The sequence below is a fragment of the Neoarius graeffei genome, chromosome 13 (assembly GCF_027579695.1).
Source record: "Neoarius graeffei isolate fNeoGra1 chromosome 13, fNeoGra1.pri, whole genome shotgun sequence".
Lineage (NCBI taxonomy): Eukaryota > Metazoa > Chordata > Actinopteri > Siluriformes > Ariidae > Neoarius > Neoarius graeffei.
In genome coordinates this window covers 50467177-50579714 of record NC_083581.1, presented here as the reverse complement: position 1 = coordinate 50579714, position 112538 = coordinate 50467177, and the positions used below count along the sequence as shown (strand labels likewise).

Below are 112538 nucleotides of genomic sequence, written 5' to 3'. Positions count from 1 at the left end.
ATACCCTTTGTTGGCAATGACAGAGGTCAAACGTTTTCTGTAAGTCTTCACAAGGTTTTCACACACTGTTGCTGGTATTTTGGCCCATTCCTCCATGCAGATCTCCTCTAGAGCAGTGATGTTTTGGGGCTGTCGCTGGGCAACACCGACTTTCAACTCCCTCCAAAGATTTTCTATGGGGTTGAGATCTGGAGACTGGCTAGGCCACTCCAGGACCTTGAAATGCTTCTTACGAAGCCACTCCTTCGTTGCCCGGGCGGTGTGTTTGGGATCATTGTCATGCTGAAAGACCCAGCCACGTTTCATCTTCAGTGCCCTTGCTGATGGAAGGAGGTTTTCACTCAAAATCTCACGATACATGGCCCCATTCATTCTTTCCTTTACACGGATCAGTCGTCCTGGTCCCTTTGCAGAAAAACAGTCCAAAGTATGATGTTTCCAGCCCCATGCTTCACAGTAGGTATGGTGTTCTTTGGATGCAACTCAGCATTCTTTCTCCTCCAAACACGACAAGCTGAGTTTTTACCAAAAAGTTCTATTTTGGTTTCATCTGACCGTATGACATTCTCCCAATCCTCTTCCGGATCATCCAAATGCTCTCTAGCAAACTTCAGATGGGCCTGGACATGTACTGGCTTAAGCAGGGGGACACATCTGGCACTGCAGGATTTGAGTCCCTGGCGGCGTAGTGTGTTACTGATGGTAGCCTTTGTTACTTTGGTCCCAGCTCTCTGCAGGTCATTCACTAGGTCCCCCCATGTGGTTCTGGGATTTTTGCTCACCATTCTTGTGATCATTTTGACCACACGGGGTGAGATCTTGCGTGGAGCCCCAGATCGAGGGAGATTATCAGTGGTCTTGTATGTCTTCCATTTTCTAATAATTGCTCCCACAGTTGATTTCTTCACATCAAGCTGCTTACCTATTGCAGATTCAGTCTTCCCAGCCTGGTGCAGGTCTACAATTTTGTTTCTGGTGTCCTTTGACAGCTCTTTGGTCTTGGCCATAGTGGAGTTTGGAGTGTGACTGTTTGAGATTGTGGACAGGTGTCTTTTATACTGATAACGAGTTCAAACAGGTGCCATTAATACAGGTAACGAGTGGAGGACAGAGGAGCCTCTTAAAGAAGAAGTTACAGGTCTGTGAGAGCCAGAAATCTTGCTTGTTTGTAGGTGACCAAATACTTATTTTACTGAGGAATTTACCAATTAATTCATTAAAAATCCTACAATGTGATTTCCTGGATTCTTTCCCCCCATTCTGTCTCTCATACAGTAGTTGAAGTGTACCTATGATGAAAATTACAGGCCTCTCTTATCTTTTTAAGTGGGAGAACTTGCACAATTAATGACTGACTAAATACTTTTTTGCCCCACTGTATTTGTATAGCACTTTTAACAATAAACATTGTCGCAAATAATCTCATCTCATTATCTCTATCCGCTTTATCCTGTTCTACAGGGTTGCAGGCAAGCTGGAGCCTATCCCAGCTGACTATGGGCGAAAGGTGGGGTACACCCTGGACAAGTCGCCAGGTCATCGCAGGGCTGACACATAGACACAGACACCCATTCACATTCACACCTATGGTCAATTTAGAGTCACCAGTTAACCTAACCTGCATGTCTTTGGACTGTGGAGGAAACTGGAGCACCCGGAGGAAACCCACACGGACACGGCGAGAACATGCAAACTCCACACAGAAAGGCCCTCGCGGGCCACGGGGCTCGAACCCGGACCTTCTTGCTGTGAAGCGACAGCGCTAACCACTACACCACTGTGCCGCCCTGTTGCAATCAGCTTTACAGAATTTGAATGACTTTAAACATGAGCTTATTTTATCCCTAATCTATCCCCAATGAGCAAGCCTGTGGCGACGGTGGCAAGGAAAAACTCCCCCAGACGACATGAAGAAGAAACCTTGAGAGGAACCTGACTCAAAAGGGAACCCATCCTCATTTGGGCGACAACAGACAAAATGATTATAACATGAACAGTTTTCACATGAAGTCAGTTTCGTTGATGTTATAAACTCTTCATTGATGGAAACTTGAGTGCAAAACTGTTCATGACAACTGTAGTCCTAAAGTTAGCAAGTCAACTGTAGTCCTCAGCCATAAAAGCATTACTGTAAGTGTCCAGAGCGTCTTCTAAGTGTGACTTTCGACTATCCATATGGGGCTGTCTTCTACAGGAGCGATGTGATGAGACTCTGACCAGACATAGGGCATCAGGATGGATCAGGCAGGTCTGAGGAGCAGAAGAGGTCAGCATCCCGATCTCAGGATTGACATGTAACATAGAGGGACAGACCGGGGGGGACACAGGTTGTTAGGTATGCCCAATGTCACCTGAATAAGTAGTTACAGTATACATTTTGCGCTGAGTACAAGCAGGGACTCCGGCAAAACTAACTATGACAGCATACCAGTAACTAAAAGGGGAGAGCTAGAAGGTAACACAGGCATGAGGGAGCCCCTGGACATAAAGCAGCAGCCACTACATTGTCAACAAACTTGAGTGAGCAAGTGAGTGGGGGACTGACAGCATCCACACATCCCAGTTTACCAAAACACTCTATGTCTGAGGACCCTCCAGATCTACTCCTTTACCTCATAAACACTATTAACAAAAGGCTTGACTAAACAAATTGTATCTCTGTCTTGGAAGCTACACAAAACTGGACATGTCTGTTGTTGTCCAGGTGAGGATGGGTTCCCTTTTGGGTCTGGTTCCTCTCGAGGTTTCTTCCTCATGTCATCTGGGGGAGTTTTTCCTTGCCACCGTCGCCACGGGCTTGCTCATTGGGGATAGATTAGGGATAAAATTGGCTCATATCTTGGGTCATTCAGATTCTGTAAAGCTGCTTTGGGACAATATCTATTGTTAAAAGTGCTATACAAACAAACTTGACTTGACTTGACATGCTCTTCATCTAATTGTTGAGGAAAAAATACACAAACTGGACATATTATTTACACACACACACACACACACACACACACACACACACACACACACACACACACACAGTAGGACTATATAACAGGTATCCATCCATCCATCCATCGGTAAATGTTTTCCAGATGAACCACATGCATGATCTTGAAATGTATTCGTCAAAATTGCAGTTGTGCAACTCTGTGAGCACTCACCACGACCACTAGATGGGGACGCAATCTTTGTTTTCCCCTTTTCCATATTTATAAATCTTGTAGAGGTAGATCTAGTTGGCATGCACAACAGATCAGTGTGCACCTTCAAACGGAGTTAGGCAAATCTGCTGCATGGTTCTGGTAGTTCTTTTTCTCATTTTTGTAATGATCAGGGTTTTCAAGAAGGTTTGCTGCTGCTACTAATTACTATTAACAGCATGACTCAAGAGATGGTTCATGTCAACTACCTGCTCATTTAGCTTTGTGTGTCTCTGTATGTATCCATACATGAACTCACACCTTATTAGATATTACACGATGAGATCTTGTACTGTTATTATCCCCAGATAGGCTTCACTAGATATTAATTGTAGTGGTGACAAACATTTTGAAACAAAATATACAGTTGGACCACTGCTCACCAGACATTATTTGGGTAGATAATCATTACAGCAGTGATGCTATGTGTATAAATGCACATTTCATTCATAGTCAGACCCTTGGTAATGAAAATACAAAATTTTGTAAATCTGTTGAAAAAAAAAAGCTGAAATCCTTTCTTCAGTACTTTGTTGATGCCCCCCGAGGCAATGATTACAACCGTAAATCTTCTTAGGTATGATGGTTTAATCTTGGCACATCAAGTTATGGGGATCTTCTCCCATTCCCGGGTCATTCTATGAAAATGGTAGCTTTCCTGTCCCTGCACTATTCACCAGTAAAAACGCTCAAAAGTGTTAAACAATGACACAATATATACATGTTTTGTTGTAATTGAAGTGTGTTCTTGTTATTAAACCATACATGAGACAGTTATAATACAAATTTTTTAATATATATCTTGAAAAGCATGGTTAGTGCCATGAATTTGGCTTGTCCCTTGGGTTAGGAGTCATGGTTTAGTGACATATTTTGAATTTAAATTAATGTTTTTCTCCTCTTTTAAAGATCATAATACAAAGTAAAGTGTTATAGTTACTTAGTATAATACTAAAAAATCCTGAAAATATAAATTAATAATTAAAACAGTCGCAGGGTCGCAGGCAAGCTGGAGCCTATCCCAGCTGACTACGGGCAAAAGGCGGGGTACACCCTTTACAAAAAATAGCTGTCCCTTGATTTTATGTCACTGGTGTTAGTATTTGTAAAAACCTTTATTTTGAAAAACTGCTGCATCCCTGCAAACATCTTCTTGGGTCAAGAGGTCATTGGAGGCATGGCCATTTTGAAGAGCACATGGTAAGTCAGCACCTTCTCTTCATATGTTGACAATTTTAAGAATTAACTAGTAATTTCATGTGAGGACTTAAGATGTGTCGCTGGTGTTATAGAGTTTATAGTAAGGGGAAAGGAAATTTGATTTAAATAATTGATCGAATTGTATGATTAGCTGATATATTTATAAGTTAAGAAGTGTGGTTTTGCCTGCAATGTCCACCATCTTGAATAGGCCATCTTCTCTGCCGATGTGTCACTGGTGTTACTGTCACTGGTGTTACTAGTTAGTAACACCAGTGACCAATGGGTAACACCAGTGACGATCATTAGCACCACTAATCCCTTTCCCCCAAGTAAATAAATGGGTCAGCATTTACTTAAAACAGACTTATTAGCATTTCATTGCTGTTTCAATATTGACTAACCATATGACTTTCCTTTTCCTTTGGCAAAGTTAAGTGCTGCTGAAAAGCAAAGACTCTACAGACAGCGCAGGGATGCTGACTCAGAACGCAGAGCAGACTATCTAAAAAAAAAAAGAAACTTACTTAAATGGTTCAAAAACTCAAAAAAGAAAGAGAGTGAAGGACCTCACAGAAAGGTAGAAAAGACAAGAGCGGAAGAAATGGCGGGTCAGGCCAAGGTGAAGTGCATGCACAAGAACAGAGTAAACAAGTTTTTCTGGCCGAGCCCAAGAGAAGATATCAACTGGTATGGGGATGAGCAAATTGTTTGTCTGATGCCAGCGCCACTGCCAGTGAACAAAAGGTCCGTTCAAATTTGCCACAACATCTGGAAGTACTTGGAGGAACACATGAATGTGTGAAAGTGGCAGTTTTACATATCACGCACACAACAAACATATGCATACACTGCTGTACCAAACACACACCACTATACCGAAGAACACACACACACCACATACTCTCACACCACTATACTAAGCACACACACATACAGGGCCGTTGACAGCTTTGGCTGGGCCCGGGACAAAATAATCTGAGTGGGCCCCCCCCAAATAATCTGAGTGCCCCCACACACACACATACGCGCGCACGCACATCGCCACACAGCAACCACCCACACCCAACCCCTCTTTTCACAGTCTCCATTCACTCCAACCCTTAAATAACAGGTATTCCAAGCCCATTATAACAGTCAACCATTTTATTTCAACATTTCAACATATTTACAGTTTGAACATTTCCTTAGTCTGCAACTATTCAGGTGCGAAATGCAATGCGCCGGACTTTTGCTGTGGCAAAGTCGTCAATAAGGTCATTGAAGTCCAGCTTTTCTTTACAAGTTCGCGCTCTATAGAGAGCATAGCCAGCCCATTGAGCCTCTCCTGTGATATGTTTGAGAGCAGGTAGTTGATAAACCAATATGATTGTTTACGGGATGGAACTGGGCCTCAATGAGAACGGAGTTATGGCTTTCCCAAAATCTGAACATAGAAGCATCACCACTAGTCACACACGGACTGGCCATTGGGAGTAGCGGGAGTGGTGGGCCGGTGGTTCAGCGTGGGCCGGCGGAGAAAAAAAAAAAACAGTTGCGCGCTGGCCTTTAATATGATAAGCAATGTTAACAGTTTCTTTAAGAAACTGTTAACATTGCTTATCATATTAAAGGCCAGTGCGCAACTGTAATAAGCAATGTTAACAGTTTCTTAAAGAAACTGTTAACATTGCTTATCATATTAAAGGCCAGCGCGCAACTGTTTTTTTTTTTTTCTCCGCCGGCCCACACTGAACCACCGGCCCACCGGGAAAACTCCCAATGGCCAGTCCGTGTGTGCCACTAGTGATGTGTACAGTGAGTTTTTCAGTGTATTTTTTTGTCTTGTTTTTCATAAACGTCCTTTCCGTACTCGATTTAGAATGTTACAAAAAAAATTGACACCCTCCCAACCACGTAACATTAGCCTATCTGACCTGGGGGCTGACACGTTTATTACGGATAAACCAAAAGGATTACAACGTTCCCTGGATATAGAACTAGACCGAGAAGATTTCAAAATCTTAACGTGTAAGCAACAACAATAAAACAGAGGTTGTTTTATTCATTTAGGGCTTATTAGGCTACTTTCATTAATTGCGCTTTTCATACAGGCCTATCATTTTTCACTTGAGCAAGGGAATTGTTTGAAGAGTATCCAGTCTAAGTGAAAGTTTAATGTTTTGCAACAGACTAACCTCAAAACACCCCATTTATAGCCCATTCGTTACATTAAACTCTATCTAGCTGGCAATTTCACATGCCGTCGTATCTACACGGGATGATTTCCAACAAAATAAGGTTTAATTAACAAGAGGCAGCGTTCCACGGGCTTTCAGCTAACCGGAGTCCAGCTCAGCGCAGCTCAGCAAGTGTGCCTAAAACATTTGGATATGATTGCGGGCCAATGTGCTATTCTTTGCTTCATTGAGATATATGCAACACAGTGTTATTAAACCGATATGTTTATGAAATAATTCAATGCCCTGTGCATTTCAGTGTTCACTCAGTGTACCCTGCTATCCCCTACTTTATAATTATGAATGGCGTGTTGCGCGTGCTGAGGTTACATTACGGGGCTGGAAAAAAGTTATCTGTGTCTTACCTGGCTCAGCTGCCCCACTACCTTCACCACCTGCTGCATCATCTAAATCTTTTCTAAAATATCTATGCAGTGAGCCCCTGAGGCTCTTGGCTTCTTCATCTCTTTTTCTCTTTTCTTTTCTTTGCTCCTGACTTGTGCATGTTGGCAAACGGGCTCGCACGCTTATTGTCGAAGCGTTATGATGGAATAGTGCCGTGTTATTTGGCGCCTTAATCAAAGACCAAACCATTTTTGCATTAGGGGTGGTACTGTAGGTGGGTTCTTGAATCTATTTTCGAAGACAATAAAGGCAAAAGAACCAGAAATCATTCATTGAATGCAAATATAGCACATTTTTCTCCCCCAAATCAACACATTTTGAAATGAAACAGAATGATTAATGGCATCTTCATGAGGGACCAGTTCTGGGCCCCCCCTCATGCCTGGGCCCGGGACAAAATACCCGGTTGTCCCCCCCTGTCGACGGCCCTGCACACATACAAATACTCACACACCACAAATGTTCTATTTTATACATTCACTATGGGTGCATCATCATTGGGTGCTACCCCTGTTCCAACATTTTGGTTTTTTTGAATGAGTTGTTCAGTCAGCCATCTCTTTCATACTCATTCCTAGGTTCCTAAGAATGAATTAATTTTATGTGTCCATATTCTCATCTCGTCTCGTCTTCTTCCGCTTATCCGGGGCTGGGTCGCGGAGGCAGCAGTCTGAGCATGGAAGCCCAAACTTCCCTTTCCCCAGACACCTCGGCCAGCTCCTCGGGAAGAACACCGAGGCGTTCCCAGGTCAACCGAGAGACATAGTCCCTCCAGCATGTCCTGGGTCTTCCCCGGGGCCTCCTCCCAGGGGGACATGCCTGGAACACCTCCCCAGGAAGGCGTCCAGGAGGCATCCGAAAGAGATGCCCAAACCACCTCAGCTGATTCCTCTCGATGTGGAGGAGCAGCGTCTCTACTCCAAGCTCCTCCCAAGTGACTGTGCTTCTCACCCTATCTCTAAGGGAGCACCCAGCCACCCTGCAAAGGAAACTCATTTTGGCCGCTTGTATCCGCGATCTTGTTCTTTCGGTCATTACCCAAAGCTCATGACCATAGGTGAGAGTCAGAACGTAGATCGACCGGTAAATCGAGAGCTTCACCTTTTGGCTCAGCTCCTTCTTCACCACAACGGACCGGTAAAGCAACCGCATCACTGTGGAGGCTGCACCGATCCGCCTGTCGACCTCACACTCTATCCTTCCTTCACTCGTGAACAAGATCCCGAGATACTTAAACTCCTCCACTTGAGGCAGGACTCTACCCTTTTCTGGTCGAGAACCATGGCCTCGGACTTGGAGGTGCTGATTCTCATCCCAGCCGCTTCACACTCTGCTGGAAACCGTCCCAGTGCATGCTGAAGGTCCTGGTTTGAAGAAGCCAAAAGGACAACATCATCCGCAAAAAGCAGAGATGAAATCCTGTGGTTCCCAAACAGGATTCCTTCCGGCCCCTGGCTGCGCCTAGAAATTTTGTCCATAAAAATTATGAACAGAACCAGTGACAAAGGGCAGCCCTGCCGGAGTCCAACATGCACTGGGAACATGTCTGACCTACTGCCGGCAATGCGAACCAGACTCCTGCTCTGTTCGTACAAGGACCGGACAGCCCTTAGCAAAGAGCCCCGAACCCCATACTCCCGAAGCACCCCCCACAGAATACCACGAGGGACACGGTCGAATGCCTTCTCCAGATCCACAAAGCACATGTGGACTGGTTGGGCAAACTCCCATGAACCCTCGAGCACCCTATGAAGGGTATAGAGCTGGTCCAGTGTTCCGCGACCAGGACGAAAACCGCATTGTTCCTCCTGGATCCGAGGTTCGACTATTGGCCGAATTCTCCTCTCCAGTACCCTGGAGTAAACCTTCCCTGGGAGGCTGAGAAGTGTGATTCCCCTATAATTGGAGCACACTCTCCGGTCCCCTTTCTTAAAAAGAGGGCCCACCACCCCAGTCTGCCACTCCAGAGGCACTGTCCCCGACCGCCACGTGATGTTGCAGAGGTGTGTCAGCCAAGACAGCCCCACAACATCCAGAGACTTGAGATACTCAGGGCTGATCTCATCCACCCCCGGTGCCTTGCCACCGAGGAGCTTGCAAACCACCTCAGTGACTTCGGCTTGGGTAATGGACGAGTCCACCTCTGAGTCATCAGCCTCTGCCTCCTCAATGGAAGACATGACGGTGGGATTGAGGAGATCCTCAAAGTATTCCTTTCACCGCCCGACAATGTCCCCAGTCGAGGTCAACAGCTCCCCACCTGCACTGTAAACAGTGTTGGCAGAGTACTGCTTCCCCCTCCTGAGGCACTGGATGGTTTGCCAGAATTTCTTCGAGGCCAACCGATAGTCCTCCTCCATGGCCTCCCCGAACTCCTCCCAGTTCCGAGTTTTTGCCTCCGCAGCTCCCCGAGCTGCAGCACGCCTGGCCTGCTGATACCTGTCAGCTGCCTCAGGAGTCCCGGAGGTCAACATGGCCCGATAGGACTCCTTCTTCAGCTTGACGGCATCCCTTACTTCCGGCGTCCACCACAGGGTTCGGGGATTGCCGCCACGACAGGCACCGGAGACCTTGCGGCCACAGCTCCAAACAGCTGCGTGTACAATGGAGGTAGAGAACATGGTCCACTCAGACTCAATGTCCCCCGCCTCCCTCGGAAGCTGGGAGAAGCTCTCCCAGAGGTGGGAGTTAAAGACCTCCCCGACAGAGTGCTCAGCAAAACGTTCCCAGCAGACCCTCACCATACGTTTGGGCCTGCCAGGTCTGTCCGGCTTCTTCCTCCGCCAGCGGATCCAACTCACCACCAGGTGGTGATCAGTTGACAGCTCAGCCCCTCTCTTCACCCGAGTGTCCAAGACATAGGGCAGGAGATCAGATGAAACAACAACAAAGTCGATCATCGACCTCCGACCTAAGGTATCCTGGTGCCATGTGCACTTATGGACACCCCTATACTTGAACATGGTGTTTGTTATGGACAAACCGTGACTAGCACAGAAGTCCAATAACAAAACACCACTCGGGTTCAGATCGGGGAGGCCGTTCCTCCCAACCATGCCCCTCCAGGTGTCCCTGTCGTCGCCCACATGAGCATTGAAGTCCCCCAGTAGAACAATCGAGTCCCCAGTCTGAGCACCTCTCAGTACCTCTCCCAGGGACTCCAAGAAGGCCGGATACTCTATACTGCTATTCAGCCCATAGGCACAAACAACAGCAAGAGCCCTCTCCCCAATCCGAAGGCGCAGAGAGGCGACCCTCTCGTTCACTGGGGTAAACTCCAACACATGGCAGCTGAGCTGGGGAGCTATAAGCAAGCCCACACCAGCCCGCCGCCGCTCACCATGGGGGACTCCAGAGAAGTGGAGAGTCCAGCCCCTATTGAGGAGCTGGGTTCCAGAGCCCAAGCTGTGCGTGGAGGTGAGCCCGACTATCTTTAGCCGGTACCTCTCAACCTCCTGCACAAGCTCAGGCTCTTTCCCCCCCAGCGAAGTGACATTCCATGTCCCAACAGCTAGCCGCTGTGTTCGGGGATCAGGTCGTCGAGGCCCCTGCCTTCGACTGCCGCCCAATCCACACTGCACTGGCCCCCTACGGCTACCTCTGTGTGTGGTGAACCCACAGGAGTGTGTCCATATTGTGTTTTCAAATACATATTTTTAGGCTTCATCCCAGCCTACATTTGAATAAAACAAGTCATTAAATGTGAAACTATTTGAGATGAAATACTAATAAATTGATAACATCTGTTTAAAGCGTTTTCTGTTGTGCCATTTCCTTCACATTGTGTCACTTGTGTTACAGTGCATCACTGGTGTTACTGTATGGCATATTGGTATTCTGTCATCAGAGTTGCCCAGTTTATTTGAATATTTTTTTTTTATCTAGCTAATTGTTGCAACATTCATTAGTAAACATTTTAAGGATATGATATTTCAAATTTGAAGACTCAATGCCAATTAATTCTAAAGTTATATTAAAAAGTGAATGACAAATTGAAAAACGTCACATTATAATACTGTACACATAGTATATTTACACTAAATTGTTACTCATTTTAAAAAATGTCTTCATAATGTCATTAACCTTTTCTTTCTTTGATTATATATGCAAATTAAATAGTCCAATTACATCCCAGGAAGCCTGAATTATCATCTAAAACATAGGTAACACCAGTGACAAAAAGGCAGAACAAGCATTTTTTAATATAATGTAATATAAATATTAAAATACATTAAGCTGTAATTTATGTTGATTTAGAATGGTAAGTGGTTAATTGTTATGTGACCATGTTTTAGTTGTTAAAAAAAGTATACAAATGAAACATGAAATTGCTGTTCAAAAAGCTACCATTTTCATAGAATGACCCTCCCATGGCAGATTTTACAGTCTGCCTTCTTTCTGAGACCATGAAGGACATTCAAGACTTGTCCCAAAGCCACTCCTGAGCTGGGTTGTGACTGTGTGTTTCAGCTCACTGCCATGTTGATAGCTGAACCTTTGTCCTAATAAAAGTTCTTAAGCTGTGTACTTTTATCCATTTATCCTCCCCTCAGTCCTAACAAATCTCCCAGTCCCTGCAGGAAAAACATCCCCGCAGCATGAAGCTTCACCACAGGGATGGAGCTGTCATCATGAGTGATCCTCAAATGAATTTATTAGGTGAACTTGAAACACATTGCAGAAACATCATAAGTATGATCAGTGGAAATAGTATCATTAATGTAGATCAGTATGCATCTGATCTCCATTTCAAATATCATATCAGAGGATATTTATGTAAATTTACACAATTTTATATATTTCTAAAATATAAGGTAGTTTTATTATGGAGAGATTTTTTTTTGCACACAGGTAATTTTCATTAATTTCACAGTAAAACTGTAAGATAAAATGAGGGGGAAAATGTAAGCGAGAAAAATATTATGTGATTGAGGATTCTCTGAGAGAGGATTTATTCATTTTTACCACGACATCCCATACATTTGGAACGTGCTTTTCACACTCTTTTTTTTTTTAATTCAAAAAGAATTTTCGAATTCTTTATAGCTAGTAGTGTTAAAAGAGAATATTGGAAAGCATGGAAAATAAATCAGCTCAGGTTAATAAAATGTGATGGACCAACATAATGCAATCTAAAACTTCATGCACCATCAGTATGTTTACAACTTTAGTTGTAGTGTATGATGCCCGAAGTGCTTGGTCTTGAACAGAGCACAAGGTTTTTTTTGTTTTGTTTTTTTAATTATAATTTTTTGAGGTGTGTCCAGATCCTATATATATATATGTGTGTGTGTGTGTATATATATATATATATATATATATATATATATATATATATATATATATATATATATATATATACTGTATATAAACATTTTTAAACACCCTGTATGTGTGTGTGTGTATACACACACACACACACACACACACACACACACACACACACACACACACAGAGTGTTTAAAAAAATTTGACATCATTTCACAATGTAATAACTTTGCCAATTCTCGTTCAATTGACCTCAAATTTTAACACCATGTGTGGAAACAGGTCAAAATTTTATGTTTAATGTTTTTTGTTTTTATCTTTTTAGGTATAGAAATGCCATTCACTGGAAAAGAAAAGACATTTTGTGTGTTAGAGTATGCTCGAAAGTCGAATAAGACTGTGCAGTGTGCATTTATGAGAGAATTTTCTAAAAATGCACCAACTACAATGCAGATTTGGACACGGCACAAAAAGTTCAAAGAGGAAGGCTGTCTGTCTGTGCAGGGCAAAAGGATCTGGACGACCACCAGTATCAGAAAAGACAGTCAAGCGGGTTCGCAAATATTGAAAATTTGTGAAATTGTTCATGGAATCCACATACCTTTGAATTTCTCATTCAAATTTTGAGGAATAAATCTTATATTGCTCAACATTAAGCCTTCCTCTTTGAACTTTTTGTGCCGTGTCCAAATCTGCATTGCAGTTGGTGCATTTTTAGAGAATTCTCTCATAAATGCACACTGCACAGTCTTGTTTAACTGTGTTCGAGCATACTCTAATACACAAAACGCCTTTTCTTTTCCAGTGAATGGCATTTCTATACCTAAAAAGATAAGAACAAAAAACATTAAACATAAAATTTTGACCTGTTTCCACACATGCTGTTAAAATTTGAGGTCAATGGAACAAGAATTGACAAAGTTATTAGATTGTGAAATGATAACATTTTTTTAAACACCCTGTACTTTTCCATTGCAGACAGTATGAACCCAAGATATTTCATGTTTAGCTGGTCAACTTCCATTTCTGTGTTTCAGGCCTGCAACACATTCCAAAAAAAAAAAAGTTGGGACAGGGGCAATTTAGGGCTAGTAATGAGGTTAAACAGTTAAATAATTATGTGATTTGAAACAGGTGATGTAAACAGGTGATTATAATCATGATTTGGTACAAAATCAGTATCCAGGAAAGGCATAGTCTTTGAGGAGCAAATATGGGCCTAGGATCTCCAGTTTGGCAGCAAGTGTATAAGAAAATTATTCCTCACCTCATCTAGGTTGTCCAATGGGACACCCTACATCTTTGGCACAGTTAATCCAGACTGAGCGGTCCATCATGATGGTTTTTAGATCCTGCACACTTTCACATCCTGTGTCTTCCAGCAGATTGTCAATGTATGTTATACGTCTTCTGCCACACCGGGGTTTTCCATCAGTGGGTTGCCATAGTACAAGCTTGTTTGCAGCTTCGTCACTGTGACGTACAAGGCGTCCTGCCAAGCGCATTCTTCACTGCTGCACTTTTGTGGATGCAGTTGGGAGATCTCCATATAGGTCTGCATTTGTTGTGTGGCTCTTCCAAGACACATTCAGAGCCATCCTGAGCATTCGTAAAAATTATTGAACTGTTTAAAAATGATGTTCTTCTAAAGAAAAAAAGAGAAGAAAGAATTTGGATATTTCACCCTCTGTGGTGCATAATATCATTAAATGATTCAAGGAATCTGGAGCAAGCAGAGATCCTTCAGTAATATTTTCTGAGCAACCTGCCTGAAAAAAAAGAAAGAAAGTAGAAAAATTAACATAAAATAAAATCCCAGATTGAAAAACAAATGACTGGCTGAATGAAGTCCCTTAGCTGGAGGCTAATTCTGAATGCACTGAAATGTGGAGGAAATGTTGCCATTCATATCACTATGTTGCTGACAGAATAAAGGTCTACTACATGGCAGAACCTACGTATGGAAAGAGGAAATGCTAGTGAAATGAAGAACAGATCAAAGTTCTAAAATGTCTTCCATGCTACGGTAGTTTTCCATAGAGTTAAACATGCATGACCCATCCATGACATGCGTATGCACAAGATAATGTCCTGTTGAAGCAGCTTAGTGTTATTATTGGAGCTGCTTATCATATGAATGTGGAGGATGGTCGACAAATTATGCATACCATCATTGATGCAAATCAGCTCAGATGTAGTTTTGTATTTCTGCAGAGTTTTGGGATATTCTTTTCAATGTATCAGAGTACATTAATAGACATGAATGGAAATGGACTATTCAAAAATAAGCTCATTGTGGCTGTGGGGCATTACAGATGAACAGCACCTCATCATGTTGATGCCAGTTCTATGATCCATCTACCTGGCTTGAGGACAAGCAGGCATTCACAATTTGAGAAAAAAAATTCTAAAATTAAATTAATTCAGAATTTTGAGGCCTGCTTATCTTTTGACGCAAAGTCTGCCTCAAAAGACAAAAGCACTTGAAGCAAGCTGGGAAATGTCTTGCAGCCTCCTCTGTGAATGCTCTGGTCAAGGTTATTCATACCAGCAGGCTTGACTGCTACTCCAATATTCAGAAAATAGAACTGTTGCCTTGCACACTGAACTGTAGGCAGTGCTGCTTGTAAGAGGGGATTTTCATGGGTAAATATTATCAGAAATAAGTACAGAAGCCACTTGTCAGGCAAGAGCTTGTCTGCTTTGATATACATTGATACGTACAAGCTGACCACGTAGATATTTGAGCCCAGGCCTGCAGTTGAATTGTGGTTGTAGAGAGCACATTGCAGGGTAAATCAGTGGGAAAGGCACTCATGTCAGATTGGAAGTGGAAGTGAAGGTTTGATGGTTTGATGGAGAGCCACTTGGATGACTTTTAATTTGTGTAAGTACCACACCATTCATGCAGGTACTCATTAGAGTACCAATACTAAAAAATTGTCAACCCCTGCCTATTTGCATTGTTATCTGCTATCTGGTGCCGCCCCCCCGAACACATACATTCCTCCAACATTCATGGGAGTATTGTTAAGATACATGACATTATGGATTCTATACAACCATCTTTTCCTGGAGCCTTCTTGGACAAAGTCACCTTGATCTTTTCAAAAAGATTGTAATAAGTTTGTAAGCCCCAGGGAGATGCCATCCATAGTGCTGTGTTGCACTGCATACACATTTAGACAATTAGGGTCACCGTGGAGGAAGAACCTCAGTGAATAATAAGCTGAATTGGCATTAGTAAATACCTTGCCAAACCTTTCACAGATCTGGGACAGTACTTCTGGGTGCAGACCCAACGCTTCTGGGTGTATGCTCTGTTTTGGCAATACATGCACTGAAGCATTATGATGAGTTGCTCTTATGCAAGGCATGATGACTAATGTATTTGACTTTCACATTGTTATCCATACAGACCCACATGTGGCATTCTCTACAAAAAGGTAAGAGGAACTTGAGAGCCCCCCCCCCCCCCCCCCCCCAAAAAAAAGCCTTAATTCTAGCTTCCTGTTGCTCCCTTTGCCCATATTAGCTTATGAAGCCAAGCACTATAATGTGTGTGAGAAGCATGGATGTATCTCAAATGGCCTGCTTCGTGGTACATATGAGCCTCTACAAATATGGCAGGATTCTGTGATGACAAGTTCACATGCATACACCTCATGAGCACCCATGGCACTAGAGAGACAGGGTATCTGTCCATAGAAGGGAAACCTAGAAAGTATCTGTATTCTGGGGTGTTGGGAATGTGAAATATGCTTTGTATTGATTCATTGACATGACCCAGTCTCATGTGTGTATGGCATGAATAACATCCGACAACTTTAGCATGTGAATCCTCTCAAATCTAGAATCAAGAGGAAATCACTGGTCTTATTCTACACAAGAAAATTTGTGATATACAGGGTTCAAACTGTGTAATATAAAACCACTACAGAAAATTATGTTAAAGAAATATTTTGCAGGCATGTCTAAAAGAAAACCAGACATTCTAGGGTTTTTGCTCATTACTGAGAGGATTTGTCAGACTAGATCAGGTGTCAGTACTACAGCAGTGGCCTGAAATACAGTAGTGCTTGAAAGTTTGTGAACCCTTTCGAATTTTTTATATTTCTGCATAAATATGACCTAAAACATCATCAGATTTTCACACAAGTCCTAAAAGTAGATAAAGAGAACCCAGTTAAACAAATAAGACAAAAATATTATGCTTAGTCATTTATTTATTGAGGAAAATTATCCAATATTACATATCTGTGAGGGGTAAAAGTATGTGAACCTTTGCTTTCAGTATCTGATGTGACCCCCTTGTGCAGCAATAACTGCAACTAAACGATTCTGGAAACTGTTGATCAGTCCTGCACACCAGCTTGGAGGAATTTTAGCCCATTCCTCTGTACAGAACAGCTTCAACTCTGGGATGTTGGTGGGTTTCCTCACATGAACTGCTCGCTTCAAGTCCTTCCACAACATTTTGATTGGATTAAGGTCAGGACTTTGACTTGGCTATTCCAAAACATTAACTTTATTCTTCTTTAACCATTCTTTGGTAGAATGACTTGTGTGCTTAGGGTTGTTGTCTTGCTGCATGACCCACCTTCTCTTGAAATTCAGTTCATGGACAGATGTCCTGACATTTTCCTTTAGAATTCGCTGGTATAATTCAGAATTCATTGTTCCATCAATGATGGCAAGCTGTCCTGGCCCAGATGCAGCAAAACAGAACCAAACCATGATACTACCACCACCATGTTTCACAGATGGGATAAGGTTCTTATGCTGGAATGCAGCGTTTTCCTTTCTCCAAACATAATGCTTCTCATTTAAACCAAAAAGTTCTATTTTGGTCTCATCCATCCCCAAAACATTTTTCCAATAGCCTTCTGGCTTGTCCACATGATCTTTAGCAAACTGCAGATGAGCAGCAATGTTCTTTTTGGAGAGCAGTGGCTTTCTTCTTGCAACCCTGCCATGCACACCATTGTTGTTCAGTGTTCTCCTGATGGTGGACTCATAAACATTAACATTAGCCAATGTGAGAGAGGCCTTCAGTTGCTTAGAAGTTACCCTGGGGTCCTTTGTGACCTCGCTGACTATTACACGCCTTGCTCTTGGAGTGATCTTTGTTGGTCGACCACTCCTGGGGAGGGTAACAATGGTCTTGAATTTCCTCCATTTGTACACAATCTGTCTGACTGTGGATTGGTGGAGTCCAAACTCTTTAGAGATGGTTTTGTAACCTTTTCCAGCCTGATGAGCATCAACAACTCTTTTTCTGAGGTCCTCAGAAATCTCCTTTTTTCATGCCATGATACACTTCCACAAACATATGTTGTGAAGATCAGACTTTGATAGATCCCTGTTCTTTAAATAAAACAGGGTGCCCACTCACACCTGATTGTCATCCCATTGATTGAAAACACCTGACTCTAATTTCACCTTCAAATTAACTGCTCATCCTAGAGGTTCACATACTTTTGCCACTCACATATATGTAATATTGGATCCTTTTCCTCAATAAATAAATGACCAAGTATAATATTTTTGTCTCATTTGTTTAACTGGGTTCTCTTTCTCTACTTTTAGGACTTGTGTGAAAATCTGATGATGTTTTAGGTCATATTTATGCAGAAATATAGAAAATTCGAAAGGGTTCACAAACTTTCAAGCACCACTGTATATAACCTATTGTATAATGAACATGTGAAAAATAGGTAATATTTTACTGTGGCCCAATTTGCCAAAAATAAATGAAGGTTTAAAAAGGCTTTCACATTGTCTCGCAAGCAAGAATTATCCATCCATTATCTGTAACTGCTTATCCTGTTCTACAGGGTTGCAGGCAAGTTGGAGCCTATCCCAGCTGACTATGGGCAAGAGGCGGGGTACACCCTGGACAAGTCACAAGGTCATCGCAGGGCTAACACATAGACACAAACAACCATTCACACTCACATTCATACCTATGGTCAATTTAGAGCCACCAATTAACCTAACCTGCATGCCTTTGGGCTGTGAGGGAAACCGGAGCACCCCGAGGAAACCCACGTAGACACAGGGACACTGTAAACCCGAATAAGTTGAGTTTACTTAAAAAAATTGAGGAAAGTGGTTGCCTTAAAAAAAATAAGTAATTATTAATGATTGAATTGAGTACCTTAAACTTACAATCTTCTGGTAAGTTTAAGGTACTCAATTCAATCATTAATAATTACTTATTTTTTTTAAGGCAACCACTTTCCTCAATTTTTTTAAGTAAACTCAACTTATTCGGGTTTACAGTGGAGAACATGCAAACTCCACACAGAAAGGCCCTCGCCGGCTGCTGGGCTCGAACCCAGAACCTTCTTGCTGTGAGGCTACAATGCTAACCCAGTAATGGTTCCTTTTTCTGAATTTTTGTACTTCCTATAGTATAGGCCTAGTGCATCTGTTTATTTTCAACTTTGGTGGTCATCCTATTGGACCATACTCCCTCCCTCATCTTTGCACTTAACTGGATATACACAACTGTGATCAGGAGGGTCCTGATTTTTTTTTATATGTTTTGAGTGATTAGCTTCCTAAATACCATTTTTATTGTTAATAACTGAGAGGATGGAGACACATATATTAAAATAGGCTACATTTTATTAATTGCTATAAAGTAAAGAAGACTGTAGGGCAATAGGACATACAATACTTTGCTAAATACTGTACTGTGCAAAAGTCTGAGACACCCTATTTTTTTTTTAGTACAGACATTATCGAGTCAGTACACAAACATTTTATATTCATTATATTTTATATACATTAGTTTTCCAGCAGAGAATTAAATGTTACAGAAAAAAGTTTTATAGGTCAGTAAAGAAAGCAGCAAATTGTGTAAGAGACACTTTTCAGAAAAAATAGAAGGTTGCTGGATTTTCCTGCTAAAGTAAGAAGGAAGTGTGACAGTCAAAGTGCTAGAAGAACTGTGGCTGGTTCTGCAAGATGCTCAGTAAGACCTAGCTGCTTATAAAACTGCACTCATTGTTAGAGCTGGACAGTAACGAAGTACATTTACTTGAGTACTATACTTAAGTACACTTTTTGAGTATCTGTACTTTACTTGAGTATTAATTTTTTTTGGAAACTTATGACTTTAACTTCACTACATTTGAAAGACAAATATCATACTTTTCACTCCACTACATTTCTATCAAGGTCCTCGTTACTATGAAGCAGCTTTGAAAGTGGATGTTTTTTTTCTTTTCTTTTCTACAACATGATTGTTTTTTTTCACAGGTGACATTGAAACAGTCTATCAGTAATCCCTAGGGTCACATCACATCTATAGACTGTATAAAATCAAGTTCAGTGATTTCTCAGCAGCATTATTTGAACATGATCAGTTGATGGCAGAATGGAAGGAAGCGGTTCTTCTGGAGAATGCACACACCCATGGCCATACCTAGAACCCATGTTTCAGTTTTCTGAAAGGAATAAAGATTCATTTCATTTTAAATATTTGCTTTGTTTGCCGAAAATGAACCACATCACAGCCTACAAAAACTCACCTTCCAACCTGCGGAAGTATATTGATATATGTAAACATTTTATTCCAAGAGAAAGCTTGCAACAAAGTTGTCTGTGCTTTTAGAGCTAGCGATAACGTTGCAATAGCTATGCAATCTGGTTAGTCAAATGACTTTCTATGGATTTTCCCACCAAGTTGCCATGGCCTTGTCCACAGCTAACGTTAACACAGAGCTAGTTAACTTGGACACTGTTAGTTAGCATGTAACAATGGAGTTATGCTAACATGAATAACGTTAACTTATCTGAAGTCCTTTCAGAAATACATTTTAGCATAATCTTGCCAAATAAACAATGTAAAAATCTTTTTTTTCTAGTAGCAATATGATTTCGAGTTTGAAAAGAGTTTGCTAGCATGTCAGGTGGAGTTACACTGGCTAGCTAGCTTAACGTTAAACCACCATGATGGCATAGCATGTGTTCATTTTGTGAATTCACATTTCTGTCTTTGGTAACAGCATTAGGTTTTGTAAGCATTGTGGCAATAATACAGCGATGTGTTGACAGAAAACGTACTTTTAATACTTAAGTATTTTTAAAAGCAAGTACTTTAATTTAAGTAAAAATTAGACTGTACAACTTTCACTTGTATCGGAGTAACATTTGACCAGTGGGATCTATACTTTGACTTAAGTAATGAAGTTGGGTACTTTGTCCACTTCTGCTCATTGTATCTGAGTCTCAAAACATGAAATGGATGCAAATATTTGCTGTTTATCTTGTTTTTAAATGTAGAAACATTTCATTTCATTAGGACATTTTTGAAGGCATCTTTGCCCTACAGCATTCCCCAAAAACATGAATGACTCGATGAAAGTCATACTTAGAAGACGCTCTGGGCACTTACAGTAATGCTTTTACATACATGTCAACCTTTGGTCAATCAAACCTGTATAACCAACCTCCAAAATCCGTATTTCCCTTATAAAATCCGTATAAGATGCAAATTAAAATAATTTACCTAAAATTTGAATGATACTTAACAATGATGTATCCCAGTTACTTTTTATTCAATATTAATAAAAATAAACCTTCAGAATGAATACAAAGCTCCAATGTTTGAGAAAAACACAAAGTGTCACTCTAATGTTCTGAATTGCACTTCATGACAGCTTTTTTAGCACTCTGCACCAATACCTCACTAGGCTGCATGTCACAGTAAGTGTCTGTGTTGATCTTGCCGGAATGCCCATTCAGAATCTTTTCAGTCGCTAGTGAAAGTCGCTCAGGTGGAAATACGCTTTTCAAACAAAATGTTACTTCCCGGTTGGCGGGATTCTCGCAATGCGGTGTGTGCATGATCAGAAGTGGAACGGAGTCTTGCTACCACAAGATAACGCGAGATTTCATAAACTCTTTACTGGCTGTTTGTGCTTTCTGTGGTGTACAGTACGTTTGTAAATGTTATGCGCTCTTTTATCATCATGGGTATTGATTATAGCTCTAAATAAATATTGAAATTTTTTTAAAGAATCCGTATAACTTTATTTGTACGCCCATATACTACGTTTATTGAATCAAATCCGTATAAAATACGGACATTCCGTATATAGGTTAACATGTATGCTTTTATGGCTGAGGACTACAGTTGACTTGCTAACTTTAGGACTGCAGTTGTTATGAACAGTTTCGCACTCAAGTTTCCATCAATGAAGAGTTTATAACATCAACGAAACTGACTTCATGTTAAAACTGTTAATGTTATAGTCATGTTGTCTGTTGTCGCCCAAATGAGGATGGGTTCCCTTTTGAGTCTGGTCCCTCTTGAGGTTTCTTCCTCATGTCGTCTGAGGGAGTTTTTCCTTGCCACCACCGTTGCCACAGGCTTGCTCATTGGGGATAGACTGCAGATAAAATTAGCTCATGTTTAAAGTCATTCAAATTCTGTAAAGCTGCTTTGCGACAATGTTTATTGTTAAAAGCGCTATAGAAATGACTTGACTCGTGTACACAGTAGGGGAGAGCGGGGTAAGATGAGCCAGGGGGTAAGATGAGCCACCCCCTGTTTCTAAGAAACAGTAAACAAATGTGACCATGTGACCACATTCAAAGGGGGCCGGGACCATTTACTTACACTTGTGGAGAGGAGCACCACATGTCAAACTAGGTGAGGGACATATTTATAAAAATGTGTTTTTGTGCTTTCTAAGTCAATTCCATGTTTGTCCACAGTGAAGATGATTTAGAGAAGACAAAAGTAGAATAATATTTAGACACATTAGGGTTAAGTTAGTGGCTTTCTAAGCTATGATATGAATGCTAATAAAAATAATTTTGATTAGCCTAATCCCCTTTATTAGCATTTTTCTACAAAATGGTGGCCATGGGGTAAGATGAGCCATTAGATGTGGGGCAAGTTGAGCCACTGGCTCAACTTACCCCATTGGTGGCTGAGCTTACCCAATATGGATGACACTTAAGTTTTCACATTTACTGGTCATATATGACAACAACATATTTATATATATATATATATATATATATATATATATATATATATATATATATATATACAGTGGGGCAAAAAAGTATTTAGTCAGTCACCAATTGTGCAAGTTCTCCCACTTAAAAAGATGAGAGAGGCCTGTAATTTTCATCATAGGTATACCTCAACTATGAGAGACAAAATGAGAAAAAAAAATCCAAAAAATCACATTGTCTGATTTTTAAAGAATGTATTTGCAAATTATGGTGGAAAATAAGTATTTGGTCAATAACAAAAGTTCATCTCAATACTTTGTTATATACCCTTTGTTGGCAATGACAGAGGTCAAACGTTTTCTGTAAGTCTTCACAAGGTTTTCACACACTGTTGCTGGTATTTTGGCCCATTCCTCCATGCAGATCTCCTCTAGAGCAGTGATGTTTTGGGGCTGTCGCTGGGCAACATGGACTTTCAACTCCCTCCAAAGATTTTCTATGGGGTTGAGGTCTGGAGACTGGCTAGGCCACTCCAGGACCTTGAAATGCTTCTTACGAAGCCACTCCTTCGTTGCCTGGGTGGTGTGTTTGGGATCATTGTCATGCTGAAAGACCCAGCCACATTTCATCTTCAATGCCCTTGCTGATGGAAGGAGGTTTTCACTCAAAATCTCACGATACATGGCCCCATTCATTCTTTCCTTTACACGGATCAGTCGTCCTGGTCCCTTTGCAGAAAAACAGCCCCAAAGCATGATGTTTCCACCCTCATGCTTCACAGTAGGTATGGTGTTCTTTGGATGCAACTCAGCATTCTTTCTCCTCCAAACACGACAAGTTGAGTTTTTACCAAAAAGTTCTATTTTGGTTTCATCTGACCATATGACATTCTCCCAATCCTCTTCTGGATCATCCAAATGCTCTCTAGCAAACTTCAGATGGGCCTGGACATGTACTGGTTTAAGCAGGGGGCACTGCAGGATTTGAGTCCCTGGCAGCGTAGTGTGTTACTGATGGTAGCCTTTGTTACTTTGGTCCCCGCTCTCTGCAGGTCATTCACTAGGTCCCCCCCGTGGGGTTCTGGGATTTTTGCTCACCGTTCTTGTGATCATTTTGACCCCACGGGGTGAGATCTTGCATGGAGCCCCAGATCGAGGGAGATTATCAGTGGTCTTGTATGTCTTCCATTTTTGAAAAATTGCTCCCACAGTTGATTTCTTCACACCAAGCTGCTTACCTATTGCAGATTCAGTCTTCCCAGCCTGGTGCAGGTCTACAGTTTTGTTTCTGGTGTCCTTCGACAGCTCTTTGGTCTTGGCCATAGTGGAGTTTGGAGTGTGACTGTTTGAGGTTGTGGACAGGTGTCTTTTACACTGATAACGAGTTCAAACGGGTGCCATTAATACAGGTAACGAGTGGAGGACAGAGGAGCCTCTTAAAGAAGAAGTTACAGGTCTGTGAGAGCCAGAAATCTTGCTTGTTTGTAGGTGACCAAATACTTATTTTACTGAGGAATTTACCAATTAATTCATTAAAAAATCCTACAATGTGATTTCCTGGATTATTTCCCCCCATTCTGTCTCTCATAGTTGAAGTGTACCTATGATGAAAATTACAGGCCTCTCTCATCTTTTTAAGTGGGAGAACTTGCACAATTGGTGGCTGACTAAATACTTTTTTGCCCCACTGTATATATATATATGACATCAGATGAGGAAGACCAGTTGTTAGATGTGGGGGATTATGTTGTGGCAAAATACACGGGGAAGAAGAAAGTGCATTTCTTCATTGGCCAGATAATCAAATTGGATGTCTTCGAAATAGAGGCAAGATTTCTCAAAAGAAGCCGGTCATGCCATGGCTCTGCAAGAAAGCCAACCTTTGTCTTCAAAGAGAAAGATGAGGCTGTCCTGTCAAGACAGGATATTGTGAAAAAATTGCCCCGCCCCTTTACTGTTGGGGGGACAGCACGGAGGGAGAGGCAAATGGTGTTCCCTTGCCATTTGAACGCTTGGAACATTGAATAATGATGAAATGATTGAATGATTGATGGAATGATTGCTGCATGTTTTAGCAATGTTTTAACCTACTGAAAGAAATAAGATTTTTTTGGCACTGTTCTACTGTTTTAGTAATTTCTATAATATAGTACATCTCTCATTCCCTCTCTAACCATCCCTCTTTCTATCTATCTATGCATATCTCTCTCTCTATCCATCTATCTATCCCTCCCTATCTATCCCTATCTATCCCTCGTTCTATCACCTCTCTCTTCATCTCCCCTTCTCTATGCAACGGCCCTATCCCCCACTTGATTGACTTGACTTGATTCATTGATTGCATTTCTAATAATAAAAGTTGTTTACTTTGTTAACCTAACATGTTTTGTGTTGGCTCAATTTACCCCACACAGTGGCTCATCTTACCCCGTGCATGGGGTAAGTTGAGCCACTTGACATTTTTTTTTCAAGAGGTAATATCACTCTAACCATAAGAGCTTATCAATTATGTTTTGCTCAGATAGTAACAGTACACTTTGAAATTTGGTATGGTGTGTAGACTGGAAGCAAAAATGGCTTTAACGTAGTTATGATGAAAAATGTAAAAAGTGGCTCATCTTACCCCACTCTCCCCTACTGTAAATAAGAGACAGGAACATGAAAATTAACATTTGTAAACTCATAATTTAAGATACTGGGGTTCTTCTATTGTGCTTGAAGAGGAGACGGGACGCTTTTATTAATGGACAAAAACACAAACTAGCGCCATTCAAAGCTCCGTCTGTAGGTGTTTCCGCTTGTGGCGCGCGCGCGCACCCGCCCCTTCAGCACCTCTCCTCTTCCTCCTCCTCCTCCATCTCCCCGGTTATTCTTCTCTCTCTCTCTCTCTCTCTCTCTGCCTTGCTTTGTCTCACCAAAGCGAACGGAAGGACAGTGTCTGTCTGAGCACATTTGCTGTCCCGACACCTCCATGCTCGTCTCCTGGACGAAAATCCGACCGTCATTCCTGGGAATAAAGGTACTTCTATTGTTTATTCTCTCCATGCGCTGCTGTGAATCGTGTGTGCGTGATGCTCAGGGCTGGTTAAGTTCATATATTGTCCGCATGTTAGCCCATCGGCAAGTGATAAACCAGTGTAATGCCCTTGGATTTCAAATTTCTGCATGTGGGCTGTGGTTTTATTATGACAGTATTCTGACACTGACATTTTCAGCCCCAGGCCGGTGCGGCACAGCAGGGATTTACTGCTCTGAGAGCTCTTTCTATTTTATTATTATTTTTTTAATACTAACAGAGTTTGGTATACTATGTTAAAAAAAAAAACAGCATGCAGTTTTTCTTGTGATTCCTTATTTCGGACAATAATTTAAAAATTAAAGGCCCCTCACCCCTCACACTCTCTCTCTGTATGTGTCTGTGTGTGCATGTTAAAGCAGAACCCTGCTCCATTCAAAAGATATCCTTCTTCTTCCTCTTCTCTATATCACAACACTATTCGCTTTCTTGATGCTGCTTTTCTATGCCCATCTCTGATTGGTCACTTTCTACTCTAAAGGGGAGTTAAAACGTCTGTCCTTGGTGATGAACCTTAATTTAGAGATTATGTGAACCTAAATTTAGATGTACAAGCCGACTGTTTTGTGTGTGATCGGGTTTAACGCGGTAATTAGTCGTGGTCGTAGGCTCGCTGTTTGAATGAAAGAGAGGGCGTGGCACTGGAGGCAAGCGCGCGCTCTTGGAAGCAAAATAATAGGTGATGTAGAGGCTCCAGGAAACAAGGCAAGCGTGAACTCTATAGGCTACGTGGCACTGATAGTACAGCACATATGAGAGACTACTGATCTAACACACCAATTAGGAAGGTGGGCTATTAAAGCAACGTACAGGCGAGAAGCAGGCCATTTTAAATAATAGTAATAATGTATAACGAACAGTACTCTAACTCATCATTCATTCATTCATTCATTCATTCATTCATTATCTGTAGCCGCTTTATCCTGTTCTACAGGGTCGCAGGCAAGCTGGAGCCTATCCCAGCTGACTACGGGCGAAAGGCGGGGTACACCCTGGACAAGTCGCCAGGTCATCACAGGGCTGACACATAGACAACCATTCACACTCACATTCACACCTACGGTCAATTTAGAGTCACCAGTTAACCTAACCTGCATGTCTTTGGACTGTGGGGGAAACCGGAGCACCCGGAGGAAACCCACGTGGACATGGGGAGAACATGCAAACTCCGCACAGAAAGGCCCTCGCCGGCCACGGGGCTCAAACCCAGGACCTTCTTGCTGTGAGGCGACAGCGCTAACCACTACACCACCGTGCCGCCCGGTACTGTAACTAAATTTAATAAATCATATACCATTGCAGTTGTTCTATTTGCATATTTAATTTGACTGTGTGTAATGTTTTAATAGCTGCCATCCTTGCAGTTGTGGTATTAAGAGATTAAAAAAAAGACTGTTTGAAACAGTTGGGCACATGCTCAAGTGCTCTGGATACTGAGCATAGGTTTAAACTGAATAGTCACTCCCCATTCATATTCACACTGGAAACGGTTTATTTATCGCCACTATGCTGTAATGGGAGGGCGGCACGGTGGTGTAGTGGTTAGCACTGTCGTTTCACAGCAAGAAGGTCGTGGGTTCGAGCCCAGTGGCCGATGAGGGCCTTTCTGTGTGGAGTTTGCATGTTCTCCCTGTGTCTGTGTGGGTTTCCTCCACAGTCCAAAGACATGCAGGTTAGGTTAATTGGTGGCTCTAAATTGACCGTAGGTGTGAATGTGAGTGTAAATGGTTGCTTGTCTCTGTGTCAGCCCTGCGGCAGCTTGTCCAGGGTGTACCCCGCCTCTTGCCCATAGTCAGCTGGGATAGGCTCCAGCTTGCCTGCGACCCTGTAGAACAGGATAAGCGGCTACAGATGATGGATGGATGCTGTAATGGGAGGGTGTAGTGGTTAGCACGGTCACCTCACAGCAAGAAGGTTCTGGGTTTGAGCCCAGCGGCCGGCGAAGGCCTTTCTGTGTGGAGTTTGCATGTTCTCCCTGTGTCTGTGTGGGTTTCCTCTGGGTGCTCTGGTTCCCCCACAGTCCAAAGACATGCAGGTTAGGTTAATTGGTGGCTCTAAATTGACCGTGAGTGTGAATGGTGATTTGTTTCTGTGTCAGCCCTGCGATAACCTGGCAACTTGTCCAGGGTGTACCCCGCCTCTCGCCCATAGTCAGCTGGGATAGGCTCCAGCTTGCCTGCGACCCTGTAGAACAGGGATAATGGTGTTGTATGGGAATGGGAGCAAAATGGCAAAGTTGAAACATTAATCTGTCCCCTGGTGACCTAATACCATTAACAATAATATTTTGCTCTGGCTCCAGTGGGAATTGGAACCATTGGCGTCACGTTTTGTGACCGGAGATGTAAATGATGATACAGTGATATGGTGATGGAACGACTGACATGTACACATTCTGAATACTCATACTGCCTCAATGTAAAGCGACCAGTGACAAATTTATAACCACAAGGAAGGAAAACATTGGCAGATCTGGCTGGAAATTGGAAAGATTTATACATAAACTTATATAGGGGAAGCCATAAGCTAAATGTTAGAGAAGCAGTTTTGGGACCAAAAAGTCACAGGTTTGATTCCCTGGACCAACAGGAATGGCTGAAGTGCCCTTGAGCAAGGCACTTAACCCCCAATTGCTTCCTGGGCTGCCCACTGCTGTGGGTGTGTCAGGGTCTTGTTGTCGGTTGCTCTGGATAAGAGCATCTGCTAATGTAATGTAATGTCCAAGCTCGCATGTTTTACATGTTTTGCAGAGGTTCGTGCTCTGTAGCATCCTGTTAGTGCTTTCCTCTAAGGGTGTTGCACTGCCCCGTGATGCAGCATGAGCGTCAGTTCTAAAAGATGAGACTGTCTGGCATCATGGGTCTCAGAGGAAGCATGTGTTGGCCTTCATCCTCCCTGCGTTCTAGCTGGCATATGATAGGGGAATTAAAAGAACTAAAGTGGGCCAAAATTACCATCACTGTTGGTCATTGAGTTGAACCTTGTTAAAGAGCTGGAACCTTGTTAAAGTTTAAGGGAATTTTATTCACTATTCTTGGATGGTTAATGGCTCTACTGTTGGAACTATATGTGAAAAGGGGTGTTTATTGGAAAGGGTTCATTACTGTAGGACTGTACAGCAATGTAGGATCCTATTTCCCCAGAAGGACAAACTGAAGATGCCATAAATTGCAAGACTTTCTTTCTTTCTTTCTTTCTTTCTTTCTTTCTTTCTTTCTTTCTTTCTTTCTTTCTTTCTTTCTTTCTTTCTTTCTTTCTTTCTTTTTTTTTTTTTTACAAAGAGTGTAGGACAATTTTAAATCACAACTGGAGTTGTAACAAATGAAGGACACCAATAATCAAGCACAGGAAGCCTACACAAACCTTGACATTATTGATGATTGGAGGAGCTCAAACAGGCACATGGGAAAGCATTTTACACTGGGGGTGCTGGAATTTTAAGCAGTATAAATGTGACTTGCACTATCATATCACAACTGAATGATCGTCAAATCATTCTTCTTTTAACAGAGAATGTGTTGATTACACTAATTTTACCACACCTCACTTAAATTTTCTCAAATCAAAAGCTGTTGATTAACAGTTCAATACTTAGAACGATAACCTTCATCCATCCATCATCTGTAGCCGCTTATCCTGTACAGGGTTGCAGGCAAGCTGGAACCTATCCCAGCTGACTATGGACGAGAGGCGGGGTACACCCTGGGCAAGTCGCCAGATCATTGCAGGGCTAACAACAATAACATATATGATCAATTTATATTAATGTACTTGTTCTAATATGTTATTGGGTCTATTGTTTCTGTAGCAACAGCTCATTCACAGGGACTTGTATGGTGGACACGTTACCTTAATTTAAGCCTAACAGTAAACATACTAAAAATGTGTTGTTATTTTAAAAAATAAGCCTGTTTTCTGCTAGGAGGCATTTATTTAACACGGAAGGAAGGATTCTTGATTGTCAGTGCATTGTAACAGTCGGAAGTTTCTTGACACGGGAGGTAGTTCCTGTTATCACTTACATTATATCAGCTATATATAGTCATTACCTCACCAGCCTGTCTTCTCTCTCTCTCACTAAGTTAATGAGACAAAAAATGCTGTCCAGACTCCTCTGTCCTGAATCTCCTGAGTCTCATAGATGTTCTGTCCTGAGTCTCATAGATGTTCCATGATATTAAATGCAAACAGTTAAAAAGCATAGTTCATTAATAATAATAAAAAAATTTTAATCATTGGAACACACTGTAGTAAGAGGAATACTATCTTCTTCATATAATATTTAAAACTACTTAAATTCCTCTGACTAAAATAATGTACCATTTATTAAATATATTTATGTGTACTCAACATTCAATAAAATGCAGAACAATGTTTTAATAATAATAATAATAATAATAATAATAATAATAATAATGTCACGTCTATGTGTTTTGGTGCTCGGAGCACGTTGTGTGCGCTTCAGACTCCAATTCGCATTACTCATTAGGACTAATTGCCATGCACCTGCTGCTGATCAGACCACAGTCACAGCGTGTGCTTATAAGGACTCGCAGTAACACACGGGATTTGCAAAGTGTATGATCTGTTCCTTGTATCTAATGTTACCAAGCCTTGATTACTCTTTTGCTACTCTGGTTTCGACTTTTTCTGTTTTCATGACCATGTTTTGCCTTGCCTAGTATATCCTGTTTGTGCCTCGTCTGATCTTTGCCTGTCCCTGGTTCTGCTCTTTGCTTCACGTGATGAAACTGTTTGCCAACTTGCTCTCAAATAAACTCTTCCTGCACTTACATCTGTTCCATTGCCAATTACATGACAGATAAAGATGAATGATATTGTTTGTGGGCGGCACGGTGGTGTAGTGGTTAGCGCTGTCGCCTCACAGCAAGAAGGTCCTGGGTTCGAGCCCCGGGGCCAGCGAGGGCCTTTCTGTGTGGAGTTTGCATGTTCTCCCCGTGTCCGCGTGGGTTTCCTCTGGGTGCTCCGGTTTCCCTCACAGTCCAAAGACATGCAGGTTAGGTATGGTGACTCTAAATTGACCGTAGGTGTGAATGTGAATGGTTGTCTGTGTCTATGTGTCAGCCCTGTGATGACCTGGTGACTTGTCCAGGGTGTACCCCGCCTTTCGCCCGTAGTCAGCTGGGATAGGCTCCAGCTTGCCTGCGACCCTGTAGAAGGATAAAGCGGCTAGAGATGATAAGATGAGATATTGTTTGTCATGTATAATAATTATTGATTGTTGAAAACCATTGCGTATTCTAAATGAAGAAATTATTTTCAAAATGGAACCAGTTTTGATCAAAATTTCCATGGCTTCTTTTGTTGCTCAGTAATTTAACTTCCTCTTCATTTGGATGGCCTGCTAAAGTCGTAATAAGGAAGCTCTGGGATTCTGCTCCACTTAATGTACATCTGCTCTACTTAGTGTGCCTGCTAATGCCTCCAGGCCTGACACAAACAGAAAACCTTCCATCCGTCCATTATCTGTAGCCGCTTATCCTGTACAGGGTCGCAGGCAAGCTGGAGCCTATCCGAGCTGACTATGGACGAGAGGCAGGGTACACCCTGGACAAGTCGCCAAGGCTAACACATAGACACAAACAACTATTCACACTCACACATACAGTCAATTTAGAGCCACCAATTAACCTAACCTGCATGTCTTTAGACTGTGGGGGAAACCGGGGCACCTGGAGGAAACCCACACAGACACAGGCAGAACATGCAAACTCCACACAGAAAGGCCCTCATCGGCCACTGGGCTTGAACCCAGGACCTTCTTGCTGTGAGTTGACAGTGCTAACCACTACACCACCGTGCCGCCCAAACAGAAAACCTTTTCCTTTATATTTGTTTCTCTCTGGCTTGGCAACTGAACATCATACCTTCCTGATTCTTAATGGTGTTCTGTATCCCGTGTATGCTGAGCCCCATGGGGGGGGGCAACTTGGATGGGAGAATGTTCATGAATAAGATATGGGTCAGGGTCGGAGGTGTTTAATATGCTCTCTGCTCTATAGATGGAAGGAGATCTTACATCATGGCTTTCACAGTGGTTGGGGTTGGATTTGTGACAAGTTCCCCGACTTGGGCCCAAGCAGCATTCAAATGGTAGTTCACGTCTCACAGCATAATTTAACATCAGTGCAGTGAGTCAGTGTAATTTCCTTTTTGGAAGGAAAGGAAAACTAGTCAAAGACTATGCTAAAATAAAAGAGGAGACATAAAAAGCTTTGAGGATTTGGACCAGAAGATGGGCTAGTTTACTTCTGATCTGACTTGATTCTCCCTGTGGCAATATTCATCTTTCTCTTAACCCTTTGATGCAAAACATGGGTCAAAAGTGACCCGGCTGAGTTTTTATCTTCTATATCTTTGCAATAAATTAATTCCATCATTCAGTATTCAAGGTATTCCTCAATTAACTTGTTTTTGATCATCATACATCCTTATTTTATTTTTTCCTTTCTTACTTTTTGAATAAAAACCCTTTTTGTATCACTACCCTTCTAATGCACAACATGGGTCAAAAACGACCTGCATTCATTTTCCAGGTTATTTCATGTATGGCTGAGTGTTTCTATGATATACTTTTGAAATAAATTCATTTTGTCATTTACTTTTCCAAATATGCAGTAAATATCTTGTTTTTGTTTAGCACAAATCATCATTTTTATTTTTCCTTTCTTAAGTTATGAACAAGCACAGCTTTTGTAATTCTACATCAAGTTTACACACATGGGTCAGAAACGACCCGCATGCATTTACTACAGCGTTTGGTGGGAACTGTGAATTGTGCTTGTGTCAGACATTTCACAGCTCAGCACAGCGCCCTTTGCCCATCTAATACATGTAAGTAATGTTTTTCAATTGTTCTAACATTACCTTAGAAAAAAATTGATTATGTTTAGGTTACCTTGAGAGTGAGTAGATTACTTGTCAGAAAGTTACAAGTAATTACTATTAGCTACCTAGCTGTTGACATATTCTACTTTAGTTAGCTAATTTTATTGTAGTTGGCTTAGCTAACTACATAGTTAATAAATAAATAACTGGCCCCATTCACTGCTAAAATAATTACTTGAAACAAATTATTATTATAGTATTAAGACATTTAATTTTAAATCACACTTGGATGACCCATGTGTAGTAATATAAAAAGTATTTTTGTTCATAAAGTAGGAAAGAAAAAATTTAATTAATGATTTGTGGTAATTAAAAACAAGATATTTAAAGAATACTTGGAATATTCAATCATAAAATAAATTGATTTCAAAAGATAGAGCGAAGAAAAACTCAGTCAGCATGAAATAACCTGGAAAATGAATGCGGGTCATTTTTGACCCATGTTGTGCATTAGAAGGGGTGTGCATATGTTTCGCATCAAAGGGTTAAAAGAGGGTACTTAACTCTGAATCTAAAGCATTAATGCCTCATATCCATTAACATGTGGTATAGAGTTTAGTGGATTGATTTTGTGGAGTCATGGATTAATAACACCCGCTACTTTAATAATGATTATGTTTTAAACACTATAATTAATGATTAATTATTACATTATCATATGCATTTAGTAAAGCATTACAAACCAACACTCACAGGCTTTTACCCCTCCCCCATTCACACCGCATTTACCTTGCTGACCTTCAATAGCAGATGATATTTAGACTTACAGTATATGTTGCTTTAATGTAAACTAATTGCACAAACTGATTATTCACAGTATCTAGTTGTAGGTTGTTCCAAATCATGAATTTAGTGAATGTGTTTATTAGCGATGATTACATGTTGATTATTTAGTGAATGTGTTGGCAATTGATAATTGATAATTTAACTTTCTAATTAATAATTTAACTTTTTAAAATGTATAATTTAACTTTTTAATTGCACTGAATTATGCTGATGAGAAACACTCATTTCTTTCTGTGGATGCAAATACTCAGGGAAATGACAAATAAAGTGAATCTTGAATTAATTGTGTAAAGGGAATAGGATTGTTTTGACATTAGTGACTATACCTTCTAGAAATGGGCTGAATCGATTCTTTAAATAATTGTACTGGATCCAGTATATTTACTAATGCCTCAGCTCTCTGGCAGTGTGCTATTATTTTTTTTTCTTTTTACACCAGCTTTCTCTGTCTATTGCTGCTGTAAAGGCAATTTTTGTAATTGGTCAGAGCCAGGGCTGGTCCTTGGCGTGGCGGAAATGGGGAGAAAAGGTACCGTTTTACTCAGCCTTCAAATATGTGCCAACATGTAATTGCCTGAGTGCTCTGAATAAATATACCACTGCTGCCCTCCCTCCTGCCCCTCAGAACATAACATTGATCCACTCCTGTTTCAGATAGGAAGTGAAATGGAATGGATGTACCAGTGAAATTGATTTGCAGCAGATTTATCCAAGTTGAGTGTGATGTTGTGGTGCTCGTATTCCAAGAGTTCATTTCTCATGGGATTGCAAAGTTAAATAACGCACAATTTTAAAAACCAAGAAATGTTGTAGACATAATATTGGCTAGAATTTGAGGGGGAAAAAAGCAGTAGCTTACTGTTTGTGCACATTTTTAATAAATGTTCAGACAACTGGATAATTGTCTCAGTATTACAAATAAGAAAATGCATATTCAGATTATTTATACAAAAACCTATAAATGAGCACCATTCAATTCAATTTAATGTTACCTTTTTAATTTTTTATTTATTTTTATTTTGGGCAGCACAATGGTGCGGTGGTTAGCCTTGTCACCTCACAGCGTGGGTCTGTATGGGCTTCCTCACACTACAGACACACGCAGATTAGGTCAACTGGCTACTCTAAATAGCTCATAGGTATGAATGTGAGTGTGAATGGTTGTTTGTCTCCGTTTTAGTCCTGCCCTGTGTGTAAAGGCCTTAACTCTTCCTTCTTTTATACAGTGGCATTTCTTTTGTTTTAATGTGTAATAGAAATAAATAAGCACTGTAAACTCACCAGCACATTCTGTATATTAACTTGCAGTAACTCATGCCAGTTATATGATCTGAAATCTAGTTGATGTTCACCGAATACGTACATTTTCACAAACTCAGGAACTTGCACAGGAAATAAGCATTTTCCCAAACTAACTGAATTTTCATGATTACCACATTTCTTGTCTAAATGCTCTTGACAAATACATTTGATCGCAGATGACATTTCAAAAGAACACTGCAATTGCAGCAGGTCAGGGTTTTTTTTCTAGAAATGTTCCCATCAGAACCATTTTCATTGTTTCCAGCACGTATTAAGACACAATGGAAACACATTTATAGAAACCACGGTTCCCAACTCATGTTCGATTCATGCACAGTCTGATAATTTTCCTTCTTAAACACTTACATTAATTTGTTCAACTGTATTTGAACAGCAAAACAAACTACAAATGTTTGACTCTATTATTCTAGGGATAAAACATGAACATGCTGTGAACCTGTTCTTGGATCTTAATAAACACACCAATGTTTGACAGAGAATTAAAATGAATTGTTTGCAGTACAGATACCGTATATATGTTGACATGGCAACACGGCATGACATAAAGACATGGTAAGACAGCAGAGCATCATGACAATATCGCATTCAACAGGCCCTAGCAGAAAAAAAGAAGTATGATCAAAATAATGTAATTATTGCTCTGTTATACAATTGGAATGTTGTTGTGTAATTTAACTTATTTATGGTTATTTCCAGCTCAAGAGCTCATAAAGATGGCTCTGTATCCACTTTGAATTATTCTCTTTATTCTCAATGTGGGCCAAAAATGAAAGGCTCCCTGCCTGAAAGTTCAAAAGTTTTCTAGTTATGCAATGACAGTTCATTTTTAGTCACTATGGCAACTGTATTCTAAAAAGAAGCATCTCGTTCTTTAACGTCCCATTATCCCATCAACCATGTGTGTGCGTGCGCGTGTGTGTCCGTGCGCGCGTGTGAGTTTGCTGTCATTTTCCACTGTTCAGACATCATATTGAAAGCCTGTCATTGTGAGAGACCTGCAGCTTTGAGATGGCTTTGTGAAAGTAACTGAAAATCTGTGAAGAAAATATTTTGTTTGTTTTTAGCATTAATTCAATCAGGAAGAAGGTGATGTGCAAAAAGTCCTATATTCACAGGACAGTACTAAGAGATGCTAATCATTAGGGACATTTGTGATTTTCAAAATGGGTAAATTTATCATGAATTCTCATCATCTAATTATTGTTGTCTATGGAAATGCTTGCAGGATGAGTTGCTTCATTTAAGATGCCCTTGGATGTTGTCAGGTTAATAGAGTTATCTCAGTGTCCTTCAAATGCACACAATCAGGATTCCTGGCCACATGTTTATTTAATCTCTGGGGATATGTTTAGACAAATTTGATTTAAAAAAAATGTAACTGGCTTCAATTAACCTTTCAGCATGTAATCACTTGTCAAAAATGTTTGCAGTGATACATGATGTGTTTATATTGATTTAATAATTACATTTGATGTGATTTTGCTGTTTTGATTAAAAGTTAAAGATCTTGGTCATTTCATGTGTCTTGAGTATCAGATTACATTATATGGACGCAAGTGTTTTACAAGGAAATAGCATCTATCCATTATCTGTAACCGCTTATCCTGTGCACGGTCGCAGGCAAGCTGGAGCCTGCTGACTATGGGCGAGAGGCGGGGTACACCCTGGACAAGCCGCCAGGTCATCGCAGGGCTGACACATAGAGACACACAACCATTCACACTCACGATCAATTTAGAGCCACCAATTAGCCTAACCTGCATGTCTTTGGACTGTGGGTGAAACCTACGTAGACACGGGGAGAACATGCAAACTCCACACAGAAAGGCCCCCGTCAGCCGCTGGACTCGAACCCTGGACCTTCTTGCTGTGAGGCAACAGTGCTAACCACTACACCACCATGCCGCCCCCACTGGGAAATACACCACTTGTATTTTTCATACAAGCTACATCTGGAACATGGAGAACCAAAACTGTGACATAAATCGCTATAAGTCACTCTTGAACGTATCAATGAATTGTTTTGATAAATTTGGGTACTTTTTGTTTATGAATGTGTCTATATAATAAAAAGAACATCACACACTGGCTTGAAGATATGGAGTTTATCTTCTCATGTTGAAAAACTTGCATCTTTAATACGAAATACATCGCAGATCTGAGTGACATATATATATATATATATATATAGGATATTGCACGGTTGCGCGAAGATATAAAATTTATCTTCAAATGGTGAATATATTCATGAGTGAGCAAAGTGAACGAGTGAAATATTTTTCAACACGAGATGATAAACTTCATATCTTCAAATCAACGTGTGATTTTCTTTTTAGCAGAGCTCCTGTGAGCCCCATAGGCATAGAGTGTGGATATATAAAGAAATCCATCGAGTTGTTTTCTGATGGTTTCGGTCCTATGCGTGCCTGCCACCATACCAGTGTTATTGTAATTACCAATCATACACACCGCCTAGGGGTGGCACAGTGGTGTAGTGGTTAGCGCTGTCGCCTCACAGCAAGAAGGTCTGGGTTTGAGTCCCGTGGCCGGCGAGGGCCTTTCTGTGCAGAGTTTGCATGTTCTCCCCATGTCTGCGTGGGTTTCCTCCAGGTGCTCCGATTTCCCCCACAGTCCAAAGACATGCAGGTTAGGTTAACTGGTGACTCTAAATTGACCGTGGGTGTGAATGATTGTCTGTATCTATGTGTCAGCCCTGTGATGACCTGGCGACTTGTCCAGGGTGTACCCTGCCTTTTGCCCGTAGTCAGCTGGGATAGGCTCCAGCTTGCCTGCGACCCTGTAGAACAGGATAAAGCGGCTAGAGATAATGAGATGAGATGAGGTTGGCTATAATATAAGAAAATTCTACAACCCAGAAACAGATGGAGGCTCCGCTTTTAGGCAGTACCTAAATCTATATATTATTATATACACACATTCACAAACAAAAAGTACCCAAATTTATCAAAACAAGTCATCAATTTCCTCGTGAGTGACATATTGAAATTTACATCATGGTTTTGGTTCTCTATGTCCTGGATGTAGCTTGTATGAAAAATACAAGTGGTGTATTTCCCAGTAAAACACTGTGGCAGTTCGTAGGAATGGGTGGAGCACAGAAGATGGAAGGACAGAGCTCAGGTTGGCAAACCTTTTTATTTTTAACACTTTTCAGTGGTCTCTCGTTAATCAAACACAGACACACGCACGCACACACACACACACACACACACAACCAGCGTCTGGTTCGGGGGAGAGCTCCCTCTGCTCTCGCTCTCTCTCCTTAAATAGGGCGCGGTCACTGGGGAAGACACACAAACATTAATTAACATCAGGTGCGGTGATTCTGCCACTTACCTTCCCTGCTTCCGCCCTCCGGTCACAGACCGCCGCTTGACCACGCCGCTGCCACATACCCCCACCGCCCGACTCAGGCCTGGAGGCCGTCCGGCCTGCAGCCGACTCCCCGACCCCCTTGATGGGAGAGGAAGTCCGCCACGACCATCTGCACCCCTGGCCTGTGGATCACCTTGAAGTTAAAGGGTTGGAGTGCCAGATACCAACGGGTGATCCGCGCGTTGGCATCCTTCATGCGGTGGAGCCACTGGAGGGGCGCGTGGTCCGAACAGAGGGTGAAAGGGCGTCCCAGCAGGTAGTAACGGAGGGTGAGGACCGCCCACTTGATTGCTAGGCAGTCCTTTTCAATGGTGCTGTAGTGCCCCTCACGCACCGACAGCTTTCTACTGATATACAACACTGGGCGGTCCTCCCCCTCCACCTCCTGGGACAAAAGAGCCCCCAGCCCTCTGTCCGACGTATCCGTCTGTAATATAAAGGGGAGAGAAAAGTCAGGGGAGTGTAAAAGTGGCCCCCCACACAGTGCAGCCTTTACCTCAGAAAAAGCCCGCTGGCATTGCTGGCATTGCTCCATCCACTGGTGCCCCCTATTTAGTCAGATCAGTCAGTGGGCTGGTGACGTCCGAATAATTAGGTATAAACCTATGATAATAGCCAGCCAGCCCCAGGAACTGTCTCACCCCCTTTTTGGTCTTGGGCCTCGGGCAGGCCGCAATTGCTGCTGTCTTGTTAATTTGGAGATGCACCTGCCCGTTGCCCAAGTGGAAGCCCAGATACTGTACTTCCACCCGCCCAATCGCACACTTCTTCGGGTTGGCTGTGAGACCCGCTCGCCTCAGCGACCTAAGGACGGCCCTCAGATGTTGGAGGTGCCTCGGCCAGTCATTAATATAGATAATGATGTCATCGAGGTAGGCGGCCGCATAGGTGGCGTGGGGGCGGAGGACCCTATCCATCAGCCACTGAAACGTAGCGGGCGCCCCAAACAGCCCAAAAGGAAGTGTGACAAACTGGCGTAAGCCGAACGGTGTGGAAAAGGCCGTTTTTTCTTGGGATAATGGAGTCAAGGGGATCTGCCAATAACCCTTTGTTAAATCCAGTGTCGAGTAAAAGCAAGCCGTGCCTAGTCGATCGAGCAGCTCATCAATATGAGGCATTGGGTACGCGTCGAATTTAGACACCGCGTTGACTTTTCTATAGTCTACACAGAACCGGACTGACCCGTCGGCCTTGGGTACCAAGACCACCGGGCTGCTCCAGTCACTGTGGGACTCCGCGACGATGCCCATTTCGAGCATGGCCTCGAGTTCTTCCTGAACCACTTTTTTCTTGTGTTCGGGTAGCCTGTAAGGGCGGCTACGCACTACCACCCCCAGGGGCATCTCAATGTGGTGCTCTATGAGGTTGGTGCGGCCGGGCAGGGGCGAGAATACGTCCGAAAACTTGGTCTGCAACTGGGCAACCTCCGCGAGTTGGGTTGGGGAGAGGTGGTCTCCACAGGGGACCGGAGAGGTATGTGATGCCAATGTTCCCTTTTGAACCTCCGGCCCCAGCTCCGCCTTCTCCGGAACCACTGACACCAATGCCACGGGGACCTCCTCTCTCTATTGGGGAATCCCTTGCGGATTTTCCATTAGAGAGAGGAGGAGCCGGCGGCTCCTCACTCTGATGCGGAGATGACGTAGACGGCTCTGTGACAGCTGCTCCCGCCAATGCAACACCGGGACCTCCACCTATTAAACTACAGCAGGACCCACTCTTCACTAGATGACTCATTAATTCCCCAAATCCCGGCCAATCCGTCCCCAAAATTATCGAGTGGGTAAGGCGAGGATTAACCGCCACCTTTACTATAAATTTTTCCCCTCGAAAAAGAATGTGGAACGACACTAAAGGGTAGTTGTGAACATCCCCGTGCACACACAACACCTTCACCAATTGTGATCCCCCCAATGCCTCGTCTTGCACCAGGTTTTGGTGGATTGAGGTCTGATTACAACCAGAATCCACCAACGCCTGATATGTATCCCCTTGGACACTCACCAGTATGCGATACGCTCCGGCCCGATTGAGGGCGGTTCCTGGCGCGTCAGGGATCCGAACCACCGTATCCACCTCCATTACCGAGCACTGCTGTTGGAGGTGGCCCGGCTCCCCGCAGCGCCAGCAAACCGGCCCGGGCTTCCTCTCCACACTGGTGCTCTGGGGCTCACTCACCTGAGGGGGGGGGAGAGACAGACACAGAAGGGAGAAACGGGAGGGCACCGCGGGTGCGGCGGGCCGGCTGGGGTGGCGCTGGCCCCCGCCTCTGCGGTGGGGGAACAGGGTGAGGATGAGACACAGGAGGAGAGGGAGAGAGAGAGAGAGAGAGGAGAGGAGAGAAGAGGTTGTTTGCTATCCTGCCATTGGGACAGCTGCCAAATGGTCCTCTGCCAGCTCGATTGCCTGATCCAGCGACGCCGGGCGGTGGCACTGGACCCACTCTGCGGTTCCGGCTGGTAAGCGCGTGACGAACTGCTCCAGTACCACCTGGTCGATGATTGATTCCCTCGGCGTCGCGGTTGTTGGCCCTCAACCGCTGCCAGCAGGCGTCCCGGAGTTGCTGACCAAACACAAACGGCCGGCTGACTTCCTCCAAGTGCAAAGCGTGGAAGCGCTGCCATTGTTGCTCAGGGGTGCGCCCCACACGCTGGAGGACGGCCCGGCGAAGGTCCGCGTAGGCCAGCCGGCGGTCGGTGGGGAGCTGTAGCACGGCCAGCTGCGCCTCTCCCGTTAGCAGTGGGAGGAGGCGCGCCGTGCGCTGTTCCACCGGCCACCCCGAGGTCTCTGCTACCTGAAGAGCATGAGGAAGGCCTCGGGGTCGTCCTGCGGGCCCATCTTCGTTAGGGTGAGGGGGGACGGGCCTGCGGCGGTGGAGTTGGTGGACCCCGCCGACGCGAGGAGGTACTGGAACGCCTGTCGCTCTTCCTGCTGAGCCAACACCAGGGCCTCGAACCGCTGTTCCTGCTCCTTCCGGAGGGCGACTAGCGTCTGGTGCTGGCTTTGCTGGGCCGTGGCGAGGGCGTGGGCCAGGTCGGCAAAAGGGGAGGACTCCATGGGGCTGTTCTGCTTCTGCGCTCCAAGCCCCCGGGTTTTGGCACCACTGTGGCAGTTCGTAGGAATGGGCGGAGCACAGAAGACGGCAGGACAGAGCTCAGCTTGGCAAACCTTTTTATTTTTAACACTTTTCAGTGGTCTCTCATTAATCAAACACAGACACATGCGCGCACGCACGCACACACACACACACACACAACCGGCGTCTGGTTTGGGGGAGAGCTCCCTCTGCTCTCGCTCTCTCTCCTTAAATAGGGCGTGGTCACTGGGGAAGACACACAAACACATTAATTAACATCAGGTGCAGTGATTCTGCCACTTACCTTCCCTGACTCCGCCCTCCGGTCACAGACCGACGCTTGACCACGCCCCCGCTTCCACAAACACTCGTGTATATATATATATATATATATATATATATATATAGGGCGGCATGGTGGTGCAGTGGTTAGCACTGTCGCCTCACAGCAAGAAGGTCCTGGGTTCGAGCCCAGCCCAGGTTCGGTTAGGCTAACTGGTGGCTCTAAATTGACCGTAGGTGTGAATGGTTGTTTGTCTCTGTCAGCTCTGCAATGACCTGGCGACTTGTCCAGGGTGTGCCCTGCCTTTCTCCCATAGTCAGCTGGGATGGGCTCCAGCTTGCCTGCGACCCTGTAGAACAGGATAAGCGGCTACAGAGAGTGGATGGATATATATGTGTGTGTGTGTGTATATTTAAGTTGTACACAAAGTTACCAGAGAAACGAGACATTTTGGACAAAAGTACAAGCAAAGTTCTTCTGAGGCTACATGTAACAACAGTTGTTTGTCAAACCATGACATTAATCATAGCAAGTGGAGATGAACTCTTTCTCCAAAATGATCAGCCAGTTTCTTCTTGGTTCCTCCAATGTAAAGGTGATTGTATCTCTTAGAGGTGAGACAGTAAAGAGGTCCTGCGGTGATGTACAAGGAGTGATGCATGACTAAAACTGATCTGTTAGGACCTGTAGTGGCTATGTGATATATTTTAAAAGGTTACTTGAATACACCATATGAAGTATGATAGTTCTTACTAGACTCATCACTTAATTCACATATGACAAGCAGGTTTTTTGTTTTTGTACTGTAGTGATACTATGGTCCATGGTATCATATATTACTTCCTTATCAAATCTCAGTAACTGTGAATAAGGAATGGAATTTTTGCAGTGCTTAGGATCAGAAGAGTTGTACTGTAAATATGAATGAAAATTTGTAGGGTTGCATTAAATGTTGGTTCTGAAAGAGGAATTATCTGACATTACTGTAATGTGGCAAAAGCCAGGATGTGCAATGTTCCGCATAATATACTTACAGAAGAAATTAACATCTAGGGCTCTTTGGCATGGATCACACTGACCAGCATCAGATGCGTCAGATTTTCTATTGTTTGCTATGGTTCAGCAGCAGTACAGGTGACACTGCTAGTGTTGCGCTACTGATGTAGGAGCAGAGCTTTGGTTCAAGTTAAACTTGATTCAACTTTCTGAATGTAATGCAGTGCTCATCACTGTCAGTTTAGGAATGTTTTAGGCATTTTGACCAATCAAACTGGGAAGATCCTTATAGGGACATGATGTCTGAAATGACAAGAAAATGTTATCCCCACCACTGAGTGAGCATATTAAAATGTTTGCTATGTTTGTAGGGTGCTTGTCCAGTGAGGAATTTTTTCTCAACATATCCCATTAAGAGGTTTGCATAAGTAGATCCCACTCTTTTAGTGCCAGGAGCTGATTAGACAGAGTGGGGTGAGGTCATCGCCTCCTTTTTATTTAGCAAGCGTTTGAATATTGATGTGTTTAAGTCTTCAAACTAAAATGGGTTGGGACATTATTGCGTACTGCAAAAATTACCATATTTGGCTTTTGGATTTTATGACAAATACTAGCTAGTCTTGCAAAGTAATCAGTTCAAACTAAAAAGCACCACAGTGTCTTTCAGAAAATGAATATTCTGCTGGAGAGAATTTCTCACACCTCATTTTCTGCAAGGGAAACTATGGAAAACTATTATTGTTATTTTTTAATATCTTCGTTTGAAGTGTTGTATGTTGGGCTCAAGTTGCCCAGATGCCATCCTGCAGCTTCTTTGCTCTGCGGCCAAGCCTTTGAGCCATGAATGATGGATTCCTTGAACAGATTGCACCACAGATGAGTGATTGCACTCAGAGTGACAGCGAGCCACTTGCAAACACGGCTCCCTTTTTCTCCTTACAGCAATGCTGCAGGGAGGGTGTGTAGAGGAAGACAGTTGATAACAAATGGCATAGTGTGGCAGTCATTTTGTGAGAAATTATTCCCACCATTTTTCTGTCTCTTGGGGTATTTCTCGAAGCAAGCCAGTCTTCTCAACTGTATTGTTGCTGTTTAAAGGACACTGATTTAGAAGCTGTATATGGGTGTTTTATTTCTGTGTGTGTGTGTTAATTATAATACTGAAAATGCTTTTTATATGCAGGATATTGTATATAAGGGAGTGAGAGAAGCATTTTGAAATTTAGGTGAGTGACCAGTGTTTGGAAAGAAGAATGAGCAATACAGTCATATGATACAACATATCTCTGACCTATATTATCAGTGATAAAATATGATTGTTTAAGGAGCAAACAGGAGTTTGGATTTACACTGTAAACCCGAATAAGTTGAGTTTACTTAAAAAAATTGAGGAAAGTGGTTGCCTTAAAAAAAATAAGTAATTATTAATGATTGAATTGAGTACCTTAAACTTACCAGAAGATTGTAAGTTTAAGGTACTCAATTCAATCATTAATAATTACTTATTTTTTTTAAGGCAACCACTTTCCTCAATTTTTTTAAGTAAACTCAACTTATTCAGGTTTACAGTGTAGTGAGTAATGCTAGCCATGACTGTGATTTGTCTGCTACACAATTGGCTGTGTCTGAAATCACTCACTCATTCACTACTCCCTACTCACTGTATAGGGAATTTTATAGAGAGAACTATATAGTGAGTTCGTTGCTAAAATGAAAAAAAACCCAAAACACTTTCGGACACTACTCCGCCGCGCCGTTATTTACGTCATTACTGTCGCACAATTAAAACGTGCCAGATCAGTTGGCTGGTGGAGTTTCAAAATAATAAATACATGCATGTATTTTTGTGATAAATACATATTATACTGAGCGTATTTCCCACATTAGTAAATACAAAGTACTTTGTGTCTGCTGCATCTTTCAGTTCTTTTAAATCAAGGCTGAATACGTTCTTCTTTGCCGCTGCCTTTTATTAAATCAGTTTCAGGCTTTTGATTAATTCCTTGCTCTGCACTGTAACTTTTATTCTTGTATTTTATCCATCGTATTCTATTTTAGCTAATTTTCTATTCTCTTACTGTTTTTAATTGTACTTGAATGTCCATTTATAATGTGTTTTTTCCTCCGTCCATTTACCCCAACACACTTTTTTTTCTTTCAGTCCGACCACAATGCATGCTGGTATATATTGCTTGGTTAGTGACCATCAGTTGTACACTACTTTTCACAATGCATTGTGAGATACTATGAGTCCACTATATAGGGTGTAATAATTCTCACTATACATTCAGACAGCACTACAAAATGACAAACTCCCTATATAATCCACTTTATAGTGAGTAGTGAGTGATTTCAGACGCAGAGATAGGTTCAGTGACTTACATCAGTGAAGAGTACTCAGCTATAAATTAATAAAGCAAGTGGTTTTCTTGAGGTCTAATGAATATCTCTAATTAAAAAAATGCTTTAAAAAGCTGGTTCAAAGCTTTCCCCTAAAAGTAAACAATAGGAGAAGTGGGATTTTGCCTAAAACTTTGTGCTTTGCTCAGTTTGTCATTGGTGTAAACACAGATGTTTACAGACACTGTAGAACAGTTGGTGTGCGTCAATATCTATAGTTATGTTGCTGCAAATACGTAACCAAATAATGCGTACCATAGCATGGTGAAATGTTGCAAAGATTCATCTCATCTCATCATCTCTAGCCGCTTTATCCTGTTCTACAGGGTCGCAGGAGCCTATCCCAGCTGACTACGGGCGAAAGGCGAGGTACACCCTGGACAAGTCGCCAGGTCATCGCAGGGCTGACACATAGACACAGACAACCATTCACACTCACATTCACACCTACGGTCAATTTAGAGTCACCAGTTAACCTAACCTGCATGTCTTTGGACTGTGGGGGAAACCGGAGCACCCGGAGGAAACCCACGCGGACACGGGGAGAACATGCAAACTCCACACAGAAAGGCCCTCGCCGGCCACGGGGCTCAAACCCGGACCTTCTTGCTGTGAGGCGACAGCGCTAGCCACTACACTACCGTGCCACCCATGTTGCAAAGATTAATTTTAAAAAGGAAACTCCAACCATGGTCATACAATTGCTCAGCTTCATGTTATTGTGACTGTAAAACTGTTCCCACTTGTTTTTTTTAAAGATATTTTTTGGGCTTTTTTCACCTTTATTGGATAGGACAGTGTAGAGACAGGAAATGAGCAGGAGAGAGATCGGGAAATGACCTCGGGTCAGAATCAAACCCGGATCCCCGGATTTATGGTGTGGCGCCTTATCCACCTGAGCCACGATGCCCCCGTTCCCACTTGTAACAAACTGAACCAGGGCTTAGTTTGCATATGGAATATATACTGAAGTGTTCATATCTTGTAAAATGAACCGAACCAAAGAAAACATTTAATCGGTTCACAACAAACTATGAAGGTGAAAACACCATTACCTGTGCACCCACATCTATTGCTCTGGTAATACATCATCCAGTGTGGAGATGGCATCACTTTCTTGAGAATTACCACTTTTCTGGCCAAAGAATGACAGAGTGAAATAGGCTGCTCCCTTTGGACTGTCACTGCCTCCATGAAATTTATGTCCATATGGACTGACAGAGTGCCAGAACCTTACTGTGCCCTCAGTGCTCAGTATGGCAAAGCTAGCAAGGGGTTCTGTTTAAGTGTATGCATTTCACAATTCCCTGGACACTTCAGAAACCCTAAAGGTTGTGTTTTCTGCTTTCAGTTTATAAACAACAAATATAATCCTGCTCAAGATTCACACACCCACACAAACATCAGTAAATGGATTATTTGTCATCAGCATTCCAGGCACATTGCCTCTTTACAGGATTATCCACAACCATACTGACTTGTGACAGGAATATAATACAACCTCAAATCAGAAAAAGTTGGGATGGTATGTTGAAATTAAAACTGAAAACAATGATTTGTAAATAATATTTGACATTTATTGTACTCAGAACAATACAACAGCAAATTATTTAATGTTTTACTTCATGAATTTGACAGTTTTTCTTTAATAAATATATTACGTTCATTATGTCTTCTTCTTAAATCAAATCATTAGTTTTCTTTTGTTTCAGACATGTAAAAGTTTTTACCTTTACCTGACATGTTTCGACGGTGTAACTTCCATCTTCATCAGAGGGTCACCCGGATGTTGGTGTGTGACATGCCTTTATAATCAACTGAAGTTACACTGTCGAAACATGTTAGGTAAAGGTAAAAACTTTTACATGTCTGAAACAAAAGAAAACTAATGATCAGTTTTTCTTTGTCAAAATTTTGATCCTTGCAACACATTTCATAAAAAGTTGAGATGGTAAAGCATTTACCACTTTATGATGTTGCCATTCCTTCTCACAACAATTAAAAGATGTTTTGGGACTGAAGACACCAAGTGATGAGGTGTTATTTTGTCCCACTCTTTCTATCGTTGTCTTATTTTTCGTTTCAGAATTCGTCACACATTCTATATTGGAGACAGAGAGGGGATGCGCCCTCTTCTTCCACAGCCATGCCTTTGTAATGTGTGCAGAATGTGATTTTGCATTGCCTTGTTGAAATATCCCTGGAAAAGATGTCGCCTTGAAGGCAGCATATGTTGCTCCAAAATCTCAATGCATTTTTCTGAATTAATGCTGCCATCACAGAAGTATAAGTTACCTTTGCCAAGGGCACTGACACAACCCCATACCATGACACACCCTGGCTTTTGGACTTGTTGCTGCTAACAGTCTGGATGGTCCTTTTTGTCTTTGATTCGGCGCAATGAGATCTCAGCTAAGCAATCATACCTCTACATACAGCACTTATAGCCCATAAAGGTACCTCAATCTTGCTATCGACATTTTAATGACCTATTGTCTCTTAAGACAAATGCACTTTTGATTTTATGCTCCACTGGACCATCAGCTTGACTGGAGATATGTTAACATGCAACCTCAAAGGCTGATATAAATGGCTGAGAGCATGCAAAGGGCAAAAGGTCCAGATCGATATCACAGCGTTAGATACGAAACTCATCTCTGTCATAGTGTCTAGTATCCAAAATGACCTCTGCTTTTTGAATACCCTTGTATTTATGAATATTTTTATTCAGCTATTCATTTTTATTCACCTATTACTTAAAGATTCTTCTAAGTTGGTAACTATGTATTGTTCAGAACCAAAAAAACAATGTATTCAAGCACTCAAACTAGTGCAGTAAAGAATCATTTCCTTCAGACTTGATGTGTCCTCCTTAAGCTACTAGGTTTTACCTGTATTTCAGTATCCTCATACACTTTCACAGATGACTTGAAAGTGTCAGGTTAGGGGGCGTCGTGGCTCGGGTGGATGGGGCGCCGTGCCGTGGGTCTGGGGACCCGGGTTTGGTTCCGGCCCGGGGTCGTTTCCTGGTCCCTCCCCGTCTCTCTCTCCCGCTCATTTCCTGTCTCTGCACTGTCCTGTCCAGTGGAGGTGCAAAGAGCCCAGAAAATATCTTAAAAAAAAAAAGTGTCAGGTTAAAGTGCAAGCGCTGGTGGGTATAACAGTAAAAGCAAATTTTCATCAAAATGCACTTATGAGATGGGATGACAGTCTGTCACAGAGTGCCATGCACACATTCAGACATGTCATTCACACTTCGGGGCAATATAGCTTAGCCAATCCACTAACCAACATGATTTTAGGAGGTAGGAGGAAAACTGAGACCACAGGAGAAACCCACGCATACACAGAGAACATGAACAGAAACTCTAAACAGACTGCAGCAAGATTGAACTGGGAACCCTGCTCCAAGATGCTGCTTTCCATGGGAATCTGAATAAATTATTTTCTTTTGACCGATGGACAGTCATAGCAGCATGCTAATTAAGAGAATAATGACTTGAATAATGAAAGTTATGTCCCTTGTTATATGCATAGAAGAATTGGTGACATATCTCCAATATGAATATAGAAGATATTGTTTAAAATAATAACATTTTATAAACAGTTTCATTTTCTATTTCTATACTGGTTATAAAAAGTGTCTACAGTAAAATGGATAGAATCCTTTGAGATGATGACAGATTCTCCTAAAGGGAAGTAGCAAGGGGAATTTAATAACAGTGTGTTGAGAACGGGGTTGCACTGCATTCTTTTTATATTGAGATATAATATCTAATCACAAGGATGTGAATAACATTATTTTGTCAGGTGTTAAATTAAATGTTTCCTCATGGTACTGTTTCAAAAATGCTACTCAAAATTTTCTTATCGTAGTTGAATTACAAAGGGCTTTTTTTAATTATTATTATTATTATTATTATTATTATTATTATTTTAACAGGGGATAAAATAAGAGCCCTTGCATCTGACTGCCTATTATCTCTTACAGATGTCTGATTCAGTCTGCATGGACCTGAACAAGCGTTCAGCTCCAGTGAGAGATACACATCATCACTGTGGTTCCTGATGTGCTTTTTGCTGGCTTCAATATTCAATAGTGTTCAATATTTCACAGGACAGTACGCTTTACAATATAGTAGGAGTACAGTATATATGCCTTAGGACTGCAACTGCTAAGAACAGTTTGCACTCAAGTCTCCATCAGTGAAGTGTTAATAACCTAAGTTTGACACACTATACTTAAAGAAAAAACTATAATGAATTCAGAAATTACTCTAATGCTAATACTCATGATCTTATGAGCAATGTACAAGTTCCTGTTTACTCACTGGCACTTCTTGACTATATAGTTTAGCTATAGAAGAGAAATTCTTTATAATTGCACGATCTGGTGTCACTCAGATGAGGACGAGATGTCTCAGGGAGATTTTTCTTATAAATATACAATTTATATCCTGAATTTATACATTTCTGTAAAGCTGCTTTGTGACAATGTGCATTGTTAAAAGTGCAATAGAAATAAAATTGAATGCTCTTTGAACTGAATTGAATGCCCTTTGATATGCTTTTGTATATCCTATATACAGTCCAGGGCGGCACGGTGGTGTAGTGGTTAGCGCTGTCGCCTCACAGCAAGAAGGTCCGGGTTCGAGCCCTGTGGCCGGCGAAGGGCCTTTCTGTGTGGAGTTTGCATGTTGTCCGCGTGGGTTTCCTCCGGGTGCTCCGGTTTCCCCCACAGTCCAAAGACATGCAGGTTAGGTTAACTGGTGACTCTAAATTGACCGTAGGTGTGAATGTGAATGGTTGTCTATGTGTCAGCCCTGTGATGACCTGGCGACTTGTCCAGGGTGTACCCCGCCTTTCGCCCGTAGTCAGCTGGGATAGGCTCCAGCTTGCCTGCGACCCTGTAGAAGGATAAAGCAGCTAGAGATAATGAGATGAGATATACAGTCCATAGAAATAATTGTGAACATTATAATTTAAAATATCCATGCTTGACCTGGAGGAGGCTGCCTTGGTAGATGCCATTTTGGCATTGTTTTGAGATAAAAGTTGTTCCATTAAAATGACAGCTTGGGGACAGCTAGATTTTTTTATTGTGTAAGTGCCCTGTGTGCTTTGAAGCTTTACACATGAAATCCCTTGACAAACGGAGGGTTGTGGAAATATTAATCACAGATTTGTGACTCTGTGGTTACTAATATGACAGTATGCATCATCCATTTAGAAAAAAAATATTCAGTGAGATTTGAAAATATAGTAACCATACTAAGAAAATGTTAATTATTATTCCATGCATTTTTACTTCACACACAACTGGATCTGCTCACCCTTTCTTTCATATTTCTGGAGGTTGTCTAGATGAATATCAGCCTTCTTTACTGGACATATAGTATACAGTATAAGTCCTATAATCTGCATGATTATGCACACTTCAGGGATACTTTACAGATATCTAGTTGTTTGTTTCGTGCAACAACTCTGGCTTCTTAGCATCAAAATCTCTGAAATGGCATCACACGGTACATGTTAAACTGATCAGCATTATGCTTGGGTTGTATTCTGTATCACCTGTAGGTCTCTTTTGGTAAAGATGTTTGCCAAATGAATAAATAGGGAGGTCTGAATGAGTGTGTAAGTGTGAGTACATGGTGCCCTGCGATGGATTAGTGTCCCATTCAGGGTGAATTCTCCCAGATTGTATACACTGTTCCCAAGCTAGGCTCTGGATCCTATGCAACCCTGACCAGAATAAAGCGGTTAGTGCAGACGAATGATGAATTAATTAGTTATATTAGATATGTTTGATATAAGCTTATCCTTTTCACAAATTTGCATGCAGCATTATCAGACAACAATAACAAGTTTAATTTATATAGTACCTTTCACCAACCCAAGGACGCTTTACAAAGTGATGTGATTGTCTTTTGTAAACAAAACTGATGCATTCTTTTGCTGTTTGCCAGTGTTGACCTCATATAAGTATTAGCACCTCAAAATACTACTCCACTGTTGAATGATACACATGTGATGTGGACTAATTTTACATATCGACTGCAATGTAAATATGGAAAGCAATCTATATGCCCTCAAATGAGTGTGGAATGAACAATAAAGCTTATGAATATAAAGTAATATAGATATTTAGGCATTGCCTAAAAGAGGAGCTCCTAATGAGTATATGAGCAAAATATCTGCAAAGGCATAAAATCAACCTAAATAGAATAACAATAATAAAGCACATGAACCACTGAATTGTGTAGTGTAGTGCATTTCACATCAATAAATTGCTGCATTGTCTTGTGACAGTGGTACCAATAATGAGATACGCATCAGAGTTATGAATACATATTTGTTCCTTTCTTTGACACCACGTCGTGCGCCAAAAACACCACCATGACATTTATTATGGTGTGACTCTGCTGGGTGCTTGGTGGACAGCAGTGAACCAGCGCTTTCACTTTACATTATTACTATATAGTTACAATGTAATATCAAACTTCCATCCATTATCCGTAACCGTTTATCCTGTGCAGGGTCGCGGGCAAGCTGGAGCCTATCCCAGCTGACTATGGGCAAGAGGCGGGGTACACCCTGGACAAGTCGCCAGATCATCTCAGGGCTGATACATAGAGACAAACAACCATTCACATTCACATCTACGGTCAATTTAGAGCCACCAATTAGCCTAACCTGCATGTCTTTGAACTGTGGGGGAAACCGGAGCACCCGGAGAGAACACGCAAACTCCACACAGAAAGGCCCCCCTCAGCCACTGGGCTCGAACCCAGAACCTTCTTGCTGTGAGGTGAGTGCTAACCATTGCACTATCATGCCGCCCTGAATATCAAACGTGATATGTCACACAGTTGTCTGGTTATATTGGTTATAACTACACGTGTTGGTGCTTGGAGCACACAGTGCTATTAGGACTAATTAGCATGCACCTGTTCCTGATTAGAGCTCAATCACAGCGCAGACATATATGGACTCTCAGTTACACACACACAGACTTTGCGAAAGCCGTGTATTCTGTATTGCTTTTCTGTTTTTGATCCTGTTTGTGTTTTTGGACTGTGAGTATTGTTTTACCTCTGATATCCTGTCTGTACCTTGTTTGGCCACTGCCTGTTTTTTGACTCTACATTTGTCTACATTCTGGATCTGTTTGCTAGCATGCTTTCAATAAAACTGTTCCTGCATTTACATCCGTCTACCACCCTTACATGACAGAAACTGTCACTTGTCCAACAAGCTAGTGCACTAATAAAACTATTTCAACTAGTTTTATATGAAACCATTGTGAATATTTTCCATAATATGTGTTAATAAATAATCCCACATTTAAAGAAAAAAAGAAAATTAAAAATAACTGCTGAATATTTTCCATAATATGTGTTAATAAGTAATCCCACATTTAAAAAAAAAAGAAAATTAAAAATAACTGCTTAATAAAAAACCCATCTATCTTATGTAAATAAAAATACAAATTTCGTTGTCTGGTGGTCATGTGTTTAAGATATGTTGCCTTGCACTTATAATTGGGTACCCTTTGGTGGTACATGTATGTACGGATGTTGTACAGTCAAGCCATCAAAAATCAGAACGATGCATTCTCTTAAGTATGGGGCTCTGCTTTGCACGTGGGGAGCTCCGCTATAATCAATTAAGCATGATTGTACGTGCAACTAATAAGCATGCTAATCAGTTATATATTTGGGTTGTGTACGTGATTGTATGTGGCTTTAGTGTAAAAAAACAAAACAAAACAGTGGAGTATAGCAGGCAACATGGGTGATGCTATCAAAAAAATGTACGTCAGCAGTTTATTTCTGGGTTAACAGGCATGCTGAATTACAGCTTATGAGCTCATTAATGGCTCATTACTTAGTATTTACGAATTTAGTTTGCATTTTTGCTGTGTTTCTGGGAAATAACAAGCTTAGTACAATGCTAACTGTTTTTAGGAATTATGCTTTCTCCAGTTCAGTTGCCAGTTAATTTAGCTGTGGTACACTTTTTTTTTTTTAAACACACAACCATCAATCATACAACCCCGATTCCAAAAAAGTTGGGACAAAGTACAAATTGTAAATAAAAACGGAATGCAATAATTTACAAATCTCAAAAACTGATATTGTATTGATAATAGAACATAGGCAACATATCAAATGTCGAAAGTGAGACATTTTGAAATTTCATGACAGCAACACATCTCAAAAAAGTTGGGACAGGGGCAATAAGAGGCTGGAAAAGTTAAAGGTACAAAAAAGGAACAGCTGGAGGACCAAATTGCAAATCATTAGGTCAATTGGCAATAGGTCATTAACATGACTGGGTATAAAAAGAGCATCTTGGAGTGGCAGCGGCTCTCAGAAGTAAAGATAGGAAGAGGATCACCAATCCCCCTAATTCTGCACCGACAAATAGTGGCGCAATATCAGAAAGGAGTTTGACAGTGTAAAATTGCAAAGAGTTTGAACATATCATCATCTACAGTGCATAATATCATCAAACGATTCAGAGAATCTGGAAGAATCTCTGTGCGTAAGGGTCAAGGCCGGAAAACCATACTGGGTACCTGTGATCTTCGGGCCCTTAGACGGCACTGCATCACATACAGGCATGCTTCTGTATTGGAAATCACAAAATGGGCTCAGGAATATTTCCAGAGAACATTATCTTTGAACACAATTCACCGTGCCATCCGCCGTTGCCAGCTAAAACTCTATAGTTCAGAGAAGAAGCCGTATCTAAACATGATCCAGAAGCGCAGACGTCTTCTCTGGGCCAAGGCTCATTTAAAATGGACTGTGGCAAAGTGGAAAACTGTTCTGTGGTCAGATGAATCAAAATTTGAAGTTCTTTATGGAAATCAGGGACGCCATGTCATTCGGACTAGAGAGGAGAAGGATGACCCAAGTTGTTATCAGCGCTCAGTTAAGAAGCCTGCATCTCTGATGATATGGGGGTTGCATTTGCGCGTGTGGCATGGGCAGCTTACACATCTGGAAAGACACCATCAATGCTGAAAGGTATATCCAGGTTCTAGAGCAACATATGCTCCCATCCAGACGACGTCTCTTTCAGGGAAGACCTTGCATTTTCCAGCATGACAATGCCAAACCACATACTGCATCAATTACAGCATCATGGCTGTGTAGAAGAAGGGTCCGGGCACTGAACTGGCCAGCCTGCAGTCCAGATCTTTCACCCATAGAAAACATTTGGCGCATCATAAAACGGAAGATACGACAAAAAAGACCTAAGACAGTTGAGCAACTAGAATCCTACATTAGACAAGAATGGGTTAACATTCCTATCCCTAAACTTGAGCAACTTGTCTCCTCAGTCCCCAGACGTTTACAGACTGTTGTAAAGAGAAAAGGGGATGTCTCACAGTGGTAAACATGGCCTTGTCCCAACTTTTTTGAGATGTGTTGTTGTCATGAAATTTAAAATCACCTAATTTTTCTCTTTAAATGATACATTTTCTCCATTTAAACATTTGATATGTCATCTATGTTCTATTCTGAATAAAATATGGAATTTTGAAACTTCTGCATCATTGCATTCCGTTTTTATTTACAATTTGTCCTTTGTCCCAACTTTTTTGGAATTGGGGTTGTACATCACATAGTTATATTGGACTTTATTGGACTCGAGATAACACACATACTCCAATTTCCATGATCACATTGCAAGTGCAATAATGAGGCATTATTTTAGAATACACAATTGTTTATACTGTGAGGCACAGCGGTCCGGTAGTTAGCACAGTCGCCTCACAGCAAGAAGGTTCTGAGTTTGAACTTACCAGTCAACTGAGGCATTGCTATGTGGAGTTTGCATGTTCTCCCAGTGCCTGAACTGTGAGGAATAGGGGTACGGTAGGAATCCATTTTTGTCCCCCAAGATACAATCAACACTAATGTACCCCCTAAGGCTCATTATTAGACCTCAAGGTAACTATATGTACCTTTTTAGAGCCAAAAAGGTACATATATATTCTCAAGCAGTATATAAAGGGTACAAATAAGTTCTTTAGAGGGTACTGCCCCAGTGACAAGCCGTTGTACCACATAAAGGTACAATAATGTACTTTATTTTCTGAGAGTTTGCGTGGGCTTCCTTCGGGTGCTCTGGTTTCATCTCACAGTTCAAAAATGTGGATAAGATAAACTGGCTGCACTAAATTGTCCATAGGTGTGAATGACTGTCTGTCTCTCTGTGTTAGCCCTATGATAGATTGATGACCTGTCCAGGGTGTACCGTGCCTCTCGCCTGAAGTCAGCTGGGATTGGCTCCAGCTCACCTGCAATGGATCAGTGGTATAAAAAATAAATGAAATGAAAGTGTATATACTATATTCTCTGTATTTTTGGGCCCATCAAGAACCACACAATTATCAAAATTGGTGAAATTACAATGAAGACATTACTTAGAGATGTGCTTTGGCATGCTGCTGTGATATTAAGCACATGCCTAATGTCAATGAATCTACTTGTAGAGCAGGATTTTTTTTTTCCTTAACTATATACAGTATTTTGAGGATTATTTTTTGATTATACCTACAGAAAAAAACCCATTGTGATTGACAAAGCAAAAAGAAAAAAATATCTAATATATAAACTCTAATAGTCCTAGTGGTTCTGTAGAGGCAGGATATCTTTTACCTTAACACATGAAGGCTTGTGGAATACAGTACCTTCATTTCATCTGGATGATTGTCTTCATTAGTTATTAGCATTACTTTAATCACTGTATTAAGGATTCTGATCATATTTTAAGCTTCCTCTCACTATACATATTCACAACCTATAACAATTATTATAGCCTATATTCATAAAAACCTCCACACAGCTGAGATGATGATAAAGTAATTTATATTCCACACTTCTCTGGCATACAGCTACAAAACCAGTCATCATGTAAAGAGGCTGGACAGCAACTAGAATTAATCACTATGTACAGTATATCAGTGGGAAATTTAATGACATGCAGGCCACTATTTGTCAGTGTGTATATTTCAACTGAATGTTTATACCCATCTGATATCTCATCAGATTTTTTTTTGTAGCGGCTGTTGCCTTTACATGATTCTAGTAAAATGTTATGGAAATTTTTGATGATTCGCATATACCAAGTAATAACATACCGTGTATAGATTAAAAATCTCTGGTATGAGCAGTGGGTTTGAAAAAGATGTAAAAATTTTGCCACTCTCAGTTATTTTGTGTGAAGAAAATACTTTCAATTACACTGGTATCAAGTCTGAGCCAAAAGTCTGTGATTATTATTTCACTATGGCCAGTTAAATGATTTCTTTTTCTTCTGTTTTTCAATGAGCACTTCTATTCTTTATAAACTGCAAAATGTCGTGATTAAATCATTAGTCATATTTTGTGCACAACAGCTGTTCCTCAAAATGTCACAACATGCTCCCGAGATTTGAGACTATAAGCCAAGAAAGAACACAATAACATGACTGAGACACTTTTTGAACATTATCTCATTGAACTACAGATGAGAATTTGTCATTGAGTCTGTAACACTTTTTAGTTCTTGTCTGTTATTAGATTTTCACTTTCTATGTGTGGCTTTCAGTATTGGTTTCTCTCATACTCCATGTAACAGTCACGGCAGTTATCACACCCGAGAGCTTAATTTATGGCAGCGCTTGTAATGGCATCAAAGAGAGAGTCTGTCTGTGAGAGATATGCACAGTGCCATTGGCGTAACTTTCTGTGAAACATTCACAGCATGTCTTTGTGCTAAGTGTTTTTCACTACGCTGAGAATTAAGGAGTAAATGCATATGTTTGCATGTCAGTAAATCAGCAGTGGTTCTGAAGGTGGAGAGAGCACACGGTTGTTTTTGTGATTAAGAGCAGTCTGAGGGAGGTTTGTGGAAGAGCGAAAATACTGTGTAGTACATGTGGGTGTAGAAAGCAATCAAAATATACGTTGGTGTTTGAACCACAGTTAAGTAAATTACACTTAAACATATGGTACATGCCAAATGAAAACCCTTGTCTTGCAAAATCAATAGGTTTATCCATCCAACTATCTATACCACTTCTGTCGGGGTCGCCGGGGAAAGCCAGAGCCAATCTCAGCTGACTTCAGGCGAGAGGCGGGGTACACTCTGGGCAGGATGCCAATCTATCGCAAGGCTAACACAGAAAGACAATCAACCATTCACACTCATTCACACCAGTGGGCAATTTAGAGTAGCCAGTTGACCTAATCCGCATTTAGACTGTGGAAGGAAAGTGGAGCACCTGGTGGAAACCCATGCAGGCACAGGGAGAACATGCAAACTACACACAGAAAGGACTCAGTTGGCCACAAAGCCAGAACCTTCTTGCTGTGAGGCAACAGCGCTAACTATTGCACCACCATGCTGCCCCAATAGGTTTAATTTCTTTTCTGTGGTTTCTGAACCTACTTGGCAAGTAGGACAAGTAAAAACAAACAAACAAACAAAAAATCTAACAGAATAGGTTTAGGTTCCTACTAGTGTTGTAGTCAAAGCCACCTAAATCGACACCAAGTCATGACTGAGACCAGAATGTATCGAGGAGGACGCAAGACAGAACTTTGAAGGGTTCAGACCAAGTCAAGCCCAAGATATTCAGTGCAGCTGCATGACCTTGAGAGTGATATTGCTTTTATACACCAGTTCTATAATATTAAGTGACATTTTAGACAAAATATGGCTAAATGTTCTCTTTATTTTTACTCTGAGAATGGAGATAGATTCTTGAGAAGCTACACACACTTTATAGTCTGCTGGCTAGTTAGCTAGCTAGCTCACATTGATTTGTACGATCCCGTTAAAGGTGCTTCCAGTAAAATTGGTGTTCCTTCTTCTTTTTCATCTTCATCTGATGAGCTTTCATATTTTAAGTAAAAGTTATATTCTTGAAAAGTATCATTTGCCATGTCTGCATGAGTTGTACCTGCCGAACACAGACAAATGGAGTAATACAAACAGTGAAACATCCCTGAGCTGTAATACTAAATATCAGTTCTCTTAAAACGCCAATTGAACAATCAAATTAGTGGACCATAACTAGCTAACAAAAAATAATGTATACTGTCCAGCCCTCAATAGTTTGCAATTATGTCTGGATTACCTGAATATGATCCACAATGTAGAGCATTCTTGAAAATGTTCATTTACAATATTTTGTCAGTGATGGTATTGCGTTGGTGTTGTGTGTGGGTATTACCATCACATCTTGGCACTTGGTGTGTCTCTGTTGTAGGACTGTAAGTACTCAGAATGTCAGAGAAGGGTTCCACTTCTGATGTGAAGAACGCCATGGAGGGAGACAGCAAAAGGACAAGAGATCAGGTAGGACCAGAAAGCAATGCAGTGGTGTCCAATGCAATATTACATGCTTTTCCTGACATTCAATGTAATATGATACAGCATACACAGGCTCAGTCAAAAGTTTGGTCACATCTATTTTATTGTATGGTTTTTTCATGGCCTTAAAGACATTTTGATCAAAAGGCTTGTACTTGAGATTTCATGTTGAGACAAATATAAATTATGACATTGATATATGGATTAATTTATAAGACAAGTATTCAAAATTATTATTGATGTTAAAATGCCCCTAAAACATAGTTTCCATTGAAAGTTTAGGTAAAGTGGAATGTAATGTATGGGAATGTAATTCTAAGAGTAAATGGATGACTGTAGGGCATTTCCTTGGGAGCTAATAGATTTTTTTTAATGCTTTTACAAATAGGACGAAAGAAAGTTGTCCTCTGTTAAAAGGTACTTTCTCCATTGAAGTACTGACTGCACTTTATCCAGCTTACTTGGATCCCTGTGTTTGGTGGTGGTTGATAGTAATTCTGTAAATGACTATCCATTTTTAGATATGATGCTGTGATGCTGCAGCACTTACAGTAAATTGTGCCATAAAAAGTGTGGTCACACTCTGATGTGACACATATACTTCTTTAACTGCTCTGTTTTTACATGGCAGTGCCAACATGGCCCACCCTGTTTTCTGTGTAACTGTATCTACCTGCTGTTGCTGTTGTGAAAGTAGTGTGTCAGCAGACAAGGGCACCTAAAAGTACCTGGCTGCCTTAAATATCTAGTTCATGCATCTCCAGTGCTGCTTTTAGATTTTCTGTACTCTTTGCATCTCCAGTTATTGGCATTATCTCATTAAAGGTCAGGAGCTGCTGTGCCACTCTGTTAGAAATATGACCCATAGATACAAAACCAGCACGTCATGTACTTTGACAAACAACTCTCTCTCTCTCTCTCTCTCTCATATTTGAACTGTAGGCAGCACACATTAATTTGCAGAGCTTCATCAGCCTCTACCTCTAATGAGGCTGCCAGTGACTCAACTGAAACATACTGCAGATCTCACCACTATATCCTTCTGCATCTGCTATTGCAGGCAGTATGTGTGTACATTTTTTGCTCTTGAATGAAATTGGTACAATGTGGAATAGTCCAGTTACTCCCTGTGCTGGATGAATGACAAAATGTTTTAGGATCGATTTGTCAGCTATATAGGGTGGAGGTTCCAGCATTAGTTTTGCTAAGGCAGCCTTCATACCAACCTACAGCATATTTGCTGCTGCTGCTCAATCGCAATCCTGCATTACATTCTGATTGTTCGAATGTGTTGATGGCAACCTAGCAGGAATCTCTGCTAGAGTGGGCTTATTACTCAAATTCAGAGAATCAGAAACAACCAGTGAGAGGATTTGAGCAGCTAAACCTTCTGTTCCAATGCAGCAAAGGTGCTGCTAGTTTTCTGTTCTTGCTGCAAAAAACATAGTGAAGGAGCTTACTGTTTTTCTTCTTAGTAGGCTCTGAAACCATTCCTGTTCACTTCACTCTCTACTCCAACAACTCAACATCAAAGGAAGGTAATGAATAATCAGCAGTATTCCCATAGTGCCTGAGGCGTGTTTCACATATTGTTCTTAACGTGATGCTGCAGTTGAGACAAATCTCTGTAAGTGCTTAAAGATGTGCAAAAAATGTGGGCCTTGCTTATATCCGTCATCCTCGTCCACCATGGAGTTGCTCAGAAAGATGAAAATGTGATGTGCAGGGAACTGCAGCTTTCTGTCAGTTCAAGACCCTTGACAAGGATGCTATAAGAAAGCTTATAATGAAAGCACCGACAAAGACTTGTTCACTTGATCCTCTACCCAAATCTATATTGAAGGACTGTCTAGAAGACCTTTTACCAATTTTGACTAAGATGTTAAACTTGTCTTTACAAACTCGAGAATTTCCTGATTCATGGAAAGAGGCGCTTGTCAACCCAACTTTGAAATGGCATGGGCTTGATACAGTTTTCAAGAATTACTGCCCAATCAGCAACTTACAGTTTGTATCAAAACTTGTTGAACGAGCGGTGGCTGATCAACTGTATATTTATATGAAGGACAATGGGTTTTTACCAATTCTTCAATCTGCCTACCGTCCCGGACATAGCACGGAAACTGTATTACTCAAGGTCAAGAATGACCTTCTGATGAACATGGACAACCAACGTGTTACCTTATTGGTTCTACTAGACCTTAGTGCTGCTTTTGACACGGTGGATCACAGTGTTCTACTCAACCGCCTTTCAACAGACTTCGGCATATCAGAAATCGCATTAAGCTGGTTTGAGTCATATCTTTCACATAGACGTCAACGTGTGACCATTGAAGGTGTCTTCTCTGACATGTTTGACTTGAAGTATGGTGTTCCACAAGGAAGTTGCCTGGGTCCTTTGTTGTTTCTACTGTATTCAAGCAAACTATTCAGAATCATTTCTAACCATCTTCCTCGAGCCCACTCATATGCAGATGATACCCAGTTGTATCTGGCGTTCAAGCCTGGCGATGACACTGATGAACAATCTGCTATAGCTTCAATAGAAGCATGTATTTTGGATATACATAAATGGATGTTGTCTGATAAACTCAAATTGAATAGTGATAAAACAGAATTCTTGCTGATTGGTACTCAACCTCAATTGGAGAAAGTTACTGTCACGAATCTGTGTATTGGAGAATCTATAATTGACCAATCATCTTCTGCTGTAAAGAACTTGGGAGCCTGGTTTGACTCCCATTTGAACATGCATGAACATATAAAAAAAACATGTTGTTCATCGTTTTACCACCTCTACAATATTCGTAGAATTAGAAAGTATTTATCTCGTAATACAACAGAATCGTTAGTTCATGCTTTTATTACAAGTAAATTAGATTATTGCAATAGCTTATTATATGGCCTTCCTGATGTACATATTACTAAATTGCAGAGAGTACAAAATGCTGCGGCCAGGCTTGTTGTTGGACTTCCTCGTTTTTGCCATATTACACCTGTATTATTTGATCTACACTGGCTGCCAATTAGGTATCGTATTCATTTTAAGATCTTATTGTTAACTTTTAAATGTTTACATGGTTTGGCACCACAATATCTATCTGAATTAGTTTCTGTTTCTAAGGCTCCTAGATATAATTTACATAATCACAAGGGTACTTTGTTAGTTCCAGCCAGTGTAAAGTGTAAAGTAACATTGGGTGATCTGGCTTTTCAGTCTGCCGCCCCAAGCTTTGGAATGCACTTCCTATAGAAATCAGAAATGAACAATCTTTAGCTAAGTTTAAATCGTATATTAAGACGTATCTTTTTGAATTAGCTTATAAACATGATTAGAATTTTTTATATGGATATATATTTTACAAGTTTTTATCCATTTATATATGTAATTATTATAGTGAAATGTAATTCTTATTATTTATTTGTTAATCTTAGTTGCATGTGCGCATGTGAGCATATCCACATGAAATATGTGCATTATAAATAAATATTAAATTATTATTATTATTACCTTTTATAGACAATCCATATGGGGTTATAATTACAAGATGAGACCTTTTGCTATTTATACTGGGCGAGGAAGTGAACATATGAGAAGACTCCATTAGTTCCGAAGGAAACCATAGCGAGCTAAAAACGTAAGAAAGTAGAACAACCAAACAATGTCTCAAGCTCCCAAATCCCAGGTGACTGATTGAGAGAACCTCAGAGTGTGTGCAACGTTGCTTCTTCAAAGAATCTAAAGTATAAGAGCATTTTAACACAGCCTAGTAACCCTTAGTATTTAATAGTGCCTTCATAGTGTCATTTTGTCTACTATTATTTTAATTGTGACCAATTAAGTTTTATGTTTAGATCCATTGATACTTTTCTGGGACAATTCTCAAACTATGTTAAAGGACTTTTCAAATGCTGTACTTCATATACACTATATGGCAATTGATTGTACTGTATACAGTATGTGCTTTTGCATTTTTAGGATCACGACTCAAAGATGTCTGATGAACATCGAGATACAGATGACTCATCTGAGAAAACATCCAGCAGGATGTCCAGATCCCCACAGAAATCCTCCAAGAAACCAAAGACAGTGCCGGTGAAAGTCATGCTGTTGGATGGATCCGAATATGAAACTGGAGTGGAGGTATGTATGGCAGTTGCTGCCTTATGTACCTTAGTGTGTGCCTGGCACAACTTTCACATTTTATTTTTTATACATGAAACCCACTACATTTAGGCTAAGGTCAATTGAAATCATCTGAAAGGGTTGGGTGTTTTTTTCTTCACAGACACATACATACAATTTTCATCTCATCTCATTATTTCTAGCCACTTTATCCTGTTCTACAGGGTCGCAGGCAAGCTGGAGCCTATCCCAGCTGACTACGGGCGAAATTGTATTACTTTTACTATTAGTGTGTGTTGCTTATCAAGCACAACAGTGATACTGGGTCTGTGGACCATGGATTCTTACTAGCGTACCTTTTACTAAACCTTGTAATCTATAGTTAACCACTATAATTAATTACATTTTTTTTAATAACAGTTAGTCAGTTTGTGTTAATTATCCACTATACCAGAGATTCCCAAGCCTTTTGAGCAAACCAGTCCAAATGGACATGGTGAATGACCATAAGCCTTTACCACACTAATTTTTTTTTAAATTCCAGGTTTATAATATATACACTTTATAATGTCAGTAACATATGTAGTGCATATATTAGGTAAGTAACTAAGAACAAAACGAATTTTCCTTACACTAACTGTCCAGTTTAGTGGGAAATGTTGTGTTGTTATAGGAAAATATAGGGTGTGATATGGGCTGATGTGAAGCAGAGGAGCCTTATGTATACCTGACACATGATACTGTGTGCGCATGCAGAAGCAGCGGCAACGTGAGTGGCATTGTTCACACACTCGCTGCATATCTAATGTACATCTGCAAGGTTTAAAAGTGACATTCATGAGATGGCACCTCAGATCCAACACATCAATGTCCATCAGGTTTCCAAGTTGAACTGTATACTTTCTTTTTCATGCACAGCAACTTTAAAACACACTGACAAGCTCTGTTGCTTTCCACTGCAGTCAGGATTATTGTCTTCTCAAATCAAAAACTCTGACCTTAGTGGACGTTCAAAGGTATTTACTAAACTAGGAAATTCAGAAGACTGTTATGCAAAATAGACCTTTCTGTAGGTTTGAACGCTATATTTAACTGTAGTAGGAAAAGCTGTTAGAGTTCATACTCAGTAATGGTCTTAGCACCATTGCAAATGCTATTTTGTGTAATTGCTGAATTACCCTAATACACTTTGCCAGGATAGTAAAAAGAATAAAATAACACATACCCTATTAAGTTAAATGTGGCTTATCTGAATGTGACTCATAGTAGCATCTAAAATCCATCTTCAATGAGATTGCGAGTGTCTCTCACAACCCCCCCCCCCTTAATTTATTTTTTATTTTTTTTAAATCACGGGACTCCTAGTTTCAGAACCCCTGCACTAGACCCTAATCAGGAGATAGTTACTGACCATGGGTGTACTGTTAGATGGATATGCTCTCCCCAGTGGTGACAGATGACTGTACATGTCATGTTCTCTGCTCTAGGCAATCATATGGGAGTTGGGCAGATTTTTATGGAGATAAATTTATGGATATCCCTACCCTGTCTGATCTCCAGGAAGCACATTCACTGGCTGTAAATTAGAGCAGTGCCAGCCTGTCTTGCTCTGGGGTTTTCCCCTTCCTGATGTACTGTATTATATTGGCTAAATACTTAAATTGAAAAATTCCTAGCACTTATTCAGTGTTGCACCTGCTGGATCATCTCACTAGAAAGACATAGTGACCATTCTAAAGGTCAAAGGGCACCTGTGCTCTCAACCACTAACTAAGTAGGGGGTGAAAAATAGTAATTGTACCACATTAGTCTTGAAAAGGAAAATAAAATTATAGAGGTGTCAAATTAGTAGTCTGTGTGCAGCCAATTGTGAAAGTAGTGCTACTGTCTTTAAAAAGAACAAAGAAATAGGGGGCTCCGTGTGTGTGTGTGCGTGTGTGTGTGTGTATTGATATGCACAAGGTGTAGCAGCATCTCTTCTGACTTCACCGACAGAAGTAACTGAAGTAACAGCTCATTCATATTCTGATTACCCCTATTAGAATGTGCTGAATGCGTGTACAGTACTTGAAGGGACAAATTATTTTTCCCGGTAAAAAGATCCCCCACTGGTAATTGACTCCTCAGTCCAATTTGATTCTTGGGCTCACGTCATTAATACTAATGAACTACTGGTACATAATTAACTCTCTTCTGCTGCACAAAAAGAAGCCTCTAACTTTGTCTACACACACGCACATGAAGTAGATATCAGGCACATTAAATTATTAAGGCCTGGAATAAACATAAGGGAAGGACTACATCAGGAGTTTCATCAATTAATTCCATAAAATCACCACATTCCTCACATTTATGCCTAAAGACATGCTTGATATTTAGCATAAATATGAATGAATAAATATCATGTCGTGGACAAAAGTAGTAGTATACAGAGAACATTATACATATTTAATCTTTAGTTCCATCTCATTTGTATTTGAGAGCGATAACCATGCTTTCTGATCAGAAGGCCATTCAGATTATTCAGTAATCACCCTTGGCAACAAGTGTGCTCAAATCTCTTGTGTGGAATCTGCAGTGAAGCTCAAATTTCATTCACATGTCTGGATGGCTTCGAACAATTGGAAGTGTTCGGAATGACTGCTAGTAATATTACATTTGTTCTTAAAGTCCACTTTAAATTGCTTATGTGATCTCCTTTTGCTAACGAAAACATGACTGTCGAAGTTTTTGTACACTTGGAGCCCTGGGCATGACTCCCCAACCTCTCTGTATAAAACATCGGGTTATGGAACTCTTCGAGGTAGGAAGGAAGCACGCAGACACAAAAGGGAGAAAAGCCCTTCTCGTCACTTCTGTTTCCATGGAAACAGCTGCTTCTTCTCCCTGTTGCTGTGGGAACTGTGGTCCCTGGGCGGTGAATGCTTGGTCTTTGTAGAGTGGCACTTTGAAAGCCGGCATCTTAAGTACTTTGCTTCTGCCACCGCTTTTTGCAGTATAGCCTTGAGGTCATGACAACATTATAGTGCATAGCTATACTACATGATATATTTTTCTGACTATGTATGTGCTTACTGTTCAGCACCGCCCTGTTCGTCCAGCTGAATCCATCATTACAATAAGCAAAGCTTTATGCTCCTGAAATGCTCCTCAGATTTGAAAATGCTACACTGTTCTCAGTAGATAGAGCTACTGTAGTAGATACACTGTAGATACTGTATTTCTTACCATTTTTCTCCGAGGAAAATTGGCTGAATTGTTTACAAGGAAATAGACCAAGGTCCCAATTAATATCATATTACATGCATGACTAATAACTGCTAGAATTAATCTCTCTCTCTCTCTCTCTCTCTGTTTGTATTTGATGGTGGTCAGGACAATATATGTGCCAAGTATGTAACAACATTATGCTTATATACATACATACTGTGAAATATATGGTTTTTTTTTTGTGTGTGTGTGTGTTGTATGTTTGCCGGGGCAGAAATCCTGTAAAGGTCAAGTCTTGCTGGATCTGGTGTGTGAGCATCTGAACCTGTTGGAGAAGGACTACTTTGGCCTGACTTTCTGTGATGCTGACAGTCAAAAGGTTGGGCTTCATACACAATACCACAGGGCTAAATCCACAATCAGAAAAAAAAAAATTACTGATATTTAACATAAGCATATATACAAATTTAGGACTCAAAACAAAGTACTGTAAGAGGCTTTTTCCTCTTTGTTTACTGCCTACCTCTATTACTGTTTTAATGTATATCACAGTTAAGTTTTAGTCTTCTGTTTTAGAATTCATTAATACTAATTATTATTAATTATTGCATTATTTCTGATTATTTTGTACTTTTGGACATATGAATTTGATTTTTCTACAGTTTATCATTTAAACGGCATATGTTTCCAATTTACACAGCTCTTTCTATATTTTCAGCTGACCTTATTTAGTGTTATTTACTATTTTTAGACTTAAGCATACATTCACCATCAACATTCCCACATAAAGCATTCCTCATTCAAACACCACACCATATAAATAAATGCATATAAAAAGGTGTTATGCTCATAAATTGCTGCCTGAGCTTCCTCTCTCTGTGTGTGTGTGTGTGTGTGTGTGTGTGTGTGGCTTTGTATGTGTGAATAATGGTGATCTACCACTTTTCAGAGAGCTTCAACCATAGTTTAATATGATCACCTTTTTAATATTTACGTTCTGTTCAAGAGTGACTCTAATGATGTTTCTTTAATATTTTGGTGTAATTAATTTGTTGAGAAGTAAACAAAATCCTGCTTGTGTTTTAATAACGTACTGACAATAGTTGTGATTGGAACCAGGGGTCACACAGTCAGGTTTGCCGTGTCGTGATGATGATACTAAAATGGTGGTAAATCTGGAAGAAATGTTTACTTTGGGTAATATTTACCCATACATTACCATGTATATCCTGCAGAAAGTATGTCAGCAACCATTAAAAAAATAAGCTCTAGGATGCAAAATCCTAGGGTGCAAAATCTGTTAAACTATATTTCCTAAGGTGCATACACTAATATGGCGTTAGCTATGGGGGAGAGGGCTGTGTTTAATTATAATGGGTGTGCAGTGTCGTCAGTAATATGATTATTGTTGTTAAACGCATGTATCAAAAGATGGCTATTGTAACCTACACAATTCCACCAACTTTTGATAAAAAGAAATCCTATGAAATTTGGGAAAATTAATTTGTAATGTGGCGATGCATTACAGAACTCACCAAAAAGAAACAGGCTTAGTTATACCCTTGTTGCTAACTGGAAGAGAGAGCAATGGACGCTGTCCTAGTATACTCTCGGAGAACTAATACAAAGATGATGGAGTGAACACAGCATTAGAGAAAATGGACTGACAAACTGCTACAAGGAGGTGATGCATCCGTTAGATGCAAACGGAGATGCTGCATGTCACAAGCATAATGCTGGTAAGAAAGAAAATTAGTCACTTACTTGGCACAGAATCTCTAGGTAGGTATGATGAAAATGTCAGCCAAACCACATGTCACGAGACAGAAGATTGCATATACAAAAAGAAGCATGTGAAGTCGACAAAAGATGTAGAAGAGTGGAATATTGTGCTGGAATCACTGGAATCAGCTGTCATTGGCACAGCTTGTACCAGACCAGTTTATGGAGAGAAATTACTTGATCTTTATATCAGGGAATTAAACAAAGATGAAATCTAAGAAGTAGAATATGAAGAGAGTGAAAAAGCTTTCAGGTTTGGTGATGGAAGGGTTTTGCATTGAAATTCTAGCCACAATGGGGCAAACTATGTGTTAGACAGAAACAAAACAGTTCCACTGAAAAGGGCAGATACAATCTTAAACATTGAAAATGACAAAGCCATAATGTTCCAGCAGTCAGTTAAACTTTAAATGACCTCTTTGAGATCTTGTGTTAACAAATATGGAGATTCCTGATGAAAACAAAATTCATGCGGAGGAAGAGACTCTTACTCGAACAAATAACATGACAGTAAAGGAACAAAAATAGAAACACAAAGTCCAACTATAAGCAGCTTGGCTAGGGTCAGCATTAGTGCAACTCGGTCAGCTTTCTGCTGACTGACTGAATGAACAATCAATCAATAGCAGTAAATAAACAGTAAATAAAAATATAAAAATAGGTTTAATAAATCATTCATTTATTTAATAGGTTAAAGCAAAAGAAGAGTAGGTCAAAGTTTATTTACACTTCTTTGATACTGATTTTAAATATGGAAGCATGTGAATGGTGAATGAATCATCTCATCTCATTATCTCTAGCCGCTTTATCCTTCTACAGGGTCGCAGGCAAGCTGGAGCCTATCCCAGCTGACTACGGGCGAAAGGCGGGGTACACCCTGGACAAGTCGCCAGGTCATCACAGGGCTGACACATAGACACAGACAACCATTCACACTCACATTCACACCTACGGTCAATTTAGAGTCACCAGTTAACCTAACCTGCATGTCTTTGGACTGTGGGGGAAACCGGAGCACCCGGAGGAAACCCACGCGGACACGGGGAGAACATGCAAACTCCACACAGAAAGGCCTTCACCGGCCCCGGGGCTCGAACCCAGGACCTTCTTGCTGTGAGGCGACAGCGCTAACCACTACACCACCGTGCCGCCCCGTGAATGAATCAGTAGGTAATAAATAATTTGAAGACAAATATGTAAAAACAAGAGATAGATAGATAGATAGATAGATAGATAGATAGATAGATAGATAGATAGATAGATAGATAGATAAGGTTGCCCTTGTTATCGAGCTACTTTGCGAGCCTAGCTGCATCCAGACTATCGACTGATCAGACAAAGTCAAGCAGACATCCTTTAATGTCTCCAGCTGGAATTGCTTCTCTACTGACACACACACACAAAATCTTCATTTACATGCTAGTGTAGTGTCTGCCAAAGTTTCTCACTCTTTTCAGAAGTCCTTTTCCCAGCAGATTTAAGACAGCAGAAATGAAAATAACAAGCATTTTTAAACATTTAAAGTTTCAAGTCATTTCTATTTATTTACCCACATTTAATGTTTCCTCATTACTATGTACGGTAGCTTGATCTTGCATTTTCTTCTTCATGAGCCACCTTCTGTTACCTTCTAGCTGGGACATATCCCAAATGGATTCTGTTTCACTTTCTTTCTGCCCTACATGGGATGCAACATTGTGGAGCTGAATGCTCTACCTAATGCTGTCCTGAATAGTGAAGAAAGACATTTGAATTCAGAGACATAAAAGGTATAATGATGTGTGTGTGTGTGTGTGTGTGTGTGTGTGTGTGTGTGTGTGTGTGTGTTTCATTGAAGATTACAGTATTGGCACACTTGACTGTGTTCAGGAGCAGAAGCAACTGTGAATGTTTACCCTTCTTTATGTTCACTAAGCTTTAAAGTATTGTTCCTGTAGGCAGATGTGGGCCACATTTCATACTTTCTTCATTCTGAACTCATTCATGAATTGTCATAACTGCAGTTTGAGAATCATTCTGGGGAAAATGCAAGGTGGTTATCTCAGTGCCTTAGAAAGTAGTAAGCCTGTGGATAAAGTGATGCAACAAATTTGCACATACTCTGCCTGAGCAAGAGAATGATCCTGTTTAGTAGATGTTTTACTGGACCATCTGTGAAGAAACCTCAATAATTCCTGGTTTGTCTGTTGTACCTGTTGTCCCTGAGTTGAGCCTTACCATTACTCCAACTTATTGATGAATGGCTAAGCCCATAATTGTAGTTGAAAGCATGTTAGCTACCTGGATGATGGTAGGACATGAGATTTGTGGTATTAACTGATGATCCTGCAATAATTTATATGCAATCTATGACAGAGTTTGTCTTAACTGTATGTAGTAATTTGGTCATAGCACAGGTAGAACAAGTATTTCTCTATCCCTGTGTCTGAAATCGGTCACTTGTTCACTACTCCCTACTCACTATATAGGGAATTACTATACAGACGACTATATAGTGCGCTCATTGGTCAAATGAAAAAAATGCTTTCAGACACTTGTCCGTCACGCTGGTATTTACGTCATTAATGTTGCACAATTAAAATGTGCCATATCAGCCGGCTGGTGGGTTTTCAAAATAATAAATACATGCATGTATTTTTGTGATAAATGCATATTATACTGAGCATGTCCCACATTAATCAATACAAAGTACCTGCATCTTTCAGTTTTTTAAATCAAGGCAGACTATTTTCTTCTTTGCCGCTGCCTTTTATTAAGTAAAATTTGAAACTTTTAATTTGATTTCTTTCAACGCGACCGCAATGCATGATGGGATATATTGCTTTGGTTAGTGACCATCAGTTGTACACCACTTTTCGTGATGCACTGTGGGATACTTTGAGTGCACTATGTAGGTTGTAAATAAGCCTCATTAAGGTTTCGGACAGCACTACAAAATGGCGTCCCCACTATATAGACCCTTCCCACTGACGTCACCGGAAACCGGAAGTAAACAGACCCTGCGCCATATTGGAAGACCAACAAACTCGTGATCAGGGGGAAATAACGGCAGCGCGCGGAATTTAAACCCACGAGGCACTTGATTCATCATAAACCTACAATGGTAAACTTTTGTGCTGTGTTAGGGTGTTCCAACAAAGCTGATGGGAAAGGTGAAAAGAAGTCGTTCTTCAGAATACCAGCTGTGATTGAGACACAAGGGGAGCAAACTAAGGAGCTTTCTGCCAGGAGACAGAGAATAAGTGCATTACTGAGTGTCTGTGAGCAAAGGAGAGCCTGAATGTTGCAACCTCCCTATTGGCTGTTTGTAAAAATGTATCAATTGTTGCCCTTCATCGCGGACTCGAGAGCCGAGACCTGACGAGTTAGTTCGTTGGTAGCAGAACAAAATGTCTGGACACAAATCGGGTTTTCAGAAAAGGAAAGAAAATAAACGCAGGGTCGAAAATACAAAAAAGGAGGCAGAAAATGCAAAACGAGTTTTAAGGTAGGACAAATGGTTACTTTTCTGAGGCAGCCCGCCGTGGCTGCAGGCTTTCAGTTGTGTCATTGAATGGTTACTTTTCTGAGGCAGCCCGCCGTGGCTGCCTGCAGGCTTATTTATTATAGCCCATTTAGTTAAAATAGTTGATCTAAAGTGTTTATAGTTATAGTTATGTGATGGTTGTCCTCAGTGTTTGAACTATGCCGATATTTTCGGGGGGGGTCCCTTTTTTTCCCTGGGGGGGGTGCTTGCGCTTGTCTCGGAGCGCGGATCTCCAAACACATGAGAAGCCTATCTTACGCACATATCACGCGGACTCCACACCTCCACACACGCATCGCGTCTGAAGTCATAACTCATCAGGGGAAATCGTGTCCGCATTGGCATGTTCAAAAAACAACCTCGCGTCAAAAATGATACCACACGCAAGAAAAAAAACAGTCAGGCTACTCAACAACCAACCTGGCAGCAGCAGTCGTTGTCATATCGGTTTATTTTATCTTTGATGTAAACACAACACTTCGGGTATGCAAATGCTTCCCGTTACACACGATTGCTATGTCAATAAACATCATTTTGCCAATATTTTAGAGACCCCCCAACATTTCCCAAATCATGTTTTCAAGGGATCTCATGTCTGTTTCAGGGGATCTCGGATCCCCCGAGTACCCCCGTAGTTCGAACACTGGTTGTCCTGATTTAGACTGGTGTGGTTTTTTTTTTTTTCGGGGGGGGGGGTTTGCACGATGTTGCACCCGGGTCCAGATTAGGGCAGAACCGGCCCTGGCTACATTTCAGGTGTAGTTTGTTTTATGTATGTATGTACTTGCATAGATGTGTACTTGGTCTTCCAATATGGCGACTACCGAAATCTCACGGCGCGGTGACGTCATGCGGGAACCCTCTGTAGTGCCCTATAGAGATCTTGCAGTCACGTGACCGGAAAGTACACAACCGCCATCGTGTCGGTCAAAAACACAGCTGAATATTGCTGCACTCGTGTACAGAATGGATCAATTCAACCGACGGACTACACGGCTCATTTTTCTAATGAACAGATAACTAGATATATATGTCTAAAATAAACGATCTACAGATTTGTGACCCTTATGGCTTTCCGGACGGAGTTTTCACGACCGGATTTTGAACTGCCAGCGGAATACCCGGACGTGTATGATTACCCCATCAACTTTCCCTCGCTGTTCAGTGGTGAAGCACTGCGTGCTTATAAATCTCTGGACACTTTTCGCTACAGAAATTCAGGATTTGTCAGCGACTCAGATGTGGCATCTTGTAAGCAAGAAAATGATCCTCACTGGATGGGTAAGTCACTTAAGTATTGAGTATAGCACTGACCAGCCGATTATAGAATAGAATAAGGTAATTCCATATCGTCCGTGTTGTTTACATGGATCTGGCGTTGGAGAGGTAGAGGCTTGGCAGTGGAGGTTTGAGTAGCTGTTTTCTGAGCTTAGTCAACAGGCCGGCTCTGCCTGTAGCCTCGCTTCTGCTTTGGCTCCCGGCGCCGCCTCCTTCGCTTTGCTTCCGATAACAATCCACGGAGACCCCGCTGGTCTCGCAATCTGGTCTCGTCCGGAATGTTTTTTTTTTTTTCTCGTCCGGAATGTTTTTTTTTTTTTTCTCGTCCGGAATGTTGTGCATGCGATGGAAATCGCTACAAACCGTCATTTTCTGCTGGAAACCAATGTCCAGTAAGTCCATACGGTTGTAGTGGATATTGAAGTCCGGTACAGACGAACAACACACAAAAATACACACAAAAAACATAAAAACCGTGCACAGGTAGGGAGAGCTTGCAGCCGTTGTAGTAGAATTGTATATAGTAGGGTTTTCCAGAAGAAAAGGTAGAAGTAGAAGGCGGAATATGGTGTTTGACCGACAAGATGGCGTCTGTCACAATCTGGATCGGCTGTGACGTCACATGCAAGATCTCTATATAGTAAGTAGGGAGCGATTTCAGACACAGGGTATGTCTCAAATTACAAGAGCCATTTCCTCCTCATGCTTTGAGAAGAGAACATAAGAGAATGACTTGGTAGTCTGGATGATATTCTGAAGTTAAAGCTAGAGCGTAAAGCGCCCACTTGGCTTGACTGATATTCTGGATGATATTCTGAAGTTAAAGCTAGAGCGTAAAGTGCCCACTTGGCTTGACTGACCCCAAAATATTTTGCTGCACTAAAATGCATCAGATTATAGTTTGTCAGGATGGTGTTTAGTTTACATCACAGTTTCACTTGGCTAGGGAAAAGAAAGAAGCATTAAGCACATGGAAAATATTTGCCTGAATAGCCTCGTTTCTGACATAGTGCTGCTCTCACATCTATTTCAGAGGCACCCACTTCTATGACAGATGGAAGTGTCAGCTTTGTATGTTTCAAAAGTGATGATGCCATGAAGCACGTCTTTAACTGGCGGAAATTTGTACAGCCTCTGCACTAATTCTGCATCCAAGAAAGGAGACTGTGGTCTGATTTGACATAACAGGCTACCATGTAAACCTCTCAGTACTTATTTAGTATGTGTAATGTACTCATGAAGAGTGGCACAGTAGATTATTATGTCTTTGATTTAAACAACAAGTCACTTGAACGTCCACTGCGCCAAAACCCCAAAACTCCAGAGCTATCTTTTTAAATTCTTGCAAGAGTCTGGAGCACATCTTGAGCATATCTGGAGATTTTTTTTTTTTTACAATGGCGTGATCGGAGTGTACCCAAAATGAATTTCATTATACAGTATATGGGTCATAGTTTGAAATATCCAGGCAAAACCATCTCTGGATTCTGGGATATTTGGTGTAATGATCACTGACATATTCCTGAAATTACAAGGCACATAGCTAGACCATACATATATTGATGGTCATTAGAAGGAAAAGAGGAAGACCAAATATGATATTTATGGATGTGGTGAAAGAAGACATGAGGACGGTTGGTGCTACAGAAAAAGATGCAGAGGACAGGAGGAGATGGAGGGACATTATCCGCTGTAGTGACCCCTAACGGGAACAGCCAGAAGAAGAAGAAGAACTAGACCATACATCAACATATAAAGAAGCATTAGTTAATGACTTGCTAGATTTGCTGATCAGACCTGTCAGAACTGAGAACTGTTCAGCCAGGGTTCTAATATACTAAAGTAGGCATATCAAATGCCCACTGGCCGTGCTGTGAAAACTGTGCATGCAGACGCTCATTGAGGTTTCCAAATCCGTCAATGCTTAACTCTTGAATATTTTCTGTCGTCAATACTATCATTAAAAAGCTTATAATTTCTGCTTTCCAAAGAAATTTATCTCATTAAGATCTGTTCAGTACTTTGGGAGCAACGACAGTTATATATAACTGTAGTTGTATATATGTTTTTTATTCTGTTGGTACAACAGAATAAAAAACTCTGCTTGTGTGATATCGGGAAACCGCCAGTGCTTTTTTGAGTCATGGGAAAGTAGTCAGGCTCTCTGTCTCTTCTGATCGGTTTCTGACTGGATTACTCGTGAATATCAATCAGATAACTGTTATAGGGATGCTCTCTAGCTCGCACTGTTTCTGATGAAGTATTCAGCAAAATTTTCTGTCTGCTAGTTTTGATGTTATGCTTCACAGGAGACTTTGAAGTGATTTTTCATAGCTTTACCTACTTTTTTTTTAATTAAACGGATTCCTGTAAATAAATAACTATTTTAGAATATAACTGTAGTTGTTCTGCTAAAAAAATATTGAGATCTTGGTGGTCAGAATGATATTTAAAAAAACTGGAAATCAGAAACACGAGTGTCAATTTCAATTCAATTGATTGGAATTGTTTATTAAATGTGGCTCTCACAGTTGACCGTAGGTGTGAATGTGAGTGTGAATGGTTGTTTGTCTCTCTGCGATGATCTGGCGATTTGTCCAGGGCCTCTCGTCCATAGTCAGCTGGGATAGGCTTCAGCTTGCCCGTAACAGGATAAGTAGTTACAGATAATGGATGGATGGACTTTATGCAACCTTGGGTTATATAGATGTTTTTTTAATACGACATGTTATTGGACAGTGAAAGGAAATTGAAGAACCCACCGGAAATCCACATGGACACGGGGAGAACATGTTACGTGTGTGTGTGTGTGTGTGTGTGTGTGTGTGTGTGTGTGTGTGTGTGTGTGTTAAAGGTTGGATAAATATTCTCTATAGAGGATATGTTTCATATTTGATGTGAAACAGAGAAAATATAGAGGAAGACTCCAACCTGTAAAAACTTTTAAGGAGACTTTACAATGGGTCTGAGGTGACTGTATTGCTGTTGATTATTAATATACTGATCATTTAGTGGAACATATTACATTATTGCTTTTGACATCGCAGAGACACACTGTCACTATAATGAAAGGTTCGCCTCTCCCGATCATGTAAAGTGCTTAATAATCTCATGGGAGATTTTTCCTCCTTTCCTTTCAGAACTGGCTGGATCCATCAAAAGAGATAAAAAAACAAATTCGGGGTAAGTTTGGAAAAAAATAACTTTGATAGAAATAAATATCCTTACATTTTTTGCTTCATAACACTTTCTATGAATAATGTATTCAAAAACAACAACCACAACATATTACTATTACTGCTATTGCTACTACGACTACTACTATTACTACTACTATTAATAATAATAATAATAATAATAATAATTTTGGAATAAGCATGTTTTATTTTGTTAAAATCTGATAAAACATTAATAAAATTCAAACAAACATATAAACACAAAGTAATATAAATGTAAAAGGTTAATTTTTTTTTAAAGTAAATATAACCATAATACCTTGTAATATACTCACCTTTTGTTGTGACTTACTATTATAATGTGTACTATTATAAAGCACAGGCATTTACGAAGAATTATGTACAATTATGAATCTGTAAATGCCATTGTACAATGAAGTGTTACAATGCTTAGTAATCTGCAAGCACATCTGAAATTCTGTTTCGACTGTAAATTGCACACTTTCTTGCTCATTATTAAAATCCTTAAACTCGTCTTATTATTCAATTATTTGTCATACAATTATCAGTAACTGGCAGAAAAAGTATGTACTGATGAGTGTGAGGAATGTTAGTCGGGATCTACTGGATGGATCCTTGGAGTTTAAGGGGATAAAATCCAATACATTCTGGAACAAAATTAAACAATCATTTTGATGTTTCATCCTGCAGTTGTAAAATGTTCACATTTTATACCAAGTTAAAGATAAGCCTAAGCATGAAGTTGGGTTCATGAAAAGTGTTATGAAACAGTTATATTCCCAGACTATTTTAAAGTGTCAAGACCTTTTCTTAACCAACTTCTTATTTTGCTTGTCGGCTTGCAGTAGGCTCCTGGCAGTTTTCATTTGCTGTCAAGTTCTATCCTCCTGACCCCTCACAGCTGATAGAAGACATCACTCGGTGAGTGCATTGCATTTGCAGTTAAACCTTTAGCCCGGGCTTTTCACATCCAGCTGGTTGATCTCTGTTATTTTTTTCTTGTGCTTTTACAAAATACTCATGCAGTATGATGCAAAAATGTGACAATGTGCATCACGGAAATGTGTGTTTCATGTCGTGGAAATCAGCATTCTACGAAGTATGCATGTAATGAGGTTGCACTGTTGAAAACCAGCGGTCCCAATTTACACAACCCATAGAGTTAAAATATAGAGAGAGCATGCTGGCCACATAAACACATTCTTTCTTGGAGAGACAGGGAAATTGGGCGTTTGAGACAACTTTGGAGATCTATTTCTACTACTGAATCCCCAGGTCAGACAGGTTGTTTATTCATTCAAAATTTATTTAATTTCATTTTAAGATATATGCACTATACAGTGGTGCTTGAAAGTTTGTGAACCCTTTAGAATTTTCTATATTTCTGCATAAATATGAACTAAAACATCATCAGATTTTCACACAAGTCTTAAAAGTAGATAAAGAGAACCCAGTTAAACAAATGAGACAAAAATATTATACTTGGTCATTTATTTATTAAGGAAAATGATCCAATATTACAGATCTGTGAGGTGCAAAAGTATGTGAACCTCTAGGATTAGCAGTTAATTTGAAGGTGAAATTAGAGTCAGGTGTTTTCAATCAATGGGATGACAATCAGGTGTGAGTGGGCACCCTGCTTTATTTAAAAAACAGGAATCTATCAAAGTCTGATCTTCACAACACATGTTTGTGGAAGTGTATCATGGCACGAACAAAGGAGATTTCTGAGGACCTCAGAAAAAGCGTTGTTGATGCTCATCAGGCTGGAAAAGGTTACAAAACCATCTCTAAAGAGTTTGGACTCCACCAATCCACAGTAAGACAGATTGTGTACAAATGGAGGAAATTCAAGACCATTGTTACCCTCCCCAGGAGTGGTCGACCAACAAAGATCACTCCAAGAGCAAGGCGTGTAATAGTCAGCGAAGTCACAAAGGACCCCAGGGTAACTTCTAAGCAACTGAAGGCCTCTCTCACATTGGCTAATGTTAATGTTCATGAGTCCACGATCAGGAGAACACTGAACAACAATGGTGTGCATGGCAGGGTTGCAAGGAGAAAGCCACTGCTCTCCAAAAAGAACATTGCTGCTCATCTGCAGTTTGCTAAAGATCATGTGGACAAGCCAGAAGGCTTTTGGAAAAATGTTTTGTGGACGGATGAGACCAAAATATAACTTTTTGGTTTAAATGAGAAGCGTTATGTTTGGAGAAAGGAAAACACTGCATTCCAGCATAAGAACCTTATCCCATCTGTGAAACATGGTGGTGGTAGTATCATGGTTTGGGCCTGTTTTGCTGCATCTGGGCCAGGACGGCTTGCCATCATTGATGGAACAATGAATTCTGAATTATACCAGCGAATTTTAAAGGAAAATGTCAGGACATCTGTCCATGAACTGAATCTCAAGAGAAGGTGGGTCATGCAGCAAGACAACGACCCTAAGCACACAAGTCATTCTATCAAAGAATGGTTAAAGAAGAATAAAGTTAATGTTTGGGAATGGCCAAGTCAATGTCCTGGCCTTAATCTAATCGAAATGTTGTGGAAGGACCTGAAGCGAGCAGTTCATGTGAGGAAACCCACCAACATCCCAGAGTTGAAGCTGTTTTGTATGGAGGAACAGGCTAAAATTCCTCCAAGCCGGTGTGCATGACTGATCAACAGTTACCGGAAACGTTTAATTGCAGTTATTGCTGCACAAGGGCGTCACACTAGATACTGAAAGCAAAGGTTCACATACTTTTGCCACTCACAGATATGCAATATTGGATCATTTTCCTCAATAAATAAATGACCAAGTATATTACTTTTGTCTCATTTATTTAACTGGGTTCTCTTTATCTACTTTTAGGACTTGTGTGAAAATTTGATGATATTTTTAGGTTATATTTATGCAGAAATATATAAAATTCTAAAGGGTTCACAAACTTTCAAGCACCACTGTATGTGCATATATCTTAAAATGTGCAAAATGCACTATAGTACATTTTGTTTACAATATTATCCCTTCATTCATAGAATTTTTTATTGAGTTTTATGCTGACAAAAATTGTTTTGCATTGTTGATGATTCAGAAAGTCTTTTCAGTCACAATTTATTTCACGTCAGACTTTGTTCAAAATATTCTGAGACTTGAATCAAATGAGGTCAGTATTGTGAATCGAATCAAAGCATGACTGGAGTGTATTGTTACACCCCTAGTTTTTACCATATCTCCACATTCCTGACATTTGGTGTTCTTAGATAAACTCTCAAATATGACTTGTGTCATTAGCACATCATTAACCCACTAAACATAAGGCACAAGCCTGGATCCGGGTTGTTTTCTGAATGGTTGTGGTGCCTTTGTATCTGTGTGCTTTTAGGTATTACCTGTGTCTTCAGTTAAGAGAGGACATGCTGTCAGGACGCTTGCCATGTTCATTTGTTACACACGCTTTGCTAGGCTCATATGCTGTACAGGCTGAACTGGGAGATTTTGACCCAGAAGAGCATGGGCTTGACTACATCAGTGACTTCCACTTCGCTCCCAACCAGACACGTGAGCTGGAAGAGAGGGTTATAGAACTCCACCGCACCTACAGGCAAGGAAGCACACCAAAACACACACATTCACACCCACATGTCCTGTTCAAAATGGACAAAACATTTAAACTTCCAATTGTGCTAGCAAATATGTACATTTTTAGATTTTCATCTTTATAAAATACAATATTATAGCAACAGTAAAATGTACTTTTAAATTTAAAGTATATTTTCTCTTTACCGTGTCCATGTTGGCTGAAAAGATGGAGGTCATTTTGACACAGGACAAAAAAAAAAAATTTATATATATATATATATATATATATATATATATATATATATATATATATATATATATATACTGTACATAGATAAAAAAATTTTCATAGTTACAAAAACATGCTTTAAGATCTAGTTATTAGTTTCTTTTACCTTATTACTAGTGGGTTAAAGTGATTTTGACATAATCTCTAGTGAAATCTATTTTATTATTTCATTTTATTAGTTTCCCACAACAACAACAAAAAATGTCACCCAAGCAGAACACAAGAATTGCTTGAGAAAGCAATGTATTGAAAAATATAACATCGAATGATTGGTTCAGGGTGGTGTAGTGGTTAGCACTGTCACCTCACAGCAAGAAGGTCCTGGGTTCGAGCCCAGTGGCCAACGGGGGCCTTTCTGTGTGGAGTTTGCATTTTCTCCCCATGTCTGTGTGGGTTTCCTCCGGGTGCTCCGGTTTCCCCCACAGTCCAAAGACGTGCAGGTTAGGCTAATTGGAGGCTCTAAATTGACCGTAGGTGTGAATGTGAGTGTGAATGGTTGTTTGTCTCTGTGTCAGTCATGTGATGATTTGGGGACTTGTCCAGGGTGTACCCTGCCTCTTGCCCATAGTCAGGTGGGATACGCTCCAGCTTGCCTGCAACCCTGTACAGGATAAGCAGCTACAGATAATGGATGGATGGAAGGTTTTCTGTTTGTGTCAGGCCTGGAGGCATTAGCAGGCACACTAAGTAGAGCAGATGTACATTGAGTGGAGCAGAACCCCAGAGCTCCCTTATTACGACCTTAGCAGGCCATCCAAATGAAGAGGAAGTTTTTATTTTATTTTATTAATTTCCCACAACAACACCAAAAAAATTCACCCAAGCAGAACACAAGGATTGCTTGAGACAGCAATGTATTGAAAAATATAACATCAAATGATTGGTTCAGGGCAGCACGGTGGTGTAGTGGTTAGCACTGTCGCCTCACAGCAAGAAGGTTCTGGGTTCAAGCCCAGTGGCCAACGGGGGCCTTTCTGTGTGGAGTTTGCACTGTTTTACCCCACAGTCCAAAGACATGCAGATTAGGCTAATTGGTGGCTCTAAATTGACTGTAGGTCTGAGTGTGAGTGTGAATGGTTGTTTGTCTCTATGTGTCAGCCCTGCGATGACCTGGCGACTTGTCCAGGGTGTACCCTGCCTCTCGCCCATAGTCAGCTGGGATTGGCTCCAGCTTGCCTGCAACCCTGTACAGGATAAGCGGTTGTGGATGGATTGATGAATGAATGGTTCAGTGATTATACTTACAGTCCAATAAAACATAATACACAATACATGTGCTAGAAACAGTAAAACAGCAACAGAATAGGTATTTCAATACAACCCCGATTACAAAAAAGTTGGGACAAAGTACAAATTGTAAATAAAAACGGAATGCAATGATGTGGAAGTTTCAAAATTCCATATTTTATTCAGAATAGAACATAGATGACATATCAAATGTTTAAACTGAGAAAATGTATCATTTAAAGAGAAAAATTAGGTGATTTTAAATTTCATGACAACAACACATCTCAAAAAAGTTGGGACAAGGCCATGTTTACCACTGTGAGACATCCCCTTTTCTCTTTACAACAGTCTGTAAACGTCTGGGGACTGAGGAGACAAGTTGCTCAAGTTTAGGGATAGGAATGTTAACCCATTCTTGTCTAATGTAGGATTCTAGTTGCTCAACTGTCTTAGGTCTTTTTTGCCGTATTATGATGCGCCAGATGTTTTCTATGGGTGAAAGCTCTGGACTGCAGGCTGGCCAGTTCAGTACCCGGACCCTTCTTCTACGCAGCCATGATGCTGTAATTGATGCAGTATGTGGTTTGGCATCATCATGTTGGAAAATGCAAGGTCTTCCCTGAAAAAGACGTCGTCTGGATGGGAGCATATGTTGCTCTAGAACCTGGATATACCTTTCAGCATTGATGGTGTCTTTCGAGATGTGTAAGCTGCCCATGCCACACGCACTAATGCAACCCCATACCATCAGAGATGCAGGCTTCTGAACTGAGCGCTGATAACAACTTGGGTCGTCCTTCTCCTCTTTAGTCCGAATGACAGAGCGTCCCTGATTTCCATACAGAATTTCAAATTTTGATTCGTCTGACCACAGAACAGTTTTCCACTTTGCCACAGTCCATTTTAAATGAGCCTTGGCCCAGAGAAGACGTCTGCGCTTCTGGATCATGTTTAGATACGGCTTCTTCTTTGAACTATAGAGTTTTAGCTGGCAACGGCGGATGGCAAGGTGAATTATGTTCACAGATAATGTTTTCTGGAAATATTCCTGAGCCCATTTTGTGATTTCCAATACAGAAGCATGCCTGTATGTGATGCAGTGCCATCTAAGGGCCCGAAGATCACGGGCACCCAGCATGGTTTTCCGGCCTTGACCCTTACGCACAGAGATTCTTCCAGATTCTCTGAATCTTTTGATGATATTATGCAATGTAGATGATGATATGTTCAAACTCTTTGCAATTTTACACTGTCGAGCTCCTTTCTGATATTGCGCCACTATTTGTCGGAGCAGAATTAGGGGGATTGGTGATCCTCTTCCCATCTTTACTTCTGAGAGCCGCTGCCGCTCCAAGATGCTCTTTTTATACCCAGTCATGTTAATGACCTATTGCCAATTGACCTAATGCAGGGGTGTCAAACCTGATCCATAAAGGGCCTTGTGGCTGCAGGTTTTCATTCCAGCCATGCAGCAGAACACCTGACTTGGTTCATTCAATCAACTGAACTGTCTTCACACAGTCAAATACTTGCAGCCACACCCACCCTTGATTAAAGGGTGGGTGTGTCAGTTGATTGAATAAGCCAAATCAGGGTGCTGCTGCATGGCTGGAATGAAAACCTGCAGCCACACGGCCCTTTATGGATCAGGTTTGACACCCCTGACCTAATGAGTTGCAGTTTGGTCCTCCAGCTGTTCCTTTTTTGTACCTTTAACTTTTCCAGCCTCTTATTGCCCCATCCCAACTTTTTTGAGATGTGTTGCTGTCATGAAATTTCAAATGAGCCAATATTTGGCATGAAATTTCAAAATGTCTCACTTTTGACATTTTTCATATCTATTGTGAATACAATATCAGTTTTTGAGATTTGTAAATTATTGCATTCCGTTTTTATTTACAATTTGTACTTTGTCCCAACTTTTTTGGAATTGGGGTTGTACTTATTCATAATATTTGCATAAACAACTGCAATGATTGGGAGAGAAAAAGACTGAAATGATGATGAAACACCTTACTTTAACAAGTAAATACACATTATCATTAAATGGACTGATAAATTATACTCACTGGCCATTTTATTAGGTACACCCTATGCCTATGCCTGTGCACCTTATGCAGTATATCATCAGCCGATCCCTTGACAGCAGCACAATGCATAAAATCATGCAGATACAAATCAAGAGCTTCAGTTAATGTTCACTTCAAACATCAGAATGGGAAAAATTGTGATCTCTGTGACTTTTACTGTGGCAAGGGTGTTGGTGCCAGCTGGAGTCTTCTTCTTGAGTGTTCTGCCTGATGGCAGGTCTGCTCTGACAGCTTCAGCCATCAAAGTTTCTAGGAAAGAATTACAGTAGTGGTTTCCCGTTGCCTTCTACTGGATTATTATTGAGGTTTTCTCCTCTCAACCATTCACACCTATGGACAATTTAGAGTAGCCAGTTAACCTGGCCACATGACTTTATACTGTGGGGGAAACCAGAGCACCTGGAGGAAACCCACACAGACATGGGGAGAACATGCAAACTCCTCACAGGAAGGCCCCTGTCGGCTGCTGGGCTCGAACCCAGAACCTTCTTGCTGTGAGGCGACAGTCATAACCAACACACTACCGTGTCACCAGATGGACTGGTTTGAATATTTCTGAAACTGCTGATCTCCTGGGGTTTTCACACACAACAGTCTGTAGAGTTTACACTGAATGGTGCGACAAACAAAAAACATTGAGTGAGCGACAGTTCTGTGGGTGGAAATGGCTTGTTGATAAGAGAAGTCAGAGGAAAATGGCCAGATTGGTTCAAGCTGCCAGGAAGGATATAGCAACTTATATAATCACACTTTACAACTGTGATGAGCAGAAAAGCATCTCAGCATGCAACAGTAGAAGACCACATTGGGTTCCACTCCTGCCAGCCAAGAACAGAAATCTTAGAATCAAGAACTTGTTCCTATTAAAGTAGCCAAGTAGTAGTGTATAACCAGATGTATCCATTCAAAATGTAGGTAGTAATATTTTAATCACGATCATTTATTTTGCACTCAGAGCAAACAACCAAAAGCATTCCCATTTACACTGAATTTGAGCTGAAGCTGTTTAAATTAGTGCCATCTGGAAAAGGCACTCAGGTTTTACTTATTTATTTCCTTTTTATTCATTGTGATGTTCTCATGGAATGATTAGGATTACAGTGATTAGAATGATGATATTGATAATTGTGATACTATTTTTATCTTACTGATGATAATGATGATAATTATTGTGTTCTGCTGCAGGGGCATGAGTCCTGCAGAAGCTGAGATGAACTTTCTGGAGAATGCTAAAAAGCTTTCAATGTATGGAGTTGATCTTCATCATGCTAAGGTGCATATCTGCAGCTAGTTTTAATAAATAAGGATATGTAAAAATATTAATAACAACCTTGTTTGTATCGCACTTAACAGATATTTTCAGTTTGACTCAACCAAGAGTTCTTAAAATTCTAACAAAAGATGAACAATAGCAATGAAATAAATACTTTCAATATTCACTGCCATATTTTATTTGCTGGATGACTTAGGAATATACAGACATCGGGCTGCATTGATCAATCATTTTAGTAACTTGAGTGTACATTGTAACATCACAGTCAGTTTCACTGCGGCAAATAACATGATCAAAATCCAGTCACTTCACCCTTTTACACACTCTGCATCTCTAGACTTTTGACTGAACTCACTGATTGCTCATCACGTACACACTGCAAATCTCGACTTAGAAAACCGAGTGGTTATATTTTTGACTTTTTTCTTTTAACTCATTTGGCTTTGCCTCATGTGGCCTGTTTGTTGATTACCTGAAATTGTGCCTGTTATTGACTGATTTTGGGATAGTGTTTGTTTGAATAAACATCATCAGCCAGCACAAACTAAAAATCTCAGGAACTCTGATTTTCTTCGTACTCAAGTGCATATATCACCTGTAAAGCACCAAGTGTGTTTACAGCACAGCTGAGTCATGAACATAAAACTCCATTAAAGGCAAAGCTCAGGGCCTGTTTACACGAGGACGCTGTCGGGTAAAAATGACTAAATATTTTATCGGAAGTGCCTTTCGTCTACACGGGGATGGCGTTTCCGAGGCTGAAAAACGGAAAAAATTGAAAACGCCTTCCAGAGTGGATAAGTTAAAAACAGCCCCCATTGCATATCCGTCTAAACTACCCAATACGCGAAACTCTGCTCAGATCTGCTCACGTCGGGTACGCGTTTACGTCATACATATGTCATATACTGTACATGCCAGCCCGGGAAGTAAGAAAGTAAGTAAAAAAGTAAGAGCATGTCTGATTACATCGATCCAACGGACCTTCAAGCTGCTCTGGCAGCTTTAATAAACGTCCAGGAGTCCTTCGAACATCTATACTGAATCTGCACATATACCGTTAATGAACAGAGGCGGGTATAGTATGCTCTTACTTTTTTACTTACTTTCTTACTTACCATAGCTAGAGTAGTCAAAGTTTTCGCGGCGCAGATGTGCAGATCAGACAAGACGGAAGACGTTGCGCATGCGTGCAGACATAGCGGAGGTCTTTCACAGCACCACCTAGCCGCCTGGCATGCACATCCAATTGAATTCCACACATTTATGCGTCACCGTATAGACGCAGATTTCCTCCTTGAAAACGGTCGTGTAGACGCGGAAAAAAGTGAGAACGAAAACGGACTTTTGCGTTTTTGTTTCAGACCGTCCCCGTGTAAAGTGGGCCTCAGAGAGAAAATGTCAAAATAACAACGAAACAGTGAAGAGCACCTCCTAAGGGCTGAATGTGGTAAATCTTCCAGTAATGCAGCTCAGCCATTGCAGCACACCCTTTACACACAGACACACACTAACTCTTCCTCCATTTATAGATTATTTCTTTTGTATTGATTAAATGGCTAGTCTTATTTGTCTTAATTAATGGATTTGTTTTAGCTTGCCATCAAATCATTAATATGAAATGTGCAATTGAAGTACTCAATAAATTATTTAAATTTGAAATTGCAGTTTGTATATAAAGTTGCAGTAACTCATGCAAGTTGCACAATTTTAAGCCAGTCAATCGAGGTTCACATTAGTGAGTCCACTTATACATACATTTACACAAACTCCAGAGCGCCCATAGGATACAAACAATTTTCCCAACTAATTATAATGATATTTAAAACTTATAAACACACATGCCACATTTCATCTGAAAAACTGCCTTTGAAAATGTTATGAATACATATCTATCTATCTATCTATCTATCTATCTATCTATCTATCTATCTATCTATCTATCTATCTATCTATCTATCTGTTTTTGTTTAATTATTATTGTAAATTTCCCATATTTTGTCATCATCTCTCTCTCTTTTCCACTTTGTGTGTGGTATTTTACAGGACTCTGAGGGCATTGACATAATGTTAGGTGTGTGTTCAAGTGGCCTCTTAATCTACAGAGACCGTTTGCGCATTAACCGTTTTGCCTGGCCCAAGATTCTCAAAATCTCCTATAAGAGAAGCAACTTTTACATCAAAATCCGCCCTGGAGAGGTAGAGAAAAAGGTCTTTTGATTTTTCTTTCAATGTTTTCTTTTTAGACACTGTTTATAAATGCACGTGTACATGATTTATAATTTTTAATTCCATCATTAATCCTGAAAGAAATATTTGCATGTCATGACAAAGCTTGGGAAATGTGCCTCTAACAACTTTTTCATAAATAAGTCGAACATTTGATATATAGATGGAGAAAGATTACAATAAGACAATGTTCTAAATGTGTTAATGGGTTTAAGTTCAGGTCAGCAAGTCAACCTGTTTTGATCCTCTTTGATTGATTTGAAGGTGCACTGGTCAAGTAAGCAGTCAATGAAGATGAATTGTATGTGGTCATTTCAATCTCTACATCTAGAAGCTAAGAGAAACGTATGATAAACAGTTTTAATAAACAGTCTGCTGTGGTTGGTTTGAGCATCTGAAGAACAGTCAGACTCATTTTTGGCTTCTGTGACTACGAAAAGTCTTGTGATTTAAGGCTGATTATAAACAACTTTCTTTTATCCTGTGATGTAAGGTTTATAAATATTTTAAATGATAAACCTTTAAATTATAAACACTGAACATTTTTATTTTTTATGGTTTAATTCCATATCTTAGGCAGCATGCATATAAATATGTACGACAGAAGTAAATGCAGCTTATTCATTCTTTTCACTTCCTCCCATGGAACCTGAATAATATACCACAGCCTTTGTGCTTCTTTTTGTTGAGATGCATACTAAATTTATTATAATTTCAATTTAGAGTACCTTATCTTCAAATGTAAATGTGTATTCTGTAGCACACGCAAATGATTTGCGAATTCATTGGGCTGATTTTGATTTGTGTATTATGTTGTGCAAGGCATTAGTGTGTGCATGCTGTAGTCTTACTTTCACCGATTCCACCACCTCATTTGGAGTAACACACTGCCCCTTCTGCTCCCACCCCCTCCTATACATACACACACTCCCCTGCACCCCCAGTATGAACAGTTTGAGAGCACCATTGGCTTTAAGCTGCCAAATCATCGAGCTTCCAAACGCTTGTGGAAGGTCTGCATTGAACACCACACTTTTTTCAGGTAGGCTCTTCCTGCTTCACCTCATAAATCACTTAGCACTATAAATTATTATTCAATACAGCATCTGTGACCTGGCAGACAGACTCATTACTGTAAGTTATTTTGCATCTCACCCGTATAAAACATTTTAGTAAAACATTTTAGAAAGAGGAATGAGTTAGAAATCTGTCCCCTTGCAAGACTCTCCTCATTGAAATCAAAATGTAAATTTGTTTGTATATTTTCTCTATTTAGAGGTTTGTATGAAGGCTTACACTGCATATCTACCAACAATTAGACAGTGTAAAGAAATCTATCTTGACTGCCTGGCTATTCCCATAGGTTGGTCTCTCCTGAACCCCCACCCAAAGGTTTTTTGGTGATTGGCTCAAAGTTCCGCTACAGTGGGCGGACTCAGGCCCAGACTCGCCAGGCGAGTGCATTAATTGATAGGCCAGCCCCTCAGTTTGAGCGATCAGCTAGCCGGAGATACTTACTCTCACGCAGTCTAGAAGGAGGTATGTCTTATTGATTTCTATCGTAACAGTACAATTTTCAACCATGAACACACTGGTATAAATGTACATTTTCACATATTCATACACGATTAAGCACCTCTGAGCAAGCATTAATCATTCCATGATGCACACTAAAGAAGGAACAGTTGAAAGTTTGCTTTGATATTACATCATTGTTAATACTAAACATAGAAAGTGTTGTCTGTGTCTCTCCAAATAGGAACAAGTTGTCCAAACTTTTGACTGGTACTATATACTAGTGCATCTCAAACAATTAGAATTTTGTGAAAAAGTTCATTTTTTCAGAATTTAATTCAAAAAGTTAAACTTTCATATATTCTATATTCATTACACATAAAGTGAGATATTTCAGGCCTTTTTTTATTTTGATGATTATGGCTTATAGCTCATGAAAATCAGAAATCCAGTATCTCAAATTATTAGACTATTTCCTAAGATCAATCAAAAAAGGATTTAAAATACAGAAATGTACAACTTCTGAAAAGTTTGTTCATTTATACACTCAATACTTGGTTGGGGCTCCTTTGCCACGAATTACTGCATCAGTGCGGTGTGGCATGGAGACAATCAGCCTGTGGCACTGCTGAGGTGTTATTGAAGCCCAGGTTGCTTTGATAGTGCCCTTCAGCTTGTCTGTATTTTTGGTCGGGTGTTTTTCATCTTCCTCTTGACAATACCCCATCGATTCTCGATGGAGTTCAGGTCAGGCAAGTTGGCTGTGCCAATCAAGCACAGTAATATCATGGTCAGCAAGCCATTTGGCAGTAGTTTTGACATTGTGGGCAGGTGCTAAGTTCTGCTGGAAAAGGAACTCGGCATCTCCATAAAGCTTGTCAGCAGATGAATGCATGAAGTGCTCTAAAATCTCCTGGTCGACAACTGCATTGGCTATGGACTTGATAAAACACAGTGGACCAACACCAGGAGATAAGATGGCACCCCAAATCATCACCGACTGCAGAAACTTCATACTGGACATCAAACACCTTGGATTCTGGGCCTCTCCAGTCTTCCCCAGACTCTAGAACCTTGATTTCTAAATGAAACGCAAAATTTACTTTCATCTGAAAAGAGGACTTTGGACCACTGAGCAATAATTCAGTTGTTTCTCTCCTTAGCCCAGGTAAGACCCTTCTGATGATGTCTCTGGTTCAGAAGTAGCTTGATATTAGGAATGTAACAGTTGTAACCCCTTTCCTGAAGACAGCTGTGCGTTGTGGCTCTTGATGACACCAGCCTCAGTTCACTCCTTGTGAAGCTCTCCCAAGTTCTTGAATCGACTTTTCTTGACAATCCTCTCAAGGCTGCAGTCATCCCTGTTGCTTGTGCACCTTTTCCAGCCAGCCTTTTCAGGAATGACCTTCTGTGGCTTACACTCCTTGTGGAGGGTGTCGATGATCATCTTCTGGACAACTGTCAAGTCATCAGTCTTCCCCATGTTTGTGGTTGCGTGTACTGAATTACACCAAGAGATCCACGGTATTTATACTGTTTTACTCAAACGCGAAATGAAATATTCTAATATTTTGTGATGTTTTTTATTTTTTACGCTGTTGGCCATAAATATTAAAACTAAAATCGAAAAATGCTTTAAACATTTTAGTTTGCATATAATGAGTCTAGAATATATAAAATTTTCACTTTCTTAAATACCTGATGGAAAATATTGACCGTTTTCATGATATTCTGATTGTTTGAGATGCACTAGTGTGTGTGTATGTATGTATGTACTTCAAAAAGTTCTTAGCCTCACCCAGAAAACATCACAGGAGAAAGATTGTTCTTACATCATTTTTCAACATGGTCTCCTTTAACTTCAATGCACTCAGTTCACCGATGTTCAAGCTTTGCTATCTCTTTGTGGAAGAAGGTCATATATTCAGCCTCCAGATACTCCTCAACAGCATGGAGGACATCATCATCACTCTGTAAATGGCAACCACACAAATGTGATTTCAGTTTGGGAAACAGATAGAAGTCAGACGTGCCAGGTCGGGTGAGTAAGGTGCATAGGGCAACAGTTCAAAGCCACATTTGGCTGTTTCTGCCACTGCCACCTGTGCTGTGTGGACAGGCACATTGGCCTGGAGCAACAGCATGCCAGCTCAAAGCTTTCCTCTCTTTTTTTTTCTTTGATTGCTTCTTTCATTTGTGTTTTTGTAGACAGTGATATAAGGCTTTATAGTATACAGTTATGCCCTAAAATGGGAGTTACGCCCCTTGTTTCTGGGTGAGGCAGAGAACTTTTTGAAGTATCCTCATATATATTTCAATAGTTTTTCTTTATTTTTATCAATTAAAAGACACTTCATGTCTTAAAGTAATGATGGACTGTTGTTTCTCTTTACTTAGTTAAGCAGTTCTTCTTGATATAATATGGATTAATACAGTTGTTGAATAGGGCTATTTGCTGTATTTCTTTATTTGCTTTTTACTGTTTGATGCATTAAGAAAGCAAGAAATTCCACTAATTAACTTTTGACAAGTTAATTTTGAAAGGTTTGACAATCTTTTGACACACCTTTTAATTGAAAAGCATTCCAAGTGACTACCATGTACCATATGGTTTACCATATATACTTGTAACACTTCAGGGAAGTTGGGAAACTGAAGGATGGAGACAGGTGGGGTACTTTGACTTGCTTTATTTAGCTTTCTTTGACTTTTTGCTTTTCAGCTGTTTTTATTCACCATCTCACTGAGACACACAAACACACACACTCTGTGCTGGATCTCAGTCTATCCTCCTCTCAGCTCTTTTTCTCTACCTTTAAGCCCTTGGCCATCACTGAAAAGAGAAGACACACACACAGACACACTCATCAGCTTTAATTGGTCCCAGGTGTAATTGCTTTGCCACTCACCTCCCGTGGCCCTGCTGTCCATTCACAAATCGATGCTCAACCAATGCCTCTGCCTCCACATTCGCCCACTGCCTGTCTCAGTCCAGGGAGCTGTCTGGCCTGCAGCACGCTCCCACTCAGGAAGGAGAGGAAACCTGCTACAGCTATTATTGTCCTGGCCTGTGGACCACCTCAAACTTAAATGGCCGAAGAGCCAGATACCAACGAGTGATCCATACGTTGGCATCCGTCACGTGGTAGAGCCACTGGAGTGGGGCATGATCCGAGCAGAGAGCGAAAGGGCATCCCAGCAGGTAGTACCGGAGGGTGAGGACTGCCCATTTGATGACCAGACACTCCTTCTTGATGGTGCTGAACTTAGTCTCTCGCACCAAGAACTTCCGGCTGGTGTACAGCACCTCCCCCTCCACCAGCTGGGACAAAACAGTGAGTCAATGAGTCAATCCCCATTTCTATGGTGCAGGAAATGGGGGGAGGGACCAGACAGGGGGAGAGAAAGAGGGAGAAGGGGAGGGATGCCTGCCTGCCACTAGAAATGCCACCAGATGGTCCTCAGCCAAGCAGATCGCGTCCTTCGGTGATGCTGGGTGGTGGCACTGGCCCTACTCCACTGTTACCCCTGGCAGCCAAGCGATGAACTGCTCCAGCACCATCGCGCTCTTCTGCCCTCAACCACCGCTGGCAGGCATCATGGAGCTGCACAGTGAATGCAAATGGCATTCTGCAAGACATGCTGCAAGATGGCTTGTTTCAGGTCTGGGTACTCAAGCATGTTGTCAGTGGGCAGCTGCTGTGCCGCAAGCTGAGCCTCTCTAGACAGGAGTGGGAGTAGCCAAGCTTCAGCTTCAGTTCCTGCCTTTTGGCACCAGTGTAACATTTCAGGCAAGTTGGGAAACTGAAGGATGGAGACAGGCAGGGTACCTTGACGTGCTTTATTCAGCTTTCTTTGACGTTTTGCTTTTCAGCTGTTTTAATTACTTCACTTCTTTGGCTAGATTTTCAAATTTGAGAATATTTAAAATGAGGTAATTCCAACAAAAATGCCAATTTTGGTATTTTTTGACAAAATTGACATTTGAAATGTGTACTGTTGTGTTCTTTTAGATCATAATCCTGTGCAAAGTTTGAAGCTATGGATTAAAATTATAGTCCACATAATTAGGAATTAATGAAATTTTCACTTGTTTATTGCTGTCAGCATCTGCTCTGGGAGATACAATGGACAGACTCTCCCAGCACACCTCCAGTGACCCAGCACATAGCCTCTCCAGAGACGATCTGGACCGGGACTACTTGGAGTCTAGTCAGGAGCAGGATCTGGACCAGCAGCAGAAGCAAACTGTAGATAAGAGACCAGAGAGGGATGCTACTCCATCAAAGGCCATGGTACAGTAGTGTTATTGACAATAAGCAGATCGATATCTCATTAAATTAAATAAAATTGAATTGTCAGAGGAATGTAATGCATGAGATGTAATACATATAAAATTGACTACAATACTTCTTACCTGCTTAGATGATCAACTAAACAACAACAAAAAATATCTATAACTGTAGCATATATTAAATATTGCGAATGAATTTCTGATAGGTGTGCATTAGTTTAAGGCCATTACTGTGTGCATTTTAAGTAGATGTGAATATTCCTTTTAAACCGAGAAGACATAGAGTAAATATACATTTAACACGATGAGTCCAACCCACATTATGTTCACACCAGACGATGACTCATCTTTGGCTTTGCCTGATCTTCTAATTAAAATGTAATCCAGCTTCTCTTAAGCCTTTTCCCTCTGTCCCATTATGTTTCCTCCTTAACTCCCTCTCTTCACTCCACTCGTCCCCCTTTTCTTGCTCTTCTTATATCACTCCCTCTCTCTCCTGCTGCTCTGAAAATGTATCTATTTCCAGCTATTTTTTCTTTCTTTCTGAATATAACTATCATGTGTCTTTTGCCAAACCTGACAGTATACTTTCTTCTCTTTCCCCTCTTAAGATTCTCCCCTGCTTTCTACTAATAGCTTTTTCCTCTTTTCTTTTGCTGCCAGGGGGAGGAGCCAGGCTCTCCTCTAGACTCTAAGGCTGAGGTATTTTATGGTGTCTACCATTTGTCTGTCGAAGTATTTTTGTATTAGCATAGATTATACAAAGAAGTCCATTATGAAGAGCAATTTTTTTTCACAGATATTTTTTAGCAATGCCACAGAGCAAGATGTTCATACATATGTCTTTCCATGCCTCTCAAAGCAGTCCATATGTTTGTAATGGAATCAGTGTTTATAATGTGTCTTGTGTTTTGTAATGTTTGTAACATTGGAATGGGTTCACCCTTAAAATATTAGAGTCTTGAATAATATCTATTAGAGAATAGATATTTTCCTGCTTAATATATCAAGGCTCTAACAGCTACATCATTTTGATGCTTGTTACTTGGTGTCTATATGGTTTAATGGAAAAAAAAGATCTAAATCAGATGGTATAGAAATGGTTTACACATATTACTAAATTACATCATGCCATTTTGACTTAGATGGATCAAATTGTGTCATACATATTGCTTGCTACTTTAGTTCCAGTTAACATATTTAAGGGTGACGTTTTCAGCACCTATCCTTACTTTTAGGAATGTCAGTTTAAATACTGCATTTAAAGACTGCATCTCAAAAGAGAGCCTTGGTCATTTGTGTCCTTGGTCTGGATACATTGTTAGAAATGTGATTTGTGATCATTCTTCTTTCAAAAAAGTACACTTGGATCAGTGTATCTCGGACCAATGGCACAACCCTGTACACTGTCTTCAGTTCCATGGCTGAATTTAGTGTATTTGTATAAGATTTGTTCTCTGTTTGGCTGCTTTCCTTCCCTGTAAATTCAACCATGCTCTGCCTACTTGTATTCACTCCTAAAACTGTTTCCCCTCCGCCTCTACCTCGCTGTGCCTCGCCTTGCCTCTCCTTGCACCATATCTCACCCACTCATCCCTTTGCCCAGTCGGACCAGGACTTGGCCCCTCGCCCTAAACAGGAGGTACTACTTCTGGCACATCCATTGCCTGAGTTGTTGTCTGTCTGAAAGGATTCTTTTAAAAACGACAGATTTTCTGTCAGTGCAGGTTCTGGGCCAAAATGGAGATCCATTACCTACCAAAGCATGTGGCATATGTTCATATGTTGTGTTTTTTAATGATAGTGTTAATTTGAAGACTTAATTGTGTGACTTGTGAGTAACTACACAGGTTTTTTTTTTTAATAGATGAGATAAAACATTATTTATGGAATAGGTCACACTCACAACAGGGATAGTTACAGAAGTTCCTTTATAATGAAAAGAAATAAGTACAGAAGTACAGTATCAGATTTTTATTTATTCCCCAGGTTGTAATGCATCTGTTTCACATATATTTTATATGATGCAATGAAGAGGTTTGCATTCTTGATTGGTTTACTTTGTAGCAGTTCCTGGATAAACCTGAAGATGTACTACAAAAACATCAGGCAAGTATCAACGAATTGAAGAGAGCACTGAGGGAACCCAACAGCAAGCTAGTCCACAGAGAGAAACGTCTGTCTGTGACCTCGTCTGGCAGCACTCCAGAGAAAAAAACTGTAAGTTTAAGAGGCTTGTAAGAGCCTGTGGAGTAGGTGCAGCAGGTTAGATACTGTATGTTTTATGTAGATTTAATTAACCATGAGCTAAGGGCAAACTATGCATGTTTAAAATTGTAATAAAGTCTTTCTAGCGTGAATTATCCAAACACAACATGAATTCTGTGTCTTATGGCTTATACTGTTTAGAGATTCAATATGATTATCTTTGAAACACAAATGGTGCTTTTAAGCACATTCCATTTAGTAGTGGACATAAAGGACTGTGTTTAGGCCTGACATAGTGTAACATAACTGCATCAGACTTTTACTTTACAGCACATCTTATTTTTAGTGATAGTGTATAAGCAACACACACAAGCCATTGAAACTGTTCACTCTATATTGATATGTAGGCCTCTGAGGAGCCCGTATTTATTGAGGAGCAAGACGGTTGTCAAACAGGCCTGGCCCTCAGTTCAAAAGAGGAAAAGAACAAGAACCCTGCTAGAATAGAGCCACCACCACTCACTCAGCATGAAGGAGATCAAGTGATTAGTGGGAAAATCTGTATGACTCGTGGTGGCCCAATGGGAAGCCATACCAGCAAATCAAATAAGAACTCCATCCCATCCCCAGAGAAGCCTCTAAGAACCAAGATTTATGCATTAAAGAATGAACCTATCCATGAAACCCATTCTGCTGGCAAGAACATAAATGACAATGGACTTCCATATGAGAAACATTTGGAGAACAATATTCATGCAAATGGCTGTGATGAATATCCAACAGAGACTCATTGGACTGAAAGGAGACATGTTGGCACAACTCATGTAAAAGATAGTGTAAATCTAGATTTTTGGAACTATGAGGGGAGAAACCAGGGTGAGGTTTCTCCCAATGCAGTAATAGACAAACATATGAGAGATCAGTATAATGGAAGCAGATGGGAAAGACAATCTGTGGAAAGTACGAACAAAATTAAAACCATTAGTAAAACCAAAACAACTGAAAACAAAGTAGTTCTAAGAAGTGATTTAGTTAAGAGTAATTCTGCTGAACCAGAGCCAAAACGAGTGGTTCCCTTGAAACCTGAGAGGTCCAAAAAACTAAAGGGAAAACATGCACCCAAAGACACAAATTATTCAAATTTATTTGATGAGACAAAAGGAACAAAGTCAGAGGAATCGTCCAGAATCGAAAAAATACCATCTTTTTTCACACAGATGAGTATGTCTTCAGTCATGGATAGCACTGCAGCAGTTCCTAAAAGAGACAACACAGCTAATGGCTATGTTAGGGAAATCAGGAAACGCAACCAGCCTCCACAAACATACAAGAACCCATTTCAGGATACAGAAGACAATACTGATCAGAGACTTAGTGCAGATGATGACCAGGTGTGCTTTGAAGATACTTCCCCACTGTCTGATTTCCCATCAAACTTAATATTTTCTGGCTTTGAGCAAATGACTCCTTTGTATTCTCATGTAAAGTCCCAGAAGTCAAGAGAGACGCGACAAAAACAGCCTTCTCCTACTGACTCCGGCCACAGCCTTCTCAAGAGCTCCAGCTTAGAATCAGCTAAAAAGAAACCATCGGTAACAACTGCTTGGCATCTGCTTGTCTCTCACAGGAACTATAGGCATCGCATGAATCTGCACATCCTTATGTTATAGTTTTAACTGTTAATTGCATACATCTGTACAGCATAATCACCTGTATCTGAGGAGAGATGGGTGAAATGCCCACTTCTAACGTTATCCATTGGCTGATAAAAGTACTATGCCATGACTGATTGGATAAGGATCCACTTCTTTTCCCTTTCCCTTCTCTCCACAGCTCAACATCTGCTTGCACATATGAGACAGCCCATAGGACCCTCCATGTAATTTTCATTGCTTAAGCTTTACACTCGCTTTCCTTTAATCAACCACTGTACATAAGGCCTTTCCTTCCAACAGCCTTTCTTTGGTACCATTTTTATCTATTAAAAGGGTGAATGGTTGTTGCTAGGAATCAAATGCAGCATACTATAATGCTAGAATGCCATTTTTGAAAATGTAGTTGTTTTTTTTTTTATTTTTATTTATTTATTTATTTATTTGCAAAGGAGACTTCCAAAAATGGCTAACTGCTTTTGAGCAGAGTTATAGAGTTTATCGCTTGAGCTAGGCTTTGCTTTTTGGATGGAATTATATGCTACTATAAAATAAAAGGCTTATTATTTTCCTTTGAGATAGTTGAGCCCTTATTCTCAAGAGCATGGGATGCTGGTGTACTAACCTGAACTTCAGTTTCATCATAGGAATTTTAGTTTATATTTTTTCCTTTATGTTTTGACTTTGCTGAAGTCAAAAAATTAAGAAAAATCTAGTTCCAAAGCTACTGTGCAAGCTAAATTTTTCAGCTTCTTATGTCATTACAAATAATCAGTGAAATAGGCTCTTAAATGGAACAGATTTTACTGGACAGTGAACTATTAACAAAAATCCTAGTTTCTAATGTATTTTGGTGCTGGATGTTCAAGAATTAAGAACTTTATTAAAATTAGAATTAATTTGTGCTAACTACGGAAGTAATTGTAGTTGTGGAGATCTACATCTCTAAATATTTGTGTGCAGCTGGGACATGCTTACACTTAGTAATTAGTTGAGGGTCCATTACACCCTCCAGCCCTTTTGCCTGAAACCTCAATGCTCTAACTTGGACTCCTTTTCCTATTATTTAGTCTCACCAGGAACCGCTCCCCACCCCAGCAATTCATGCGGAACCTCAGGAGGAAGTCCAGGTGCCTCATTTTTCCGCTCATCTTACCTACTTGCAGCATCTTGCTTAATCCATAAGTTTACGCTATATGTCATAAGCTCTATGGGCCCATTTTTGCTTTCATAAACAGCATGCATTCAATTGCATAGCTCCCCAAACTCCCTTCATAATCACAAAAAGTAATTTGCTCCATTGTGTCTGATGATTCTATGGGGCAAGTAACTTTTGTTTCACTGCATGTAATCACGTTCATACATAATAGCATCAACTATGCGTCACAGAATGAGCAACAAGCCAAGCCTTTTCAGTCAACTGATACTTCTGAGAATACTAAACATAATGATTTCTGCAAAGAAATTCAACTTTTAATTCTGTTATGGAGTTAAGAGTAAATGCATACATACATCTGGCTCACTTCTCCCACAGAGACATGTAGCAGTTCTGAAAATAAAGTTTTAATAAATCAATCTTTTCAGTTTTAACTAATATTTTCGTTCACACTCGACTTGTGTTCTTGGAGTGCTGAAATATAACATTCTGATTATTTAAAAAAATATTTTGATTTCTAAATTTACATGATACTGACATGAAAATCCCATGTCATTAATTAATTTTTAGTGGTCATTTTTGTCCAGATGGACTTAAATCTGTACTATACATTTATTTATATACTTATGTTAATTTGGCTCTGGGGTGTTTTACTACACAGCGTTCACAGCGCTGATTTGGTGCACTTGTGTTACTGTTTATGCATCATACACTTTTAGTTTTCCTTCTCAAAATTCTACTCTTCCTCTGTTTCTTCAGAGAGAGCCATGGGAACGGCGTCTGGGATCAGTGTCTGAGGATGACCCTGACCCAGAGAATCTATATCTCAAGGAGACCCACCTGGGCATTGAACGCAAATGCTCCAGCATCACCGTTAGCTCCACTTCCAGTTTAGAGGCTGAGGTGGACTTCACTGTCCTCATGGACCTTCAATCAGGGATGGAGGAGTTCTCCAGAGGAATGTCGGAGTTAGGAGAGAAGGACCTCTCGCCTGAACTTTGTGTTTCAGACCGGCCAGCACATCCAGCTTTCATGCTAGGGTCCGAACCCATCGTCATTCCACAGGAGAAACCTGCAGAACTGTTAAGGTCGGTGGAAGAACTGAAGCCCATCGTAGAACAGAAGCCTGTGGAGCAGCGTAAACCTGAGGTAGATAGTCGTCCTTCCTTACTAGAGTATGAACTACATCGCTATGTGATGGAGAGGTGCCTTAATGTCTTCAGTCACTTCATTTTATTTTCTTTTGCACCCTACAGGACATCAAACCAAAGCATGAATTTACTTGGGAATTTCAGTTCATGATTGATTCTCATTCTGTTCCATATGATGCTGTCTTCCATATTCGAATATCAGTCAGTCCAGGTCTGGTTTCTTTAATTTCAAAATTCAGTTATGTTTATCATGGCTTCTTATTCTTTTATTTGAAATCATGCCTCATTTTATGCTGCCAAGTTATTTTAGCTGGCACTGACCTTCTACCTAGGCCCTAGCGAGGACTTGACGTTTTGTTACTGTCTCCTCTTTTCCTTTTCAAGCCTTTTGTGCCAAAAAAAGCTCCACGGTCAGTGAAGGCTGCTCAGGCTTTAAAAAAGGAATCTGCAGAGCTGGTTCATGTCCAGTCAGTAAGGCAAGATGGTTCAGACACAGCATCTTTACAGCTTCATAGCAGAGAGAGCAGTGACATCATAGCCTCTCAAGCTCTAAGAAAAACAGAAGTCAAGATTGAGACGCAGCCGAATGGGTCAGAGGTTACCACAACCATTATGGAGATAGCAGACCAGGTATGCATAATTTACTGTTATTGTACAAAAAGGATAACACTACAGCACTGTAGCATTGTAGTTGAAATACAGTAATATGATAATTCAAGATGGTGGAGTTATTATTTCAAAGGTCTCCACTTGTGCCCCCTCCCAAAAAAAAATTACTGTAAAGAAAATAAACGCAAACTGTAAAGAAGAAAAAAATTGTAGCCAGTATTATCACCCTGTATTATCTATAATTATAATGGACAAAATATAAGTAAATAAGATTGATTGATTGTGAGACTTAAATTGTGGCATAATAAGCTTATACTGTACTACTGATATTCACGAGCTTTTCAAGGATTTAATCTTTAGATGTTTTGTTGTTATAGGATCATGGCATAACTGCTCTGCGTGAAGCCCCATTCTCAGTGACAGAGAGGATCTCTCCTGTAAGTATACCTAAGCATAAAATAGCGTATAGCTATATAGCACTGTGTATGTATATATTCAGTTTGGGAAAGAATAGGATTGTTGTGAGTGCATTCATTTTGTGGTTGCTTTCAGAAAAATGTTATTATCATCAACTCGTATTCAATTATCAAATATTTTTGCTTGGGATGAATAACTCATTGAGGTCATGAAGCATTGAGGCCTTTTGGTGTGGCAGAGATATTCTTGATATTTCTGTATAATTTGTATCCTGGGTAAAAGTGTCATAAATGGAAAAAAAATGACTTGAGTTAAGAGACTTGGGTTGAAAAAGAAACATGCAGCAGGCTATGCATTCAAATGAACTCCTCTCTTAACTCCTGCTCAGTACAATGACATGGTCTAACAATTTATTATTAACAAGATTTCCCATTAAAATTTGTTCACTGACTGGTTAGCAACTAAGAATAAATGTATTTCTGTTGATTATATGATGTTTTGTCTGTAATAACGCATCACATGTGTGATTCACATTTAGTTGGCACAACATAGTTATTTGTTTCAAGTGCTTTGCTTGTTAGGGGGGAAGCAGTTTTGACCTTGGACAAATATCATTGCTCTACCAGATTTAATATGTCACACCTTTTGTTGTGCCTGTCCAGCCAGCATCTGTACATTAATTTCTCGCCACAACAAGAATAGCAGATGGGTGAGAAAATATCTAACGTCCAAACAATAAATAAGCACAAAAATAGAGCCATGTATATTTTAATATGGCTGCATTGTGTGTAGGTTCATTTTCATAAAAAAGTGTGTAGATTTTATTGATCTTTAACTATCGTTACAGACTTTATTATGTTATTCTTTTCTTTTCTTGGGCAGGTGAGCTTCGGATCTTTGGCCAGAGAGGGTTCTGGGTCCCCTCTATTTGTAACAGAGAATGTGACCTCAGCTACAACACATGTTACCAAAGTAACAGCACTACAGCAGAAAAAAAAACATTATTTACACCACAAATTATAGTAAAACCAATCGGTCACTAACAATAGCGAGTCTGATGATATTGAGTGAGCGTTCTGATTTACCAGTGTTTGTTTACAGACAGTAAAAGGCGGATACTCGGAGACAAGAATTGAGAAGAGGATTATCATAACTGGAGATGATGATGTTGACCAAGATCAAGTAAGTCAAGAGCAAGTTAGTATAACAGAAATGTGCTGAAAACATGAAGTGTTATTTGTTCTCTCAGGTTTCTGCATTCATTTGAATTGAGAGCTACTTTTTTCACAGGCACTGGCCATGGCAATAAAAGAAGCCAAGCAGCAGCATCCTGACATGTTGGTAACTAAGGCCATAGTTGTCAGGGAAACAGAATCTTCCACACAAGATACACATGAGCAATTCAAGGTATTTGCCATAATCAGTCCCTAAGAACCTACATAACCCTCTCCCCTGTGAAAATAAATCCTTAGGGTTTTGCATCAAACCATTTACGGTTCTGCTATTTCACACGTAGGGTGCTTTTCATGCAGACACAAGCATCATTTCATGGTATAATGTTGGCATATTGCTAATTTGGTTAGCCATATAAAATTTTTACTTTGCATTTTTGTTATTGTAGTGGCCAGAAATGAAAGTGCTTGCCCCCTGCATAGGCACAGCAGTATAGTAAAAGTTGTGACAGACAAAATCTGCCAGCACAGTGGGACTTTTATTCCACTTTGTTCCAAAATTTGCACTTATGCTATGAGGAGGAGATCACCTTCCAAGACCTCCTCATCATGCAAATGTAGCTCACAAAGCACTAGCTTCCTAAACATAAGTCTTGTCCTATTATTCACAAGCCAGTTTTGTAGCTGGTCACTGTTTGTCATGCCATTTTAACAGTAGAATTACACAGCTATGGAAGAAATTAAGAGACCACATTTAATGGCAGTAACTACATACTGACTAAAATATTTTGTGGCTTGTGCTATGATCATAATAGTGGAGGTTGTGGTGTGTTGTTATGACCACTTGAAGTATGTAAAAAGAAAGCATGAAACATTTGAAAAATATGAAATTTTATATATAAGATGCTTATTCTTCTAATAATAGTGCAATTTAAAAAATTAAGCATTTGATTGGTGTATTAGTCGAAATTAATACATTATCAGGAGAGATCCAGTCATAGTAGCCAAATCAGATGAAAATTCAAATTCAGTCCAAATTGCTTGAAACTGCTCTCATTGAATTCAGAAATAAATGCAGAACATCATACTTTTTACAGAATTAAAATATATTTATCTGTTCTTGAGATATTACAAATCAAAGATTGAAAAAACGCCTTAATTTTTAGGAACCTTACCTTGTACCTTGTCCAGGTCTTCAGTCGTCGTCAGGTGATGGCTCTGCCTGCTCACATTTTTTGCGTTCGTTCAGTGCGGTTAACAAGAGGTGATGCCACCTGTTGCGATCTAATGCTCGTCTTGCACCATCTGAGATGTTGTAATCATCACCCAAGAGGAGCTGGAGGTCTTGTTCTAAGATCTTCACCAGGGATAGCCTGGGACGCCCAATGCGTCGAGACCCATGAATGGGCAACCAGTAGATGAGACATAACGGGAGTCTTTCACTTAATTTTTAGGAAATGGCCGTAATATCATGTATTAGGATAACATGGTCCCAAATGGGCCTCATTAACGAATGAGATCAAATGTTTTTTCTTAATAACTTTTCTATTTTTCCAAGATATTTACATGGAAATTGTCAGGCACATAGATATTTATATACTGAATACAAAGTTTGAAAAATTAGTAAAAACAAATTAGGCAAATTAGTATTTAATTAGTATTAATTATGCTAATCTGGGGGCGGCACGATGGTACAGTGATTAGTACTGTCGCCTCACAGCAAGAAGGTCCTGGGTTCGAGCCCAGCAGCCGGTGAGGGCCTTTCTGTGTGGAGTTTGCATGTTCTCCCCGTGTCTGCGTGGGTTTCCTCCGGGTGCTTCGGTTTCCCCCACAGTCCAAAGACATGCAGGTTAGGTTAAGTGGTGGCTCTAAATTAACCGTAGGTGTGAATGTGAGTGTGAATGGTTATTTGTCTCTGTGTTAGCCCTGCAATAACCTGGCGACTTGTCCAGGGTGTACCCCGCCTTTTGCCCATAGTCAGCTGGGATAGGCTCCAGCTTGCCTGCGACCCTGTAGAACAGGATAAGTGGCTACAGATAATGGATGGATATGCTAATTAGGTAAAAACATTAAATCGGTAAACTCAATAAAAAAAGTAATAAAAGATTATTTCTAATACCCTCTTTGTGCTCTATAGGCCTTTTTATTTCTCAAAAGTATGGCCTACTGGTGTTTATCATTTATATTCTTTAATATAATATTCACAGCTTTCAAGGCTAACCTCGAAAAAAAAAAAAAAACCTCTGTGAGCTACATCCAATAAACAATTCCAGTTAACTGAACTGAAATTGACACTCACATTTCTGACTTCTGGTTTTTAAAAATATAATTCCGACCACTAAGAGCTCAATATTTTTCATCAAAACAACTACAGTTATATTCTAAAATAGTTATTTATTTACAGGAATCAGTTTTATTTGAAAAAATAAGTAGGTAAAGCTATGCAAATTCACGTCAAAGTCTCCCGTGAAGCATATCAAAACTAGCTGACGGAAAACTTTGCTGAATACTTCATCAGAAACAGCGAGAGCTAGAGAACATCCCTATAAAACTTATCTGATTTGATATTCACGAGTAATCCAGTCAGAAACCAATCAGGAGAGAGAGCCTGACCACTTTCCCGTGACTCAAAAAGCACCAGCAGTTTCTCAATGTTATGTGAGCAGAGTTTTTACTCTGTTGTACCAACCTCAACCTGTCGTTACTCCCAAAGTACTGAATAGATTTTAACGAGATACATTTCTTTGGAAAGCAGAGATTATAAGCTTTTTAATGATAGCATTAACAATAGAAAATATTCAAGAGTGAAGCAATGACAGATTTGGAAACTTTGATGAGCATCTGCATGCACAGCTTTCACAGCACGGCCAGCCAGCATTTGATATGCCTAGTCATAGCTCCTCTTATAACCACTGATTTGAATATTAAATTAATGAATGGACATCCACAAAACCTGGTTGTAAGAAGCATTTATTTATTTACTTACTTACTTACCAATATCATTTTTGAATTATTTACATTTTAAGGGGGCTCTTAATAATCCTGGACCAAATACATAGAACAGCTCTGTTAGATTCTATCTGCCACATCCTCTGCTGTTGTTCCACCTACATCAGTGAAGACTTTTTTTTTTTTAAACACAAAAATAGCAACTGAGCAGAAAAGGGAAACATTGGCCTATGCCCAGCAAAAGTAGCAATATACCATCACTATACCAGCAAACTGAGCTTGGTAGATCTCACAGGAGCAGTCTTATATAAATTATATAATTATCATAGACAAGTCCTAGCTTTAACACAGGTAATTTCTGTTCACTCCAAAATACCCCCAAATCATTTTTACAGTACAGTAGATTATAAAATTTATTATTTATAAGCACAAATTCAGCATTTTAGAGATAATACATTTTAAGATAATGTACAAGCTAAGACAATTATTTATAAGGCATAATACAGTTGGAATTATATTTGTATGAAGTTGGTGTTAATATATCATTATTGCCCTTTTTCAGTCCTGATCTCTTAGACTGTCAGGACTGTTCACAGGAGAAGTACTGTATTTTAAACCATCTAATGATGGTGGATCATGGACATCTACTATCCAGCACCCATCAATCCTAACCCACAGGTTCCAGCACCTCTCTAGCAGCATACAGATATACATCCTCCCTGTCACAAGTCAGACTTCACATCTTTGCACCCATCTGTCTATTTTTACTTTCAGTGTGGTCATGCATAATGAGAAAAGTGGCATTGTGCATGCCATGCTGGAATATTCAACCATTTGAAACTGACTATTTCTCAAGAGATCTACTGGATAGGCAAATGGGAAGGCTTATTTTGCAATCATCAGACTATAGGAAGTGTCATTCATCTCAGAACGCACATGACTGTTACTTGATCAGATAAAGCTAAAATGCTGTTAAATTTTAATTCTCAGACCATTTATGTGTCCATGACAATGATCACATGAGAGAAACAAATTAACAAATCTAAAACATGGGCACCATCGGACCAACTAAAGCGGATCAGTGCACTCATCAAATAGGCACATATGGTGTTGACAGGACATGGACAGATTGCTGGACACAAGGACAACAATTTGTGCCAATTATGGAAGGAAGACGCTTCTGAGAAGCTTTCTGAGAGGAGAAAAGAGAAATCAACAAGAAACAACTTTGAAACAGAATGACACAAATACTCAATATAAAATGAAGATAATTGTCATTGTCATTGTTGTGAAGATAAGTACGCTATAAAAAAAAATCACCCTCTGTAGGGCCTTGTTCCCGGAACGTGTGATGTTGTACTTAATGTATATTTGGCCCTGGAAACCCTTTCATTAATCCTGTATGATTCATATTCAGGTTACCAAATGAAATTTTCCTTTAAATGAGGTGCTAAAAACAAATAATAACTACAAAATGGTATACATTTCATATTAATAAGAAAATCCCTTCATTTCTCTCCAATCAGGCTTTAATCAGTGTGGTAATAATGTAATATGAACATGTTTATATGAATGGTTTTGCAGAAGAATTGAAGAACCAATAATAATATTTTGTTTTATATACTGTAGGTATTTTAAAGAAAGAAAAAATGTCATGCCCTAGATATATTGACCCTGATACTAGCAAAGCAGAATAAAGTTTTGAATAACTGTGTCATATGCATGTCAAACTGCCCGATTATTAATTCCACGAGTTGGGGGGGGGGGGGGGAGAAAGAAGACACAAATACTATTATTTGGCTTTTTAAAATACCTCCTCTTTCTCATCTTTTCTTTCTTGCTTGCTTGCTTTCTTTCTTGCTTTTTTTTCTTTTTTTGGAACAACTGTTCATGCTAATTCACCATGTCCCTTAAAGCGATGTCTTTATAGTTTCACACTGTTTCAATATACCGATTGCTTACTCTGTGGTTGATGTCATGAGCGTTTTATTTCTATTTTCAGTGGACTGTTTGTGCAGTGATTCTCCTTAAATCCTTCCCTCTGTAACACTAGTGCTGGAACAGCCGAAAGAATGAATGCAGATTTGTCTGTTGTAGTGTTTTATAGGTGAATGGGCCTTAAATGGTACATGCATTACTGTACTTTAAAATGATACTTGGGGATACTGTGTAAGGATGAAGAATCTCATGCTCTGATTTTTCATTAGAAAACTAAAAGTGACTTGTAGAGGATTGTGTTATGGACCTTTAACAAAGAATTGTACCATGTGAATGTTTCATCTCGGCATACCTTTCTCAACTTGAAAATATCATGGCTAGACTTAGAGCATTAAAACAATTAAGCAGTACATTTTACAGACTTAAGTGGAGTGGTTTTCCAGACAAGGTTGAAAAATACGACATTTCAATAGTGTCATAATCCTAGAAGAATAAAATATGGATTTCCTGATATTTAACTTCCTAGCTTTAGATGCTTGATTGAATTAATGTGTAATATTTCATTAACGCCTACGTTAATAGGAAAACAGTAAATACAACTTACAGAAATCATCAAAATCAACTTTAAAACAAAACAAAACATGGCTATTTTTGATTTCTGCTTGATCTGGCCACATAGTTTGTATCCAACATTCATTATTAATATAGTGAAGATGCAGTGAATTAACCTGTCGTCCTGGAAACTTAATTTTCAGCTTGTTGTCAATGTCTTCAATTTTAGTCTTAAAATAACATTAGTCAGGGTGTTGTAGCCTACACTGAGCTCTAGTCAATAGATAAAGTATTCAGCAATCTGGATTGATTGCGCTGTTTATCCAAACAGTCATGGCTGGAAAACCACCCCTGATTTTCTTTATAAGAGTACAGAAGTGCCATGGAAAGCTGCTAATACATTCCCAGCCATTCATCAGCTTCTTAACCCAGACCTTCATCTCAAACTAAATCCTCTAACAAAAGCCTGTGAATGATTTAGCAGTGTGCTAATGCTATCTTAAATATCCTGCTTGTTAGATTACAGTAGTTTTCTCTCATTTCCTGTAATGAGGAAGGGTTTATGAGTACAAAGTGAGTTGATTTGGTAAGGAGATGGTGACATCTATTGAGCAGATGTTGCTTCCATTGCATTTCAGGGGTTCATAACCTCTCTCTACCTTTTCTAATAATTATTGATCATGTGCCATGGAGGTCATGTGCTAAAGGACAGAGAACTTCACAACTCTGCATATGATCTACTCTTTTTGCATTTACACTTCTTTCACTTGTACTCTGTAATTCCTACTGCTTGGTTCCCTGTGTTTGCTGTACAGTGGTCGACATGAAATAAATTGGCCAGTTAATGCCATGTGGTGTCATAAATTAGTGTACCTCTATCATGCAGCAGCAGCATCTGGTCTACTGAACAACAGACCCAGAAGAAAACAAAACAAAGAAACAAAAACCCCTGAACATGAGCAGAACATCATGTACCACAAGGGGGCACTACACTACAATGTTCAGATCCATATTCAGTGTTCAGAATATTGAAGGATGTGCACTGTGCATAAACATTTTGCAAACTATTACATTAAAAACTATGAACTTGAATGAATATGTCCAAATGACTTCAGTCATGTTGCTTTGTTCATGTAAAGACCTGTTGCTCTTTTAAAGATCACAAAGAGACAGTTCAGGCTGAGTAACTGTATGAATGGTGCAAATGGACGGTGTCCAGTGTGCCCACTTAACCACAGCAACTTGCTACAGAATGTAAAGCAAGGTGTTGTTAATACCTTATTCACAAAAGATGGTATTAGCAATAAAACAAATACAGACTATAATTTAAGGCTGGTTTCGGCACTGAGGCAGCAGCTTGAGCTTTTTTTCGACAACAGAAAACAGAGTAAAGAGTATACATACTGGGGACATTACACATCAACAGGACACCAAAATCTAGAAAATAATGTACAAGATTGATTGATTGACAACTGAAAATGTTAAAAGCTTCAGTGATCAGAATCTGTGGCATTATTGAATCAACTTGTATAACATCAGGACATCCATCTGGTTTATGTGTTAATGTACTGTGATGTTGACTGACTGTGGTAAATTCATAAAATCTCCAGATTATGATATATACTGCACTGGTCAGGGCGGCATGGTGGTGTAGTGGTTAGCGCTGTCGCCTCACAGCAAGAAGGTCCGGGTTCGAGCCCCATGGCCGACGAGGGCCTTTCTGTGTGAAGTTTGCATGTTCTCCCCGTGTCCGCGTGGGTTTCCTCCGGGTGCTCCGGTTTCCCCCACAGTCCAAAGACATGCAGGTTAGGTTAACTGGTGACTCTAAATTGACCGTAGGTGTGAATGTGAGTGTAAATGGTTGTCTGTGTCTATGTGTCAGCCCTGTGATGACCTGGCGACTTGTCCAGGGTGTACCCCGCCTTTCGCCTGTAGTCAGCTGGGATAGGCTCCAGCTTGCCTGCGACCCTGTAGAACAGGATAAAGTGGCTAGAGATAATGAGATGAGATGAGACTGCACTGGTCCTTAAAGGTAGACTGCCTTTCAGATTTTTCAAGTGTAGGTCATAAAAATAATTTTCCCTGACACCCAATTATTTTTGTTTAGTGGACCCAAAGCTACTGAATTCGAATCAGACTTCCAATTTTATTAGTTTTTTTCCCTAATAGAACAATTAATGAATTTAGGGCCACATAGCCCTAAATTCTCCACTATTTTTTTCCTGCTTCACTATGACCCAATTCCAGATACTACGTCATGCATCACTTGGTGAGTTTTCCCCGTTCGCACAAGGCATTGTGGGATACAAATTTGAAACAGGAGAGAAAAATGGAGGATGCAAGTGTGCGAATGAAATGTGGAAGACCGACTACAGTAACGGAAAGCAAGAAGAAAAGACGTTATGTTGCAAAGGAAAGGAAACGCAGGACCAAACTAATAAATATCGTCGGTCAGCGAGCACCTCGGTGTGATCAGCTGTTCGTTTAGTGACAGAATGATGTAACTCTCAGTGCACGGTCAAGGTAAACCTGCGCATGTGCACACGGACTTCCTCTGTCTGCTTGACTGCTCAAAGCGAGCGATTTCATGCACATTATTTGCTAGGGAATCCCCTCAAATTAAATAAATTCCCAGTCACAGAATGGCCTGATATTTTGTGAGATATTACAGAAATAAACATGTATCACAATGATCAAATTTCAGAGGGCACTAAATTTCACAGATTTTATGAAATCGAAAGGCCATCTAGCTTTATGTTGTAAAAAGTGTATTGTTTTCATGTTTGTATTGAACATTCAGTCAAGATAGTCACTCATGTATTCAGTGTTCTGTTGGCAAGATGGGCACTGGAAAGGGTTACAGGCCATTTAAAACAACAACTCCACTGTCTTCCGTTTTGGTATCAACGTTTGAGTTGAGTGAACAAAATAGAAAATCCAGTTTCAGATAAGCAAATATTTTCAGGTTTGAGCCATCTGCCATAATAAAGTCCTGATCAAGTGGATGAGTATCTGTATTAAAGATAAATAAGAATACTGAAATCTCCAGTGCCACTAAAACCTCATGTCCTACAGTATGGAAAAAAAAGGAAACACAAATGAAATTCATTGCACACATGCACGCGCACACACACACACCCTGTCAGATCTGTGTGCTTTGGCACGTGCACCAGTTGGACTCTTGGGCGCACTCCGGATTGCACGTGCGCCGAGTGGGCTTTCGCACACACGCTGTTAACGACGCACACCTGCTCATGATTAAGGCGCAATCTGTGCACCTATATCAAGACTGTTTAAACACATGCTCAGTGCGAAGTATTGAGTTCTTTGGACATACAACCCCTGGCAAAAAGTATGGAATCACCAGTCTTGAATGAGCACTCATTCACACATTTTATTCTGTAGAACAAACTCAGATCACAAACATGATACAATAATAAAGTCATTCCAAAGTGCACCTTCTTGGCCTTCAGAAACACTAAAAGAAATGAAGAAAAAGCATTGTGGAAGTCAGTAAATGTTACTTTTATAGACCAAGCACAGAGAAAAAAAATATGGAATCACTCAATTCTGAAGAAAAAAATATGGAATCATGAAAAACAGACAAACAAAAGAACATTCAAAACACATCACTAGTACTTAGTTGCACCACCTCTGGCTTTTATAATGGCTTGCAGTCTCTTAGGCATGGACTTGATGAGTGACAAACAGTATTCTTCATCAATCTGGTGCCAACTCTCTTTGATTGCAGTTGCCAGATCAGCTTTGGAGGCTGGAGCCTTGTCGTGGACCATTTTTTTCAATTTCCACCACAAGTTTCTATTGGGTTGAGATCTGGACTACACTGTGTGCACAATTATTAGGCAAGTTGTATTCCTGATGATTAATTTTATCGTTGAACAAATACAGTGCTCTCAGTCAATCCAAATTGTTAATAAACCTAAAACCAGAATGATTAACAAAGGATAGGGGAGTTTAGGCCTTCTCAGGGGAATATATAAGTGTGCAGAATTATTAGGCAACATTTAGTGTGCAGAATTATTATGCAACTAAATGAAAAGCTTAAAGTTTCCCATCTCACTTGTTTATTTTAATTTTCAGTGTAACAAATAAACATCTCAGAATTAACAAATAAACACTTCTAGCATTTCAAAAATATTCAGTGACCAATATAGCCACCCTTCTTTTCAATAACTGCCATGAGCCTTCCATCCAGTCTGTTAGTTTTTTGATTTGTTGACGATCAACTTTTTGTGCAGGAGCAACCACGGCCTCCCAAATGCTATTCAGAGTGGTGTACTGTCTTCCCTCGCTGTAAATCTCATGCTTAAGAAGGGGCCACAAGTACTCAATAGGGTTTAAGTCAAGTGAGGAAGGGGGCCATGTCATTACTTTGTCATCTTTAAGGCCTTTGTGGGCTCGCCAAGCAGTGGAGTACTTGGGTGCATGTGATGGTGCATTGTTCTGCATAACAATCATGGCCTTCTTGAATGATGCAGACTTCTTCCCATACCACTGCTTGAAGAATGTATCTTTTAGAAACTGGCAGTAGGTTTGGAAATTGATGTTAAGTCCATCTTCAACCTGAAATGGTCAAACTAGCTCATCCTTAATAATAGCAGCCCATGCCATTACCCCTCCACCACCTTGCTGGTGTCTGAGTCAAAGTGCCCTGTGTCCATTAGTTATCCAGCTATGGGCCCATCCATCTGGTCTATCCAGAGTCACTCTCATTTCATCCGTCCATAAAACCTTTGGAAAATCTGTCTTCAGATATTTCTTGGCCCAATCTTGACATTTCAACTTGTGAGTCTTGTTTAGTGGTGGCCGTGTTTCAGCCTTCCTTACCTTGGCCATGTCTCTGAGCACCGAACACCTTGTCCTTCTGGACACTCCAGGTCGGTTGCAATTCTAGAATATTGTGGCACTGGAGGATCATGGGTTCCTGGTAGCTTCATGTTTAATCCTTCTCAAGTCTTTTGTGGTTAATTTGTGTCTTTTCTTCTCCACACATTTTTTGCGACCCTGTTGACTATTTGCAACAAAACGTTTGATTGTTCTGTGCTCACATTTCTATAGCTTAGCTATTTCAAGAGTGCTGCATCCCTCTGATAGGCATTTTACAATTTTTGTCTTTTCAGTGTCTGTTAAATCTCTTTTTTGGCCCATTTTGCCTGAGATAAAGAAGCTGCCTAATAATTATGCACACCTTAATATAGGGTATTAATGACTTTAGGTCACACCCTCCCTCATTACACAAATAAATACCACCTGAGAATGCTTAAATCCAATTAGCATTCAAGTGTATCTAGCTTGCGGTTGGAAAACATGCATAGAAATAATGGTAGGATCAGAGTACTCACTTGCCTAATAATTGTGCACACAGTGTATTTGCAGGCCATGACATTGACTGGATGTGTCCTTCACCAAGGAATGCTTTCACAGTTTTTGCTCTATGGCATGATGCACTGTCATCTTTGAAAATTATTTAATCATCCCCAAACATCTTTTCAGTTGAAGGGATAAGAAAACTGTCCAAAATGTCAATGTAAACCTGTGCATTTATTGAAGAAGTAACCACAGCCATCTCCCCAGTGCCTTTGCCTGACATGCAGCCCCATATCATCAAGGATTGTGGAAATTTAGATGTTTTCTTCAGGCAGTCCTCTTCATAAATCTCACTGGAATGGCACCAAACAAAAGTTCCAGCATCATCACCTTGTCCAATGCAGATTCGTGATTCATCACTGAAGATAACTTTCATCCAGTCATCCACAGTCCATGATTGCTTCTCCTTAGCCCATTGTAGTCTTGTTCTTTTCTGTTTAGGTGTCAATGATAGTTTTCTTTTAGCTTTCCTATATGAAAATCCCATTTCCTTTAGGTGATTTCTCACGGTTCGGTCACATACTTGTACATTGACTCCAGCTTCCTCCCATTTATGCTTCATTTGTTTTGTTGTACTTTTTCGGTTTTCAAGACATATGGCCTTTTTTTGTCTTGACGCTTTGATGCCTTCCTTGGTCTACCTGTATGCTTGGCTTTAAAAACCTTCCCATGCTGTTTGTACTTGGTCCATATCTTAGATACAACTGATTGTGAACAGCCCACATCTTTGGCAACCATGCGTGAAGAGTTACCTTCTTTAAGAAGTTTGACAATCCTCTCTTTTGTTTCAAGAGACATCTCTCTTGTTGGAGCCATGATTCTTGCCAATCCACTTGGTCCAGCAGCCCTCCAAGGTGTGATAACTGCGCTGTTTCTAACTGCAGACTAACGAGCAGATCTAATCTGAGGCAGGTGTCAATTTAGGGAAAGGAAATTGACTGGGTGAGTCCTTATTTTCTACCTGAGAATTGAGTGATTCCATATTTTTTTCCTCAGAATTGAGTGATTCCATATTTTTTCCCTGTGCTTGGTCTATAAAAGTAACATTTGCTGACTATCACAATGTATTTTCTTCGTTTATTTTAGCGTTTCTGAAGGCCAAGAAGTTGCACTTTGGAATGACTTTATTATTGTATCATGTTTGTGATCTCAGTTTGTTCTACAGAATAAAACGTCTGAATGAGTGCTCATCCAAGACTGGTGATTCCATACTTTTTGCCAGGGGTTGTATTACTGAGCCTTATTTCCTGCGTTGTTTTCCTGGTTTCCTGAAATCCTATTCCTTGTTTCCGTTTTTGTCGTTGCCTGTAATACTGTTTGAGTCTCGCCCGACCCTGTGCTCATTCCTCGTTTGTGATATAGCCTGCTGATTTGGACTGTCTGCCAGTGTGTTTTCACTATTATAAATGAAACCTATTCTGTACTTACATCCATCTACTCCCAATCCCTGACACCCCCCATATGTAAAACACACTGTCTTTGCAAATATGCATTCATCCATGTTATTTTTAAGCAGGCTATCTGAAGCAGTGATTAACCAAGTTGTTCTGAGTTATGTGTGAAATCTTATCTAAAATTGCTTGTGCAAGTTTAAAGAAATCAAAATAACTACCATTACTAACAAACCAGTTCTTATGTTCAAATAAACCTGACTGAATTGTGAAAAAGGTAAATTATACAATATTGTGCAAAAGTCTTAGGTACATGTAAAGAAATGTTGTAGACAAAAAATGGCTTAAAAAATAATGAAATGTTTCAACATTTAAAAATACTACAAACAGCAGTAAGCCATACTAAATTAAACAAAGTCAATATTTGGTGTGAGACGACCCTTAACTTTAAAAAAAAAA

General features: G+C 40.3%; 1 protein-coding gene across 1 annotated transcript; it reads left to right on the top strand.

The window, feature by feature from the left end:
- Nucleotides 1–25243: 25243 nt before the first annotated feature.
- Nucleotides 25244–104332, top strand: si:dkey-178k16.1 (band 4.1-like protein 1). The gene is made up of 24 exons (XM_060936875.1): nucleotides 25244–25286; nucleotides 57789–57877; nucleotides 61872–62036; nucleotides 65503–65607; nucleotides 74955–74997; nucleotides 75857–75932; nucleotides 78383–78601; nucleotides 83371–83458; nucleotides 85505–85669; nucleotides 86632–86729; nucleotides 87051–87226; nucleotides 91310–91497; nucleotides 92160–92198; nucleotides 93103–93138; nucleotides 93564–93716; nucleotides 94112–95296; nucleotides 96436–96486; nucleotides 97272–97661; nucleotides 98048–98293; nucleotides 98650–98709; nucleotides 99572–99661; nucleotides 99791–99871; nucleotides 99980–100096; nucleotides 103373–104332. Exons 2-24 carry the CDS (start codon nucleotides 57806–57808, stop codon nucleotides 103376–103378), a joined length of 3849 nt encoding a protein of 1282 aa, XP_060792858.1. The 5' UTR covers nucleotides 25244–25286; nucleotides 57789–57805; the 3' UTR covers nucleotides 103379–104332.
- Nucleotides 104333–112538: the final 8206 nt, after the last annotated feature.

Bases quoted from the DNA above. Each gene is read 5' to 3' on its own strand.
- si:dkey-178k16.1 (XM_060936875.1), top strand. From the start codon at position 57,806: ATGTCAGAGAAGGGTTCCACTTCTGATGTGAAGAACGCCATGGAGGGA. The intron at 91,498-92,159 runs GTACAGTAGTGT...TTTTGCTGCCAG, and splicing joins CTACTCCATCAAAGGCCATG to GGGGAGGAGCCAGGCTCTCC. The intron at 93,717-94,111 runs GTAAGTTTAAGA...ATTGATATGTAG, and splicing joins GCACTCCAGAGAAAAAAACT to GCCTCTGAGGAGCCCGTATT.